Genomic DNA, 144179 nt, shown 5'->3' on the forward strand with positions numbered 1-144179 from the left:
TGATTGGAAAACTGTGGAAAACAGCAAATAGGCAAAAGATTATAATTATAATTAGTTAACGTGAAGACTTCCATCATTGTCATGATTTTTCCTTTAAAGATATGAATTTTGCGTCTCTTTCAATATTTTGACGAAATTCCTTCAACAAGTTGTTTAGAATAGTACCCTACACATGCTGATTCCTTTTGGTAACGATTATCTCATTCCTTGTTATGTTATGGAAATCGTCATTAATCAATGATTGCCAACTAGGACGTCAATGACTGTGCCACAAAATTATATAAATTTTGAAGCACAATTAATTTAGATCAAAAATTTCTTCAGGGGCTTCAAGAAGGCAACAACCGGCACATGCTGATTCCTTTTGGTGCTGAAATTCGTAAAATTGAATTTAATACAGAATATTTTATAGTGATGACCAATTTTCTTCGAAAATTATCAACGGCTTCACCTTAAAAAGGCCTGACACTATCAATTAAAAATAAAAACTAAGAGAAGTAAAGTTTTCCGTAGAAAAAAAAGTTGGTCAAAATGTCAAAAATTGTAATATTTTTGGACAAAACTGAATAAATTATAATACTCGTATTTGAAACATTGAAATCAATATTTTCTAATTAAGTTAAATTTTGGTGGAGCTGTTGATACCATCAAAAAAAGCAACGGAAATTAAACATTTTCGTGAATAATTTGAAAACCTCAATTTTTAAACTGCGGTATCTTTCGAAACGCAAGCCGTGCAATGTCGAGTCAGGATCAGGACTCACATTGAGCGCATATTATAACTTATCAGTTTAACCTCACCATCGTGTTCTTGAGTAAATTTTACAAAGATATTTTTTTTTGGTAAATGATTTCCCTTTAGTTCAAGAGATATGGAGTTTTGAAGGCTAGAGTTCAATAATTATAATAGTTAATATGTCTAATGTAGATTATTTTTGATTCAAACTCACTCCAGCCCACAGTGATCGATTCCCACCTGACGACCGCTTGTTTGACGCCTTCAGGTGATTGCTTTCCATCACCCAATCGATCGATCTATGCTGGCGAAGCTCCCCAGCCCAGTACAACGTTGATAAAGTGAGTGTCAGCTTGAAGTGCCTGTTCGGTATATTCACCAGCCCGTGTTCCGCTCGAGCCCAGAAGATAATTATCATAATTATAATTACCTTTCAGCCCAAACAAATAGGACGCTGCTGCGACTACATTGTACCCAGGACTCGGCTCTCGGCTCTGATAAATGATACTATTTATCACTCGCCCGTTTTTTTCGTTATTGTTGCTTTGAACGCTGACCAGTGCTGCCAGCAAAGCCGTCAAGTCTTGCACTACACTGTAGAGCGCTGGGAGTCGCGCATGTAAACAAGCCACGAACAAGCATTAATTATGCCTTAGACCTGTCTGCAATGGCTCCGTTGACTTCGTGCAGCATAGTTCGTAGAAGGCTTTCAGATCGACATCTATGAAAGCTCTATGGCATTATTAACGTCACGGCGCCGTGGCCACGGCGGTGTACGGTAATCAAATCAGCGATACTGGGAGGAGTAGTTGACCGGGGCTGGAAGTTGGACACAAAAATCACGATTGACAGCTAAATTCATCAAGTAAATGGCATAATATGGTAAACAGTGGGATGGAAGTCTGCTGATTAGTTATTCATGAGCGTATGTATGAGGCGCAGCATGAAAGCGTGACAAATGTGAGGTTAGAGATTAAAACGGTGGCCACGGACAATGGCGGTTATTTACGGGTTTTCGAGTGGGATAATGGCCGTGCCCGGTAGTCCAGGGGGGTTATCGCATGTGAGCCACCCAAATTGTGGTCATTAAAGTAATGAAACGGAATAATTAATTCGCGCGCGCATAAAATGGCGTGTTCGCGAGCTGTTGGGATTGGCGTGGGTGGCGAATTTTGTAGAATTAATTTTGTGTGATTAGAGGGCAGGGCAAATGGGCGTATATGTTTGCACAATGTTTGCTTCTGTTAGATCTATTAAGTTTTACGGTTTTGTGTAACTGTTAGAATATAGTTACACTTCTGAAAACATGGCAATACAGTTTTTTTGCATTGTTCAGTTAACTGATACTTTCATAGAGCAATTCCAGCTCAAACTAGGAAATTTTCTGTTACTTTTGTACCCGACCCTCTCCGATTTCAATGAAACGTTGTAGGCATGTTATCATAGGCCTATATTAGCCATTTTTGTGCATATGGAGTCAATTGTACTTGGAAATAGCATTTGAGAAGGGCGTAAGTCATTTAAATATTTTTGTTTTTCGCAATTTAAAAAATACTGTATCTCGAAGTCGTAGCATCGTATCAAAAAGTGGTCAAAGTCAAACTTGTAGGAAAATGGACGGGCTTTCTGAAAACAATACACTAATATAAAAATACACGCCACTTCTATGTGTTTGTTTGTTTTAAGGTTCAAAAGTCAAATTTTAAGGTGATGTCACGATTTTTTTCGTTCATTTTTTTTAAGAAAATACCCTAAGATGTTACAAAAAGACTGATGAAAAATCCAGTATGGTATGTCTCTCCTAAAAAAATACAAAAAAAAAAAATTACTTAAACTGTTTTTTTGAAAAGTGGTCTAAACGTCAAAATCTTTAAAAACCGGTAGTGGGAATTGATTCGCCAGACAATTTTACATAAAAGTCTCCATATTGACCATTGTCTTATGTCAAATCCTTGGGAAGAAACAGCGGTTTAAAAAATTAAAATGTCGAAAGAACGGGGTTTTTTTTTGTGGTTTTTGGTAATTTCTATATGGCAGACTTGATTTTTAAGACTCGTAAATATTTTTACCGGAAAGCTCATCCAATTTTCCATACGTTTGCCTTTGACAGCTTCCTTCAAATTTAACACTTAAACTTAAAAAAAAAAAAAAAAAAAACTCATAGAAGTGGTGTGTATTTTTATATCAGTGTATTGTTTTCAGAAAGCCCGTCCAATTTACTACAAGTTTGACTTTGACCACTTTTTGATGCGATGCAACGGCTTCGAGATACAGTAATTTTTAAATTGTGAAATACATAAATATTTAAATAACTTACGCCCTTCTAAAATGTTTTTTTTTCGAGTACAATTGGCTCCATATACACAAAAATTGCTTATATAGGCCTAAGATAACATGCCTACAAAGATTCATTGAAATCGGAGAGGGTCGGGTACAAAAGTACCAGAAAATTTCCTGATTTGAGCTGGAATTGCTCCATATTCATTTGAAAAGGAACAGATTTACAAAAAAACTTTTGCTTTGAAAAGAAAAATTAATCTAAACAATTCCACGTTTATCGCCCCGAGTCTCCACCTAAATTTTAATTAAGACAATCTCAATCCCAAATCAATTTGAATGATTGACTCATTACCGCAAAAGCGACCGTGCCGTCTCAAAATCCGAGTCACGACATCATTTTTGCTGCTCCATCAAGCCTCCTCCGTCCAATCCAAAATGAAGGCACGATCCGCCAGATTTACGTCAGGAGTCAGGACGGATTTGTTCCACCACCAGCAAAGGAACTTGACTTAAATCGTCGGATCATCTGTGATGGCTCGTTGGACATGATCCAAGTCACGCATTCGCCGTCGAGTTGAGAAACCGATTCCCACAGCAGGAGGTCGAAGCTCCGACGGCGGCGGCGCTATCAAATGTGGGTTCTAATCCGGCCGTTCCATCATCATTCTCGGGCCAATTAAACTACCCGTCCGTGTATAATTATGAGGCCGAATCTGTCGAATCGGGAAATTCAATTTGGAAGTTGGGAGTGGAGAAATTACCACAACATTAGGACGACCTGTGTTCAGCGGGTGGTAAGGTGTAGAGTTGGCGCGTAGGTTCTTCCTACGAGGAGAAGGTGTGGCCAGGGATGAAATTTGTTGTTTTGACAGGAGAATTTGACTGCCATCCGAGAGGAAAATTCTCTCAATTTTACTCAAAAACTCCATCTCTAAAAAGTTCTCTGGTTGTTAATTCTTCTAAATCCGCTCAAGAAAAGATTGCTGAATTCACTTATGTAAACATCATTTCATACAGTGTTGCCAAAATCGCCGTAAAGACAATGTCTTCAGTCTATAGAATGGTTCAATTTTTGTTTATTTGGTGTTGCTGTTAATCTCCCACTTTAACAAAATCTTTAACTAACAGCACTGACTTCTTCACCCATAGAACAAGTTGAAGTCACTCTCCGTGTGTGGTCCAGAGAATCCGTGCCCTAAATGCCGGGGCACACGCGTTTGATCCGGTCCGGTTACAGTCCCAAACTCTCCTATTTTAAGGGAGGCGGTGCGGCCAGGATCAGTCAATTTTTCACCTCGTACACACCACGTCATATCCCGCCGGGGTCCCAGCCCCGGCGAGAGAGACTAATTGTTTTCCGACCGATTCCGAACTTTCCGTTTCGAACGAGCTGTCAAAACATGCCCGAGATTTATGAGGGTTGGACTCTGGAGGGAGGGTGGTGGACGGAATTCGTTCGGGTTTGGTTTCCGTGGGTCGTACCTTTTTTCAAGGGACTCTTGTGTTTTGGGACCTTACCTGTTGATGCAGGTTTGGGCTGGTGGCGTTGCATGTTTTGACGTTTTCGGCAGCTTTTGATAAATATTGACCGGATTTGTTGGGTTTGGGTAGCTGTAGGTGGCAATTATTGGAAGTGAAAAGGGTAGAGATTTCCAATGTTATGTAATTTGGGTCAAGCTGAATCCCTTAAGGTGAAACGGGAACCTTCTATAATATATTTTTTATTGTTAATTTTATAATTAAAGTCCAGGAAACAGAATTATGCAACAGTCACATTTCAACTCATGTTTGCTGTTTGAACTCAAAAATTGTATCCAATCAGCAATATCTCAACTACCTTCCATGAACAAGAAACTCTTCCCCGCAACCTTTTCCAAACTCAAACGTGACGACTTTTTGCGCGCTTCCGAAGAGGTCGGTAAAATTAAATTGCTATATCAGTTGCAGTGTCGTTACGCTTTCATGTCCCTTCTGATTGGACACAGCACCAACAACAACAACAAGCCAATCCGCCAACGAGATCTCCCGAAAACCGGGTCCAGCCAAGTGACCCTTAAGCACAGCAGCCCAAAAGTCGTTATCCGAAGCCCAGGATCGAAAAGCAATTTCATACCTTTATATAGAGATATATAAGTTTCGTCGCTCGAGTTCCGCTGGACCCAAAAGTGCAATCTTAAATGAAATCTCACACACAAGGCCCTTGCTCGAAATATGACCCCCTGCGCCCTTACATTCCAGACGCTTGGGTTCCACTCTTCGATAACCGCTTATTTTAGTTGGAGGGGTCCCAAAAAAGGAGCTGCTCCGAACCGAAGACCGAGATGAGGGGCGACGAGGGGCGAAAAACAATTTTCTTTTCACCGCGCGCACAATTTTCTCATTTTCGAAGCCTTTAAATTACCCCCTTAAATTGGCAAGCGTTCGTGTGACGACGATGACTTTTCAACGAAATCATCATCTCGTCATCGCGAGATCCTGAGCGGTGGACCCTCGGCCAACTTAACGGGAAAGTGTCAAGATAACGACTTATTACATCAAAAAGTCGTTCGAAGGATCCGCGCGCAAAATTGAGACCTGCTTGAGAAAACAAGACCTCGAAACAAAAAAAAAAAAAATAAGGTAGTCACGTAAGGACTCTCTGGAGGGACCCCTTGTAATGCGGCTGCGATGTTTTTTCGGGGGCTTCGGTTGGATCGGAAAGTGCTGATAATTGTGATAATGTTGTCGACGCGAGAGTTCCACGCGAGTTGATTGGAGTTTGCACGTGAAAGTTGTAATCAAAATGGCCGCACCAAATTTGGGACGGACGGGAAGCGATCGATGGTTGTACTTTTGGTGCGCGGTGACTAATTGAAATAATTACTGGCGTAAAGACGAGGAGAAGGGCGATTTAAGTAAATAAAAAATAAATGAAATTATTGTAGAAAACGGAATCACACCGAAAATGATCAAATGTTACTTATTTTCTATGGTAAAGTAACGTTTTTTTTTAAATATAAAATCATTCAAAAAGAATTTGTTACAATTTTTTGTAATGGTCGCAGAGTGATTAGATTTCCATCATTCTCGTTGTAAATTGTGTTCACGCATTCATTAAAGTAAAATTACATCAAAAAGAGGTAATAATTAGAGTTAGTAAATTTCCATGATTCCGCCGAAAGCGTAAAATTTATTTAATTTTGAAACTTCCGTGAAATCTCCTGATATTTTATAATTATCTTTCATCAATGCTTAAAAATAGCTACTTTCGACAAATATTTCATCCACAATGTCTTTTATTTACATCATGTAATTTTTTTTCCGTGTCGAAAAAAATTCACTTGTTTTTTTTCTGTGTAGTATGTCTATAACTTATTTCAAGCGCAAACTCCATGTCGAACGCAACAACTCGAATCAGTGATACATTTGAGAAATTGTCCATCACTAAGTGAAGTTCCGCCACAATGTAATGAATGAAAAGGAACATGCCTTACATTACATGAATAAATATACAAATAATAATAATAAAAATAACAATTATTCATATTTAAACAAAAAATAACTCCGAATCATCATGTTATTACAAAACAAAATAGTGTAAATAGATGATTGGAACTATTTTTCAAGCAAACATTATTTCAATTTCAAAATGGCGAAGAGAATTGAAGTTATTTTATAAATTTACTGTTTTAATATCATTGTACATGATCAAACCTATTTTGAATGTCTATTGGGTAATTCTCCGCCAACTCACACAGCAGTTGCCCCGACCCCTCCTTCGATTTGCGTGAAACTTTGTCCTAAGGGGTAAATTTTGTCCCTGATCACGAATCCGAGGTCCTTTTTTGATATCTCGTGACGGAGGGACGGTACGAGCCCTTTCATTTTTGCGCATGCGAAAAAAGAGATGTTTTTCAATAATTTGCAGCCTGAAACGGTGATGAGACAGAAATTTGGTGTCAAAGGGACTTTTATGTAAAATTAGACGACCGATTTGATGGCGTACTCAGAATTCCGAAAAAAACGTATTTGTCATCGAAGAAAAACACTAAAAATGTTTTAAAAATTCTCTCCTTTTTCGTTACTTGACTGTAAATTTTTTTTGAACATGTCATTTTAAGAGAAATTTAATGTACTTTTCAAATCTATATTGACCCAGAATTTAATTTTTTCATTTAAAACAAAATTTTTCATTTTAAAATTTCGTGTTTTTCTAACTTTGCAGGGTTATTTTTTAGAGTTTACCAATGCTCTACAAAGTTGTAGAGCAGACAATTACAAAAAATTTGATATGTATACAATACATAAGGGGTTTGCTTATAAACATCACGAGTTATCGCGATTTTACGAAAAAAAAGTGTTGAAAAAGTTACTTTTATGCGTTTCTCTTTGTTTCGTCGTCCGTGTCTGTCGTTAGCAGGGTTGCCAGATAAATCTGGGAATGCCAGATTTTTCAAGTGTCTGCCAGAATGAATATTCACCATTCTCAGTGCCAGATATTGACAGATTTTGCCAGATTTTTCACTTTCTGCCTATTTTTTTTAAACGTGAATGAATATAGTTGAAAATAGAATGTGTATTTCTTAAATAAAATTCAAATTCAACATTTTTGAAATTTGTTAGATTTTCGTCTGCCAGATTTTTCAAGATTTTCATGAATACTTTGTCAGATTTTTCAAATGAAGACCTGGTAACCCTGGTCGTGAGTAACCACGAACGGCCATGATCAACGACGACTAACTTTTTCAAAACTTTTTTTTCGTAAAATCGCGAGTCACCCAAAACCTGTTTTACGCAAATGGACCGACGTTTTACTTCCCCATCCGATAGAAGGCAAGGAGAATAAGGCGGGAATCGAACCCGCGCCCCATAGAAACTTACCCAAGTAACATTTTTTTCCAGGAGTTCTACAAGAGCTCTTCATGATAGCTACAGCATAGCAGTTTGGACCGCGGTTGGATAAAATTCTCTTCAAAACTTCTTCAGGAGTTTGGAAGAGTACTTGAAGAGAGTTTTATCCTACCGCGGTCCAAACTGCTATGCTGTAGCTATCTTGAAGAGCTCTTGTAGAACTCCTGGAAAAAAATGTTACTTGGGTAGGGATCGGCAGCCGAAGCCGCTAACCACCGCGCCACGAGGCCCGATTTATGAGTATTTTATGTAAAATTTACCGAGGAATCCTTTAAAAATATTTTCAGACATAGGCTCTTCGACTCCAGTCACTGTCAAAATGGCATAAATTTTTTTTAAATGACTTCTTCAAATGTTAGACTAGATTTTAAAAATTCCAAACTATTTTTTCTTGCAAGTCCAAGACAGCTAAAATTGGTTGAAATGGCACGGAATTTGGATAAAAAATGTGTTTTTTTGTAAAAGTTGACGAAAATAGTCATTTTTTGGACCACCCTAACACGGCGTCACAGCTTCTTGAAAGGAGTTTCATCTGAAATCATATAATAAAAAGCTTAAAAGGAAGAGATCAAGCAATTTTTTCTCGAAAGTTTTGCGAAATAAGTTGTTTTAACACAAAAATTGAAAATACAGCCCAGACTCGATTGCCCGAAGACCCCAGACAAAAAAATTACTACGGTTAAAGGAATCTTCGTGAAATCGAAATAGCATGATATTTTTTTATTGTTGCCTTATTTATGCTGTAAAGTGATCTGGTAATTTTTAATCCAAGATGGCGGCTATAATGGTGATTATGAAATACTGACTTCTAGACTTTTTTGGGTTAGGTCCTATAAACTGCCCCTGATCTCATTAATGTTCCATGTGCGTTTTCGTCGCTTTTGAGTTATTGAGACAGTTTGGTTCAAAATAGTGTGTTCTTCCAGTTCTTTGTTTTTGAAATCAGGAGGGATTTTTTCGCGAAAACTTACACGTAGCCTTCTGTGTGGGACAAACTTCAAATGCGTTTTTCTCAGCTTGCTGGTTTTGCATACGGGACATTTTTGCGAATATGGGCAGTAAACAAATGTAAAAATTGAGTGCATCCCGCTTACCCACAATGTTTACATTTTTATAGGACTTTAGCAAAAAAAGAAAAAGTTAAGATTTGGTAATTTAGCCGGGTCGCAAAACTCGGATTTGATGTTAAAAGTGAGAAATACTAAAAGGAAAAAAAAACATTTTCTTTGATTCGATAATCGGAAGCTTCTAAGAAAATTTTGGATAATCGAAACATCAGATGATCGAAACATATGTCAATCGAGACTTTGAATAAAATCGAGTTTGGACCTTGTCTGGACAGTAGTCGAAATCGTCGGATTGTATGGAATTAGGACCAAATCCTTAACATGCAAAAAATATGATAATTTTCTATAGAATGTTAAAGATACATAAAACTAGCATTTGATTTTCATAATCGCCTCTGGTTTACATTTGTATTTAATGGCTTTCAGCTACCAAATTTGAAATTGACTTAAGTCAAGTCAATTTAAGTTAATTTGCCCTAAACCCGTAGCCCAGAAGCTCCGTTACCATTTCCGCTAATCAACTGTACCTCAAACAATCGCCCAATCAAGCTACCTTAATCGCGTGGTCGCCGATGAAAATCCGATCTTTTCCGCACGCACGCACAGGTAATTTTCCGCTTTGAGCAGGAATCGCCTAATGGCGGCCGCGGCGGTGACCACTCCTCACAAAAGGCCCGAGATGACCATCGCAAGACGATTGGACCGCAAGACGAGCGAATCCAAGCTCATCGACCTAGAAAAAAGTGGCACCGAAAAATAAAAGAGTGAAGTCAATTACCTCTGCCGTCCATGGGTTTCGTATTATGGCCGCCGACTTCGTCACAGCTAGCTGATGATGATGATGATGATCTCCGGTGGCCACTCCGCGGCTTTGGAGGTGCCCAATTTTCTACACACCAAAAGACGAAATTACAAAAGTAAATAGATAATGATTACGCCAGCCTGGTGGAACCGACGTTGGCAGGTCAAGTGGAAGTGGGCTTCCGTGGCCAAAGAGCTCCCATTATTAGAGCGGTCGGTAATCGTGATCCAGCGTAAAGGGCCCCTCGCTTTTCGGGGTGGATTTCGTAAGGTATTAACGAACGAAAATCTAGCTCAAGAGGAAGTAGTTTATTATTTTATTATTCGTGATGGATGAAAGGAAGCTTTCGGAGCCCGAGAGCCCATCAGAGAGATCGGACCGAACTGATTTCTAAAGGGTATCAACTCACACGAAAATGTAACAATGCAGGAAGATAGAGCTGATGGGCCACAAAATACCTAGAACTAGGTTTTCCCACGTTCGGAGCAGTTCAAAATCGGGTGCTTTTTTGGAGTTGGACAAGTTGAACCCACAGAAAAAATGGCAAAAGCCAGGTCAAACAAAAAATGCGACTGATGTCCCTTAAGTTTAAGTCATGTGGAGGGAAGTGTTGTCAGTTTTAGGATTTCCAGAAATGTTTCGTAAAATTATTTTACCTCGCTAGTTACTCTAAATTACTTATGCATGAGCAAAAATTAGCTTTGTAAATGTTAAGAACTAAAACACATTAACTTATCTAATATGTTTTAATTTTAGTATCCCTGGCATCCCTGACTCTGATCAGAGCTCAGTGACAATCCCGATCAGCATGATCAATGAACTTGCTCGCACTACACCCACCGGAGGACACAATGCGAATTGACCTGACCAACATCAGCAGGAAGGTTAGAAATCAGCACCACAGTCTATCTCCGGGGTCCCAAAACAAAACCCATTATCTAAGAATGAACCTACTTTTGATGCTCACCGCAAACCTCCAGCAGGCAGCAGGAGGGAAGGGAAATCGTCCAATCGACCTCATTGTTCAACGAATGTCCAAATATTTATATCGACGATCCTGGGACGAGATTCCTGGGCACGACAGGGTACCAACCGACCTCGTCGTCCTTGTTGTTCAGGCCATCAAAACATTGCGAAAGGAGGCACCGTTTGAAGCTCGACGTCTGTGGTCCAACCAACTCCGGAACATAAATTATCGCATTGGAACAGGTACGAGGAGGTTCTTCGATTGTTGTTGTCACCAGTTTAGCTTTTTTGTTCTTGCTTTTACTTAAGGTGCCGACTTTGAGGTTACGGACTCGGCTCGACCCGGGGAAGGGGGGAAAGAACCCGGACAGTCTTTTGATATTGCTTTGGCGAGGGTGTGGAAGATTAATAAAAATGTCATCTCGGTTTTTTGCACCTCACAGGCCGACGACGTGGGTGGTCAATCGAGACGTGATCCTCGGTGGCCACCTCGGCAGACACTGTAAGATGATGGCTTCTATAGAGATAACTTGAAGCTAAACAGGTTCCCAGCAAATTATTGCGTCAACAATGTTAATGCATGGCCGTGATGGGTGTCACTGTGAGGGTTTTGAAGAATTCATTAATTGTGGCCTTTATTCAAAAACAATCATGCAGTGAATAATACTTACCAAAATATGATTTGGTTTAACTACATAAATGAAAAAAATGATGGTAATAGAGATTTTCCATAGAAAATTGGATTAGGTGTTTTGTTATTTTAACGCAAAAATTTACGATTTTTTTTTATTGCCATTTAACAATATTTTAAGAAAGAAAGCACCCCTGATAACACATTTTTGGATTTAGAAAGATACAGCCTCTCAAAGTTTGTATTTTAAGAACCACCTAACTAGACCCTATTTACAAATGACGATATCTCGAAAACGATTGGATTAATTTTCAATGATTAAAATAGAACTATTGTGAAATTTTCTAGTCTGATTCATGCATAATATTTCAAATTTACCTAAGCCTTTATGAGGTTTGTTATGCAATGTTAGCTTGAGTTATTTTTTTAAAATGTTTTTTTTTTGTGTGCGGACAAATTTACAAACGTAAAATTTTCAACCTTGCAGTCTTATGCGGAAAGACCAGCTGGGGGAAAACCCCCAGCAACACAAAGCGCGCGTCAAGTGCGCGAACTGTGGTGGAAACCACACGGCGAATTTCCGTGGTTGTGCCGCGCGAAAAAAGTACCTCGAGGAGCAGGAAAAAAGAAGAAAGCGCCAGCGTCCCGCCAACCTCCGAAGACTTCGAGCTCGAACGCTGCAGCAGCTGGCGGCGGAGCGGTTCCATCGACCAAACCAGCGTTCCCTTCCGGTTGGGGAGGTTCGTACGCTAAAGTAGCCGCTTCTGGGGCCGGCACTTCCCCGGGACAAGCTGATGTTACCGGTGAAGTTCTCTTCACGCTTCCCGAGTTTTTCGCCCTTGCTGGAGAGATGCTCACGCGTTTTCGTGCCTGCCGGAACAAGGCAGAGCAATTCCAAGCTCTTAGTGAGCTGATGATGAAGTACATCTACAACGGATAAGCTGTCTTGTACAGTGAAGTTTTTCGACGTCAACAGACAAAACAAACTGCGATTTAGGTTTAAGCTTTTTATATTTCTATCCTTTTCCTTAGCAAATCTCGAAGGTTTTTTTTTTATTTTTCCTTCTCTTGCCAAATCCATTGTTAGAATATCCAATTACATCTAAATGAATTATAGTGTAAACCATAGTTGAAAGGAACTCCAAAACTCTATTAGGCTATAAGAAACACGAAATTGTAAATTGATTATTTACTAATAAACACTAATTGAATTGAACAAAATTTCAACCATCTTTTTATTGATCTAATTACATATCGTCATTTTTATATGGGGTCTACACAGATCAAGGGTTTTCTTTCACAAAATTTAAAGTTAAAGCGACTGTATCTCAGTATCCAGGTGTCCCATTAACAAAGTGCAAGGAAAAACATAAAAAATAATCTAACAGTTCTATAATTTTAAGAGATTATATTCGACAAATACGTATTAATTTCAGAAAAATTATCATATTTTGAAAATTTGAAAAGAGCCTAAACCAAAAAGAAAATTTCTGGGGGTTCTTTGGCCAAAATAATAAGATCCGTATTTTTTTGTTTGGGCTTTAGGGTGCCCTACATCGTGCTAGGGTGGTTCGAAAAATGGCAATTTTCGTTTTTTTTTCGCAAAAACCACTTTTTTTTCAAAAAATCATATCTCCGCGTCATTTCATCCGATTTTAGCTGCCGCAAAAGAAAGGTGATTAGTTTAGCTATATGAGAAAAATAGTAAGAAGTTTCAAAAATTTAGCTTAACATTTGCAAAAGAGCCTTTGTCTGAAAATATTTTTATCGGATTCCTCGAAAAATTTCACATATTATAACAAAAAATTGGCAATGTCGATGTCGAAATCAGCTAAAAAAATACTTTTTTCACTAAAACTGCAATAACTTAAAAATTTTAGCGACACATGTTTGGGTATCAAAATTTTCGTAATTAAAATTCGCAACTTTTGGTACCCTTACCCAAATGTATTCTATTTTTTATAATCATCTTATTCCAGGTCTTGACAGAGACTTTGATAGAACAAGTTTTTTAAAAAATCCAGTTTATTAATGTAAAAAAATTATTTCAAAATTTTTGATTTTCCGTTCGTTTTACTGAATTAGTGGGGCAAGACGAACAACCCGTTGGGGCAAGAGGAACAATGCATGAAACAACATGTTAATTTGCTAATAATTGAACTGTTATCACTTAGATACATCAGATTAGAATGTAGTTAAAACGTTTCTTTCATTTTTGGATTAAAAAATAATATTTTACTAAAAATTAGGGGATCATCCATAAACCACGTGGACACTTTGGGGGGGGGTGTTGGCGATTGTCCACGGTCCATACAAAAAATATTTTTTTTGTATGGGCAATTGTCCACGAAGGGGGGGGGGGGTGTTGAGATTTCCAAAAAAGTGTCCACGTGGTTTATGGATGGTCCCTAGATCGTTTTGACCAAAAAAAATTATTACTTAGATGATAAATAGTATATTTTCATGATATCACTATATTTTGTATTGAATTTTTTTTAACAATTGTTCATCAGTTTTTAAGTACTTATATGTATTTATTTCACAATAAAATATGTTGTTGCAGCAATTCGTATTTTTTCCATACTAAAAATCCATATGGTCCACTTGCCCCACCTGAACATGATTTTTAAAAGCTCTCAACAAAAATAACCAAAAGTTAAATCATACTTTATAATAGGTGCAAGTCATTGGTAGGGATACTACTGATCTAGGAAAAATAGCATTTTAATAAAATGAGCCTTAAAACGAAGGCTATGCCTTATTTTGTACTTTTCAAATATTATAAGAAAACAAAGGTTTCGAAAAAAAACTTCATTCAATCTTATGTCAAGTGACGTTTACGTCGTTTTGGCGGTTATGTGGTAGAAGAATCAGCTAATTGCATTGCTAGCAACAATTCCTCATACTGGAAATAATCAAAATTGTTAAAACTACTGCCGTACGAGCGATTGTTCCTCTTGCCCTAAATGGTCGTTTTGCCCCACCTTCCCCTAATTATTATAAGAAAGTTCAATAAAGGTATATTTAATTAAAAAAAGCCCACGAAAGTGAGTCGAGGTCAAAAGATCATGAACGATATTTTTATGACTTTATGTGCATGCAAATTTATTATTGAGATTGAAATTCCTTCTTTTTTAAATTATTGGGCGTTCATTTACAGATATAAAAAAATACAAAGCCAAATTTGAATAGTAAACTTTTTCTGACCAAATAAAGTCAAAAATATCAGTTCAGTAAGAATAAATTTACTGTAACCGAACCTTAAGATTCAAACTTCAAACCTAAGCATTTCCCAATGCTCCTAAAATTTCCAAATTTATGATTCTCGACGCCACTTGGTGTCATAAACGAGAACCTCCGAAACAAGAACCCTTTTATGCTATGGTCCCTCCTAATGTGCCATCAAATCAACCCAAAACAGTGTCATCAATCTCACTAATTTTACGCCACCGATCGGACGGTGTCCGATTACGGGTCCTAGAGACCCGAGATCCTTCGTTGGTGGTCCGCGGTCAGCTTGAAAGACTGCTGCTGCTGTTGCACCCTGAGCAGTTCGGGCTATGAGAGATACAAATGGTCTGATTAGGAGGTTCTTGTATTGTTCAACAGACTATGCTTTTCTCTATGGTGGACGCTATGTGGCCAAGATTTTTACGATATGGCGGCGGCTTTTTTCTCTCTCTTCAAAAATGGACTTGGCTGCAGCCATGGGAACCGGCATCCTTGACCAAAGTCATAGATCGTTAAGTGCAAGGTCCTCCCTTGGAAGGAGATGGAAAAAGGTAGGAATCGTCTATTGTATAACATGGATGTTTAGAACTTAATGGTTTTTCTTGTGTTGAAGTTTGAAGATTTCTAATCGCAGTGTTTATTGGATTGGAGAAAAAAAAAAAACACTTTTTCAAAGTTCGATATTAAATCACTGATTTGAATCCTTTGAGAACACATCGAAAGCCGCGTTAAGAACTGTTTTCAGACACGTTAAAAAACACGGAGAAAAATCAGTTCCCAAAATCGTGAACATGCGTTTATGAAATTTGGAACTACGAACAACTATTCAAATACCAAAGTACGTTTTTAAAAACGTAGCATGAAATTTGAAGATTTTATTCGTGGGTTCGAATTTCCTGAACGCTTGTTTCGCTTTTGGGAACAGATTGTTCTCCGAGAAAAGTGGAAATATCCAAGTCAGACCATCTAAGCTGTTTTACATTTTATGTAACATTTTTTTGAACAATCCATTGCAAACAAAAACCTGGTTATTTGTAATTTAAGACACAACTCTTTTTTGTTTTGACTTATCAAGTTAATAATTTCAACACAGGATTCAATCAAAATTTGTCGAAAACAAAATCGCAATGTAACGAACCTGAATTTCAACTATTTTTATTTAATTTTTTGTAAATAAGAACTTTAAGATTGAAATTGTATGTTGAAATCTGAAACTTATTCTTCTGATTTGTGTTCTCTATTCTCAATCGAAAACATTGGCGATTCTTCTCCTCAATTTTGACAAAAAATATTATTAGCAACTTGGATTCAAAAAAAAAGTTGGGTTTAGCCCTTTCGGACGCAAATGAAAGGTGTTTGATTGGGCTTTAAGAAAAAAATAGTTTGGAGTTACAAAAGCCCTATATTTGAAAAAGTCGTATGTTAACGAGATACATATACAGTCTAGACTCGATTTTCCGAGGCCTCGATTATCCGAAGTTCGACTCTTCGTAGGTATGTATGGAAATTTGAATAATCGGATCACGCATAAAGAAAAATTCTTTATTTTTCTTACTTTCTACTTCAAGTTTTTTTTTTCTTAAAATTATTTTTATTAGGTCCTATTCGGTACTGGGACCTGGTTAGGACCGAGTCGGCTTTTGTAGTTTCATTTTACTCTAAGCTAAGAGTAATTACAGAGGATCCTGTGTGTAAATGTTAGTGGGAGTAATTCAAGTTATTTAAACTTATTTTACACCCAAAGTTAAAGAACGAGGGGATAGTCCTCACGAAAACAAACGTGAGGAAAGTGCTATTATGCGAGAGTATAGTCCTCTCGCGTGTTCATTCGTTCATTGGAACAGTTCATCCTATTAGTGGCTTATATGAACAAATGACCGCCACTTAGTCACCGAACCATGGTGGCCCATACGGCAAAGGCACGGTTTAATATGCCGAAGGTCTTGGGTTGGAGTCTTGGTACCGGTACTTCTTTTTTTGATAGATGAACTTTTTTTTAAGATGAACCCATGAGTAAAGTACTCTCGGTAATTTCCGGATTTATCCTCTCAGTCCGCACAAAGTACCATTTTACTACCGAATCGTGCTGTTTATCCTCTCGTATGCTGATGTCCAGTTCTGGGTGTAATTATATTTGAGTGCACAGTAATACAAATCATGGTAATTTTACATCTGGGAAGGGGTACATCTTTTATGTTAGAAAAATGTGTAATTTACCACTTTTTTGTTGTAATGTCACTTTTTAAAGTCTAAATTGAGGCAAAATTGCAATATAAAAGGCGTCGAGGGCCGTGTTACGCTCCATACAAAAAAAAAATCAAAATTTGTATGTACATTTTGTTACGAAGAGAAGGAGGTACAAAAATCCAGTTGTTTGCCTTGCGTAATAAAAGAACGCTTCCTTCGGCGAATAGAGTCTGGATTGTGTATGAAAATATCTCTATCGGATTCCTAGGACAATTTTGCAAAACATAATTAAAACAGGTTTTTTTTCATAAAATTATTTTTACTAGGTCCTTTTCGGTACTGTGAATTGGTTAGGACCGAAATTGTAACAGGATTCCGAGATATGGTTTTTTGAAAATAAAAACTGGGGTTTACGATGCGCCACGCGCAAAACGGGAAAGTGATAAAAACGGGCAAAATCAACTTTTTTCAGTTGCGTCTTTCAATTACAAAAAATAGTACAAAAAAAGTATTGATCATCGCTTAAATGTTAAAGTTATCGCAGTTTTAGTGAAATAAGTTCATTTTTCAAGTCTTCGTCATTTCCCGAAAACCCCAGTTTATATTTCCAAAAAATCATATATCAGAATCCTATTAATGACAGATTCACTTTTTCAATTTTAATATAACTTTTGAAATTAATGATTTAAATTTCCATAAATAGTATGTTGAAATGAAAAAATAATCACTAACGTCATTATTCGAATTCCCGGACGCTTCGAAACCCGGACACTTCATCTTGTTTTATCAATTATTTGGATATAAGTTCGCATTATGAATGTCAAAACTGTGTTATTTGATGAATTCCAACATTAACTTTCATTTAAAGTTTGTTTGAACGCTGTAGTTAATGCCAAACAATTAAATACAATAAAATTATAAGTTTACCAAAAATGCGAAACATGTCACTCGAAATATTTCATATGTGTTCGAAGCACCGGGAAGGCAAAGCAGAAATTTATGGTTTCGATATTCTAAAATTCTAGCAAATTTTTATATAAACTATCGATTGTTTTAATGTTAACAGCTTATTTGAGACCTGAAGAATGCCATTCACTAACTTTTCAGTCCAAATTTGTGCGATTCATTAGTAAAATCGAGTGTCCGGAATTCGGAGCAAAAGTGTACGGATTTCAAATCAGTTTTGATCAGTGTCCGGGATTCGAAGCACAACAAGTCACTTTAATTTAAAATTTTGATGAAAAATTGTTAGAAAAGACATATTTTGCATGCATTTTCTTGAAACTGACTGTTTATACTACGTCCTGATGATATTTCTACATTTCCAACTTATTACATGATTTTTTGCCAGCTATAACAAAAATTATATGCTACTAAGTGTCCGGATTTCGAATCATGACGTTATATGTGTAATTTTTCTACAAACAACACAAACAAAATCATTTTTTGATTGAAACATTCTGAATCAAGATTTGAATAATTTCAAAAAAAAAAACATGGCCGCCAAATGGCCGATCGGGGATGATGCCTTTCAGATCCTTAAATTCGTTTTCTTTCCCTCAAACGCCTTCAAAATTGACAAAATAAGATCTAACGTCATAATTCGAAATCCAGACACTTAGTAGCATATGATTTTTGTTATAGCTGGCAAAAAATCATGTAATAAGTTGGAAATGAAGAAATATCATCAGGATGTAGTAATAACAGTCAGTTTTAAGAGAATACATACAAAATATGTCTTTTCTAACAATTTTTCATCAGAATTTGAAAATTAAAATGACTTGTTGTGCTTCGAATTCCAGACACTGATAAAAGCTGATTCGAAATCCGGACACTTTTGCTTCGAATTCCGGACACTCGTTTTTGCTAATGAATCGCACAAATTTGGACTGAAATGTTAGTGAATGGCCTTTTTTAAATCTCAAATAAGCTGTTAAAATCAAAACAATGGATATTTTGTATAAAAATTTGCAAGAATTTAAGGAAATCAAAACCATAAATTTCAGCTTTGCCTTCCCGGTGCTTCGGATGCCTATGAAATATTTCACGTGAAATGTTTCGCATTTTTGGTAATCTTATTATTTTATTTTATTTGATTGTTTTGAAACTTGAAATGAAAATTGATGTTAGAATTCATCAAATAACACAGTTTTGACATTCATAATGCGAACATATATCCAAATAATTGATAAAACAAGATGAGTTGTCCGGGTTTCGAAGCGTCCGGAAATTCGAATCATGACGTTACAAGCCATTGGATTCACAGTAAAAAAGTCATGGTAATATTACATCTGGGAAGGGGTATATCTTTTATGTCAGAAAATATGTGTAATTTTACCTCTGAAAATGTGTTATTTTTCTGAAGTAGTTCTGGAGTGTCCACTTTTCTGAAGTAATGTCTCTTTTCCAGTCTAATTTGAGGTAAAATTACATCATATAGGAGGTAATATTAAACATTCCAAAATTCCAAATTTACACATTTTTTTACTGAGGAGAGGAGTTTCCCGTCACGCAAAGAAATGGGTGGCAAAAACTCAAATCCAATTTGTACAGTTGAAGGAGTAACAGATTCATTTTACAATTTGTTATAATGCTTGTACAAATACTTTTGAATGTTTTTGTTATCCCCTCCCCCCTTCATAATCGGCCCGAAATCAGGGGGCAAAAATTTAGTAAAATTCTTATACGATTAAGTTTAATAATTCTGCTATTTTGATCTGTAAGACGTTCTTTTTTCAAATATTCATCTATCTAATGTTTTGAAATTTCAATGCGTTGTTTAAAACTCATTTATTTTGTATATGATTTGTTCTATAAAAATGAAACGAATTCCACTTAACATATTATATAAAAGAAACATTTTCCAACGTTCTTATTTTGCTCAAATTACAAACGAACAAAATAAAATTTGCAACTCATGCTGCTTCTTCCCCCTTAAAAATATCATCATTCTAACTGACACTGCTGTTCAACCCCTATGTTAACAGCTTTCCGCCCTGAGGCAGCTAATAAACACACACCCCTCGTCGTGTATCCTGCTGATGTGATATTATACAGTGTTGTGTTATTATTTCACCCCGATTCCACGGTAGTGGTGGTGGTGGTGAAAATGATGATGGCATCATATAATGGCGCGTTTATGACGTTGGCAGTTTTTCCTCCACTTTGCGCACATCACCACCACTACAGACCAATATCCCTTTACGGAAGGACTCTTTGCGAGGAGGGTTGATTTGGTTCATAAACTTAGGGCAAGGCAGCATGACAACCCCCCCCCCCTCTCTGCTTGTTTAGAGCAAAATGTTCGTGATGTTGTTTCTGTTGTTGTTGTTGGCTGAGAATTACTTTTGATTGAATTTTCACCCCATGCTGGATTAGTCGGAAGCGTACAAATAATGGGTACTAATACAAACACACCGCGTGCTGCTCTGCTGCTCTCTTGGGAGGAGGGAAATTTCGCCCTAGACAGGGAAAATTGAATTGAATTAAAATGGCTGCACTCTGGCAAACGCTATAATGGATCAGACGTTGTTGTTTTGTGGTGGTTTATGGCTGGTGAAGACGCTGTAGGGATGTCAAATATTTACAATCAATAATTTTTAAAGGAAAACTATCAAAATTCCATTTTTACAAATTTCTTTAGGTTGAACTTGACAACAGACAACACAGACAAAGACAAATGTTATAACGTTAGAATTTGAGCACCTCCAGAAATGAAAAATAAATTTCGAAATTCCCCACAGTGCAAATCAACTCATCCTTCCTGTTGTCTACTCGAGTCGAGTTTTCGGCGCTAACAACAAACAAACCGTTGATTTTGCGGAAAAGCGGCAACCAGGGACACCCGATTCTACGTCGGTCCCGCCGCGTGGTGAGGCGTCACAAATTGAATACATGTTCATTATTACGTAATTTTGGCCGTAACAGGCCCCGCTGCGCTGTGGGAAATGAGATATTGGTTCGCTGCAATTCGTACTTTCGGAGAAGGGGAGGGCTAACGGTTGTGATGGATGACGTTTCGGCAGGATACACAATTTGGTCTAGTTTGGAATGAAGTCTGGGGTGAAATTGTATCCAGGATTAGGCTACAAAGATTTTTTAAGGTTTGATTAATATTATAATTACATGAACATGCTTAATGGAAACCATACCTTAAATTTCCTCTGGAATAAAAATCGATCGAAATTAATAGTAAACTGTATCGTTTTAAAAACTCCAGAGTACCCTCATTAGCCGTATCACACCCAGCTCCTTCTTCAGGCAGTGTCCGTGTCGTATCTTGTCCTGGTGTCACTTCAGAACCGGTTCCCCCCGGCGTCCCCTTCAGAGCGCGAGAGATTCCGGAACCCGAGGTCCAAGAACAAAAATAAAACTCACAACAAAACGATTTATATCTCACCCACTTAAATTAATGACCACACGGCCACAAAGAGCCACTTTTGTCACCAGCTTTAGTGGCACTGGCCAGTGGAGGTCCGATCCGAGATGCATCCCGAGGACGATGGTCATTATTTATCGCCTATCTGGAACCGTTGACGCGTTCTGTGGCTTCCACGGATTCCGAGCGGGGACATTGCCGACGCGGCTTCTGCTGCAGCGCTCAGAACGATGATGGTCAGGGTTTGATTCGTGTCGTGGGCTCGGTGATCGAATTTCAAGATTTTTTTTCTTGTCTGTTTTTTTGGTATTAATTTGACTTGAAAAGTGCATTTTGATGTGGGAGTAGAATGTCACCTTGATTTTGGGATTTTTTTCTTTTTTTAATTTTTTTTAATTTTTTTGGATTTGGATTGTCTCAGAGCGTTAGTCATTTCGATTTTCCAAGCTGAAAAAATACATACGTTCAAAACAATCTTTTAAAATTAAATTACCTGTCAAACATTTTTAAATTAAAAAAAAATAAAAGGATATAAACTTTAAACTTTTTAGTTTGAGATTCATTTTAGGTATTTTAGACTTTTATAACTCAAAACTTCTGGATTTCTAGATTTTTAGATTTCTAGATCTTTAAATTTTTAGATTTTGAGATTTTGAGATTCCTAGATTTCTAGATTTCTAGAATTACAGATTTCTAGATTTCTAGATGTCTAGATTTCTTGATATATCTAGATTTCTTGATATATTTCTTGATATATTTCCAAATTTCAGATTTTAAGATTTTTAGATTTAGAGATTTTTAGATTTTTAGATTTTGAGATTCTTGGATTTTTGGATTTTTGGATTTTTGGATCTTTAGATTTTTAGATTTTTAGATTTTTAGAGTTATAGATTTTCAGACTTTTTGATTTTTAGATTATTAAAATTTTAGATTTTTAGATTTTGTGATTTTGAGATTTTTAGATTTTTAGATTTAGATTTTTAGATTTTTAGATTTTTAGATTTTTAGATTTTTAGATTTTTAGATTTTTAGATTTTTAGATTTTTAGATTTTTAGATTTTTAGATTTTTAGATTTTTAGATTTTTAGATTTTTAGATTTTAGATTTTTAGATTTTTAGATTTTTAGATTTTTAGATTTTTAGATTTTTAGATTTTTAGATTTTTAGATTTTTAGATTTTTAGATTTTTAGATTTTTAGATTTTTAGATTTTTAGATTTTTAGATTTTTAGATTTTTAGATTTTAGATTTTTAGATTTTAGATTTTTAGATTTTTAGATTTTTAGATTTGTAGATTTTTAGATTTTCAGATTTTTAGATTTTTAGATTTTTAGATTTTTAGATTTTTAGATTTTTAGATTTTTAGATTTTTAGATTTTTTTTTAGATTTTTAGATTTTTAGATTTTTAGATTTTTAGATTTTTAGATTTTTAGATTTTTAGATTTTTAGATTTTTAGATTTTTAGATTTTTAGATTTTTAGATTTTTAGATTTTTAGATTTTTAGATTTTTTTTTAGATTTTTAGATTTTTAGATTTTTAGATTTTTAGATTTTTAGATTTTTAGATTTTTAGATTTTTAGATTTTTAGATTTTTAGATTTTTAGATTTTTAGATTTTTAGATTTTTAGATTTTTAGATTTTTAGATTTTTAGATTTTTAGATTTTTAGATTTTTAGATTTTTAGATTTTTAGATTTTTAGATTTTTAGATTTTTAGATTTTTAGATTTTTAGATTTTTAGATTTTTAGATTTTTAGATTTTTAGATTTTTAGATTTTTAGATTTTTAGATTTTTAGATTTTTAGATTTTAGATTTTTAGATTTTTAGATTTTTAGATTTTTAGATTTTTAGATTTTTAGATTTTTAGATTTTTAGATTTTTAGATTTTTAGATTTTTAGATTTTTAGATTTTTAGATTTTTAGATTTTTAGATTTTTAGATTTTTAGATTTTCGATTCAAACGCCATCGCTTTAGTAACCTCGATCTTACGGGTATTTACTTATCGCAATTGCTGTATCCTTTAACACTCAAGGGCAATTAATTCTCATTCTAAACAAGTACTATCGCAAGTTCTACTCATTTGGCTCAAAATCGGTCTATTCCCAAGTAAACCAACCGCCATCCAACCCCAACTCCGCTCAATTTAGGCACCGCAAACAGTACTTCAAATTTAATTAGCATAAACCTGAAAAGTTCCGTTCCTCACACCCACCACCATCTCAACCGACAAGTTTTCCCACCGTCATCATTCTCAACTTTATTACCCCCTTGCGGACTAGATCTGCCAGTACTTTATCTCGTGACAGCGCCTGAAGTGGCGTAGATAATTCCCGACCAAATAATTCACACGCCCTCTCGGGGACCGGGAACTGAAAATCCCAAAAGTAGCGAAATTGTCATGAAAAGCCCATTAAAATTATCAACGGCAAGCCGCCCACCCTGTTGAACAGTGGGATATTGTTAGTCTTTATTTATGATTTTAAAAATATTTGAATAAATCATTTTTAAAAAGTTGAAAATTTTGCTAAAATCTGGGAATTTTTTGAAGTTTTGCCATTTTTAAAATTGGTAAAACGGAATTTTGTCCATTTTTATGACAGCTTGATCTAATGTGAGCATTTGAACTGACTGAGAAAAGGGGTTTCAACCTCACCCCCCACCCCCGCAGCACAAACCCTAGAGTTGTGTGCGAAAATCGTGAGGAAAACGCACTTGGTTTTGGCTCTTTCGTGGGATTTATTGCTTTGTTCATAATTTTGTACGGTTGCTTTCTCCCCCCCGAAAAACGGGAGCAACATTTTGTGATTAGATGCGGAAAAGCGGGCAATTAAATAAATCTGATGGGAAAAAAGAGTGTGTGTGTGTGCCAGCACACTTGAAACTTTTGATAACCGTTAAATCAAATTGTGGACGGTGTTGGGTAGGAACGATGAAGTGTTTGTACTTTTTTCGGGATTGAGGTGAAATATATCTAATAATTTATTCATTTGCAAATAGAATTTTGTTTCAATGTTTTCAAAATCAAAAGTAAAAGACAAATATGCATCAATAAAAAGCCCTGGATTCAACAACAAGACAAACACTCTACAATCAACATCCCTTCAGTAATCATAAGCACAGAAAAACTGCAATTTTCTCGCCTGGTCTGCAACATTGTGTCGCATTGTGCCAATCCCGGTGTCATCCTATTTTAAATTAAAATTACAAAATAATGCCTTCCAAGGTACCCGTGAGGTGTACTATAAAGGCTGCCGCAACCCAAGAAAAAAGTCAACTCAAAAGAAAAGGAAAATTAAATCCTCTGAACGTCTTGGTAGGTAGCAGCAGCTGGCACTGTGGACACTGTTGCTATTATTGTTGCCAACCATGAACATGCATAAAAGAGTTTAATAAGATCCCTTCGATCCCGGGTGGTGTGTGTCCTTCTTTATCGTCTGACGTTGTTCCAACTCCTATTGTCATGTGGCCTGAAGACGAGAGAGCGACTATGCCTTGCACAATTTAGCAAGCTGTAAGGAAAACTAATTAAATTTAAGGTGACTTTTCCGAACAAAAAAGCATAAGTTGGCCTCCGGGATTGGGCCCTCAGGGATGAGCACTTTTAAGTCGGATGTCGCTAACACGCTTCGTTTACAGCATATTTCGAGCACAAAATAGCAACAATTACAACCGGCTTAGGTGGCCGGAGGGCTTAGTCCTGGATTTTGCTTTTGAAACTTTTGACTTTTTGTAACGAGATTTGTTCTATCTTGTCTTTCTTAAATTGATTTTTTGTTACTATTAGAATAAAAAATAAATGAAAGGAACTAAATTTCACATTCACAATATGGATGCCTAGATAGGTAACTAAAAATGCATTCCCAACACAAGCTGTGTTGATTTGAAATTTCGAAAACATTGTTACAAGAAAGATTTGAAAATATCAGAAAGAGTTTTTTTTTCGACATTGGAAATCTTACCAAGAATTTCCGAGATATTCCATTTTAAAAGGGCGTAATCTTGAATGTTTGGCCCTTTTGAAATGTTAGTCTTGGTTTAAAAATTTTGAAAATATTTTTTTCGAAAAGATCGGAAAATTTCACGAATGTTTAATATTTTAACATTGAAAATCGGACCATTTGTTGCTGAGATATCGACATTAGAAAATGGTTTGTTGTTTGGGTGGGACTTAGAAAACATCAATTTTCCTGTTTTTAAACCTTTGCATGGCAATATCTCAGCAACTAAGGGTCGTATCAACAAAATTCAAAAATGCAAAATATAGAGAATTTTCTCAGCTTTTCAAAAATATGTTTTTCAAAAGTGGGCAAACATGTGCACAAATGTAAAAAAAAATGAAAAACTGCGACTATTTTTAAAAAAGTTACAAAAAAATGGATTTAACTTGAAAACGGTGCACTTTATCAAAATTTCACTAAAGTACTTTTTGATTGCAAATTTGATTTAACTCGAAAAATGAAGTTGAAAAATTTTTGCGACCAATTTTTCGATTTTTTGAAAAAAATCAGTATTGATTCAAAAATTCATATTTCGCTCAAAGATTTTTTGCACAACCTGGAAATTTCTGAAAAGTTGGCATTTGATGTCCTCTAAAACATATCAAAAAATAAAAAAATTTAAATAGTGTTTTTTTGCAAATCAAGTTTTAGTGACAAAAAGTTAAATAAAAAATCACCATTTTTTTTTACCGTGCATCATTTTTTTCAGTGTAGTCCATATCCATAGCTACAACTTTGCCGAAGACACCAATTCGATCAAAAAAAATTCTTCAAAAGATACAGATTTTTGAATTTTTATACATCATGTTTGTATGGCCAGCTGCCAAGTTTGTATGGAAATTTATATGGACAAACTAATGATGCAAAATGGCTTCTTTGGGCATACCGAAGGCACCACAAAAGTTTCAGTCGGATTAAAAAATACAAAAAAAAAAAGAATGACCGAAATCTGAGAGAATTGCTCATTTAGAAAAACTCATTTTGCCCAATTTGAATTTCAATCTAAGGAACTGGAGTGTATTTTCTCACCACATTGGAAAAAAAGTAAAATAACATACATGAGAACAGTTTTAAAAGATCCAACAATTATTAATTTATACCAGAAATAAGATGATGAGATTTTTAACATTCTTTGAAATAAAGTTAATCAAAAGAGTATTTTTTAAGGATGAATTCTAACATGGGGTCATAAATCGTTGGTAATTTCAGCATACAGCAATTAAAAGCACGCCAGAGAACATTATCTGTTCTCTTTTTAAAATCGTAATAAAAGTATCTAAAATAGAATATTAACTGTGATTTGACGAATCAACTGTGGCGTCCATAGAACGAGCTGTCAAGCAAGAAACTTTCTGTCAAGAAAGGTTGCAAAACAAAAAAAAATCAAAATTGCCCTACAAATCAATTTAAAATCGCCTGCATTGAGCTCTTACAACTAAGCTTCATTTTGTGTTAAATAAATTCGTAATCTAAACTCGACTTTAGGATTGTTCTCATCATCCCCCAAAACTTCACTCAAGACCAAATCGATCATAAAATCCGTTCCCAAGAAACAGACTTTCAATTACCATTTTTGTATGGCTTGCAATTAAAAGAGTTATACAAACTTCAAACAAAATGGTCGATTTTTTGGAAAATTTCTCAGCTGTTAATTCAGAATAGGTATAAGTGTGTCATGATCTTGAATATTACATAAAAGTTTCCTAAAGATATGTTGGTGGATTTTACAAAAAAATATTCAATGTATTGATAAAGAAACCAAAAACAAAAATTATCATTAAAAATTGTAACAACAATAATTCCCAACGGTCCTATTCGACTCAGACCACCCACGTCCAACGGGCATCGGAACGCTTCAAAGGCGTGTCACCAAAGGTATCAACCAAAATTTGTTCGATCCAATCATCATTCTTTTGGGAAACAAAGCCAAAAAAAAAAATGAGAAACTGTTTACAACAACCCGAGAAAAACATCCAAGTCACGAAACCAACCCATCATTAGCCCGTGATCATAAATTAGGAGACGATTTCTATTTGATCCTGACAGTTCTTCTTCTTTTCTTCCCCACTCCCAAATGTCCTGCCAAACGGACGAATTTGCAGCACCGAAAAAAAAGGGAGAAAAAAAACGTTTTGAGGCAATAAATTTTATAGAAAACAAAATCAAGCCACGTAATAATTTTGTTGTTCGTTCTCCTTCGTTATCCTGTCCTTTTGTCAGAATGCCGGGGGCTTCCTTCTGCTCGGCCTGTTCTCGGGTACGTGCGCCCAAAAGGACATGCCACAATAAGGCAACAGACTCTGCCCAGACCAGAAAAAAAGGTATTATAAATGGCAAATGTTTGATCTTTATGCGGTAAGGATCGTTTATTGAGCCCTGGCTGGAAAAGTCAAAATATTGTGGTCCCAAACTTGGCTTCCTTCTCTCTTTTTCCTTCTGTTTTGGTTCTGTTGGACCTAGGAGACACAAACGGAAAAGGATCCGTTGTGTTGTAGGATGGTGGCGGCAGCTTGAAGGAAAGTGCAGTATACAAAGCAAGGATTTCTCTCAAGGTACCAACAATAAATTAAGGTCACCTGGCACGGAAGATCCTTGTTGAGATCCTTTTGGATGGACCGTTCGGCATCTTGGCCGAATCGTTTTATTTTCGTCATGGGTGGCAATTTTACACTCCAGTGATAAATGGTTATCTATTGGGCTGAATGGTGAATTTTTGAACGAGGCTATTTTCATGTTCTTTGGCTTTTTTCCTGAATAAAGAATGTATCGCATCGAATATTTTTTTCAAACTTTTCTTTTTTATATGTAAACATAAATCTCGATTTTTTTTTGTTTAATAAAATAATAACATGTAAAGATCAAAATCGTTTAAAATATGTAAAGTAATAAACTGAGCGATAAGTAGTTATTAGGGTGCCCAGAATATGGGACTTTTTCTCAAAACCTCGCTCCACAAGCTGAATATTGTTCCTTGAGCTATTTTAGGACTCTGGGTCAAATATTAGCAAAATCGGTCAACATTTACCCATTGATACTCGGAGGTGAAGTTTGTATGGGAAAAATCGAAAAAATGTATGGAAAACCCAAGTTACTTACGGTTTGGTCTGCACGGTGCGCTTCTTTCATCAAAATATTATTCAAGTGACATTCTCGTTGAAAATTTAATGCTCTACAACTTTGTAGAACATAGCAAAGCTGTAAATCTTGACCCTGAAAAGTTATTAGCGATTTAAAAAAGTCATTTTTGTATGAAAAACATTTTTTTCACCAACTTTAGGCTCGGGTATCAATGGGTTAATCTCTACCAATTTCGCTCAAAATTTGCACAGATGCTTAAAATAACCCAAAAACCCGTTTTTCGCTTGTGGAGCAGGGGGTCATTTTTTCTGGGCACCCTAGTTGATATTCACGTAAATTAGACTCCTATAACCTTTATTAACAGTTTTTAAATAAATAAAATAAAGCCATTGCAAACCCCTAATAATCAGGGAAAAGTTTTTTTTTTAGAAAACTTTAAAATTCTGATAAAAAAAAACAAAATCAGCTGAAAATGATTTGAAATGCATTTTACAGCATTGATAAGTTTATTCGGAATGTTTCGGCTTGCTTATACCTATTTTGATTTTTTGGGAAAATTTTCTGTTTCGGAATGTTTTTTTTTGCAAGTTTTTAATTTTTTTAAAGATATTGATCCTTGCACTGTAACTTGGATTTGGCCCGCACTTTTCTCTCGCACTCTTGACAACAAAATTTCCAAAAACTAGGCAACCAGCAGTTATTTATTTACATTTTCAGTCGCAGTTTCCACCAAACTGGACATTCGCACTTTAAAATTGCGATTGACAGGTGAGCAACATCGGCTCGCTTTGATCATTTTGTTGAGAAAATTAAAATTTCCCAAGCCAGTTTGACAAGTCGCAATAGTGCGATCGATAGCAATAATTTAGTGCGAAGTCCAAGTTAGTGAGAATTGCGCAATAATGATTGCAAAACAATTGGTTTAGTGTAAAGCGCATTTATTTTTTTCATTCAAATTTTGAAAGTATGGCCTGTAATTTCATTTTTTTATATTTTACGCCAAGGTTTCTCACGGTTTCTGTTTAATAAAGATCCAATATCGTATCGTTGTAGACTTATTAAATGATTTAATCGCCACCATGCTTAGGCTAATGCATGACAAAAAATTTGCTTGAAATATTTTAGAAAAAGTAATTTTTTAAGGATATCAATCCTTTTGTAACAAATAATCAAGCAATTTATAAATAAATAAAATATTCAGATAATATCTTTTAATTACTATAAACAATTCTGGAGCAACACGGGAAAAGGTTGGGTAAGCATCTTGACAGTTTGAACTATTTTGCTAATTCTCATGCTTCAGGTAACTTTTTTCTCAAAATTCAAAGTGGGAAACAATAGCTGGTTTCTCCAGAAACCGTTTAACATAGTTGCAAAGCAAAGCAATCCACTTTAACGACCCCCGGGTCTTTTGTGGGCTCTCCCAAGTAACATTTTAGGCTTTATCAAACTGTCACAACCGCTATAAAATCTATCAGCCAAAACCAAAATTAAAACCCCTTAGTCGTAACAAACTCCCCAGAACCTTAATAAACCCCACTTAAAACCCAAAAGGACCTCCGCAAAAGGTTGTTACGGCCTATTTATAAAACCTACATAGGAGTTCAAGGCTTTACAACTGAATCCTAACAACATGCTCAAAGCCTTGATAAAACCTTTGTTAAAACCTAGTCAGGAGTTATGGAAAATAACATTTCATACGTCTTCAAACGTCTTATGCCAAATAGGTTTTATTTTGGCAAAAATAAGTCTTTGTCTTGCCAAATGAAATTATGGAGATGGTTGTTAAAAATGGCGATGATAAATAATAGATATTAGAGGTAATCCAAATAATTTGAAAGCTTATTTCTCGCAATTGATGGCTCAAATTCAGCTGCGGTTGAAATTTTATTGATAAATGTAGGGAAGATAGAGCCAAAAAATTCAACTCGCTTCATAAAAAATCAATATTTTGTAATCATAGTGTTAAATGTTAAAAAATATTTTATTGCAATTCTTTGAAAAAAAGTTTAAAATATTTTTAAACATCTATCGCTATATTAATAATACCAGAAATTCAGCATAAACGTGTGATTTCATCAAATTTAAATCAAATTTTTCAGTTTTCATTTTTTTCAATAAAGATGGCGGTCAATCATATTCAATCAGAGCACACGTTTAGCGCCATATTTATGCACTGCTATTTGGCCGCGATAAATGCTGTTTTGGAGCTTATGGTTTTAAGTGAGCTTTTTACATGCCTAATGGCACTTGATAGCTACAACACCCTAGGTTTTAACAAAGCATGCGATAAAACCGTTTGGCATGGCATTGCCATCTGGTTTTCAAGCCTCTATTAAAACTTTCATAAAACCTTATTGAAAGCCAGTCGGCTTTTATTTCCATCCGGTTTTATGTCCAAGGTATAAAACCCTGTTAGAACCTATTAATTAGATCTTGCTTGTTGGTTACGGTGAATGCCCAAATAAAACTATTAAGCAATCAAGATGCTACGATAAAACCTCAATAAAACTTGGTGGTGGCTAGTTGGTTTAAAAATGTTACTTGGGCTGTTGCAAGTTTCTGCTCATTTCTAGGCGTCCGAAGGTTATGTGTGGTGAGTCACCCAAAACCTCTTTTACGCAAATGGACCGACGTTTTACTTCCCTATCCGATAGAAGGCCAGGAGGATAAGGCGGGAATCGAACCCGCGCCCCATAGCAACTTAGGGATCGGCAGCCGAAGCTGCTAATCACTGCGCCACGAGGCCCTTCATAGTTGCCTATTGCCTCAAAAATTGCAAAATTGTTGTAGCTGACAAATGTTTATGCGCTCTTTTAAAATGTTGCTGCAGAATTTATTTATAAAATCTTTTTTTGAATGTAACAGGCTTCAAACAATCGTAGAGTGCACTTATTAGAAATGAATATAATAATATGGCATAGATCTTGTAAAGAATTAGTATGTTTTTAGAATTATGCCGAATAAATTATTAATGTTTCAATAATCTCAAACAGACAAAGAAAACTTCAGCTTTTATTTTAATTTTACATCGAAAGGTCACAACGCTGTTCAAGCAGTCTTGTTAACGTTTTTTTTTATCTGTTTCTCACTTTTTTATCGTTCTGGCAGAGAAAATTCTTGTATTTTGGTATTTTCTTTAAATTCGCCAATTACAAAGTATTGAAGATTTTGTTGTACTATTTTTCTCGCTGTCCGATGTCAAGCATTTCCAACTGATTTTAGATGGATTAAAAAGTTTTCTTTTATTGTTCCCTTCTCTTTCTTCGGATCACAATGGACCTCCCCCACCCTTTGTCCACGTGGAACAACCAGGAGCAGTTCGGGGGGAGTGTAACCTCCAACATGACCACGTGATTGCCACCGGGACCGTGTCGGGCCGGGTTCCGAAGCTCGTTTCTTGGTTAATTTTACACGATTTTTATTTTAAGCCAACAAATGAGCAGCTCCGTCTGATTTCAATGACCGACGTTCAGGGAGGGGTGGAGGCTTTTCCCGAGCTTTTCGCACGTTGGACGCGCGCGCGTCGGCAAACGGATGAAAGCGATTAGTAACGCTACTGTGATTGTGTTAATTAGAAGTGGGGGGGAAAAAAGAGTAAGCCCCAACAGTGAGCGCATGTTTGCATGCCCTCGTGGATTATGTTGAGTAGCAGCAGCATAAAAGGAGGGTGGGGTAGGGGGGGGGGGGGAGACATGGTTCCATGTACGTACGAAGCCGAAGGGCAATTTTGTTTGCAGAAATAATTGAATGATGAAAGGGTTTGTAATTCACACTTGTGGCGATGAAATTAATTTGCAATCGTTATCTCTTTGTACTTTTGCCATTTGATGATGGTAAGTGGTACAAACTGGGGAAAAAGTGGCTGTCTCGTTAGTTAGAGGAGAAAAAAGAATTTTGCACGCATTCAAATTAACATGGGAGTGTACTTTCTATGCGCTAATCATGACTCGTGTAAATCGTTTATGTAATTCCTCTGGCGGTTCGCAGACTGCCATAGAAAAAATTGCACGATGTTTCGTGAATGATGCTTATTATTAAAGCGATTTGTAGCGTGTGATGGAGTGGTAATTTGTCTAAAACCTAAAATTAAATTAAATGCACCATTTATTAGAATAAACGAAGAGACCAAACAAAATACATCACCTATTATGAATCATACTCGTGCACTCAATAAAATCATGTTGTTGTGGTGTTTACATCTGGGTAATTCTTTACCAACTCACACGAAATCGGGAAAAAATGCCCCGACCCCTTTTCGATTTGTGTGAAACTTTGTCCTGATCACGAATCCGAGGTCCGTTTTTTGATATCTTGTGACGGAGGGGCGGTACGACCCCTTCCATTTTTGAACATGCGAAAAAAAAGGGTGTTTTTCAATAATTTGCAGCCTGAAACGGCGATGACATAGAAATTTAGTGTCAAAGGGACTTTTATGTAAAATTAGACGCCCGATTTGATGGCGTGCTCAGAATTCCGAAAAAACTTATTTTTCATCGAAAAAAAACAATAAAAAAGTTTTAAAAATTCTCCCATTTTCCGTTACTTGACTGTAAAAAATTTTGGAACATGTCATTTTATGGGAAATTTAAGGTACTTTTCGAATCTACATTGAACCAGAAGGGTCATTTTTTTCATTTAGAAAAAAAAATTTCATTTTAAAATTTCGTGTTTTTTCTTACTTTGCAGGGTTACTTTTTAGAGTGTAACAATGTTCTACAAAGTTGTAGAGCAGACAATTACAAAAATTTTGATATATAGACATAAGGGGTTTGCTTATAAACATCACGATTTTACGAAAAAAAGTTAAAAAAACAAAAAAAAATTAAAATGAAAAATTTTGTTCTAAATAAAAAAATTACCCTTCTGGGTCAATGTAGATTCAAAAAGTACATTAAATTTCCCATAAAATGACATGTTCCAAAAATTTTTACAGTCAAGTTACGGAATACGGGAGAATTTTGAAAATTTTTTAGTGTTTTTTTCGATGAAAAATACGTTTTTTCGGAATTCTGAGTACGCCATCAAATTGGGCGTTTAATTTTACATAAAAGTCCCTTTGACACCAAATTTCTATCTCATCACCGTTTCAGGCTGCAAATTATTGAAAAACACCTCTTTTTTCGCATGTTCATATTGGTGAACTCATCCTTGAGTTTGATCGTTTGATTCTACATTTTTTAACTATTGAATTAACAATCTACAATATCGCAATAAGTTCATTTTAGCCTCGAATATGTATTAAGCTACAAATTTGATATCAGCAGATTAGTTTTGCCATTTATAACAAAAAAAAAAACAACCATACAAAGATCTCGTCCCAACCCGAAACTCAGCAGAATCTCCGGAACACCGTCAGACGCGGAAAAAAGAAGCACTTCCCGCCATCTGCCGCCGTTCTCACACAGATTTTTCTAATAATGTAATAATATTATTGGATTAGATTGAATTATGGCTGCCGGATGCCGCTGCTGGGAACCCTCTCTTTTTTGGTTTGGAAGATCTGCTGATGCTGCCGGGTCTTCTCCGGTTATCTAACCGCAGATTCTTTGGCCCGTCATCGCGCCGTCATACGTGCCAGGGAGGGACCCCTCGTACAAGCACACCCGAGGAGGAGTTTTGAACCATTTTTTTTTCGTTTTCTTCTCGACGAGGGGTGGTAACATGCTCTTTTTTTGGGTTTGCGTGTTTGCGCTGGATTAGTTTTCATGCTGGCGTATATCTTTGGGTTGTTGAACAAAGTGATGGTTGCGAACAAACGATATATCAATATTTGATCTGTAATTGATTGCGCACAGCAGCAGAGCATCATCATCGAGTTTTTGAGGTTAGACGAGTTTCTTGTACTCTCGGTTTCGTCACCGCTGTCGATAATGAGGTTGCGGATATTGTGGACGATTCCGTCGGTTGTTCCCGGGGGAGGAATGATTTATCTTGTCCCCGGGACAGGGAAGAACCGCCATCATGACCAAATGGTGTGTGTGGTTTTCGGAATTCAATAAGTAGACTGGATTATACTGGATGTTCAATTTTTATGTTGCTCATGGAGCGGTGATTACGGGATCATAATGGTTGTTAAATTACTGTTACGAGAACATATTTCATTCGAAATTGCTGGCTGTCATGTTTCAATCTGAACCATTTCTACATTCTGAAAATTTAGAAAAAAAAATGCTGACCCTTTTGTTCTGAATACTGCTTTCCAGCAAATTAAGTTTCCAAATCTCTCCACTCTTATTTTTTCAGATATTTATTTTTCTTGAATTTTTCAACTTTGTCATTTTCAAGACTCCAATATTTAAATACTTTGAATCTTTAAATACTTTTTTCAGCTGCCAACCTTTTATGAAGAACTGTATGCCACTGAATCCGCTTTGTAAATGAGGCCCCGATACTCTTCATTGGTCATGGGAAAAAATACTTTTTATACTTGAAATAAAGATAAGATTTATTGTTGAATTTTGCTCCAGCATGTTTTTCAGCAGTGCGTAGCCGAATGGTTACGCTGTCCACTTTGTAAGCGGATGATTCTGGGTTCGATTCCCATCTCCTCCAACCTTCCATCGGATGAGGAAGTAAAATGTCGGTCCCGGCCTTGGTTGTTAGGCCGTTAAGTCATTCCAGGTGTAGGAGTTGTCTCCATGCCATAAGTACAAACAACACACCAAACCAAGCCTACTCCGGTGGAATCGCTGGCGGCGGTTGGACTCGCAATCCGAAGGTCGTCAGTTCAAACACTGGGATGGAAGGTTCCTTGGAGTAGAAAGAGGTTTGGGTGCTCTCCCCATTCAAGCCTTCGGACTCCTAGGTTCGAGCAGAAACTTGCAATAGAGACCACAAAAGACCCGGGGGTCGTTAATGTGGATGGTTTGATTTTTTGATGTTTTTCACGAATAATAAGATCATAATAAAAAGAGATAAGATAATTTTCACATATTTTAAAACATTAAAATGTGAAAATTTGGTGAATATTTATCGATTTTCAATAATTTCCCTTTAAATTATTTTTCTTACTCGTACAAAACACGCAGCCGTTAGTTAGCACACCTCTTGAAAACCCCAAATCCAGCATTGCAGCTAAATAATGCTCACTTGGCCCTGCTAATGATATGATCTCTCACGTTTTCCAGCGGCGCGCTACATGTTTATTCATTTTCTCGCATGACGACCAGAATCAGCATCCCTTTGCCAGCCCTTCCTAAACTCGGCTTAAATCGACTTTATTTGTGGGACTCCTAAATCACACCAATCTCCAACCGAACCGAAAAAACACAAACTTATTTTTTCAACTCCGGGTGTGATGATCATCGTGCCCTTTTGCGCAATAATGCGCTGGAAATCCCTGCCTGAATTAAAAAAAAAGGCTAAGGTAAAGAACTCTTCATGCTTCATGAAATGATTCAACAAGTTCACAATCGACTACTCTACCCTCGTTCAAAAGGGTGCAAAATGCTCACCAACTTTAGACTTTATTATGTTATTATTATAACAGCTCGATCTGACTATCTCGATGCTTTGGAGAGTTTTCCTCTCCCTACTTTAAAATGCTGATTTTGTCCAGACTCCTGGAGAGGAAACACGCGGGGAAGGACCTCGAAACAAAGGAACATGAACAGCAGAAGGGAACAGAAAAAAAAACTACACAGAATTTGAACAATTTAACGAATCGCCATGTTTCGCGTGAGCCGGGAAAGAATGGAAAAGTTGAGGAAACAATTCCCCTGCTCGTGCTTGAAAAGCGCATCATGCTTTACAATTGTGAAACATAAATTCGAACAAATAAATGTCTCCTCCAGCAGCAGGAACGGGTTTGCTGGCCGGTAAGACAACGTGACTCGAAAAACGGGGACATTTTAATTTCTTTGGTTGGTTTGGTGACCCGCAAAAGGGACACCTTCTCATTGTTCTGTCGCGATGACGACGGGTTTTGAGGGAAATACAATGGACGCGATTAACGTGTTTTTTTTTTGTTTTTCGCTGGGTGGTGAATGTGTTCTTGGTCGCTGAAATGAATGTAAATTTTGCTTTTTTACTTTTGCTTTGAAATTTTTGTTTTTGCTATAGCAGCTCTACTTAACATTTCGAAATAGATTTTTTTCAAATAAAATAATTGGATTTTATGGATGATCTCTTTATTTCAGTATATCATTACATTAATTTCTCTGATAGTTCTCTGATGGTTATAGTTGGAAAGTTTCGAGTAAAATAATAAAATGTCTTTTTAAAGAAAATCGTCAAAAAAGAGAGCGATGCCAAAGAAAAAGGGATGGCCCAATCGACATCAAACTTGGGATTTATGCTAACTATCGGTATACGAATATCCCTCCATGTTTGGTCCAAATCGGTGAAGTTCAAGTCCAAAAGTGTACCCAGTTGACCTGGAATGACCCTTATACAAAATGGGCTAGTAAATGTATGAAATTCTGTATCTTGAGAACGGATTTTCTGATCGATTTTGTGTCTTGGGCAAATATGTTGGTTAGGATTAGAAAACGATAGGCACACGTAAAAAGATTGCCGAACGTTTTTAATCTGTTTTAGGACATTGAAATATACATTTTCAACTAATGACAAAATAAATTTGAAGACATTTGGTTGTATCATTGCCGAGATACAGCTGTATGAAGTCAGCATTTTCAAAAACAGGTGCCATGATATCTCAACACTGCCTTGACCAAATCGGCTCAAAATTTTGGTGAAGACTCGTTAAACCGGTCCTGTGAGCATGACGAAGGCCGATTTTCGAAAAGTTTATTTAAAAAAAGATAAAAATATTTTTAATGTTTTTCATATAAAACGTTACTTAATCCACCCTTAGGTGGTTGGCGCCTTCCTCACATTTAAAGGGTGCTATTCAAAATGCAAAAAGTGCGTAGATAACACTTAAGTGCTTATAACTTTTGATAGAGTTGTCAGGTCTTCAATGTTTTGGACGCGTTAGAAAGGTCTTTTGAATACCCATCCTACGATAGATCGCATGAGAGATCCGGACAGCATTTTCATCAAAATATCTGAGATCCGGCCTCCAAAAAGTGCATAAATAACTCTGAAGTGCTTATAACTTTCGATAGGGTTGTCAGATCTTCAATGTTTTGGACGCATTGGAAAGCTCTTTTGAATACCTATCCAACGGTAGGTCGCATAAGAGATCCGGACAACGTTTTCATCAACATATCTGAGATCCGGCCTCGAAAAAGTGCGTAAATAACACTTAAGTGCTTATAACTTTTGATAGGGTTGTCAGATCTTCAATGTCTTGGACGCATTGGAAAGGTCTTTTAAATACCTTTCTGAAAATGTATAACATGACGGGTTTTCTTACAAAAACCACCCTTTTTACAATCTTCCGGACTTTTGCTAAAATCGTTTTTTTAGCATAACTTTTGAAGTACTTAACTAAACTGCATAATTTTTAATAGCGACTTATGGGACCTCAAGACGGATCGAATGATGCCAAAACGGACAAAATCGGTTCAGCCAATGTCGAGATAATCGAGTGACAATTTTTTGATCAACATCCCACCACACAGACATTTGCTCAGAATTTGATTCTGAGTCGATAGGTATACATGAAGGTGGGTCTAGGAGGTCTAATTGAGAAGTTCATTTTTCGAGTGATTTTATAGCCTTTCCTCAGTAACGTGAGGAAGGCAAAAATCGGATGTTTTGGATTCAGTATTTTTGAAAAATGCAAAATTTCAAAATCGAGCTTCGTCATGCGCACGGGATATGTCTTGCGAATCTTCACCCCAAATTTCGGCCAATTTGATCTATCCCATCTCGAGATATCGTGGCACCTGTAAATCAACTTGGTTTTCAGAGAAAAACGCTTGCAAAGTTTGACAGTTCGCTTTGAGTATGGCAAAATGTTCAGCTTAAATCGTCTGTAACTTACTTTAATCATTTAATATCTTCATGAATCTTGCAGGAGTGATTGGAAATAATCTTTTAAGTTGATTTAATAAATTTTCTGTATTATGAAATTTTTTGATTTTCTAGTTGTATGTAACCCCTCAATACAATAAACATTATTTGATTTTTTTTTTTTTTTTATAATTAAAATCTACACAAAAGATATATTTTTTTCAAAGATTGGCTTTTTTCAGTGTGATTAACTTAATAACATTTGATATCTGTGTTATTCTCTAGAAATTCGGATTTGTTTTCAAGGTTTTTAATCTTGTATTTTTAAATGAAATTTTATCCATGTCTCAAATATCCTGTCTCAAATGAAGCCATCATGCATCATAAGTTTTTCTAGATAAGTCTTCAATAATTTTGCGGGCTGGTCATACAAAATGGTTGTAGGTCATGATTAACGCATTTTAGAAAAAAGGTCCTAAACGAAAAAAATCTGATGTAATATTTTTATTCATCGCTTTACGATTTATTTGAGAAAATAAGGCCGTTGCAATATTTTTCAAAGTTTATGTCGCAAATTTTTTTTTGTCAATACTTAGAATTTTTGGAAACTAATGATGGCAAAACAACTGGACAGGTGTATAATGCATTTTAAAGCAATTTTTTCATTTAAACGTTGAAACCATGGCTCGTAATTTAAATTTTCATACTTTTTTACTTTGGTCGAATCGAGGGACATAAACTTCAAAAAATATTTGCAACGGCCTAATTATATATTTTGTGCTAGAATTCAGGATGGTGCAAATTCTGGTAATGAACAAATGATTTTAGATTTTTTTTTGTTTTTGAATATTATCTTAAATGCTGCTGTCCAACAAAATTTCAAAAATGATTCAATGATGCAAATTTATTGTGGCATGGAAATGATATTAAATTGCATCAATTTCCAGTAAAAGGCAATTTAAAAGAGATTATTAGAAAAAAAGTTCAAAAGTGGTTGCTGGTTCTGTGAAAAGGGAGTTTTTCTGAGTGTTACTAATTAGCCCTAATTTTTCAATTCCCAATATCTCGGAAACAATTAAAACCATTGTGAAATTTTGTGCTCTTTTCATTAAAACTAATTTTAAAATTTGAAAATCTGCATTTTGTCTGGACAGCTGCCACCATTGCTTTAAGATTTGATTGGACAAACTGAGTCCATTTAGCATTATTGTTTTGAGATTTCAACCAAATAAAAAATGCTCGTTCAGAGTGTATTTTTAATGTTACATTATAAAAATATTCTTTTCAACGTTTTGTACCATCATGGCGTCCGCTGGCAGTCAAAATAATATGGACCCTTCCCGTCAAAACACGTATATCAACCCTCAAAAAGGTGTGCCCTGTTCAAAACAAAAAAGGTTCCATATAGATTTGTACCTTTTTCTTTTTCGTTTGCTCCTTTCCTAGACTTTACTAATAACAGCCTGTCTAGCCACGCCGCGGCGAAGGTCTGCTTGAAATTAAGTTTCTATGATAAATGATTGGCTGTCCGTGTTTTGAAAGTGAAACATGAAATTAAATTATGGATCTAATAATAAAGTGAGCCGGCCTGCTTGTTCAGGACCCAACCCCACAGCAACGTTCCCGACTGTGTACACAAATTGGTTTATTTCTCTATTTTCCGCGAAGCCTGCCAGTCAGGTTAAAAACTAAATATAATTACATTTCACTTTTTCCTCAGCTCAGCTTTGTTTGGCATTTTCGTGTGCGCCGTCAGGAAATTTCCTTCATCCGATTCGTGGAAAACATGGCTGAGCTGCCATCACAAAAGTGTGAGCGTGAAAGCCCAATCACGAACATATTTTAAAACTAAACAGCTCACTTTTCCAAACTATTATAAAATACATTTTATCGATTGAAACATCTTCGGAACAACCCGTGAGGTGCCGGGTGAGGGCCTGCACCTGTCTGCAGGTTGTTACCCTCGGTCGTGATTCAATTCCCGCTGCAAAGTTGTGTCTACAATTCACACCTCCAGGAATTGAAATGTTTCGCGGAAAATTTTACCCCATAGGGCAGAGGTTCGGAAGAGGAGCGCCACGCCAAAGTCAAACGGGTTTCGGTATTTTGCTGTTTTTATTCTATTTTCGAAAGGCTTGTGCCCAAGTCGTGATTCAATTTCGGAAAACTAGTTTCGTTAGATTCGGTGGCAGTTTGACAGGTGTAGATTTTTTTGACCTGGAACTTGTTCCAAGGAACTCGAGTAAAATGGGTCAATTCACGGTTTGCTAGGAACTTATGTGAAACAGGGTTATTAAATAAAAATAAAAACATTTTTTTGAAGTTCCACGAATATTTGCACATTCACGTGCTAAAAGTCTACCATCACTTCTGAAACGAACGCAACCCTCCGGCTATCGACGCCATGTGTGTGAAATATCTATCCTCCAAGGAAACTACTAATTTTGTAACGAGCAAAAATAAAAAAAAAGTGCATGCAGAACTAAAACCACAACAAAGTGGTCTTCCCCCGTTCAAGCCAAGAACTTTCCCCGAGGCCAAAATTCATAAATAACGTCGATGCAAAGCATAAAACTGGCTGCAAAGGGTCCAATTTTGCGCTGGAACTGGAACCAATAAAGTAAGTTCTTGCCAGCGCCAGGGACGTGTGTCCCGGACGGACATGCGGAATTTTCCCGCCCTTTTTTTCTGCAAGGCTCGAGGCGGGTGTGGCCACTGCAATGATGGTAGGTTTATTGTTTCAACAGCTTGGACTAACTGGCTGGCAAAAATGGCAATCTTGGGCAACTATATGAACTCCGGAGAAGATCTAGGTGGCTATAGGGTAGAGCATTGTCTTGGCGGTTGTGTGAAAACATGTGTTGAAGATTGCTTTTTTGTCACTTTGGTGTTGTAATAAGTGGGAAGATTTGTAATTTATTGAGTGAACATGGCAGAGTGCCCGGAAGGGAGAACAACATATTAAATGTAATAAGAACGATCTCTTTCGGTTGTTTCTGTCTGAAGTAAAGGTTTATTTAAATTGATATTGTATGGACTGTCCGTATTTACCCACTTCTAGATTGGTTTCTCTTATTTTTAAACTTCAAAAAACAAACATAATTCAAAAAATTAAAGTTCATTAAAAGTGGTTAAAAATGACCTCTGGAACAAGGAAAAACTAACAATATCGTAAACTGGGGTCAATCGGGACACATTGGGCGAATTGGGACAGCAGTTTTAACGATGTTGGAGCACAATATTTTGATTTTTCTAGTTGGTTTCGGGTAGAACAGACTCAGGCCAACAAAATGTGTACATCCGTTTTCAAATTTAAAAGCTTTAAGTGCTCTAAAAACTCTGTCCCTATTCAGACTGTAGTTCCGATTCACCCCAGATTACGGTACAATAAAAAATGGCTCTTCCTATAATGTTTTCTGGTTTGAATTCAAATTAGTTGATCAAAATTGATAGTAAAAACGTTCCTTTTCTGTGTGGTCTGCCTTCAGCAGCTGTCCGCCTCGTATTGTATCGAAATTTGTGACGGTCGAAAATGTTGGTAAACATCCCCTGACGCGCTAAAGTCAATTTCCATCTAAATTACCCTCTAAACTGGTCCAAAACATCTGCCCTTTCTGGCCACGAACCACAATGGAGAGCATCTCCGGCTGATGTAATGAAGGACGACACGACTTTTCTTTTCTAAACTTTTTCAAAAGACGACGCAAAACACCTTTCCGTGTTGATGGCTAAGCTCTCCGAACCGTTTATCAAAGGATGTAGCAGCAACAACAGAACAGAAACAAACAGCTTCTTCGGTAACCACAAGCTGGCCCCTTGGAGAGTCTGGGTTCGAATCCGGAGGCAAACACAACAAATCGTTGACACGAGAGAGAGGCCCTTCATGTCTACCGTTGAACACGTGTCCTGTCGTGCCACCGAATCTTGCGAGCCAAGTCGATCCTTCGTGGAAGAGCCCCCGAGGATTAACTTTTTGCCCAGTTTTATGAACTAATTGAGCTGGGTATTGTTCGTTTGTTCAAAAGTTACGTAAATATTTGTCTGAGGTTTTCAGTTCGAAGCAGGGGAACAAAAAGTGCATCCTGAGCAGCAGCAGCAGCAGCAGCCGGCTGTCAAAGGCCACAATCTGTCCGAATTTCGTGCCCGCATTCGCATTAAGTAACGTCATTATCTTCAATTTGCGTTTGTATTCATGCCGACCAGAGCTTCGGAAAGGGGAAAGATATTGATATCTCCCCTGTGGGTTGGTTGGCGTGGCTCTGGGCTGCGGAGGAAAAATGGCCAATAATAACAACATTATCCGGCATGTTGCACATAATATTTTAATATAAAGCAAAGTGTGTGGTTCTGGACGGGGCAGTAATAAAGAAGCATCATGCAGATAGGTTGTCTGGACCTTTGGGATATGGCAGTTTGCTCTAGGGAGTCTACCATAAATGGACATTGAGAATTAACTGTTTGGAGCAGATCTGTGGAGTCCACTATTTTTTTGACTGTAACGCAGATTTGATAAAACATCAGCTGCTACTCAGGCTCTCGAACAATGTCGAACAATTTTAAACAATTTTGAACAGTTTAAACAATTTGAAACAATTTGAAACAATTTTAAACAATTTTAAACAATTTTAAACAATTTTAAACAATTTTTAACAATTTTAAACAATTTTGAACAATTTTGAACAACTTTGAACAATTTTAAACAATTTTAAACAATTTTAAACAATTTTGAACAATTTTAAACAATTTTAATCAATTTTAAACAATTTTAAACAATTTTAAACAATTTTAAACAATTTTAAACAATTTTAAACAATTTTAAACAATTTTAAACAATTTTAAACAATTTTAAACAATTTTAAACAATTTTAAACAATTTTAAACAATTTTAAACAATTTTAAACAATTTTAAACAATTTTAAACAATTTTAAACAATTTTAAACAATTTTAAACAATTTTAAACAATTTTAAACAATTTTAAACAATTTTAAACAATTTTAAACAATTTTAAACAATTTTAAACAATTTTAAACAATTTTAAACAATTTTAAACAATTTTAAACAATTTTAAACAATTTTAAACAATTTTAAACAATTTTAAACAATTTTAAACAATTTTAGACAATTTTTAACAATTTTAAACAATTTTAAACAATTTTAAACAATTTTAAACAATTTTAAACAATTTTAAACAATTTTAAACAATTTAAAACAATTTAAAACAATTTTAAACAATTTTAAACAATTTTAAACAATTTTAAACAATTTTAAACAATTTTAAACAATTTTAAACAATTTTAAACAATTTTAAACAATTTTAAACAATTTTAAACAATTTTAAACAATTTTAAACAATTTTAAACAATTTTAAACAATTTTAAACAATTTTAAACAATTTTAAACAATTTTAAACAATTTTAAACAATTTTAAACAATTTTAAACAATTTTAAACAATTTTAAACAATTTTAAACAATTTTAAACAATTTTAAACAATTTTAAACAATTTTAAACAATTTTAAACAATTTTAAACAATTTTAAACAATTTTAAACAATTTTAAACAATTTTAGACAATTTTTAACAATTTTAAACAATTTTAAACAATTTTAAACAATTTTAAACAATTTTAAACAATTTTAAACAATTTTAAACAATTTAAAACAATTTAAAACAATTTTAAACAATTTTAAACAATTTTAAACAATTTTAAACAATTTTAAACAATTTTAAACAATTTTAAACAATTTTAAACAATTTTAAACAATTTTAAACAATTTTAAACAATTTTAAACAATTTTAAACAATTTTAAACAATTTTAAACAATTTTAAACAATTTTAAACAATTTTAAACAATTTTAAACAATTTTAAACAATTTTAAGCAATTTTAGACAATTTTAAACAATTTTAAACAATTTTAAACAATTTTAAACAATTTTAAACAATTTTAAACAATTTTAAACAATTTTAAACAATTTTAAACAATTTTAAACAATTTTAAACAATTTTAAACAATTTTAAACAATTTTAAACAATTTTAAACAATTTTAAACAATTTTAAACAATTTTAAACAATTTTAAACAATTTTAAACAATTTTAAACAATTTTAAACAATTTTAAACAATTTTAAACAATTTTAGACAATTTTAAACAATTTTAAACAATTTTAAACAATTTTAAACAATTTTAAACAATTTTAAACAATTTTAAACAATTTTAAACAATTTTAAACAATTTTAAACAATTTTAAACAATTTTAAACAATTTTAAACAATTTTAAACAATTTTAAACAATTTTAAACAATTTGAAACAATTTTAAACAATTTTAAACAATTTTAAACAATTTAAACAATTTTAAACAATTTTAAACAATTTTAAACAATTTTAAACAATTTTAAACAATTTTAAACAATTTTAAACAATTTTAAACAATTTTAAACAATTTTAAACAATTTTAAACAATTTTAAACAATTTTAAACAATTTTAAACAATTTTAAGCAATTTTAAACAATTTTAAACAATTTTAAACAATTTTAAACAATTTTAAACAATTTTAAACAATTTTAAACAATTTTAAACAATTTTAAACAATTTTAAACAATTTTAAACAATTTTAAACAATTTTAAACAATTTTAAACAATTTTAAACAATTTTAAACAATTTTAAACAATTTTAAACAATTTTAAACAATTTTAAACAATTTTAAACAATTTTAAACAATTTTAAACAATTTTAAACAATTTTAAACAATTTTAAACAATTTTAAACAATTTTAAACAATTTTAAACAATTTTAAACAATTTTAAACAATTTTAAACAATTTTAAACAATTTTAAACAATTTTAAACAATTTTAAACAATTTTAAAGAATTTTAAACAATTTTAAACTATTTAAAACAATTTAAAAAAAATTTAAACAATTTTAAACAATTTTAAACAATTTTAAACAATTTTAAACAATTTTAAACAATTTTAAACAATTTTAAACAATTTTAAACAATTTTAAACAATTTTAAACAATTTTAAACAATTTTAAACAATTTTAAACAATTTTAAACAATTTTAAACAATTTTAAACAATTTTAAACAATTTTAAACAATTTTAAACAATTTTAAACAATTTTAAACAATTTTAAACAATTTTAAACAATTTTAAACAATTTTAAACAATTTTAAACAATTTTAAACAATTTTAAACAATTTTAAACAATTTTAAACAATTTTAAACAATTTTAAACAATTTTAAACAATTTTAAACAATTTTAAACAATTTTAAACAATTTTAAACAATTTTAAACAATTTTAAACAATTTTAAACAATTTTAGACAATTTTTAACAATTTTAAACAATTTTAAACAATTTTAAACAATTTTAAACAATTTTAAACAATTTTAAACAATTTTAAACAATTTAAAACAATTTAAAACAATTTTAAACAATTTTAAACAATTTTAAACAATTTTAAACAATTTTAAACAATTTTAAACAATTTTAAACAATTTTAAACAATTTTAAACAATTTTAAACAATTTTAAACAATTTTAAACAATTTTAAACAATTTTAAACAATTTTAAACAATTTTAAACAATTTTAAACAATTTTAAGCAATTTTAGACAATTTTAAACAATTTTAAACAATTTTAAACAATTTTAAACAATTTTAAACAATTTTAAACAATTTTAAACAATTTTAAACAATTTTAAACAATTTTAAACAATTTTAAACAATTTTAAACAATTTTAAACAATTTTAAACAATTTTAAACAATTTTAAACAATTTTAAACAATTTTAAACAATTTTAAACAATTTTAAACAATTTTAAACAATTTTAAACAATTTTAAACAATTTTAAACAATTTTAAACAATTTTAGACAATTTTAAACAATTTTAAACAATTTTAAACAATTTTAAACAATTTTAAACAATTTTAGACAATTTTAAACAATTTTAAACAATTTTAAACAATTTTAAACAATTTTAAACAATTTTAAACAATTTTAAACAATTTTAAACAATTTTAAACAATTTTAAGCAATTTTAAACAATTTTAAACAATTTTAAACAATTTTAAACAATTTTAAACAATTTTAAACAATTTTAAACAATTTTAAACAATTTTAAACAATTTTAAACAATTTTAAACAATTTTAAACAATTTTAAACAATTTTAAACAATTTTAAACAATTTTAAACAATTTTAAACAATTTTAAACAATTTTAAACAATTTTAAACAATTTTAAACAATTTTAAACAATTTTAAACAATTTTAAACAATTTTAAACAATTTTAAACAATTTTAAACAATTTTAAACAATTTTAAACAATTTTAAACAATTTTAAACAATTTTAAACAATTTTAAACAATTTTAAAGAATTTTAAACAATTTTAAACTATTTAAAACAATTTAAAAAAAATTTAAACAATTTTAAACAATTTTAAACAATTTTAAACAATTTTAAACAATTTTAAACAATTTTAAACAATTTTAAACAATTTTAAACTATTTAAAACAATTTAAAAAAAATTTAAACAATATTAAACAATTTTAAACAATTTTAAATAATTTTAAACAATTTTAAATAATTTTAAACAATTTTAAACAATTTTAAACAATTTTAAACAATTTTAAGCAATTTTGAATAATTATATACAATTTTAAACAATTTTAAACAATTTTAAACAATTTTAAACAATTTTAAACAATTTTAAACAATTTTAAACAATTTTAAACAATTTTAAACAATTTTAAACAATTTTAAACAATTTTAAACAATTTTAAACAATTTAAAACAATTTAAAACAATTTTAAACAATTTTAAACAATTTTAAACAATATTAAACAATTTTAAACAATTTTAAACAATTTTAAACAATTTTAAACAATTTTAAACAATTTTAAACAATTTTAAACAATTTTAAACAATTTTAAACAATTTTAAACAATATTAAACAATTTTAAACAATTTTAAACAATTTTAAACAATTTTAAACAATTTTAAACAATTTTAAACAATTTTAAACAATTTTAAACAATTTTAAACAATTTTAGACAATTTTAAACAATTTTAAACAATTTTAAACAATTTTAAACAATTTTAAACAATTTTAAACAATTTTAAACAATTTTAAACAATTTTAAACAATTTTAAACAATTTTAAACAATTTTAAACAATTTTAAACAATTTTAAACAATTTGAAACAATTTTAAACAATTTTAAACAATTTTAAACAATTTAAACAATTTTAAACAATTTTAAACAATTTTAAACAATTTTAAACAATTTTAAACAATTTTAAACAATTTTAAACAATTTTAAACAATTTTAAACAATTTTAAACAATTTTAAACAATTTTAAACAATTTTAAGCAATTTTAAACAATTTTAAACAATTTTAAACAATTTTAAACAATTTTAAACAATTTTAAACAATTTTAAACAATTTTAAACAATTTTAAACAATTTTAAACAATTTTAAACAATTTTAAACAATTTTAAACAATTTTAAACAATTTTAAACAATTTTAAACAATTTTAAACAATTTTAAACAATTTTAAACAATTTTAAACAATTTTAAACAATTTTAAACAATTTTAAACAATTTTAAACAATTTTAAACAATTTTAAACAATTTTAAACAATTTTAAACAATTTTAAACAATTTTGAACAATTTTAAACAATTTTAAACAATTTTAAACAATTTTAAACAATTTTAAACAATTTTAAACAATTTTAAACAATTTTAAACAATTTTAAACAATTTTAAACAATTTTAAACAATTTTAAACAATTTTAAACAATTTTAAACAATTTTAAACAATTTTAAACAATTTTAAACAATTTTAAACAATTTTAAACAATATTAAACAATTTTAAACAATTGTAAACAATTTTAAACAATTTTTAACAATTTTGAACAATTTTAAACAATTTTAAACAATTTTAAACATCTTTTAACAATTTTAAACAATTTAAACAATTTTAAACAATTTTAAACAATTTTAAACAATTTTAAACAATTTTAAACAATTTTAAACAATTTTAAACAATTTTAAACAATTTTAAACAATTTTAAACAATTTTAAACAATTTCAAACAATTTTAAACAATTTTAAACAATTTTAAACAATTTTAAACAATTTTAAACAATTTTAAACAATTTTAAACAATTTTGAACAATTTTAAACAATTTTAATCAATTTTAAACAATTTTAATCAATTTTAAACAATTTTAAACAATTTTAAACAATTTTAAACAATTTTAAACAATTTTAAACAATTTTGACCAATTTTTAATACAAATTAAAAAAATTCTAAACAATTTTGATTAATTTTAAACAATTGTAAACAATTTTAACAATTTTAAACAATTTTAAACAATTTTAAACAATTTTAAACAATTTTAAACAATTTTAAACAATTTTAAACAATTTTAAACAATTTTAAACAATTTTAAACAATTTTAAAAAAATTTTAAACAATTTTAAACAATTTTAAACAATTGTAAACAATATAAAACCATTTTAAACATTTTTAAACAATTTTAAACAATTTTAAGCAATTTTAAACAATTTTAAACAATTTTAAACAATTTTAAACAATTTTAAAAAATTTTTAAACAATTTTAAACAATTTTAAACAATTGTAAACAATATTAAACAATTTTAAACATTTTTAAACAATTTTAAACAATTTTAAACAATTTTAAACAATTTTAAACAATTGTAAAAAATTTTAAACAATTTTAAACAATTTTGAACAATTTTAAACAATTTTAAACAATTTTAAACAATTTTTAACAATTTAAAACAATTTTAAACAATTTTAAACAATATTAAACAATTTTAAATAATTTTAAACAATTTTAAACAATTTTAAACAATTTTAAACAATTTTGAACAATTTTAAACAATTTTAAACAATTTCAAACAATTTTAAACAATTTTAAACAATTTTAAACAATTTTAAACAATTTTAAACAATTTTAAACAATTTTAAACAATTTTAATCAATTTTAAACAATTTTAAACAATTTTAAAAAAATTTAAAAAAATTTGAACAATTTTAATCAATTTCAAACAATTTCAAACAATTTTGAAGAATTTTAAACAATTTTAAACAATTTTAAATAATTTTAAACAATTTTAAACAATTTTAAACAATTTTAAACAATTTTAATTAATTTCAACAATTTTTAAACAATTTTAAACAATTTTAAACAATTTTAAACAATTTTAAACAATTTTAAACAATTTTAAACAATTTTAAACAATTTAAAACAATTTAAAACAATTTTAAACAATTTTAAACAATTTTAAACAATTTTAAACAATTTTAAACAATTTTAAACAATTTTAAACAATTTTAAACAATTTTAAACAATTTTAAACAATTTTAAACAATTTTAAACAATTTTAAACAATTTTAAACAATTTTAAACAATTTTAAACAATTTTAAACAATTTTAAACAATTTTAAACAATTTTAAACAATTTTAAACAATTTTAAACAATTTTAAACAATTTTAAACAATTTTGAACAATTTTAAACAATTTTAAACAATTTTAAACAATTTTAAACAATTTTAAACAATTTTAAACAATTTTAAACAATTTTAAACAATTTTAAACAATTTTAAACAATTTTGAACAATTTTAATTAATTTTAATCAATTTGAAACAATTTTAAACAATTTTAAACAATTTTAAACAATTTTAATCAATTTCAAACAATTTCAAACAATTTTGAACAATTTTAAACAATTTTAAACAATATTAAACAATTTCAAACAATTTTGAACAATTTTAAACAATTTTAAACAATTTTTAACAATTTTAATCAATTTTAAACAATTTTAAACAATTTTAAACAATTTTAAACAATTTTAATCAATTTCAAACAATTTAAACCAATTTTGAACAATTTTAAACAATTTCAAACAATTTAAACCAATTTTAAACAATTTTAAACAATTTTAAACAATTTTAAACAATTTTAAACCATTTTAAACAATTTTAAACAATTTTAAACAATTTTAAACAATTTTAAACAATTTTAAACAATTTTAAACAATTTTAAACAATTTTAAACAATTTTAAACAATTTTAAACAATTTTAATTAATTTCAACAATTTTTAAACAATTTTAAACAATTTTAAACAATTTTAAACAATTTTAAACAATTTTAAACAATTTTAAACAATTTTAAACAATTTTAAACAATTTTAAACAATTTTAAACAATTGTAAACAATTTTAAACAATTTTAAACAATTTTAAACAATTTTAAACAATTTTAAACAATTTTAAACAATTTTAAACAATTTTAACCAATTTTAAACAATTTTAAACACTTTTAAACAATTTTAAACAATTTTAAAAAAATTTAAAAAAATTTAAACAATTTTAAACAATTTTAAACAATTTTAAACAATTTTAAACAATTTTAAACAATTTTAAACAATTTTAAACAATTTTGAACAATTTTAAACAATTTTCAACAATTTTAAACAATTTTAAACAATTTTAAACAATTTTAAACAATTTTAAACAATTTTAAACAATTTTAAACAATTTTAAACAATATTATACAATTTTAAACAATTTTAAACAATTTTAAACAATTTGAAACAATTTTAAACAATTTTAAACAATTTTTAACAATTTTAAACAATTTTAAACAATTTTAAACAATTTTAAACAATTTTAAACAATTTTAAACAATTTTAAACAATTTAAACAATTTTAAACAATTTTAAACAATTTTAAACAATTTTAAACAATTTTAAACAATTTTAAACAATTTTAAACAATTTTAAACAATTTTAAACAATTTTAAACAATTTTAAACAATTTTAAACAATTTTAAACAATTTTAAACAATTTTAAACAATTTTAAACAATTTTAAACAATTTTAAACAATTTTAAACAATTTTAAACAATTTTGATCAATTTTAAACAATTTAAGTAATTTTAAACAATTTTAAATAATTTTAAACAATTTTACAAAAAATTAAAATTGTTAGCAATTTTAAACATGTTTAAACAAATTTCAAATTTTCGATGTCTACTATCGCTAAAGTTTTTTCGCTAAAATTTTTGTTTTCGTCAAATTTTACATTTTTTGAAAACTTTTATTGCAAAACAATTGAACTAGTGTAAAATACATTTTAAAACACTTTTTCCATGCAAATGTTGAAACTATGGCATGTTATTTTAATATTTATATTTTTTTTTATTTTTTTGCCCCCCCTCGACTCCGGCCAGAGCCGATGGACAAAAACTTTTAAAAATATTTGCATCGGCCTTAGTTTAACAGAATTCAAAAGAATTTAAAAGAATAAAAATATTAAAAAAACAAATAAATTTTGAAGCTTTTTGCAAAAATAAATTTTACTGATTGAAAATTATTTGAAAAATTTGAAGCATAAAAAAATAAAAAAAAAATAAAAAAAAATAAAAAAAAGAATTTAAAAGAATTTAAAAGTATTCACAAAAATTTAGAAGAATTTAAAGGAATTAAAAAGAATCTTAAAGAATTTAAAAGAATTTAAAAGAATTTAAAAGAATTTTAAAGAATTTCAAAGAATTTAAAAGATTTTAAAAGAATTTAAAAGAATTTAAACGAATTTAAACAATTTAAAATAATTCAAAAGAATTCAAAAGAACTTAAAAGAATGTAAAAGAATTTAAAAGAATTTAAAAGAATTTAAAAGAATTTAAAAGAATTTAAAAGAATTTAAAAGAATTTAGGAGAGTTCACAAGAATTTAAAAGAATTTAAAAGAATTTAAAAGAATTTAAAAGAATTTAAAAGAATTTAATAGAATTTAAAAGAATTTAAAAGAATTAAAAAGAATTTAAAAGAATTTAAAAAAAATTAATGGAATTTAAAAGAATTTAAGAAAATTTAAAAGATTTTAAAAGAATTTAAAAGAATTTTAAAAAAATAATGGAATTTAAAAGAATTTAAGAGAATTTAAAAGAATTTAATTGAATTTTAAATAATTTAAAATAATTTAAAAGAATTTAAAAAAAATTAAAAGAATTTTAATGAGGGCCTCGTGGCGCGGTGGTTAGCGGCTTCGGCTGCCGATCCCTAAGTTGCTATGGGGCGCGGGTTCGATTACCGCCTTATCCTCCTGGCCTTCTATCGGATGGGGAAGTAAAACGTCGGTCCATTTGCGTAAAAGAGGTTTTGGGTGACTCACCACACATAACTTTCGGACGCCTAGCAATGAGCAGAAACTTGCATCAGAGCCCACAAAAGACCCGGGGGTCGTTAAAGTGGATTGCTTTGCTTTTTTAAAGAATTTAAAAGAATTTAAAAATTTAAAAGAATTTAAAATAATTTAAAAAAAAATTAAAAAAATTTAAAAAAAATTAAAGAAATTTAAAAAAAATTTCAAAGAATTAAAAAGAATTTAAAAGAATTAAAAAGAATTTAAAAGAATTTAAAAGAATTAAAAAGAATTTAAAAGAATTTAAAAAAAATTAATGGAATTTAAAAGAATTTAAGAGAATTTAAAAGATTTTAAAAGAATTTAAAAGAATTTTAAAAAAATAATGGAATTTAAAAGAATTTAAGAGAATTTAAAAGAATTTAATTGAATTTAAAATAATTTAAAATAATTTAAAAGAATTTAAAATTAAAACAATTTTAAACAATTTTAAACAATTTTAAACAATTTTAAACAATTTTAAACAATTGTAAAAAATTTTAAACAATTTTTAACAATTTTGAACAATTTTAAACAATTTTAAACAATTTTAAACAATTTTTAACAATTTAAAACAATTTTAAACAATTTTAAACAATATTAAACAATTTTAAATAATTTTAAACAATTTTAAACAATTTTAAACAATTTTAAACAATTTTGAACAATTTTAAACAATTTAAACAATTTTAAACAATTTTAATCAATTTTAAACAATTTTAAACAATTTTAAACAATTTTAAACAATTTTAAACAATTTTAATCAATTTTAAACAATTTTAAACAATTTTAAAAAAATTTAAAAAAATTTGAACAATTTTAATCAATTTCAAACAATTTCAAACAATTTTGAAGAATTTTAAACAATTTTAAACAATTTTAAACAATTTTAAACAATTTTAAACAATTTTAAACAATTTTAAACAATTTTAAACAATTTTAATTAATTTCAACAATTTTTAAACAATTTTAAACAATTTTAAACAATTTTAAACAATTTTAAACAATTTTAAACAATTTTAAACAATTTTAAACAATTTTTAAACAATTTTAAACAATTTTAAACAATTTTAAACAATTTTAAACAATTTTAAACAATTTTAAACAATTTTAAACAATTTTAAACAATTTTAAACAATTTTAAACAATTTTAAACAATTTTAAACAATTTTAAACAATTTTAAACAATTTTAAACAATTTTAAACAATTTTAAACAATTTTAAACAATTTTAAACAATTTTAAACAATTTTAAACAATTTTAAACAATTTTGAACAATTTTAAACAATTTTAAACAATTTTAAACAATTTTAAACAATTTTAAACAATTTTAAACAATTTTAAACAATTTTAAACAATTTTGAACAATTTTAATTAATTTTAATCAATTTGAAACAATTTTAAACAATTTTAAACAATTTTAAACAATTTTAATCAATTTCAAACAATTTCAAACAATTTTGAACAATTTTAAACAATTTTAAACAATTTTAAACAATATTAAACAATTTCAAACAATTTTGAACAATTTTAAACAATTTTAAACAATTTTAAACAATTTTAATCAATTTTAAACAATTTTAAAGAATTTTAAACAATTTTAAACAATTTTTATCAATTTCAAACAATTTAAACCAATTTTGAACAATTTTAAACAATTTCAAACAATTTAAACCAATTTTAAACAATTTTAAACAATTTTAAACAATTTTAAACAATTTTAAACAATTTTAAACAATTTTAAACAATTTTAAACAATTTTAAACAATTTTAAACAATTTTAAACAATTTTAAACAATTTTAAACAATTTTAATTAATTTCAACAATTTTTAAACAATTTTAAACAATTTTAAACAATTTTAAACAATTTTAAACAATTTTAAACAATTTTAAACAATTTTAAACAATTTTAAACAATTTTAAACAATTGTAAAAAATTTTAAACAATTTTAAACAATTTTAAACAATTTTAAACAATTTTAAACAATTTTAAACAATTTTAACCAATTTTAAACAATTTTAAACACTTTTAAACAATTTTAAACAATTTTAAAAAAATTTAAAAAAATTTAAACAATTTTAAACAATTTTAAACAATTTTAAACAATTTTAAACAATTTTAAACAATTTTAAACAATTTTAAACAATTTTGAACAATCTTAAACAATTTTCAACAATTTTAAACAATTTTAAACAATTTTAAACAATTTTAAACAATTTTAAACAATTTTAAACAATTTTAAACAATTTTAAACAATATTATACAATTTTAAACAATTTTAAACAATTTTAAACAATTTGAAACAATTTTAAACAATTTTAAACAATTTTTAACAATTTTAAACAATTTTAAACAATTTTAAACAATTTTAAACAATTTTAAACAATTTTAAACAATTTTAAACAATTTAAACAATTTTAAACAATTTTGAACAATTTTAAACAATTTTAAACAATTTTAAACAATTTTAAACAATTTTAAACAATTTTAAACAATTTTAAACAATTTTAAACAATTTTAAACAATTTTAAACAATTTTAAACAATTTTAAACAATTTTAAACAATTTTAAACAATTTTGATCAATTTTAAACAATTTAAGTAATTTTAAACAATTTTAAATAATTTTAAACAATTTTACAAAAAATTAAAATTGTTAGCAATTTTAAACATGTTTAAACAAATTTCAAATTTTCGATGTCTACTATCGCTAAAGTTTTTTTTCGCTAAAATTTTTGTTTTCGTCAAATTTTACATTTTTTGAAAACTTTTATTGCAAAACAATTGAACTAGTGTAAAATACATTTTAAAACACTTTTTCCATGCAAATGTTGAAACTATGGCATGTTATTTTAATATTTATATTTTTTTTTATTTTTTTGCACCCCCCCCCCCCTCGACTCCGGCCAGAGCCGATGGACAAAAACTTTTAAAAATATTTGCATCGGCCTTAGTTTAACAGAATTCAAAAGAATTTAAAAGAATAAAAAAATATTAAAAAAAAACAAATAAATTTTGAAGCTTTTTGCAAAAATAAATTTTACTGATTGAAAATTATTTGAAAAATTTGAAGCATAAAAAAAATAAAAAAAAAATAAAAAAAAAATAAAAAAAAGAATTTAAAAGAATTGCAAAGTATTCACAAAAATTTAGAAGAATTTAAAGGAATTAAAAAGAATCTTAAAGAATTTAAAAGAATTTAAAAGAATTTAAAAGAATTTTAAAGAATTTCAAAGAATTTAAAAGAATTTAAATGAATTTAAAAGAATTTAAAAGAATGAAAATGAATTTAAATGAATTTTAAAGAATTTAAAAGAATTTAAAAGAATTTAAAAGAATTAAAAAAAAATAGAATTTAGAAGAATTTAAAAGAATTTAAAAGAATTCAAAAGAATTTTAAAGAATTTAAAATAATTAAAAAGAATTGAAACGAATTTAAAACAATTCAACATAATGAAAGCTCCAACATTTGGTTTTGTGCTTTAAACTCAATCCAACATTTCAAAAGAAACATAAAGTATACAATTTCACTGAGTTATTCATCCATATCAAATACCACCCGTGACTCATTCATAACGCTGACGCTATGTTGGTGAACACTTGTGAAACGAAACCCGCGCGACACAAACATCACTTCAATCCCACAATTTCAGCTGATTCCAAGGTCAAACCACATCCAAACGTTGATCGCGGCGCCAAGTTCACTTTCATGCACACATACACACAAACTTCGCTCTATCGCGCGCTCGCGCCCGCGGATGAATGAAGCAATTATCCAACACATGTTCGCAACCATGACTCCGGGTACCGAAGACACTCTTGAACATGTATAATTATCGCGTCGGTCAGTCTGCGTTGGCGTCGCGACGTCTTCACCACTCTGGAAGCTTATTTTGCGCAGTCGTTCAGTTCCAGTTCTCTCATCGTTTTCAGTTGAGTGAGGTGTGATATCTGCGGTTGTTGACCTACATTTGTCCGAAATGTTGCGAAGTTTAGTTGCGTACAAGCCCGGTTGTTCTGTGGCGTTCGCTGGACCGGCTGCCGTTCGTTGGCGTAGCGTCCAGGCGCAGCCGGCATCCGATGTCGATCCGGAGTGGGCCAACGCCCTGCCGTACGAGAAGATCCCACAGCCTGGAGTGCTGAAGATGCTCAGGGGATTCGCACCCGGAGGTGAGATGGTCTTCATTTTTTCGGGGTAATAAACAGGTCTTGGGGCAAAATCTCACCACTACTACCGAAGTAGCTTGAGCCGCTGTGCGACTGCGTGTGACCTTGATCGTATACGACGTGCCGGTGAAGATCAGCTGTGTGGATGAGGAATGAATGAATGAAGTAAACGTACGAAAGTTCATCGTTGATTGATGATCTTGCAGGTCGCTACTACGATGTCAACATTATGGAGCTTCATCGGCGTTTTCGCGCGGACTACGGAAACTTGGTGATCTTTCCGGGGGCTTTCGGACGGAAGGATACGGTGGTAAGTTACAGTCCGGATGACTACCAGAAGCTGTTCCGGAGCGAGGGGCCGTGGCCGAATCGAAGGGGGCTGGACACCTTTATGCACTACAGGAACGAGGTTCGGCCGGATGTGTTCAAGGGGATGGGAGGGCTGGTGAACGAGCAGGGGGAAAACTGGCATCACTTCCGGACGATCGTGAACCCGGTGATGTTGCAGCCGAAGACGGTTCGGCTGTACGTGGACAAGCTGGATGAGGTTTCCAGGGATTTCATGGGAATGTAAGAAGGTTGGTTGGTGATAGTACAGCATATCTCATGAAATGTCTTTTAGAATTCGTAACTTGCGTGATGACAAGAACGAACTGCCAGGTGATTTCAACCAGTGGTTGAACCGTTGGGCTCTTGAGATGATCGGAGTGCTGGCTTTGGACACGAGGTTTGGGGTTTTGGAGAAGGATATATCCCAAGATTCCAGCGATATGATCAAGTACGTACGAGAGGTGTTCGAGCTGACCTATCAGCTGGACGTGTTGCCATCAGTCTGGAAGTACTACAAGACTCCAGCGTTTAAGCGACTGATGAACGTTCTGGATGAACTAACCAGGTAGGAGTAAAGATGCAGCTATAAAACAACACGATCATCTCCACTTTTCACAGAATCATCATGTCCAAGGTGGACGAAGCCATAGTCCGGATGGAGAAGAATCCCTCAGCGTCCAGCGACAACCAGAGTGTTTTGGAGAAACTCCTCAAAGTTGATCGCCACGTTGCGGTCGTAATGGCACTGGATATGCTGCTAGCCGGAGTGGATACCACCGCTTCCGGAACCATCGGAATCCTGTACTGCTTGGCCAAAAATCCGGACAAGCAGGCCAAACTTCGGGAAGAACTTCGCACAGTCTTGCCGAACAAAGACTCCCCGTTGACGCCGGATAACATGCGGAACCTTCCGTATCTTCGAGCTTGCATCAAGGAATCTCTGCGAATGTATCCGCCAACGGCCGGGAACATCCGTGCAGCTGGAAAGGATCTGGTTCTTCAGGGATATCAGATTCCCAAGGGGGTAAGCCAAGTTTGTCCTCCAAACTAGTTCAAGATATCAAGGAATGCTTTAACACACAGACTGACGTAGCCATGGCCTCCGTCATCATGTACACCGAAGATCAGCACTTCGCCCGCGGGTCGGAATTCCTGCCAGAGCGCTGGCTCAAGGAAACTTCCGGTTGTCCCAGCGGAAAGGACGCGCATCCGTTTCTGTTCCTGCCGTTCGGTTTCGGGCCACGGACCTGCATCGGGCGGCGGCTGGCCATGATGGAGATGGAGATGGTCGTGGCGCGGGTTACACGCCAATTCGAGTACCGCTGGAACTATGACGAGCTGAAGATTCTGACGGCACTGGTGAACATTCCGTCGAACGAGCTGCGGTTCGAGATGGTGGAGGTCGATAGTTAGGGTTGGAAATAAACGTTATCTTGTTGCAAGTCATCGCCTAATCGAGTTGTTGAAGATTTCCCTATACTCACACTCATGCTCTCAGAAATGAACCTTCTGATTCATGAACAACTACAACGTAGTAACGTGTTGAATTACTGCAATTTTCAATCGTCTCAGAGCAGATGCACTCAGTGATTGTCGAGAACTGGAAGCAATGCTACGTATAATTAGAGGTCGAACATCAAGCTACTCTGTAGCGCTTCGAAATCTTTCAACGAAGCTGACTCCGGGTGATGCAGTGGATCCAGCTTGGGCTTCGGCTATGCCGTACAACAAGATCCCGGGGCCAAGTGTCACGATGATGCTGAGCGGGATTCTGTTCCAAGGTCAAACCAAGGATCTCTCAATCATGGACATGCATCGGATCATGCGGGATAGCTACGGTGATTTGGTACGTGTTCCGGGAGTGCTCGGACGCAAGGACACGCTGATGAGCTTCAGTCCGGATGATTACGAGAAGCTGTTCCGGACCGAGGGACAGTGGCCGAATCGGAGGGGGGATGGACACTTTTGTGTACTATCGGAACAAGGTTCGGCCGGATGTGTTCAAGGGAATGGGAGGGCTGGTAAACGAGCAGGGGGGAAAGCTGGCAACGCTTCCGGACGATCGTGAATCCGGTAATGATGCAGCCGAAGACGATCCGGCTGTACGTGGACAAGCTGGACGAAGTTGCGCGGGAGTTTATGGAAGTTATCCATAACCTTCGCGACGAGAAGAACGAGATGCCGGGTGACTTTCATCACTGGTTGAACCGTTGGGCACTGGAGACGATTGGAGTGTTGGCATTGGATACCCGGTTCGGGTGTCTTGAGAAAGAGTTGTCAAACGATTCTCGTGATATCATCAAGGTCTGAAAGACATTACTTGAAATTTCCCTTTTGAAACTGATTATTTTTGCAGTATATTCGGGAAGTATTCCAGCTAACCTGGAAGCTGGATGTTCTACCTTCAATATGGAAGTTCTACAAAACGTCAACATTCAATAAGTTAATGGCTTTACTTGATGAACTGACGAGGTCAGTCGAGCGTTCATCAATACCTATCATGAACCTAACCCTCCTCTAATCTCTCAGAATCGTTATGTCCAAGGTAGATGAAGCGATCATTCGAATGGAGAACAATCCCACGCAGTCAAGTAACAGTCAGAGCGTACTCGAGAAGCTGTTGAAGGTTGATCGTCACGTAGCGGTTGTGATGGCTTTCGACATGCTCATGGCTGGGGTTGATACGGTACTTGTGATCTGGAGTACGTTGAACCTCATATTTGACAGTTGAAATTACAGACCACTTCCGCTACCACCAGCATTCTGTACTGCCTGGCGAAGAACCCGGACAAACAGGCCAAGCTTCGCGACGAGCTTCGAACCATCCTGCCGAAGCAGGACTCTCCGTTGACTCCGCAGAACATGCGTAATCTACCGTACCTTCGAGCTTGCATAAAAGAGGGACTTCGACTGTACTCTCCAATCGCTGGTAATATCCGTGCCGCTGGAAAGGATCTTGTTCTTCAGGGCTACCAAGTGCCCAAGGGTGTAAGTTTGAGTCCGTCTAGACTATAGGTTATACCTTCAAGATCTTTTTTCAAAATAGACCGACGTCGCCCTAGCGTCGATCATCATGTACCACGAGGACAAGCACTTTCCACGCGGGGGCGAGTTCCTGCCGGAACGCTGGCTCAAAGACGAGCCGGAATCGACGGGCTGTCCCAGCGCGAAGCAAACGCATCCGTTTCTGTTTCTACCTTTCGGGTTTGGCCCGCGGGCCTGCATCGGTCTTCGGATGGCCAACCTGGAGATGGAGCTGCTGGTGGCGAGGATTACGCGACGGTTTGAGTACCGGTGGAACTACGAAGAGTTGAAGCTGGTCAGCTCGCTGGTTAATATTCCGGAGAATGAGTTGAGATTTGAAATGGTCGAGGTGGATGAATAAATTCTGATGAACTCTTACTGAATATTACACTGTGAGAGTGAACAGCTATAGAGTTATCTACGTGCGCATGTATTGCGTGTACGTACACGAAAAAGATTGAGGTTAAATTTTGTACCCGCCAGCAAAACAAATGAGGTGCTAGTGTGCGTGAGCTTGGGCTTAGATAACTCCATTCTTAGTTGAGAACATCCCACATTCATTCGCGGGAAACTACAACTACTAACGCAGAGCGGGGATCATTATCTCATTCACTGCACTGTTTGAGCATCGCGACGCTCGAGTGTTTAGTTGGTGCCAACTCTCACATCTGGTCTCACTTTCTAGCTGCTAGTATACTTTAGTAGGTCGCTAGTATTTGAGGTGTGATTAGACGTTGTATAAAGTGGTTGCACTTGTTAGTTGCTGGAAATGCTACGCAGTATTATTTTTAAACCAAAGTCTTCATCATTTTTTGCGGCAAAGATTCGCTTTCAAAGTGTCCAGGCGCGACCTCAGCAAGTGGCCTCCGATGGCGTTGATCCCGAATGGCCCCACGCGCTGCCGTACGAGAAGATTCCTCGGCTGGGTTGGCTAACTATGCTCAGAGGATTCGCTCCCGGAGGTAAATGACCTTGAGCGTTTCGAGAAGAAGACTGCGCTGACGGGATTACTGGTTACAGGTCGATATCACAACCTGCCCATTCTGGACGCGCATCGGCGCTTCCGGGAGGACTTTGGTGATCTGTTGGTGATTCCGGGTATTTTGGGTCGGAAAGATACGGTGGTTAGCTACAGTCCGGATGACTACGAGAAGCTGTTCCGTACCGAGGGACATTGGCCTAATCGGAGGGGACTGGATACCTTCGTGCACTATCGGAAGCATGTTCGACCGGATGTGTTCAAGGGACTTGGAGGGTTGGTGAACGAGCAGGGGGAAAGCTGGCAACAGTTTCGGACGATCGTGAATCCGGTGATGCTGCAGCCGAAGACGATTCGTCTGTACGTGGACAAGTTGGATGAGGTTGCGCGGGAGTTCATGGGAGTGTAAGGATTTGTAAGTGGTATGATTAATCGTAATGAGCGATAATTCATTTTAGAATTCGAGACATTCGTGATGAGAAGAATGAACTGCCGGCTGATTTTAATCAGTGGTTGAACCGATGGGCACTTGAAACGATGGGAGTGTTGGCTCTGGACACCAGACTTGGAGTGCTTGATAAGGAGATGTCAACGGAAATCAGTAACATCGTGAAGTACAACCGAGAAGTTCTGGAGCTAATGTATCAGCTGGATATTCTACCGTCGATTTGGAAGTTTTACAAAACAAAATCATTCAAGCGGCTCATGACCCTGTTAGATGAAGTTACGCGAATTGTAATGGCCAAGGTGAACGAAGCCGTCGTTCGGCTGGAGAAAAATCCGAACACAAACAACGACAACCAGAGCGTTCTGGAGAAGCTTCTGAAGATCGATCGCAACGTGGCGATCGTAATGGCGCTGGATATGCTGCTAGCTGGAGTCGATACGACCTCTGCCGGATCCAGCGGCATTCTGTACTGCTTGGCCAAAAATCCAGAGAAGCAGGCGAGGTTGCGGGAAGAGCTGAGGACTATTCTTCCGCATAAGAACTCACCGCTGACGCCGGAAAACATGCGCAATCTTCCGTATCTTCGAGCTTGCATTAAGGAAGGTCTACGGCTGTACACTCCAACGGCCGGGAATATCCGAGCAGCTGGCAAGGACATCGTACTGCAAGGTTACCGGATTCCCAAGGGGGTGAGTGCACGTTAATACTGAAAATCTTTTAGAATTCACATATTTCTTCCAGACGGACGTCGCCATGACCTCGATCATCCTGTACCAAGACGACCAGTACTTCCCACGTGGCAAGGAGTTCCTCCCGGAACGGTGGCTCAAGGAACCCTCTTCGGGTTGTCCCAGCGGCAAGGACACCCATCGTTTCCTGTTTCTGCCGTTCGGATTTGGCCCGCGGGCCTGCATCGGACTTCGGATGGCCAACCTGGAGCTGGAGATGATCGTGGCGCGGGTCGTCCGTCAATACGAGGTTCGCTGGAACTACGACGATTTCCGTTTGGTCAGCAACCTGATCAACGCTCCGGCGAACGAACTTCGCTACCAGATGGTCGAAGTGGACCACTAGTAAAACATTTGTTCAAACGCCACCTCATTATCTTATCAAAGTCGTGTGATACCATCCCTGATAAGATTACCATCGCGGGGAACCTGCTAACGATGGTTCGGCACGCGATTGCCTGGCCAAATTTGGAGCAAACACAACATTTGCATGATTGTGGGGGAATTATTGACTCAGTCCACCCGAAAACAAACCTTTTCGGATGATTTACAACCGGACCAGATTTATGGCTTTGGTGAATGATAGAAGACTACAGTCAATTTATTAAATTACATCACGGCACACATTTTAATGGTAATCGCGGCGGGCTACCAAACAAAACCGTTGAGCAAAACGGTTTGATTGATTTTTTAAAAGGTTGGGTTATTTTTTGTTCGGGGGATGGCTTTGACTCTGCCGCGCTCGGAAGGGTCGTTAAATCGCAATGGGTCTAACACGCGATTTTTTCGGTCACCAGCGGCTGCTCGTTTGGGTTGAAGTTTTATGGGTTTACCCCTCATTCCGACTGCTCTAATTTGATTTATGGCAAACGAAAGGATGGATTGATTTAAATATCACAATTGGTTGTTGAATTAGTGAACTAGATCTATTTGTTCGACTTGATTTCATCAAGTTCTTGAAGTTACTACAAAGATAATCATAATCATAAATGTTGATTAATTTAGTATTTCAACTAATTTTAAAAATTGATTTAATGAATCTTATTCCTAGGAGACACAATTATTGAGAATACTTATTTGAAAAATTTGGATCAACCAGCACATTATTTTATGGCCTGTAGATTGATCATTCTGAATGATGATTCTGAAATTCATTAGAAAATTTGTAAATTATGATGAGGACAAAAGAATAAAAAATCATTTACACTGGCGATTGTCCACGCTCCACACAAAATAGTCCACGAATGGGGGTTTAGATTTCCAAGAAAGTGGCCACGTGGTTTATAGATCTCCAGAAAAAATATTCACCAGATATTGCTTGTTTGGTAAAGGTTTAGTGGGTCCACCTTCGGACCCGTTTGTAACAATTTTATAGTAAATTACTACTTTAAACCAATGGCTTAAACGATTAATTCATCAATCAAACTTGCCTCACCACTGACAAACTCCGAAATGACTGCCAAGGTCTTCTAACGGCTTATCGTTCATTTCGTCGGATCGCGTATACAAATCGCTAAGTCTGAGGCAACACCAGCAACGACTGTCGAAATCTTTATCTTACACATGCGCACACAGTCGCATTGAGCTGGTCAGTTGCGCGTTGAACTGTTCATTCGCGTTGAACGACTTCAGTTCCATTCTTCACTGGGTAAAGAAGACGTGCTGTGAGATTTACTTCCGAAATGTTGCGAAAACTTGAATTTAGTTGCTTAAAAGTGTACTCAAGCCCACTAACGGTAAGGCTTCGAAGAGTTCAGACAGCGGCTGCGGAACCTAGCGCAGATCCGGAATGGGCCAATGCGCTGCCGTATGAGCGGATCCCGCGCCCAAGTGTGCTGAAAATGCTGCGGGGCTTTGCGCCTGGAGGTCGCTACCATGACGTCACGATGCTGGACATTCATCGGCGTATGCGCGAAGACTACGGCGATCTGTTGGTGATGCCGGGGGTGTTTGGACGGAACGATTTCGTGCTAACGTACAACACGGATGATTTTGTGAAGCTGTTCAGGAATGAGGGACCGTGGCCGCATCGGAGGGGGATTGATACGTTTGACTATTATCGAAAGAATGTGCGGCCGGAAGTGTTCAGGGGTTGGGGAGGGTTGCTCTCGGAGCAGGGCGAGAACTGGCAGCAGTTCCGTACGATTGTTAATCCGGTGATGATGCAGCCCAAGACGATTCGGCTGTACGTGGACAAGCTGGATGAGATCGCAAGGGAGTTCATGGGAGTGTACGAGGGGTAGATTTATGTTGTTTTGTATAGTGCTTGTAATGGTACCTCTTGCAGAATTGGTGAACTGCGCGATGAGAAGAATGAACTTCCAGGTGACTTCAATCAGTGGTTGAACCGATGGGCACTGGAATCGATTGGAGTGCTGGCTTTGGATACGAGACTGGGAGCATTGCAGAAGGATCTCTCAGCTGATACAAGCAGCATGGTGACGGTAGGTATAATGGTCGACATGTGAGAACATTAGCTAATTACTCTATGATAACAGTACATCCGGGAGATGTTCGAACTGACCTACCAACTGGACATTCTACCTTCAATCTGGAAGTACTACAAAACACCAGCGTTTAAGCGTCTGATGACAATCTTCGACGAACTGACCAGGATCATCATGTCCCACGTTGACGCGGCTGTAGTCCGACTGGAGAAGAATCCAACTCTGTCTAGTGAGCAGCAAAGCGTCCTTGAGAAACTGCTGAAAGTTGATCGTAACGTCGCACTCGTAATGGTATTCGATATGTTGCTGGCTGGCGTCGATACAACCTCCTCAGGATCAACTGGCGTTTTGTACTGCTTGGCGAAAAACCCAGAGAAACAAGCAAGGTTGCGAGAAGAGCTGAGGTCCATTCTTCCGAAGAAAGACTCCCTTTGACGCCGGATAACATGAAGAATCTACCGTATTTGAAAGCTTGCATCAAGGAAGGTCTTCGGCTGTATCCTCCGGCTGTTGGTAATCTGCGGGCAGCTGGGAAAGATCTCGTTCTTCAGGGTTATCGGGTTCCTAAGGGGTGCGTTCACGACTTATATCTTCCTTAAAATCTATACTAAGAAGTTTACTTTTCCAGACCGACGTCGGTATGGCATCGGTAGTCCTCTACCAAGAAGATCAGCACTTTGCCCGCGGCAAGGGTTCCTCCCGGAGCGGTGGCTCAAGGACACCGAAGGTTGTCCCAGCGGCAAAACTGCGAATCCGTTCCTCTTCCTCCCATTTGGATTTGGACCTCGGATGTGCATCGGACGCCGGATGGCCATGATGGAGATGGAGATGATTGTGGCGAGTTACGCGCCAATTTGAGTACCGCTGGAACTATGGCGAGCTGCACATCTTGAGCGCGTTGGTCAACATTCCGAAGAACGAGCTGCGCTTCCAGATGACCGAAGTTGATAGTTAGACACGACCAACAGCTGTTTATCACCTCATAAGACCTGAGGTGGCGCACCCCAGCGCAAATGATGTTATAAAATGTAGCTAATAATGAGGTGCATTTAAGTTCCATAATTATTTAATTACAGCCAAAGCAACGTCGAGCAGCACGTGAAGAGTACTGCAACTGCAGCACTCTCTGTTCAGCAGGGAGCTACCGGAGGCCGTGTAATTACCTTTGCCATCGTGGTCGTCGTGCCCTACGGGGAGTTGCTCACTGCTGGGAGGATCTCTATCAGGCGTGAGGGATCTCCGGTTTCTGCAATAAACACGTTGCGCGCTGACTAGCATAACAATTTATTTAATTAAATTACGCTGAGAAATTCTCTACCTAAGGTTTGTCGTCTTATTTTTGAAAATAAAAGGTAATAAATTAGAAGTTATTTGATCGAATTGTTATTTTTGTAATTGTAATTTGTTGTTTTATTGGTTACGATAGCCTGTTAGTATAAACTGTGCTCCAGGTCAAGAATTTAAACATAACGAAAAATTAGTGCGGTGCCTGTGGGGACGCGCAGTCCTGCTTTAACGTGTTATTTTCCGTCTCTTTTGTGTCGCTGTGATTAGTGCGCTGACCACGGGGACGCGCTGTCTTGTTTTAGCATGCTCATTTTCATTTCTTTTGTGTCGCTGTTTGTGTAATTGGGTGCGTGGTTATTATATATAGGTGAAGGGATTTTATTAAATGATCATTATATTGCATTATTATATTTAATTGATTATATAACCACACTATATTTTACACTTAACACATTATACAAAACACATATGAAACTGTAAACAGGAGCGTTTGGTACGATATGTCCACGCATCCTTCCTCCCTGTAGATTCTGTGAAATGTGCTCCGTTCACAGAATCTGTCTCTGCGGTTAATGCAACGCAGTAGGCTTGGCCGCTTTAATTTATGCAACACATCTTCGGGGTTACTCAAGTGTACTGCAATAATTAATATTGACAAGAAAGAACTTGGGGCGTAATCTAACCCCAAGTTCTTCCAGGATGCTTTCTTCGGACTGGCTGCGCTTGTGTTCGATTAGATTAGATTAGATTAGATTAGATAACGAAAAATTACTGTTGGATCGAAAATAAAACGTAACAAACATCAAATACTGGACTGAAGCTAAAACTGTGTAAAAACTAATAGTTTTAAAGATTTTGTTTTATTTATAACATAAATTTTGGAATTCAAAAGACAATTTCTTAACTATCCACTTCCACCATCTCAAACTTCATCTCGTTCTCCGGAATCAGCACCAGCGTGCTCAGAATCCTCAGCTCGTCATAGTTCCACCGGTACTCAAATTGCCGCGTAATTCGTGCTACCAGCATCTCCATCTCCAGCATGGCCATTCGACGACCCACGCAAGTCCGCGGACCAAACCCGAACGGCAGGAACAGGAACGGATGTACGTCCTTACCGCTGGGACATCCTGAAGTTTCCTTGAGCCATCGTTCCGGCAGGAACTCGTTACCCCGCTCGAAGTACTCTTCTCCGCTGTGCAGGATCATCGAAGCCATGGCAACGTCCGTCTGTTAAGGTTGCATTGAGTTACTTGAAGATCTTGATCGTACTTGAACTGCTTACCCCCTTGGGAATTTGGTAACCCTGTAGGACGATGTCCTTCCCAGCTTGGCGCACATTTCCAGCTACCGGAGGGTACATCCGAAGACCTTCCTTGATGCACGCTCGAAGATACGGTAGGTTCTTCATGTTTTCCGGCGTCAACGGGAGTCCTTATTCGGGAGGATCGCTCGTAGTTCTTCCCGCAACTTTGCCTGCTTCTCCGGGTTCTTTGCTAAGCAGTACAGAATACCGGATGTTGCGGAGGAGGTCTGAAAGAAGATGTATTTAGTATGAACTCTGTAGATATTGAACGATCCCACCGTATCAACTCCAGCCAGCAGCATATCGAACGCCATCACAACCGCTACATCGCGATTGACCTTTAGCAGTTTCTCCAGCACACTTTGGCTGTCACTGTCTTGGCTCGGATTCTTGTCCAGCCGGATCACAGCTTCGTCTACCTTGGCCATAATTATTCTCGTGAGTTCATCCAATACAGTCATGAGGCGTTTGAACGTTGGTGTCTTGTAGTATCGCCAGATCGATGGTAAGATGTCCAAGTGGTAGGACAGCTCGAAGAACTCTCGGATATTCTGAAATTTGTGATTTTAGCAAGAAATCCTAGCAATTCATGTAAACCCGATACCGTCATGATGCTCTTGGTATCCGCAGAAATATCCTTTCCTAGCACTCCCAACCGGGTGTCCAAAGCTAAGGCTCCAACCGTCTCCAAAGCCCATCGATTCAACCACTGACTGAAGTCAGCTGGCGTCTCATTCTTCTCATCGCGTATTTCTCCAATTCTGTTGAAAACCTGGTGTTAACAAGTTAGCTCAAAGATCTAAACTATACCTTCATACATTCCCATGAACTCTCTCGCGATCTCGTCCAGCTTATCAACGTACAGCTGAATCGTCTTTGGCTGCATCATTACCGGATTAACGATCGTTCGAAAGCTTTGCCAGTTCTCCCTTGCTCGTTCACCAGCCCTCCCATTCCCTTGAACACCTCCGGTCGCACGTTCTTCCGGTAGTGCACGAAGGTGTCCAGCGCGATCCGGTTGGGCCACTGTCCCTCGGTGCGGAACAGCTTCTTGAAGTCGTCCGGCTGGAATGTCATCACCATATCCTTACGGCCAAACTGTCCCGGCATGACCATGATGTCACCGTAATCCCGTCGAAAGCTGCGATGCAGATCCGGGAAGGTGAGGTTGTTGTAACGACCTGTTGGTGGCTTGATTAGAACTTGTAATTTATGGTTTTGTCGGTCACCTTAAAGTCAGGTAGACTAAAATCAACCAGACGACTATCTTTATGATCTTCACCAGATATACTAACCAAACATCTGCTTTGTTTTCTTCCTAGTGAACTGCGCAGCTCACGCATCAAATCAATTTAGTCAATTCTGTTCAAGGTCACGCGTAGCGCTTGACTATTAGTTCCACCATCCTCACTTGTACAACATGCCCCACTTACCTCCAGGTGCGAAACCGACCATCATCTGCAGGAAGCTCGGTCGTGGAATCTTGCTGTACGGTAGGGCATTCGTGTACTCGACTTCACCGTGACCTTCCGAGGTCGACGACACCGGTTGAGCCTGAACGGACCGAAAACGAGCCAACACCTGGCTCGTAGCTGCCGTTGAACGACATGCCTGCAACTTGACGACACTTTGGAGCATTTCTGGTTGTGTTCAGCTTCAACTCTAAACTCAATTTGACAAAATTTCTTCTCTCATCGAGAAAGGTGACCTGTTATCACACCAGGGCTGTTATCACGCTGGATTGTGTATCTATTTGGACTTATTTGGAAATAGCTCGCGCGCACCTCACGACCACTGCTGAATGAAGTTAGCGCGTAGTTTTGAGATGTTTTGGTGGGTGCGCCGCGACGCGTGAGTTCGCGGTTTGGTGGTTGTGATCGCGGGAGGTGTTTAGATGATTTTCAATATTTTTGGCTGTTGGTTTTTGGGGGTATTCATGCGTGCATGCGTACGTGTTTGTTAGATATCATGCTAGATTTGTTTGTTGCTGTTTAATATTGGTGTATTTATGAAGATTTTTGTCGGATGTATTTTGAAGATGGTAGTTGTGGCGTGCGTTGAAGGTTTATTGAATGAAATGTTTTGCTTAGGTATTGGTTGAGTTTATCAGGTGTTTTCTATATTTGGCTATCAGAGCTTTGAGAGTGATTCAGCCGTTTCACAGTGCTGGTTGAAAGTGTTTATGAGTTGAATTGTAAATTTTAAAGAAAATTTGTTTCTGGTCCTTACAAAAACCCCTTTTGTACGGAGCATGAACAATCGCCAAACTCTCCCCTATACAAATTTCCATATAAATTGAAAAGCAGTCCACACAAAAATAGTATCTAATCTTTATAAAATCTATATCTTGAGAAGGGAATTTCAGATCAATTTGAACAAGTAAGGACAATTTAAAAAAAATAGAACAATATTCATTTACAGCACAAAAATGTAATTGCAGACAAGCCTTATTTATGACCTTTTTGAAATATTTTTTTTGAGAATTAATAAATCAACTTGACCCAGCAAGGGCAAAAACAATTTGGTAGTGTTGCCAATTTTTTGAAAAAAAATGAAGGTCTTTGAAAAACAACAATTTAATAAAAACATTTTTACATCCAAAATCAGATTTGAAATGAAAAAGTACTTTACAGAAGTTTTGATATTAATTTCAAGATATACTTCGTTGAGTTTGATTTTTGTAATAATGGTGCACTTTTCTTTTTTTTCAATAGTACCATGGTTACGCAAGCCTGAACATATTTTTTTTCCGAAAATTCGGAAAATTTCCTATAAATTTGTCTAATAAGTTAAAAAAAGGCCACAAATCGAAAAATAAATGGGAAATATGAGTATTTTTGGTTATCACTCTAAATGTACTCAACATTTTTTTGCATTCAATGCCGATATTTTAGCAACTATTGATCCAATTTTGAATGTAAAAAATAAAATATTTGTGAAGTGTTCGGACTTTTCTGATAAAAATATAGTCTTAATTTTAAATTGAAGACTAACTTTAGAAAATGACTCCTGATGTAAAATAAAGAATTTCATTTAAAATTTTGTTTTCAACGTTTCCCAAAAAATGTTTTTTTTTTGAATATTGTCAGTACTGCTACATTCTGTTTGACTTTGTTGAAAATTCCGTTCTCAAGATACAGATTTCTGAATATTTAGGTACAGGTTTTGTATGGACAGCTGTCAAATTTGTATGGATGTTTGGATGTTGTTTGGATGAACCAATGCATTGGTGCGCTGTTCTTTTCTTCTGAAAAATAGTTTTTCTTATGTAAAAAAATCTCAGGAATCGATTGGTGCATAGCAAACTCACGCGAAATGACGGGAAAGGGCCTATTTTGCCCCAAATTGTCCCAATAATTAGAATTTTCTTGACACTCTACAAGTTAATCATATTAACATTTATAGGATATCTTTAAACTTATTTTAAAGTAAAATTAGAAAAAAAAAATCGAATGGTACCTCTTGCAGAATTGGTGAACTGCGCGATGAGAAGAATGAACTTCCAGGTGACTTCAATCAGTGGTTGAACCGATGGGCACTGGAATCGATTGGAGTGCTGGCTTTGGATACGAGACTGGGAGCATTGCAGAAGGATCTCTCAGCTGATACAAGCAGCATGGTGACGGTAGGTATAATGGTCGACATGTGAGAACATTAGCTAATTACTCTATGATAACAGTACATCCGGGAGATGTTCGAACTGACCTACCAACTGGACATTCTACCTTCAATCTGGAAGTACTACAAAACACCAGCGTTTAAGCGTCTGATGACAATCTTCGACGAACTGACCAGGATCATCATGTCCCACGTTGACGCGGCTGTAGTCCGACTGGAGAAGAATCCAACTCTGTCTAGTGAGCAGCAAAGCGTCCTTGAGAAACTGCTGAAAGTTGATCGTAACGTCGCACTCGTAATGGTATTCGATATGTTGCTGGCTGGCGTCGATACAACCTCCTCAGGATCAACTGGCGTTTTGTACTGCTTGGCGAAAAACCCAGAGAAACAAGCAAGGTTGCGAGAAGAGCTGAGGTCCATTCTTCCGAAGAAAGACTCCCTTTGACGCCGGATAACATGAAGAATCTACCGTATTTGAAAGCTTGCATCAAGGAAGGTCTTCGGCTGTATCCTCCGGCTGTTGGTAATCTGCGGGCAGCTGGGAAAGATCTCGTTCTTCAGGGTTATCGGGTTCCTAAGGGGTGCGTTCACGACTTATATCTTCCTTAAAATCTATACTAAGAAGTTTACTTTTCCAGACCGACGTCGGTATGGCATCGGTAGTCCTCTACCAAGAAGATCAGCACTTTGCCCGCGGCAAGGGTTCCTCCCGGAGCGGTGGCTCAAGGACACCGAAGGTTGTCCCAGCGGCAAAACTGCGAATCCGTTCCTCTTCCTCCCATTTGGATTTGGACCTCGGATGTGCATCGGACGCCGGATGGCCATGATGGAGATGGAGATGATTGTGGCGAGAGTTACGCGCCAATTTGAGTACCGCTGGAACTATGGCGAGCTGCACATCTTGAGCGCGTTGGTCAACATTCCGAAGAACGAGCTGCGCTTCCAGATGACCGAAGTTGATAGTTAGACACGACCAACAGCTGTTTATCACCTCATAAGACCTGAGGTGGCGCACCCCAGCGCAAATGATGTTATAAAATGTAGCTAATAATGAGGTGCATTTAAGTTCCATAATTATTTAATTACAGCCAAAGCAACGTCGAGCAGCACGTGAAGAGTACTGCAACTGCAGCACTCTCTGTTCAGCAGGGAGCTACCGGAGGCCGTGTAATTACCTTTGCCATCGTGGTCGTCGTGCCCTACGGGGAGTTGCTCACTGCTGGGAGGATCTCTATCAGGCGTGAGGGATCTCCGGTTTCTGCAATAAACACGTTGCGCGCTGACTAGCATAACAATTTATTTAATTAAATTACGCTGAGAAATTCTCTACCTAAGGTTTGTCGTCTTATTTTTGAAAATAAAAAGGTAATAAATTAGAAGTTATTTGATCGAATTGTTATTTTTGTAATTGTAATTTGTTGTTTTATTGGTTACGATAGCCTGTTAGTATAAACTGTGCTCCAGGTCAAGAATTTAAACATAACGAAAAATTAGTGCGGTGCCTGTGGGGACGCGCAGTCCTGCTTTAACGTGTTATTTTCCGTCTCTTTTGTGTCGCTGTGATTAGTGCGCTGACCACGGGGACGCGCTGTCTTGTTTTAGCATGCTCATTTTCATTTCTTTTGTGTCGCTGTTTGTGTAATTGGGTGCGTGGTTATTATATATAGGTGAAGGGATTTTATTAAATGATCATTATATTGCATTATTATATTTAATTGATTATATAACCACACTATATTTTACACTTAACACATTATACAAAACACATATGAAACTGTAAACAGGAGCGTTTGGTACGATATGTCCACGCATCCTTCCTCCCTGTAGATTCTGTGAAATGTGCTCCGTTCACAGAATCTGTCTCTGCGGTTAATGCAACGCAGTAGGCTTGGCCGCTTTAATTTATGCAACACATCTTCGGGGTTACTCAAGTGTACTGCAATAATTAATATTGACAAGAAAGAACTTGGGGCGTAATCTAACCCCAAGTTCTTCCAGGATGCTTTCTTCGGACTGGCTGCGCTTGTGTTCGATTAGATTAGATTAGATTAGATTAGATAACGAAAAATTACTGTTGGATCGAAAATAAAACGTAACAAACATCAAATACTGGACTGAAGCTAAAACTGTGTAAAAACTAATAGTTTTAAAGATTTTGTTTTATTTATAACATAAATTTTGGAATTCAAAAGACAATTTCTTAACTATCCACTTCCACCATCTCAAACTTCATCTCGTTCTCCGGAATCAGCACCAGCGTGCTCAGAATCCTCAGCTCGTCATAGTTCCACCGGTACTCAAATTGCCGCGTAATTCGTGCTACCAGCATCTCCATCTCCAGCATGGCCATTCGACGACCCACGCAAGTCCGCGGACCAAACCCGAACGGCAGGAACAGGAACGGATGTACGTCCTTACCGCTGGGACATCCTGAAGTTTCCTTGAGCCATCGTTCCGGCAGGAACTCGTTACCCGCTCGAAGTACTCTTCTCCGCTGTGCAGGATCATCGAAGCCATGGCAACGTCCGTCTGTTAAGGTTGCATTGAGTTACTTGAAGATCTTGATCGTACTTGAACTGCTTACCCCCTTGGGAATTTGGTAACCCTGTAGGACGATGTCCTTCCCAGCTTGGCGCACATTTCCAGCTACCGGAGGGTACATCCGAAGACCTTCCTTGATGCACGCTCGAAGATACGGTAGGTTCTTCATGTTTTCCGGCGTCAACGGGGAGTCCTTATTCGGGAGGATCGCTCGTAGTTCTTCCCGCAACTTTGCCTGCTTCTCCGGGTTCTTTGCTAAGCAGTACAGAATACCGGATGTTGCGGAGGAGGTCTGAAAGAAGATGTATTTAGTATGAACTCTGTAGATATTGAACGATCCCACCGTATCAACTCCAGCCAGCAGCATATCGAACGCCATCACAACCGCTACATCGCGATTGACCTTTAGCAGTTTCTCCAGCACACTTTGGCTGTCACTGTCTTGGCTCGGATTCTTGTCCAGCCGGATCACAGCTTCGTCTACCTTGGCCATAATTATTCTCGTGAGTTCATCCAATACAGTCATGAGGCGTTTGAACGTTGGTGTCTTGTAGTATCGCCAGATCGATGGTAAGATGTCCAAGTGGTAGGACAGCTCGAAGAACTCTCGGATATTCTGAAATTTGTGATTTTAGCAAGAAATCCTAGCAATTCATGTAAACCCGATACCGTCATGATGCTCTTGGTATCCGCAGAAATATCCTTTCCTAGCACTCCCAACCGGGTGTCCAAAGCTAAGACTCCAACCGTCTCCAAAGCCCATCGATTCAACCACTGACTGAAGTCAGCTGGCGTCTCATTCTTCTCATCGCGTATTTCTCCAATTCTGTTGAAAACCTGGTGTTAACAAGTTAGCTCAAAGATCTAAACTATACCTTCATACATTCCCATGAACTCTCTCGCGATCTCGTCCAGCTTATCAACGTACAGCTGAATCGTCTTTGGCTGCATCATTACCGGATTAACGATCGTTCGAAAGCTTTGCCAGTTCTCCCTTGCTCGTTCACCAGCCCTCCCATTCCCTTGAACACCTCCGGTCGCACGTTCTTCCGGTAGTGCACGAAGGTGTCCAGCGCGATCCGGTTGGGCCACTGTCCCTCGGTGCGGAACAGCTTCTTGAAGTCGTCCGGCTGGAATGTCATCACCATATCCTTACGGCCAAACTGTCCCGGCATGACCATGATGTCACCGTAATCCCGTCGAAAGCTGCGATGCAGATCCGGGAAGGTGAGGTTGTTGTAACGACCTGTTGGTGGCTTGATTAGAACTTGTAATTTATGGTTTTGTCGGTCACCTTAAAGTCAGGTAGACTAAAATCAACCAGACGACTATCTTTATGATCTTCACCAGATATACTAACCAAACATCTGCTTTGTTTTCTTCCTAGTGAACTGCGCAGCTCACGCATCAAATCAATTTAGTCAATTCTGTTCAAGGTCACGCGTAGCGCTTGACTATTAGTTCCACCATCCTCACTTGTACAACATGCCCCACTTACCTCCAGGTGCGAAACCGACCATCATCTGCAGGAAGCTCGGTCGTGGAATCTTGCTGTACGGTAGGGCATTCGTGTACTCGACTTCACCGTGACCTTCCGAGGTCGACGACACCGGTTGAGCCTGAACGGACCGAAAACGAGCCAACACCTGGCTCGTAGCTGCCGTTGAACGACATGCCTGCAACTTGACGACACTTTGGAGCATTTCTGGTTGTGTTCAGCTTCAACTCTAAACTCAATTTGACAAAATTTCTTCTCTCATCGAGAAAGGTGACCTGTTATCACACCAGGGCTGTTATCACGCTGGATTGTGTATCTATTTGGACTTATTTGGAAATAGCTCGCGCGCACCTCACGACCACTGCTGAATGAAGTTAGCGCGTAGTTTTGAGATGTTTTGGTGGGTGCGCCGCGACGCGTGAGTTCGCGGTTTGGTGGTTGTGATCGCGGGAGGTGTTTAGATGATTTTCAATATTTTTGGCTGTTGGTTTTTGGGGGTATTCATGCGTGCATGCGTACGTGTTTGTTAGATATCATGCTAGATTTGTTTGTTGCTGTTTAATATTGGTGTATTTATGAAGATTTTTTGTCGGATGTATTTTGAAGATGGTAGTTGTGGCGTGCGTTGAAGGTTTATTGAATGAAATGTTTTGCTTAGGTATTGGTTGAGTTTATCAGGTGTTTTCTATATTTGGCTATCAGAGCTTTGAGAGTGATTCAGCCGTTTCACAGTGCTGGTTGAAAGTGTTTATGAGTTGAATTGTAAATTTTAAAGAAAATTTGTTTCTGGTCCTTACAAAAAAACCCCTTTTTGTACGGAGCATGAACAATCGCCAAACTCTCCCCTATACAAATTTCCATATAAATTGAAAAGCAGTCCACACAAAAATAGTATCTAATCTTTATAAAATCTATATCTTGAGAAGGGAATTTCAGATCAATTTGAACAAGTAAGGACAATTTAAAAAAAAAATAGAACAATATTCATTTACAGCACAAAAATGTAATTGCAGACAAGCCTTATTTATGACCTTTTGAAATATTTTTTTTGAGAATTAATAAATCAACTTGACCCAGCAAGGGCAAAAACAATTTGGTAGTGTTGCCAATTTTTTGAAAAAAAATGAAGGTCTTTGAAAAACAACAATTTAATAAAAACATTTTTACATCCAAAATCAGATTTGAAATGAAAAAGTACTTTACAGAAGTTTTGATATTAATTTCAAGATATACTTCGTTGAGTTTGATTTTTGTAATAATGGTGCACTTTTCTTTTTTTTCAATAGTACCATGGTTACGCAAGCCTGAACATATTTTTTTTCCGAAAATTCGGAAAATTTCCTATAAATTTGTCTAATAAGTTAAAAAAAGGCCACAAATCGAAAAATAAATGGGAAATATGAGTATTTTTGGTTATCACTCTAAATGTACTCAACATTTTTTTGCATTCAATGCCGATATTTTAGCAACTATTGATCCAATTTTGAATGTAAAAAATAAAATATTTGTGAAGTGTTCGGACTTTTCTGATAAAAATATAGTCTTAATTTTAAATTGAAGACTAACTTTAGAAAATGACTCCTGATGTAAAATAAAGAATTTCATTTAAAATTTTGTTTTCAACGTTTCCCAAAAAATGTTTTTTTTGAATATTGTCAGTACTGCTACATTCTGTTTGACTTTGTTGAAAATTCCGTTTTCAAGATACAGATTTCTGAATATTTAGGTACAGGTTTTGTATGGACAGCTGTCAAATTTGTATGGATGTTTGGATGTTGTTTGGATGAACCAATGCATTGGTGCGCTGTTCTTTTCTTCTGAAAAATAGTTTTTCTTATGTAAAAAAATCTCAGGAATCGATTGGTGCATAGCAAACTCACGCGAAATGACGGGAAAGGGCCTATTTTGCCCCAAATTGTCCCAATAATTAGAATTTTCTTGACACTCTACAAGTTAATCATATTAACATTTATAGGATATCTTTAAACTTATTTTAAAGTAAAATTAGAAAAAAAAAATCGAATGGTACCTCTTGCAGAATTGGTGAACTGCGCGATGAGAAGAATGAACTTCCAGGTGACTTCAATCAGTGGTTGAACCGATGGGCACTGGAATCGATTGGAGTGCTGGCTTTGGATACGAGACTGGGAGCATTGCAGAAGGATCTCTCAGCTGATACAAGCAGCATGGTGACGGTAGGTATAATGGTCGACATGTGAGAACATTAGCTAATTACTCTATGATAACAGTACATCCGGGAGATGTTCGAACTGACCTACCAACTGGACATTCTACCTTCAATCTGGAAGTACTACAAAACACCAGCGTTTAAGCGTCTGATGACAATCTTCGACGAACTGACCAGGATCATCATGTCCCACGTTGACGCGGCTGTAGTCCGACTGGAGAAGAATCCAACTCTGTCTAGTGAGCAGCAAAGCGTCCTTGAGAAACTGCTGAAAGTTGATCGTAACGTCGCACTCGTAATGGTATTCGATATGTTGCTGGCTGGCGTCGATACAACCTCCTCAGGATCAACTGGCGTTTTGTACTGCTTGGCGAAAAACCCAGAGAAACAAGCAAGGTTGCGAGAAGAGCTGAGGTCCATTCTTCCGAAGAAAGACTCCCCTTTGACGCCGGATAACATGAAGAATCTACCGTATTTGAAAGCTTGCATCAAGGAAGGTCTTCGGCTGTATCCTCCGGCTGTTGGTAATCTGCGGGCAGCTGGGAAAGATCTCGTTCTTCAGGGTTATCGGGTTCCTAAGGGGGTGCGTTCACGACTTATATCTTCCTTAAAATCTATACTAAGAAGTTTACTTTTCCAGACCGACGTCGGTATGGCATCGGTAGTCCTCTACCAAGAAGATCAGCACTTTGCCCGCGGCAAGGGTTCCTCCCGGAGCGGTGGCTCAAGGACACCGAAGGTTGTCCCAGCGGCAAAACTGCGAATCCGTTCCTCTTCCTCCCATTTGGATTTGGACCTCGGATGTGCATCGGACGCCGGATGGCCATGATGGAGATGGAGATGATTGTGGCGAGAGTTACGCGCCAATTTGAGTACCGCTGGAACTATGGCGAGCTGCACATCTTGAGCGCGTTGGTCAACATTCCGAAGAACGAGCTGCGCTTCCAGATGACCGAAGTTGATAGTTAGACACGACCAACGGCTGTTTATCACCTCATAAGACCTGAGGTGGCGCACCCCAGCGCAAATGATGTTATAAAATGTAGCTAATAATGAGGTGCATTTAAGTTCCATAATTATTTAATTACAGCCAAAGCAACGTCGAGCAGCACGTGAAGAGTACTGCAACTGCAGCACTCTCTGTTCAGCAGGGAGCTACCGGAGGCCGTGTAATTACCTTTGCCATCGTGGTCGTCGTGCCCTACGGGGAGTTGCTCACTGCTGGGAGGATCTCTATCAGGCGTGAGGGATCTCCGGTTTCTGCAATAAACACGTTGCGCGCTGACTAGCATAACAATTTATTTAATTAAATTACGCTGAGAAATTCTCTACCTAAGGTTTGTCGTCTTATTTTTGAAAATAAAAAGGTAATAAATTAGAAGTTATTTGATCGAATTGTTATTTTTGTAATTGTAATTTGTTGTTTTATTGGTTACGATAGCCTGTTAGTATAAACTGTGCTCCAGGTCAAGAATTTAAACATAACGAAAAATTAGTGCGGTGCCTGTGGGGACGCGCAGTCCTGCTTTAACGTGTTATTTTCCGTCTCTTTTGTGTCGCTGTGATTAGTGCGCTGACCACGGGGACGCGCTGTCTTGTTTTAGCATGCTCATTTCCATTTCTTTTGTGTCGCTGTTTGTGTGCTTGGGTGCGTGGTTATTATATATAGGTGAAGGGATTTTATTAAATGATCATTATATTGCATTATTATATTTAATTGATTATATAACCACACTATATTTTACACTTAACACATTATACAAAACACATATGAAACTGTAAACAGGAGCGTTTGGTACGATATGTCCACGCATCCTTCCTCCCTGTAGATTCTGTGAAATGTGCTCCGTTCACAGAATCTGTCTCTGCGGTTAATGCAACGCAGTAGGCTTGGCCGCTTTAATTTATGCAACACATCTTCGGGGTTACTCAAGTGTACTGCAATAATTAATATTGACAAGAAAGAACTTGGGGCGTAATCTAACCCCAAGTTCTTCCAGGATGCTTTCTTCGGACTGGCTGCGCTTGTGTTCGATTAGATTAGATTAGATTAGATAACGAAAAATTACTGTTGGATCGAAAATAAAACGTAACAAACATCAAATACTGGACTGAAGCTAAAACTGTGTAAAAACTAATAGTTTTAAAGATTTTGTTTTATTTATAACATAAATTTTGGAATTCAAAAGACAATTTCTTAACTATCCACTTCCACCATCTCAAACTTCATCTCGTTCTCCGGAATCAGCACCAGCGTGCTCAGAATCCTCAGCTCGTCATAGTTCCACCGGTACTCAAATTGCCGCGTAACTCGTGCTACCAGCATTTCCATCTCCAGCATGGCCATTCGACGACCCACGCAAGTCCGCGGACCAAACCCGAACGGCAGGAACAGGAACGGATGTACGTCCTTACCGCTGGGACATCCTGAAGTTTCCTTGAGCCATCGTTCCGGTAGGAACTCGTTACCCCGCTCGAAGTACTCTTCTCCGCTGTGCAGGATCATCGAAGCCATGGCGACGTCCGTCTGTTAATGTTTCATTGAGTTACTTAAAGATCTTGATCGTACTTGAACTGCTTACCCCCTTGGGAATTTGATAACCCTGTAGGACAATGTCTTTCCCAGCTTGGCGCACATTTCCAGCTACCGGAGGGTACATCCGAAGACCTTCCTTGATGCACGCTCGAAGATACGGTAGGTTCTTCATGTTTTCCGGCGTCAACGGGGAGTCCTTATTCGGGAGGATCGCTCGTAGTTCTTCCCGCAACTTTGCCTGCTTCTCCGGGTGCTTTGCCAAGCAGTACAGAATACCGGATGTTGCGGAGGAGGTCTGAAAGAAGATCAATTCAGTATACGACAGTTTGCATCCAAACTGATCCCACCGTATCAACTCCAGCCAGCAGCATATCGAACGCCATCACAACCGCTACATCGCGATTCACCTTCAGCAGCTTCTCCAGCACACTTTGGCTGTCACTGTTTTGGCTCGGATTCTTGTCCAGCCGGATCACAGCTTCGTCTACCTTGGCCATAATTATTCTCGTGAGTTCATCCAATACAGTCATGAGGCGTTTGAACGTTGGTGTCTTGTAGTATCGCCAGATCGATGGTAAGATGTCCAAGTGGTAGGACAGCTCGAAGAACTCTCGGATATTCTGAAATTTGTGATTTTAGCAAGAAATCCTAGCAATTCATGTAAACCCGATACCGTCATGATGCTCTTGGTATCCGCGGAAATATCCTTTCCTAGCACTCCCAACCGGGTGTCCAAAGCTAAGACTCCAACCGTCTCCAAAGCCCATCGATTCAACCACTGACTGAAGTCAGCTGGCGTCTCATTCTTCTCATCGCGTATTTCTCCAATTCTGTTGAAAACCTGGTGTTAACAAGTTAGCTCAAAGATCTAAACTATACCTTCATACATTCCCATGAACTCTCTCGCGATCTCGTCCAGCTTATCAACGTACAGCTGAATCGTCTTCGGCTGCATCATCACCGGATTAACGATCGTTCGAAAGCTTTGCCAGTTCTCCCCTTGCTCGTTCACCAGCCCTCCCATTCCCTTGAACACCTCCGGTCGCACGTTCTTCCGGTAGTGCACGAAGGTGTCCAGCGTGATCCCGTTGGGCCACTGTCCCTCGGTGCGGAACAGCTTCTTGAAGTCGTCCGGCTGGAATGTCATCACCATATCCTTACGGCCAAACTGTCCCGGCATGACCATGATGTCACCGTAATCCCGTCGAAAGCTGCGATGCAGATCCGGGAAGGTGAGGTTGTTGTAACGACCTGTTGGTGGCTTGATTAGATCTTGTAATTTCCGGTTTTGTCAGACAGGTAAACCAAAATCAACTAGACGACTTAGTAGTGTCCAACTATCTTTATGATCTTCACCACATCTACATGACCAAACATCTGCTTTGTTTTCTTCCTAGTGAACTGCGCATCAAGTCAATTCTATTCAAGGTCACGCGTAGCGCTTGACTATTAGTTCCACCACCCTCACTTGTGACTTGTACAACCCTTACTTACCTCCAGGTGCGAAACCGACCATCATCTGCAGGAAGCTCGGTCGTGGAATCTTGCTGTACGGCAGGGCATTAGCGTACTCGACTTCACCGTGACCTTCCGAGGTCGACGACACCGGTTGAGCCTGAACGGACCGAAAACGTGCCAACACCTGACTCGTAGCTGCCGTTGAACGACATGCCTGCAACTTGACGACACTTTGGAGCATTTCTGGTTGTGTTCAGCTTCAACTCTAAACTCAATTTGACAAAATTTCTTCTCTAATCGAAAAAAGGTGACCTGTTATCACACCAGGGCTGTTATCACGCTGGATTGTGTATCTATTTGGACTTATTTGGAAATAGCTCGCGCGCACCTCACGACCACTGCTGAATGAAGTTAGCGCGTAGTTTTGAGATGTTTTGGTGGGTGCGCCGCGACGCGTGAGTTCGCGGTTTGGTGGTTGTGATCGCGGGAGGTGTTTAGATGATTTTCAATATTTTTGGCTGTTGGTTTTTGGGGGTATTCATGCGTGCATGCGTACGTGTTTGTTAGATATCATGCTAGATTTGTTTGTTGCTGTTTAATATTGGTGTATTTATGAAGATTTTTTGACGGATGTATTTTGAAGATGGTAGTTGTGGCGTGCGTTGAAGGTTTATTGAATGAAATGTTTTGCTTAGGTATTGGTTGAGTTTATCAGGTGTTTTCTATATTTGGCTATCAGAGCTTTGAGAGTGATTCAGCCGTTTCACAGTGCTGGTTGAAAGTGTTTATGAGTTGAATTGTAAATTTTAAAGAAAATTAGTTTCTGGTGCTTACAAAAAAACCCTTTTGTACGGAGCATGAACAATCGTCAAACTCTCCCCTATAAAAATTTCCATATAAATTGAAAAGCAGTCCACACAAAAATGGTATCTAATCTTTATAAAATCTATATCTTGAGAAGGGAATTTCAGATCAATTTGAACAAGTAAGGACAATTTAAAAAATAGAACAATATTCATTTACAGCACAAAAATGTAATTGCAGACAAGCCTTATTTATGACCATTTTGAAATATTTTTAGAGAAATAACAATACAACTTGACCCAACAAGGGCAAAAACAATTTGGTAGTGTTGCCAATTTTTTGAAAAAAAAGACAAAACAAAATTGAGGATCTTCGAAAAACAACGATTTAATAAAAACATTTTTAGATCCAAAATCAGATTTGAAATGAAAAAGTACTTTACAGAAATTTTGATATTAATTTCAAGATATACTTCGTTGAGTTTGATTTTTGTAAAAATGGTGCTCTTTTCTTTTTCAATAGTAACCATGGTAACGCAAGCCTGAAAATATTTTTTTTCGGAAAATTCGGAAAATTTCTTATAAATTTGCTTAATAAGTTAAAAAAGAAAAAAAGGCCACAAAACGAAAAATAAATAGGAAATATGAGTTTTTTTGTTATCACTCTAAATGTACTCAACATTTTTTTTGCATTCAATGCCGATATTTTAGCAACTTTTGATCCAATTTTGAATGTAAAAATTAAATATTTGTGAAGTGTTCTGATCTTTTTGATAAAAATATAGTCTCAATTTTAAATTGAAGACTAACTTTAGAAAATTTAAAATTTTGCATCTAATAATAATCTAAAATTTTGTTTTCGATTTTTTTTTCAACGTTTCCCAAAAAATGTTTTTTTTTTTAAATTGTGAGTACTGCTAAATTCTGTTAGCCTTTGCTGAAAATTCCGTTCTTAAGATACAGACTTCTGAATATTTAGGTACAGGTTTTGTATGGACAGCTGTCAAATTTGTATAGATGTTTGGATGAACCAATGCATTGGTGCCCTGTTTTTTCTTCTGAAAATAGTTTTTCTTATGCAAAAAATCTCAGGAATCGATTGGCGCATAAAAAACTCACCGGAAATGACGGGAAAGGGCCTGTTTTGCCCCATTTGTCCCAATAATTAGAATTTTCTGGATTTTCACTCTACAAGTTAATCATATTAACATTTAAAGGATATCTTTAAACTTATTTTAAAGTAAAATTAGCAATGGCGATATTTTGGAATCGTTTGGAGTGACCCATTTCGCCCTACGGGCCATTTTTACGATTTTAGCTAATTTTACTCCTTTTAATAGCATTTATTGTTGGAATTTCGTAAACTTATTTCTACTATGCATGCAAAATCGGAACAAGAATCAAATAATGCTAGTATAGGATCATTTGCAATAACCCGTTTTACCCCATGGGTCTTCTTTCCTTTTTTCCTGATTTAATTTATTCACCCCATGCCCCCTATTTTAATTTTTTTTTGTCAGAGAAAAAACTTTTTACGATACTTCACATCTAAATATATAATAAAAGCTAAATAGTTTTAATCGATCCCAAACATGCTTTATGTAATTTTAATTGCAGAAAACTGCATTTCAAATTGTTTTCATTCGAGTAGACTTCTATTTTCAGAAGAATTTTGAAGTTTTTCGTAAACAATATTATGTTTGCCCCCTGATTTTGAAGGTGGGGAAATATTTGCAACGGCCGAAATACAAAAAACTTAATTCATCAACTGTCAAAAAAAAAAAAATGGAATGTAATGAAAAAAATAAATTAATTGGTCTAAGTGGATCAACTCAACCGATGGTGAACCAATGACACAAAATGGTTTTTTTGGTCATAGAGATGGCCACTACAAAGTTTAAGATACAAAAAATTGCGAAGTAAACTTCGAAAAATATTTACAATGTTTACGTTAGCTATTTTATGCGATGTGGAAATTTTTATTGTACACAGCCACTGCTTCAAAAGTTTTACGAAAATTGATAAAACATTCTCAAAAAAACAACATTTTCAGAATTTTAATACTTGATTTCATTACAGTTAACAGTAAAAGAATAAAGCGGAATACATTCGATGACCCTTTTCAAAACAATTATAGTGAAAGAGTTACAAATTTTCTAACTTATTTTAATTTATCATTGTATTTAAGAAGTTAAGTTTTTTTTTCAAAAGGTTTGAAAAAGATGTCTAATCGTTAAACAAAATCTTAAAATCTTTTTTTGAGTCTACATAAGTTGGTATTTTGCGAGCAGGAAAACGGAACCTATTATAGACGGTTGAACAAGGTTTGCATTTTATTCAAAGTGTTTCTTATGGACTAACACTACCATTTCTACTTAAAATATCTGGCACTCCTATACATTTATCAATAATTTTGATTGTTTTTTTTTCCAATTGTTTTTTTTTCATTAAAAAAATATTTCACTGAGTATTTTCTAAGCGAACTGCACAGTTTTGCCACGGAAATTATCTATTTCATACAGTTTCATGCAAAGAAAATACATCATCTGATGTAAGTCACTCCATAGATCATCGCTTTAATTTTCAAGTTCTAAACAAAAGTCTATGGACTAAGCAACTAATTGCAATCTATTTTTATAATTTTTATGTTTTTGAAAAATGTTTGTCCTTGTTTTGTGATTTATCTTGCCATTGTTTTTTTGAAATTGCATTTTAGAAATTCTAATTTAACGTCAAAAACCGTTCTTACCGTTTATTTCAATTGTTATATTTATATGAAAGGAAAGAGTCTTAACCAATCTTTGTTATTGGCTGAAACGACACGAAATGTGTTACGAGTTTACTTCTTAAATTTAAGTGAATTTGAAGTAAATATAAACCAAAACGCAAAATCGTGTATTTCTCGAAACAGCAGTCAGAACATAATAGCCAATTTATCAATAACAATTTGGCCATAATGGAATACACATAATCAGTTCGAATTGGTACAATTTTTGTTATATTTGAGCTCGACGACCCAAAATTTGGTAATCAGAAATGAAATTTTGGCGCCAACTTCCTCTGACAGTGTCTGAACTGTATTTCATCCATATTGATATTTCAAAATGATCATACTAGTTAGGTACTGCTCGATGTTGCGATGACTTCAGATTGTAACGTTTCCTCCTTCATCACTACACTCAAACCCCGATGGTTTGAAACCAACTGTTGTCAAAAGAACGGGGTCACTTTTTAGTTTGACACACACACTATTATACGGTTATTTTGATAGTGTGCGTGAGCGCCGTGCAAAAAGTGACAGTTTGTCACTTTTTAGTTTGACTTTGACCAACCAACGGGGTACAAACTAAAAAAGTGTCAAATGGAAAAGTGACCAACCATCGGGGGTTGAGTGTATTGCATCTATTCTATCTATCTGGGTTCAGTTTCTGCCCAATTCTTATCCCGTTGGCAAAACTTCTCCTCAGTATTTCCCGAAGAAAGATCCAACGCAACGATTCGCTAAATTATTTAGACATTACAGAAATGAAAAATAAAGTTGTTAGATCAAGTTTCAACCGCTGTCTCTCTCCCACCCAAGTGTGTGTCTTTCTTCGCTTACCTTCCACCTCCAAAGTCCAGTCTCTTTCGCCAAGACCTATTCTTGCGCCTACGGCTATGAGCCGACGCCGCATGGACGTTGCGAAAAAAAGCGCCGTGGGCACGACGGGAACACGACTTTGGCATACCAAGATTTTTGCGAAAAAGGAGCGAAGCTTGTAATCATCGAACTACGGAGGAGGAGAATCCTCCCTTACAGAAGAGCAGGGCGGAGAGGGTTTCCGCTTCAATCACTTCTTTATTTGGGGTAGAGAAGCAACTCCAGATGAAAGGGGTTAGCAACTAAGGTAGAGAGAGAGAGAAAATCGCAATAACTTAATTACAAGTTACGTGCCAGCGCTGGCGATCGGCAGAATCTCAAAGAGGAGTTGGGAGTTGCAAATCAACCTCCGGCTCTGATTGGAGAGTAGAGAGGACATGCAAAGAAGATCGGATTCAAGTCCGAGGTTTTCGGTGAAATGTGAGAGGAAAGTCGTTTCCAGAAAAAAAGTTGTTGGCAGCTTCAATCATATCGGGGAAAGATAAAGATATCGATGCCTCTGTGCTCTGATGTACTAACTGACTTTTGGGCCAAAATGAGTTAATGATGCCATCTTTTAGCTAATTAAATTCCCTACAAAACGCTTCTAAGAGATCTGAAAAATTCGTTTCCTACGCGAAGATATCGCCCTGCAACCATTTGTACTAACTGACATTTTCGAACGCATCATGGATGTGCTCTCTTATTTTTCATCATGGCTTGACCTTTTGAAAATACGCAAATCCATAAAAATACGATTACACTATAATATTATGGTAAATTGCCAGGTGTCCTTACTAGTTCGAGCAATATTATGGAGCACTATTTTGAAGGCAATTAGCACAAGTGTGCACATTTGGATACGTGAAGAAGTTGTAAGTTAGACGAAGTGTGTCAAATAATTATTTAGTGGCAGAGTTTTTTTAATTGGATGACCCTAAGTGTAACATTGGTAGGTAGATGTTATTGTTACGTAGTTTTTTTAATGGACGACCCCTGCAGTTGTGCTAAGTGTGCACAACTATTTGCGGGGTTTTGAATTGGATATTTGAGTTAGGCTAAGTGTGATATTGGTGAGTGGATGTTGTTGTTACGTAGTTTTTTGGATTTGACGACCCCTGCAGTTGTTCTAAGTGTGCACAACGGCTTAAAATGTTTTAAATTGGATATTTGGGTTAGGCTAAGTGTGAGATTAATTAGTGGATGTTATTGTTACGTAGTTTTCTTTAATGGATGACCCTTGCAGTTGTGCTAAGTGTGCACAACTACTTGGGGGGTTTTTGAATTGGATATTTGAGTTAGGCTAAGTGTGTTATTGGTGAATGGATGATGTTGTTACGTTTTTTTATTGGACGACCCCTGCAGTTTTGCTAAGTGTGCACAAAGACTTGAAAAATGTTTTAATTGCGGTGTATTACGGTGTAACGAATGTCACGCTGTAAAGAATGCTACGATGCAACGAATGTTGCGGTATAACAATTTTACGGTGTAACCATACTGCGGTGTAACGAATGTTACGGTGTAACGAATGTTACGGTGTAACGAATGTTACGGAGTAACGAATGTTACGGTGTAACGAATGATGCGGTGTAATTATACTACGGTGTAACGAATGTTACGATGTAACGAATGATGCAGTGTAATCATACTACGGTGTAACGAATGTTACGGTGTAACGAATGTTACGGTGTAACGAATGTTACGGTGTAACGAATGTTACGGTGTATCAAAGGTTGCGGTGTAACGAATGTTACGGTTTAACGAATGTTACGGTGTAACGGATGTTACGGTGTAACGAATGATGCGGGGTAACAAATGTTATGGTGTAACGAATGTTACGGTGTAACGAATGTTACGGTGTAACGAATGTTGCGGTGTAACGAATGTTACGGTGTAACGAATGTTACGGTGTAACGAATGTTACGGTGTAACGAATGTTACGGTGTATCAAAGGTTGCGGTGTAACGAATGTTACGGTTTAACGAATGTTACGGTGTAACGGATGTTACGGTGTAACGAATGATGCGGGGTAACAAATGTTATGGTGTAACGAATGTTACGGTGTAACGAATGTTACGGTGTAACAAATGTTACGGTGTAACGAATGTTACGGTGTAACGAATGTTGCGGTGTAACGAATGTTACGGTGTATCGAATGTTACGGTGTAACGAATGTTACGGTGTAACGAATATTACGGTGTAACGAATGTTACGGTGTAACGAATGTTACGGTGTAACGAATGTTACGGTGTAACGAATGTTACGGTGTAACGAATGTTACGGTGTAACAAATGTTACGGTGTAACAAATGTTACGGTGTAACAAATGTTACGGTGTAACAAATGTTACGGTGTAACAAATGTTACGGTGTAACAAATGTTACGGTTTAACGGATGTTACGGTGTAACGAATGTTACGGTGTAACGAATGTTATGGTGTAACGAATGTTACGGTGTAAAGAATGTTACGGTGTAAAGAATGTTACGGTGTAACGAATGTTGCGGTGTAACGAATGTTGCAGTGTAACGAATTTTACGGTGAAACGTATGTTGCGGTCTAACGAATGTCACGGTGTAACGAATGTCACGGTGTAACGAATGGTTAATGGTTCACTGAACCAGGATTGAACCACAAAGGGAGGTTTAAGCCGAACCAATAGGTGAACCTCGCCTAACCGGTTCATTTGGGAACTCTTGTTGTGCACACTTAGCACAATTGCAGGGGTCGTCCAATTCAAAAAACTACGTAACAACAACATCCACTAACCAATGGCACACTTAACCTAACTCAAATATCCAACTCAAACACCCTTAAAGAAGTTGTGCAAACTTAGAACAACTGCAGGGGTCGTCCAATCCAAAAAACTACGTAACAAAATCAGCCACTAACCAATCTCACACTTAGCCTTACCCAAATATTCAATTTAAACACCCTCCAAGTAGCTGTGCACACTTAGCACAATTGCAGGGGTCGTCCAATAAAAAAACTACGTAACAATAACATCCACTAACCAATCTCAAACTTAGCCTTACCCAAATATCCAACTCAAACACCCTTCAAGAAGTTGTGCAAACTTAGCACAACTGCAGGGGTCGTCCAAACCAAAAAAACACGTAACAACATCATTCACGTAGTTGTGCACACTTGGCACAACTGTAGGGGTCGTCCATGTTCAAAGACTAAGTATTGATTTTTTTGGAGCACTTTTGTTCTATTCGATACAAACTAAGAATTCATTGCAATAGACACACTTGTTCTAACTGCAATCTACCATAACAGTTCTATGGTTTGTGTCCTGGATATCTTGCATTTCTAAAAAGGTCGTATGACATGAGGGAAATAAAATAAACTAGCTCAAAGTTATTACAAAATCATTTTCTTCTGTTTGTAAGCGTAGAACTATTCGGTTTTCGTCATAGTTGGTCTTATTGAAGCTATTTCATGGATTATCATACTTATATTTATGAATCCTCACAATTCACTAAGTTTTTTTAAATAAAATTCATGGTTTAACGGTAGTTGCTCTCAAAAACTGCAATTTTCACAATAAATTTAATGATAAACAAGTCTATTAAAAAATTTTGTTGAGAAAATGTTTCTTAACTAGCAACAATTCAAAGTTACTACGCAAAAACATTGAAACAAGCAATAACTACTATTTTAACAATAAAATGACTCTGCGCACTTTTGTACCAAGTGCCACGTTGGAAGTATACACGACTCTGCCATCGAAGAAGCATTTTAGCTCAACTGCAAAAATTGCCCTGTGCACGTTTGTGCTAACTCATACAAATCACTGTTCAAGACACACTTGTGCTAATTGCAAGCATGATTTTTTTCGTAATATCTCTGCCAAATTTTTTTTTGAATTTCAAAAGTTTTCATATTTTACCATGTCTTTAAGTTATATCAGGAGCATACTTTAAAATTATTAGGACAATTGTTTGTCGAACAGTTTCCCAGAAACAGTAATTCAAAGTTAAAAAGTCGATTTTCTCGTAACCACCAAAATGTCAGTTAGTATAAGAGAGCACACAAGCATCGAATATGTTATTATGATTTATTCATCACGTTGGGACCGAACACTCGACTGATGAGTTGAGTTTCGGTCGGAATGTTTCGTGTTGTGTGAGGCTGTTAAGGGGTGCTTCGCTATCTGGCAGAGGAATCAAACGAGTTAATTTGCTGCCAAAATGAGATGAGATGAGACTGGGGCTGATGAATGGAAAGCACAGTTTTTTAAACGTGTGAAATAATGGGAAATTTTGAAATTCGTTTACTACTACAAAATTGACCAAAAGTCAAAATTAGAAAGCTAAAATACAATACAATTACATTACAACACACTTTCATAACATCCGTTGACTTCACTGAACCTTCTTGTGGTTCGTAATCGATTACATTTCGCTCACGGCATGATTTTAATTGGTACAATTCCGCCCGAGCGCTTCTACATTATGTCTAATTATGAAAAAGAGAAAAAAAAACCCACCTCAATCATTAACGGCTCACAATCAGGCCTGTGACTAGCCACAAATCGCGGCTTGCGAATCACGGCAAAGATCACAAGAATCAAGCTCTTTCTCGGAGATGCCGACACTGTGTCGAGAGGAATTTAATAGACACCACCTCATCTTTCTTCTTTTTCTTCATCTTTTCTCTGTCGATCTCTGGTTTTGTCTGCCCGTGGTTGAACACACACACACGTTCGAGCTCGAGATAAAGAAAGTTAATTGAAAAATCAATCAAAATGGCACCCGTCAAGATGGCGTCCAGCCGCTGCCTCCGGGGATTGAACTCACGCGCACAGGGGATTGGTAATTAAAAAGTGGCTTCGTTTTCCTGGTGGGTGATTTTTTTGTTGTTTCGATTTATGGTCAGCGGATTTCGTTCCGGTGGGACTCGGGCCGAAGGGGTTGGCTAATGAGACATGACTCTTGAAGCGGTAAACATTCAATGAAATCACTTTACAGTCAGCTCACACGCGGGCTACGTATAAGTATCATGGAGTTATTTAACTGCTGTAGAAAGATAGGATGTTCCACAGGATAGCAATAGTATCAAAATCAAACCATCCACATTAACGACCCCCGGATCTTTTGTGGTCTCTATAGCAAGTTTCTGCTCGAACCTAGGAGTCCGAAGGCTTGAATGGGGAGAGAAACTAAACCTCTTTTTACTCCAAGGAACCTTCCACCCCAGTGTTTGAACTGACGACCTTTGGATTGCGAGTCCAACCGCCGCCAGCGATTCCACCGGAGTAGGCTTGGTTTGGTGTGTTGTTTGTACTTATGGCATGGAGACTACACCTGGAATGACTTAACGGCCTAACAACCAAGGCCGGGACCGACATTTTACTTCCTCATCCGATGGAAGGTTGCAGCAGATGGGAATCGAACCCAGAATCATCCGCTTACAAAGCGGACAGCGTAACCATTCGGCCACGCACTGCCAATCATACCATCATCTCGGGCAAATTTAGTCATATGGCTCGAATTTGACGCTTAAGTCAAGGGATTGTTAACATTTTTGATATGTTTGGTTGAGTCATCTTTTCAGCACTTGTATCGAAAAGGAATACTTTTCGAAAGTGTTTTGGACTTTGACACTTGTCTTGGCGACAATTATTAACCAGCAATAGTATAGTAAATTGATACATAGTTCAATTTTTATGGTCAAAACTTCACTATTCTTGGATAAATTCTATTTTTTGGTCGATTTTTGAACAAATCCGTTTCTCAGTGATTTGATTTTTTCATACAAAAATGTATGAAAATTTCAGTGCGCACCTTTTCCCCGTAAATTTTGTTTGTAGAACAGATGGTGAAAAATAAGAAGAAGAATTTCAAAAATTCTCTCATGGTGTGAAATGTAATTGGTTCAGTTAAACATCAGTTATGTTTCGAAGATTTCGTGAACCTGATGTTTTGTAAAATTTATTTTGTAAACTTCAAATATAAGATCAAAATAAGCAAAAGGTGACTTTTTCTCATAACTTACACAAACTTCAATTTTTTAACATTATGTTTGCAAATTCATAAAATTGACCCTAAAACAAGTCGTAAACCCAAATATCAGCTATTAGGGTAAAAAAAAATTTAAAATGGTGCATAGAAATAAAATTGTTAATTTTTCTTATTAGAAATTTTCCGTACAAAAACTAATCCCCAAAATTATTTATTTAGTTTTAGAGAGTATTTGATATGTTTAATAATACAAAAATGGCGTTTTTTGCGCTAGGCTGGTGTGAAATCTGGAACTGGAGATATGATTTTTGCAATGATTGTGATCGAAAATTTTGCCAAACAAAATTTACAAAATCATTTTAAGATGCATAATCGAATTTGCAATAGAAAATGATGTTTAATTTTTGTAAGTGTACCGTTTTCAAATTACAGGACTATTTTTCTAAAAATGTTCAGTTTTTTGCTTTTTCAAATTACCTCATGAAGGATAAGCAACCCTGGAAAATATATTTTTGCAATTCCGTCGTGAAACTACTTACTTTTCCTGTCATTCTTGAACGACAAAATAGTCTACTTTTCTGTACCAAAAATAACAGAATCGAATAGCAACACTTTTCAAAATAAATGCTAAAAAGTTGAACTTTTCAGCACTTGTTTCGAAAAGTAACACTTTTCAACTTTTTTTTGATTTAAAGAATTTATTGACAAAATACATGAAAATTTGACATAAAATTTCACTCAGTGTGTGTTTTTTGGAATTACAAAAAATGTTGTATGGAACTCGTTGCAAAATTTGATTTTTTCAGCACTCTTCGTATTTATCCAACTCGGTGAACCTCGTTGGATAAATGTACGTCTCGTGCTGAAAAAATCCTCTTTTTGCAACTTGTTGCATAAACTACTATTTCGAATTTTTTCAGTGTCATTTAATCATCCCTTATTTTCAATTTGCGATGAATATTGGTTCGAAACCTTTGTGAAATTTTCTGTTCTTTTCTTCAGAAATATAAAACAAAACTGTTTCAAGAATACATTTTCAAAAGGGCCTTAAGATACCTTTTTTCGACCATTTCCGTTGCTAATATTTTTCAAAGATTATGCCGCTTCAAAATGGTTCCGAAAAATCAGGGGCAAAACAAATATTTTTACTAAAAACTTCAGAATTTTAATTTAATGAGGTCTAGTCAACTGAAAACTAATATTTAGCATGCTTGGGCTTGCTTAAAAATATTTTAAATTTTTATGAAATTTCGATCGTAGCAAAAAAAAATGGTCAAAGCTTAGATATTTTTAATTTTGAATGTATTTTTTTTGATTGCAAAACAACTGAACATTTTGGATGCATTTTGAAACACATTTTTCAATCAAAGATGAATAGTTAAAACTTTGCTTGAAATTCATAAGAAAAATAATATTTTATAAAGAGCAATTCCAGCCCAAAACAGGATTTTTTTTGGTACTTTTTTCTCGACCCTCTCCGATTTCAATGAAACTTTGTAGACATGTTATCCTACGCTTATATAAGCAATTTTTGTGTATATGGAGCCAGTTTCACTGGATAATTACGTTTGAGAAGGGTGTAAATGTTTTAAATATTATTATATTTCGTAATTTAAATATTGCTGTATCTCGAAGCCGTTGCATCGTATCAAAAAGTGATCAAAGACGAATTTGTAGGAAATTTGACGGGCTTTCCGAAAAAATACACTGGAAGAAAAAACACTCCATATTTATGAGATTTTTGATTTTTAAGTTTAAAAGTCAAATTTGAAGGTGAGCCTACGATTTTTATTCGATAATTTTTTTTGTGAAAATATTCTAAGATGTTACAAAAAGACTCACGAAAAATGCAGAATGGAGCAACTCACCTTTAAAAAAATACCTTTTTGTCAAAAAGGCACTAAACATCAAAATTTTCAAAAACCGAACACGAGAGTCGATTTTCCAGACAATTTTACATAAAAGTCTCCATATTGACCATTGTCCAAAGTTCAATCATTGTGAAGTTACAGCGGTTTTAAAAATAAAAAAATTAGGTTTTTTGATGGTTTTTGGCAATTTCTATATGACAGACTTGATTTTTCAGTCTCGAAAATATTTTTACCGGAAAGCTCGTACAATTTCCCATAAGTTTGGCTCTGACCACATTTCAAAGGATGTATGGGCCAATAATTTGTTGTGTAAATAATATCAATTTTGAAGCTTTGAACAATCTTCAGATGCGGTATGAAATCGGTTACGAAAATGCAGTCGATTCGGCGATCCTCAGCTTGACATTTAGAAAATTTTGTAATAATAAGGTTTTTTTTAAAGTTTTTTTTATCAATTTTATTAATAATATATATCAATAATTATTATTTTTAACAATAGTTAGTTTTTTGCCCCGTGACTTTTGGGGAAATCTTAAAAGGGGAGATGAAAATTTTAAATAAAACTGGGATTGGCCTAATTGAAATCAAATTGTGAGCTGAGGCATTGAATTGTGAGCTGCAAATGATTGAAAAACATGTGCAGTCCAGACTCGATAATCCTGAGGTTTTGAAAAAATTTCACTTCAGATATTCGAATGAAAAAATTGTTAATCGCTGTTCTATATTTGATTATCGATGTTAAGTATGACTCCTAAACTACGCTAAAGAATTTAGCATTTAAAAATTAAAAATGGCGGCCAAAATGGCAGTGAAGATATATTCCAAGAAAATACTTTTTGTAATTCAATAGGCAATCAACTATTCAAAGTTGACTAATTTGGGATCGAAGAAATCGAATTTTATGTCAGCAGTAGAAAATAAAACGTACGAAAATAAACCTTTATTTTGTACATGATTCGATCATATGAAGTCCCATACAAACCATTGAATTATCGAGTCTGGACTGTATTATGCCGAATTTATTATAAAAAAATGAGGTTCTAGCCACTTCTTTCGCCCTGAGATATTGAAAAATAAACATTAAGTTAATGATCAAAAACTACTTGATAAAAGAAGAGGTTCTGGTAAACTATTCCAGATTTCATGAAATCTTTGAAATTTTTTTAAAATAAATAAACACTTTTACAAAGATTGAAATTAAAATAATACCACAAAAATTATGCCACACTACAACCCTAACGGATGCCCAAATATTTCCTGCCAGCGTAATGTTTCCTGCACCTCAATATTCATAAAACCGCAATTAAAATCAAATCAACCCCAATATCAAATTACGCCCTCCTATCATCAAAATAATTGAGCCGCCAAAAACTGCCATTATTTCCTTTTGCCGGGCGGTAATTTCAGCTACGCACGAAAATGGCCAAAGTGCGTCGTCGTCGTCGAAACGTTTCGAAAAATTCAAATTTAGCCATTTGGCCTCGATTCCTTAGGTCTTCTTGGCCGTCTTGTGCCCGGGCCCGAGCGAAGGAAACCGAGGTGCCAATTATTCTTACATCATCATCCTTACGACTACGGTGGTGGCCATTATTATTTTCCGACCATTTTTCCCTCATCGCCTCTGCTCTGCGCGGACATTTAATTGAACAATAAAAATTATGAAAATAAATGCGAAAGAGTAATAGCGCAAGAATATGGCTTCATGATGATGCTTCGATGTTGGAAAGTGCCCGCGCGGATAAAATTACCCCGGCCTGGCCCAGGTCGTAAACGGGTCCCCGGGGGTACGTCGGAGCGAAGAAACCGTCCGAGATTGCCGGCCCGGGTCAGGCGACGAACCCTCGGCTGGTGGAATTTGTTCCATTAGATTCGCGCGCGGGCACAGCGGGGTTGAGACACAAAAAGGGAGGTGTTATGACCGTTGATTGCTAGGTTCGAACACCGGTCCGGATACCAAAGTGAGGCCATTCTGCTCCGATTGGGAGTGGATAAGAAGTGCGAATTAGTGTTATTAATGGTGCGGCACGGCCACCAACGTCGTCATTTTATTTTTCGAAAAAGGAAGCCCACCACAACTCTCGAACGAAACGGAATTAATTTGTAATTTAGGTAAATCAAGCAAAATAGCTCTCAAATGTCCCCCCCTGAAATTCATGACTTAATGATGTGGTCCGTGATCCATCTTGGTCGTCGCGCGAAAGGTCATCGAATCGGGCCGCGCCACACAAAGAGACCATCACCGTGAATCGGCCATTTTTTTGTGGTGATGATGACGACACTTAATAGGCGAAAAAGCAATCAACCGCTGATGAATAGGTTCATTTCACGCCGTGGTATCCTGCCCTATTGTCACACACAGAGAGCCATTCCAGTTCGCCCCGGGGCTGGTGAATGGAGCTATTCAATGAAGATCGAGATGAGTTGCGGGTTTTCAGGGGTAATTTTATTTAATCGAAAGACTTTTCTACAATAAAACTTACTAAAAGTATTTTTATAATTCAAAAAATAGTGATTTTAAAACAACAAAATAAACAAATAGAAAACAAATTAAAAAAATCACAGAACAAACACATGAGCAGGGCTGTGGAGTCGGAGTCGGAGTCGGAGCCGGAGTCGGTGGAGTCGGGTCTTTTTGGGGACCTGGAGTCGGAGTCGGAGTCGGAGTCGTCAAAACTCGAACAGCTGGAGTCGGAGTCGGAGCCGGAGTCGGCTAATTTTTATGAGCTGGAGTCAGAGTCGGAGCCGAAGATTTCTGATAACCCGGAGTCGGAGTCGGAGCCGGATTTATCTTAAATTCAAGAAAAAATATGTTTTTTTTATTGTTCAGTATTTCCTATATAATAGCTCAATTTACAAAACAACTTATATTTTTAATTGATTTATCAGATGCCATTATGTATTTGAAGCTTTTTATTGTGATTGAAAAGCTCTAATTGGGTTATTACACTATAATCACTAAATGATAACCTCCCAAGAATGTAGTATCATAATTCAAAAAATAATAAAAAAAATCTTGGTTATGTAGTCAGACTACATTTATGTGCCCTTTCAATTCAAATTTGACCAAATTTCATCCAGATATTTCTGACACAAAGTCATCTTTTACCCCGACAGCGAATGTCTTAGAGGTTTTAAGTTAAAACATTTTTTAGGAAAAAAATACAAGGTACATAAAAAGATTATAAATAATAATCACTCTTTTTGCAGATCGAAAAAGCGTGATAATCATTGCAAATCAATGTACCTTAAAAAAAATGAAATATTTGTGACCTAGAAAATATTTTACTTGTGGATATTTGTTTTTTATTATATTTTAAGTTTTTTCATATATTTTTATGGAGGCGAAAGATCATCCATATAGCTTCGTTTTAGGTGAAGATTCACGAAGTATCGTGCACCTCCTTTTTTAACTATACAAAATTTTAAAATTAAAATAAATTAAAAATTTCAAGGTTAAAATATTTTCCATGTCACAGATATTTGAAAAGGCATCTTAAGCGTCCTTTTCACGAAGAAATTGTTTAGATACATTGATTTGCAATAATAATCTCCTTCAGCCATAGCGTGATGTCTATGTACGTCTTAAAAAAAAAAAACAAAAAAAATGTTTCGTTTAAAATTGTCATTTAAAAAACAAGGTACCAGTCACTGTGCTTCTTACAAATGTCAGCCTGAAAGTGAGCAAATTGAATTTTTATGTTCAATAGATCATCAAGGCCAGGTTTCTTTTAGTTATTCATTCAAAAATAACAATTTAATATTTAAATTTATTAGCTTTGAAAAAAATATTTTGAAATTTGAGGTTAAGCAAATAAATCCAAATTTACTTACAAAACTTTTCTTCTCAAAATGCCTCTAAGACTGAAGATAGTTTTTCGATTTCTGTTTCCACAACGTATAAAACTTATAACCTAGAAACTTTTTTCCGTTTATTTGCTTTATTTTACTTTTAATTAACTTATTTTTCTTTAGAAAAACAGGACGCTTAGAGAGTATTTAAATAATCCTATTTATCAATGTATTAAAAATAATTAACTAATAATAGATAACTAACTTTTGAAACATTTAAAAACATGTGGAGTCGGAGTCGAAGTCGGAGCCAACCATTTGTTGAAAGCTGGAGTCGGAGTCGGGGTCGGAGTCGGCTAGAGTTGATAGGCCGGAGTCGGAGTCGGAGTCGGAGCCAACCATTTGTTCAAAGCCGGAGCCGGAGTCGGAGTCGGAGTCAGCTAATCTGAGAAAGCCGGAGTCGGAGTCGGAGTCGTTTGAAATATGACCCGACTCCACAGCCCTGCACATCAGCTTCGTCAGAATTTTTAGCGAAATTTGTTAATGCTTAGGTTTAGAGCTCGCTGTTGAGCGTTGAAGTTTGAATGGAAAAATCGCGGAAATGTATTACAAAAATCATCGTTTTAAGGCTCTGAAAGGCGATATTCTCGATCCCTTTATATGCATTCTTTTATAAGGAATTTTTGTGTTAAAAGGGAATTTTGTTTCTTATTGTCGTTGTCGAAGTGAATTTCGTTGAAAATTCAATAAATCGTTCGGAACTGCCAAGGAAAAGTAAGTGGAAAGGCTTAACCAAGCTAAAGGAGGCTGTTACCAGAGCGGAACTAATCGTGTATGCCATCGCCGATAAATGAATCACAAATCCTGTGGTAGAGTCTATTCAATCATTTTGGATGTGCAATTTGAACCAGCGAATCATCCGGAAATATTTGTTGGGAGTGGAGATATTCGGTGCTAAAGGAACACTTCCACTTCATCCGACCGACCTGTGTCCTGTCAAGATCCTGGGGTCAGACTATCGGAACCACCACCACCTGGCTGTGTTTTTGAAGATTTGCTGTTTCTTGGTGAGAGATTTCCATCATTATTTGATATTTGATTATATTCTCCTATATTATAATATTATAAATTAAATAAACCCTCCTATCCCGTTCCACTTTCCCACGTTTCCATTCCCCAATCCCGATTTCCCCAACCCCAATTTTCCCATTTCCACTTCTCCCTAAAAATATAATAATTTGCCAATTTACACTAACACACCACACGTAACTGATTCGGAGCGTTTGGTACGGTATGTCCACGCATCCTTCCTCCCCTGATGATTCAGTGAAATGTGATCCGTTCACAGAATCTGTCTCTGCGGTTAATGCAACGCAGTAGGCCTGGCCGCTTTAATTTTTGCTATACATTTTCGGGGTAACTCGGATGTACTTCAATTATTGATATTGACTAGAAAGGACTTGGGGCGTAATCTAACTGCAAGTTCTTTTAGGATGCTTTCATCGGACTGGCTGCGCTTGTGTTCGATTAGATTAGATAAGATTAGAACAAACATATGAGTTTCGTCATTTTCCGAAACTGAAAGTAGGTACTGTTAATTGGTCGAATTAATGTAGGATTCATTAGGTTTGGAAAAATAAAATAAAATAAAGTGAATTTTAAATTTTAACCTGTTCTCAATACTCGATGTTTTTGAATATTTTTAAAGCTTTTGTTTGTTAATGGTCCAGAATAATATTTAGGAAATTAAAATTACTTAAATATGTACAAATAGTAGTTTATGCGTTTTGAAAAGTTCAACTTTCAAGTACCCATTTCAGAGCTGAAAAGTAGATTTTTTTCAGAACTGGGTTTAAGGGGTTACATACATGTAAATCGGAAAAATGTCAGAAGTTGATAGGTGCACACAATTTAATTTTTTAAATCTGTTTTCAGGGCAATAAAATACACATTTTCATCCATTAACAAAATAAATATGAAGACATTTGGTTGTATCATTACCGAGATATAGCTATTTGAAGTCATTAGTTTCAAAAAACGGGTGCCACGAAATCTCAACACTGCTTTGACCAAATCGGCTCAAAATTTTGGTGAAGACTTGTTAAACCAGTTCTGTGAGCATGATGAAGGCCGATTTTCAAAAAAATTATTTGAAAAAAAGATTTAAATATTTTTTTGATTTTCATATAAAAAATCGTCAGTTTTTGATTATTGTATTTTTTTTTTAAAGCAAATTAAAAAAAATGGGCATCGTCATGCACACGGGATATATCTTGCGAGTCTTCGCCCAAAATTTCAGACAAATTGGTCTATCCCATCTCGAGATATCGTGGCACCCGTAAATCAACTCCATGTTTAGAGAAAAACGTTTACAAAGTTTGACAGTTTGCTTTACGCATGGCAAAATTTCAAACTTGGATCGTCTCTTACTCACTTTAATCATGAAATATCTTCATGAAACTTTCAGGAGTGATTGAACATCATCTTTTAGTGGATTTAATAAAGTTTCTGTAATATGACATTTTGTGATTTTCTACATGTATGTAACCCCTTAAAAGGTATTTATTTTCCATTCTGTTATTTTTGGTACAGAAAAGTAGAGCTGCACTATGGGCCTAGCAGGTGGCCAAAATAGATAATGTTACATTTATGAATATTTTTTAAACAGTCAATTTTAAGTGAATACATGCTAACCATTTTTCATCAGAATTTTTAATTTAATATAACTTGCTGTGCTTCGAATGCGGGGCACTGATAAAAGCTGATTCGTAATCCGGATACTTTTGCTTCAAATTCCGGACACTCGTGTTTGCTTTTGAATCGTACTAATTTGGACTAAAATTTTAGTGAATGGCATTTTTTGGGTCTCAAATAAGCTGTTAACATCAAAACAATCGATATTTTGTATAAAAAATTGCTAGAATTCAAGAAAATCAGAATCATAAGTTTCCACTTTGCCTTCTCGGAGAACCTCGTTGGATAAATGTACGACTTGTGCTAGAAAAAATCTTCTTTTTGCGACTTGTTGCATAAACCACTATTTCAGTATCCATTTCAGTGCTGGGATCAACATCGAAGATTTTTGCTCTTTCAAGAAGATTTTTCAAATTTTACAAACATTCAAACCATGAACGCTAAATAATTATTTAGGCTTTCAGTGAATCCCTTTGCAATTTCTCCGTGACTTATCCCAACTTCCCGCATCCTTAATGTGATTTATGATGGCCCTTTGATAGGCGCGTCCAACACCCCCAAGTGCTAGACAGAGCGTCGAAGTCGTGACGTCGTCCCTCATCAACCGCTCAGCTCACTCCGTGTGCCATCACTTAAACAAACCGATTAATGTTGATGAGCAGATTACGTGCCTGCAGAGTTTGAAATTCACTCCGGTAATAGCCGGCCCAACTCACGTATCTCACGATCTTGGCCAATTGGCGCAGCCCTTCTTCCTCTGCGCGAGGGCGACCAAATAATGATCTGCGAATTGGCACATTCGGGGCTTCCATGCGCTTTTCTTAAGGAGTTGTCGGAGGGGTTTGGGTTGGGGGGGATCGTCCATAAATTGCGCGTGCATAAACAAAATAATAACGACACGATAAAACACCATCCGAAAGCAAAGTGGGGGAAAATTATTTGCGCCACCCTCTTTTTTTGGTCCTCGATTTTCCTCCTCCTGTGAAGAAAGCCTCGAAAAAGGCATTCCGAAAGGCAAGTAAATTTAATGGGATGGCGCACCGTTTATTAAGGGGCACCCCTTTCGCCATTGGCTTTTGATAAGCACACTTTTTTTTTCGCGTAACTTCTGAAAATATCACGAGAAACAGCAGTGTACAGTAATTGCGCTTCGTTAGTTAATAAGTGACTAAAGTAAGCAAACAAGGGGGAGGGGACCCGCGCTCATTTGATCGCACTTTTTCATTAACTATTCGCACGACCGCCAAAGAAGCGTCGCGACTAGGCAGGCAGTCGTTCACAATAATTGTGTGGCCTTAACGGTGGCAACAAAAAATTGCGTTGCGTTGATAATTGGAAATTATGGGGCAAATTGGGAAGCAACACGGTGAAGAATACTTTTTTTTGTTTTCAGCATAAAAACACAACTGTGAAAGGAGGTGTGTATATCATGATGAAGGTCCAATTAGTACAAGTTTGATGATGATGGTGATTCGTGAATATCCTTTAGGCATGGGGGTAGGAATCTAATTAGTTGTTATTTTATGATTTGATTTTGAAACTTATTATTATGTTAAACAAAATGGCTCAGCTAAATGAACAAACTATTACAGTCTGAAAGATAAAGGCATCTTATGAAACTGAAGAAATCAAAATCAATCGATTTCATAGCATAGATAGACAAAACCAGCCCGTAATTGAACTTCTCCAGAAACCGATAGTGATCTGCTGCTCTACCAGGCCCGATCTTATCCACCGTCCAGTGACAACATAATTCCCCTTCCATGTAGCTGTAACAAGATCGAACATGCCGTCGATGTAACTTCTTCAGACGCTCTCTCTTTTTCCCCTTTAACAAGAACAACGACATCACACAACGCAATGGATTAAGCCAACGGCCGACAGTCAACTGCAACTCAACGACCATGTCCCTGCGACAGACGAACCAAAAGGCTGAAAAACTTGTCGCCCCGTTCCTCCGAAGGCCGGCTTGTGAGCATAATTGAGATGGCAAAAACCTGTTGACATAATTTGACTCGGTCTCATAAAGTCACCCGAAGAGCCGTCGTCGTCGAAAGAACGCTGCGGCTATGGCGAGGTTCTTCTCCGTCCGTTGTTGTTCGGAGGTACAGGACAAACATGACTTCAGAAAAAGTGCAGTCTCCGCGCGCCGTGGACAGCTCGACAAGATCCAGCGATTGAACGCAACTTGGCGCAGAAAACTGCGATTCTGCAGGGTGACAAAAAGTTGTCCCTGGTGCACACCTTAACGTTGAAGAGAGAAAAAAAAACTGCCGACAATTACTGGATAGTTGACAGAGGGAGTTTTTTGCGAGAAATTCGCATAATTTCTGTCTCAAATGAGGTTTTAGCAGCGATATAGTACCGTAACTGGGCGGAAAATGGAGATTCCCAATAGGTGGCAGCACTTGAGTACTATTTTCAACCACCTAACGCCTGAAGGTATACACAATATTGATACATTTTTCATCAATTCGTTCACCATAACAACCCAATTACGGTTGGAAAAGTTCCGCGAAACGGTGTTCCATTTCTTTCTTAGAAGGCCCCTCTGGAGACCCCCCCCCCCTTTATTGAACTTATTCAACGCTCCTGTCGGGAAACATGAGAGACATAGTTCAGAAAAGTTCATAAATATGTTGAGAGAATTATTATTTATTGCACCTAATGCTGCAGTACAACGGCGTTGGTGCGTTCGCCCAAGTCGACATGCAAGTAAAGTTGTTTGGTTCAACCCATTTTCCGCGCGGCACTTCGAACCCCTCGTAGTGGTGACGTTGTACTCTTTTGTCACATTTACGTTTAGTATTTTTTTTGTACAAATCAACTCACTGAAATCATTCATAAAAAATGTGACTGTTATAGAAAAAAAAACAGTCAAAAAAAAAAAATCACATGCGGCAAGACAACTTGAAAACAACGACGATTTCTGGGAACTCCATGAGCAGCGGCAGACGGGGGTGTAGGGTCAAATCGCATTAAATAAGTTTTTCTTATAAATTATATAATTTTCTGCAATTTAATATCATTTGCAGCGGTGCACGCTCTGCAGTGGGGTGTGTAGAATCATGTGGTGACGGAGACGCGATTATCGCGTGTCGTTCCCGGTGCAGTTTTGCTAGTAGGTTTGACTAGTTTTATGCTGGAATTTATTTTCTGGAGTTTATGAGGTCTTTTTGAGTGAGAAGTCTTACTAAAAGTGTTATACAAACAGGCCTTCGTTTCCAATAAATTACAAATTAGTAAACATCCTATTTTATTACAAATGTTGACAAAAACAGTGCTTAGGATCCATTGAAGCGAAAGAGGTTAAGATGTTAATGTTTTGTGTTTATTTTTTGAGTTTCAGTCAATCAAAATTGTAGCAAATAAATCTACAAATATACAGAGCTCAAAAATGTCAATAAGGTGTCTTAATTTACAGTTGATTGAGTGATTGAGAATTTTTTTTTTTTCAAATTTGTAAGAACAGATTGACTTATAAAAAAATATGGACATTAAAATCATAATGTCTATCAGCTAGGTTCTCACGATTTTTTTTTAGGCTTATAATTTTGTTAGTTTTGATTTGGATGGAAATTTTATATTCTAGGGTGACTATCAAAGTCATGGTTTTCCATATTAAAGTCAGATTTAAGGTGCTCAAATTCTATTTTTACGTCAAATATACCATCACGAAGATTGCTGATATCGTTTCATGAAAATAATAACTGTTAACTAAGTTAATAAGTTATTTAACAAAATACATATAAATTTAAGTTAAAAATAGTTAAAATGTCAAATTTTTGCCTCGAAATTGTTAAAAATAGTTTTGTTTATAGAGCAATTCCATGCCAAATAGGGTATCGGTTGTACCCGACCCTCTCCGATTCCAATGAAACTTTGTAGACATGTTATCCTACGCTTATATAAGCCATTTTTGTGTATATGGAGCCAGTTCCACTCGATAATGACATTTGAGAAGGGCGTAAGTGTTTTAAATATTTTTGTAATTTGGAATTTAAAAATTTCTGTATCTCGCAGCCGTTGCATCGTATCAAAAAGTGGTCCGAGACAAACTTGTAGGAAATTTGATGGGCTTTCCGAAAAAAATACACTGAAAGAAAAAAACACTCTACTTTTACGAGATTTTTAGATTTTTAAGTTTAAAAGTCAAATTTGAGGAGGAGCCCACGATTTTTTTTCGTTCAAAATTTTTGTGAAGATAGCCTAAGATGTTACAAAAAGACTCAACAAAAATGCAGGAGGGAGCAACTCACTTAAAAAATACAAAAATCATTTACTGAAACTGTTTTTTTGAAAAGTGCTCTAAACGTCAAAATTTTTAAAAACCGAACACGAGAGTCGATTCTCCAGACAATTTTACATAAAAGTCTCCATATTGACTACTGTCCTTAGTCCAATTCTTGTGAAGTTACAGCGGTTTTAAAAATAAAAATGTTGAAAAAATGGGTTTTTTGATGGTTTTTTTTGCAATTTCTATATGACTGACTTGATTTTTCAGTCTTGAAAATATTTTTACCAGAAAGCTCGTCCAATTTTCCATAAGCTTGTCTTATAATATTATCGATTCATATTGAATTATTTAACTGAATTCGAAGCATGGACCAAAAGTTTTCTCATTTTATATGAAATTTGTTCTACTAATAATGTGTATAAACAAGAAGATTTTTTTTAATTAAGTTTTAAAAACAAATAAAATTTATTATTTAAAATCTTATTTTACTTTTTCACATTGGAAAAAAGAATTCCATTGTTCGATAATACTTTCATTGAGAAAATCATGAAAATTTGAGGATACAGTCTAGACTAGATTATCCGAAGGCCTCGGAAAAATTTCACTTCGGATAATCGAAAAACGAAAAAAAAAAAAAGTTTTCGAGTCTGGACTGTATTTAAATTATGATAATCTTCAATATTTTCTTCATTATAGTTAAGTAACTTTTTCAATTTTCCGATATCTTATACAAATTTCTTCTTGAAGTACTTTGAACACTTTTCTAACACGGTCAAAATGATTCCATACCATTCCGCACGTATGTATTTAATTTGTGCTCTTTATTTTGCGAAAAATTCTAAACCTATCAAAATCACCCAATTTACGGTACCGAAGATATGAATTGCTGATTTAAAATGAGATTTTTAGGAAAATTCAAAAATACTGTGAAACAAAATATGAAAAATCATTATTAGATGCCAGATCAAATCAGCAATCGAAAATAAGTTTACACCACCCGAGCAGACGGTAGGGAAAATTCTCGTATGTTTGGCAGGTTAAGCTCTCGCTCCTAACTCCATCCAATTTGCTGATTTTCACTATTTAAACAACTAATTTTGCAAAACTTTTGATAGAAACTTGCTTGCTCACTTCTTATTGAGCTATTTATCACTCGATTTCAGTTGAAATCGCTTATTATTTAGCTTTAATTGAATGTCAAAGTTCTGACCTGCCAACATTAGAGGCACGCTGGAATTAGATGCTGTTCCCCTAATAATTTGGGAATATTTTTTTTTATATTTGAAAATTCTAGGCCATTAACATTTTATGTTATTTGTAACAAAATTTGTTATTCGTCGATATGATTTTTGTGTTATTGAATTGTTATTGTAATAACAGACTAATAACACTTTTAGTTAATCTTCGAACAAAACTTAGTTATTATTTTTTGTTATTTTAACAAATAATCCGATCATCCCAATAACAGTTGGCGGTATTCTTCCATAACAAAAAATGTTATTCCCATGTTGTTTTGGCTTTCAACCAATATCAGACCAGTAACAAATTTTATTATGATAACATAAACTATTTTTAAAATCTTATTCCAAAATGGATTTTTCAAGAAGATTCCGTAACACTTTCTGTTATTTTAACAGTATTTGTTATTGAAATGGCATGAATTTAGTTATTACCGTCTGTTCGGGAATTTTCTAGCTATAAGCTTATTAGATTTTTTTTTATTTTTTTTTTGTTAGATGATCCCCCTAAAAATATATCTTTCAATAGCTATTTCAGTTCTCGGATCGGATCAATTTCAATGAAAAAATAAAATCACATATGGTATCTTCTGATCTTTTCTATTAAACATTACTTGGAATTTAAAAAAGAGAATCCTTTTGGAAGGGTGATAAACTTTACCTATTTTTCTGAAAAGTCTCAATCAAAATCAAACAAAAATCTGAAGATAGCGTGGAGACGACTCATTCCAAATGTAGGGAATGACTTAACGGCTTTAAAACAACCAAGGGCCCAAGGTTTTACTTCCCCATCCGATGAGAATCGAACCAATGATTTTCCGCTTACGTAGCAGACAACTTAACCACTCGGCCAAGCCTGCTCCAACGTGACATAGGAAATGCAAAAACAATTTCATCAAAATAAAAAAAAATACGACTCAAATTTCTTTGAATATTGATTTCATGAAACTATGCTCTGAGAGGTACTTTCATGGTCACGAATCCATGATCCATTTTCAATATCTCAGTACGACCCCTTTTATGTGTATGGTATCTTTTAAGATATGTTTTTTAATAATAATTTCTAGCTCAAAATCGTGATGAAATAGTACTTTAGTGTCGATAGCTGACAAAATGACACACTTATTCTTTTTTTTTGCATAAAACATCGGCTCTTGGCGATCGATAATGGAATAATTCTAGTAACAATGTATTTTGATCATGAAACATGACAAAATATTTGGATGTGATAAGTGAAGCACAGCATGTTTCATAATCCAACATTACGCTTTCAACGTTCTAATCACAGCCAATTCAGCATGCCTTCATGAAAATTAACCCGAAAGCAGCCTGAACCTGAACGAAATCTCCCTTCCAAAAAGCGAGAAACCCCTAAATCAGGAACTCCGGTCTAACGTTAAACCATCGAAGAGCAACCACCAAACTCCCCGCCGAAAAAAAGGCCCATCCTGCTGCCACGGCGATCATTAGAAAGAGGTAAACCATAATGAGATAATTTAAAGTTTTAAAATTAAGTTCCCGAGCGCTTTTTTTGGCTGCCCCATACTGCGACTTGCTTCGTGAGCCCCCAAGCTGGGCGCGCGAGAGAGATCTCCTCGACCGCTTTTATCGCGCAAAACCAATCTTTCCTCACGAGAACGGAGAACATAACTTCGGTCCATCCCAAGGAGGGGTTCAGGGAGATCGGGGGACGACGACGATCCCAACCCATTTTCAAATGTTGTTTTTTCGTTGTTTTTCGTTCGCGAGTTCTGCCGGACCCCGACTGCCGGAGTGCCCCGTGTGGAGAGTCATAAGCATTCATAATGAGTTAGTTACACTTAACATGTTTTTCAAGAAATTCAAGATGAACGTCCCTCCTCGCGTACGGGCAGACTATGCTGGTGATGCTGATGATGATGATGAAGCAGCTCGGCGAAGAACCTGCTGTGCTGTTGGCTTAATGTATTAGAACCCCTCCTCGTGTTTCTGGAGGGTAGATCTGGCCACGTCCATCTTTGGGAGGTAGTCGACGGAGGATGGAAGGGGGTCCGGATCCAATCAAGGCCCCGCAGCTCAGCATCGACGCAGACCCGGGCTGAAAATATGAGATGGTGGTTCCAGAATACCCCGAAAAAATCCGAGGGAAGTAACAAATTGAAGAATATTATGAATTATCATACTCGTATAAGTTAGAAGACGCTGGAACGATTCTCCATGCTGTCTGTGCTTTTGCCCAATCATTCCGCGATCAGGTCGGGTCCAAAATCGTGTCTGGCCAGCAAAAAGAAAGAGTGGTTTCTCATTTAAAATTTAAAATTAGACGTTAGTCGAAATATATCAATTGGACAGGCTCAGGCACGGTCATAAAAATTATGTTATTATACAATCGCGAAACTGAGTCGAAAGCTGTTTTCGGAGGACGATCTTCCAGGAATCGCTGCCGTTTGGAAGGGATTTTCAAGGGAAGCAGGTTTTTTTTTCTGTAACCATCAGACAACTTGAGTTTTTTTGGGCCAAGGAAATGTGCTAATGAGAGTCGTCACCAAGATTTCGTCTGAGGTGGCTTTTCAGAAGCTGGCCAAGATATGATCTGATGGCGAAAATCAACACATCACGAGGTCTGGCGATTCTGTGGGAAAGTTGGCTTGAAATGTGATGCCCGTTTGGACATTTGAGACAATTAGCTACCGGTAGGGGACGGACGAATGAGTCGCCATAACTGAAGGTAGTTTTTAGGTCTTATACTGCTTCACAGTTTCAATTAGAAAAATCAGTTTTAAATATGGTTGATAAGTTTATTTTTTATTTTTTATTCAAAAATGATCCAAAATCTGTCACAGTTTCAATAAAGTCTAAATAATATTTCCATTAAAATTCTCCCTGAAATCTCATAATTCAATCTACATATTTAAAAATTCAAATCTCCAAACTTTCAAATTTTCAAATCTTTTAATTTTCAAATGTGTAAAACAATTTTCAAATCTTTAAAACAATCTTCAAATCTTCAAATCTTCATATTTTCAAATTTTCAAATTTTCAAATCTTCAAATCTTCAAATCTTCAAATCTTCAAATCTTCAAATCTTCAAATCTTCAAATCTTCAAATCTTCAAATCTTCAAATCTTCAAATCTTCAAATCTTTAAATCTTCAAATCTTCAAATCTTCAAATCTTCAAATCTTCATGTCTTTTTCAGAATGTCTAAATCATAAGGAAAAGGTCTATGTCGTCACAAAAAAAGTATTTTTAAAGTTTTTGTGTCTTTAGATCCGCTAATATTTAGCTGCACCTTTACTAATTATTTTTAACCATGTGACCTCAAAAAGACATATTAACGGTACCCGAAAAATGTCCCTTCGGCGAAATGTCACATCATTAATTTCCCATAAATCAACCGCCCCAACAGTGTAACAGTGCAAACGCAATCAACCTAAAGTGACCAGCTCCATCATTTAGCAGCAGTGAGCATCAGCCGTAGCCGGGGCCTTGTAATGTTCTTGTCCACTTATTGAAACCAGTTAAGAGTCCGGGGCCTCGTAGTTAGCAATAGCTCGCAGGCAGGCGTCGAACAATTTTCACAATTGGCTGTGTGTTGCAGCCAAAAGGGACTTCTGAGGGTTGTGGCTGTAAACAAGATGCAAGAAAAAAGTACTTTATTACGATCACTTCCAACAGCGTGAGCCATCGTTCAAGCTGGAGCTTGATGGTTTCAGCAACTCTGCCATTCTGCACCAGGCGCTGACTGACGGATGGACGGACGACGGGACGAAGCTGGCAAAATAATTATAAAACATATTAATTTAAATGATGCATAATTTCTCAATTATTGAAAGATGGCTACCGGTGTGAGGGGCTCATGTGTGTGGTGCTGAACAGAAGCTACTACTGTATTGTGACTAGGACTAGTGTGCATGGGTAGGAGGACTTAGCAAAGCACACACTCACGTGAGGCGTCAACCAAGCATTTGTATGCAAATGGAGCTGTTTTGCATAATTACACCTTCTAAGTTTTTTTTTTCTATCGTCACACTTTGCGCTAAGGGAAATAGGTTTCGAGAAGCTTTGTTTTGTTTTGAATTTATTTGAACATAACAGATATTATTTTGAAAACGACAAAATAACAATAAAAACGCTAAAGTCTTTGTTCTATTAAAATCTATTTCTCTTGGTTTTACTCCAAGTGCCTCATTTTGGTAATTTTGATCATTTTGATCATCTTGGTCATTTTGGTCATTTTGGTCATTTTGGTCATTTTGGTCATTTTGGTCATTTTGGTAATTTTGGTAATTTTGGTAATTTTGGTAATTTTGGTAATTTTGGTAATTTTGGTAATTTTGGTAATTTTGGTCATTTTGGTCATTTTGGTCATTTTGGTCATTTTGGTCATTTTGGTCATTTTGGTCATTTTGGTCATTTTGGTCATTTTGGTCATTTTGGTCATTTTGGTCATTTTGGTCATTTTGGTCATTTTGGTCATTTTGGTCATTTTGGTCATTTTGGTCATTTTGGTCATTTTGGTCATTTTGATCATTTTGGTCATTTTGGTCATTTTGGTCATTTTGGTCATTTTGGTCATTTTGGTCATTTTGGTCATTTTGGTCATTTTGGTCATTTTGGTCATTTTGGTCATTTTGGTAATTTTGGTAATTTTGGTCATTTTGGTCATTTTGGTCATTTTGGTCATTTTGGTCATTTTGGTCATTTTGGTCATTTTGGTCATTTTGGTCATTTTGGTCATTTTGGTCATTTGGTCATTTTGGTCATTTTGGTCATTTTGGTCATTTTGGTCATTTTGGTCATTTTGGTCATTTTGGTCATTTTGGTCATTTTGGTCATTTTGGTCATTTTGGTCATTTTGGTCATTTTGGTCATTTTGGTCATTTTGGTCATTTTGGTCATTTTGGTCATTTTGGTCATTTTGGTCATTTTGGTCATTTTGGTCATTTTGGTCATTTTGGTCATTTTGGTCATTTTGGTCATTTGGTCATTTTGGTCATTTTGGTCATTTTGGTCATTTTGGTAATTTTGGTAATTTTGGTAATTTTGGTCATTTTGGTCATTTTGGTCATTTTGGTCATTTTAGTCATTTGGTAATTTTGGTCATTTTGGTCATTTTGGTCATTTGGTCATTTTGGTCATTTGGTCATTTGGTCATTTTGGTCATTTTGGTCATTTTGGTCATTTTGGTCATTTTGGTCATTTTGGTCATTTTGGTCATTTTGGTCATTTTGGTCATTTTGGTCATTTTGGTCATTTTGGTCATTTTGGTCACTTTGGTCACTTTGGTCATTTTGGTCATTTTGGTCATTTTGGTCATTTTGGTCATTTTGGTCATTTTGGTCATTTTGGTCATTTTGGTCATTTTGGTCATTTGGTCATTTTGGTCATTTTGGTCATTTTGGTCATTTTGGTCATTTTGGTCATTTTGGTCATTTTGGTCATTTTGGTCATTTTGGTCATTTTGGTCATTTTGGTCATTTTGGTCATTTTGGTCATTTTGGTCATTTTGGTCATTTTGGTCATTTGGTCATTTTGGTCATTTTGGTCATTTTGGTCATTTTGGTCATTTTGGTCATTTTGGTCATTTTGGTCATTTTGGTCATTTTGGTCATTTTGGTCATTTTGGTCATTTTGGTCATTTTGGTCATTTTGGTCATTTTGGTCATTTTGGTCATTTTGGTCATTTTGGTCATTTTAGTTTATAGTTTTTAGTTTTTAGTTTTTAGTTTTTAGTTTTTAGTTTTTAGTTTTTAGTTTTTAGTTTTTAGTTTTTAGTTTTTAGTTTTTAGTTTTTAGTTTTTAGTTTTTAGTTTTTAGTTTTTAGTTTTTAGTTTTTAGTTTTTAGTTTTTAGTTTTTAGTTTTTAGTTTTTAGTTTTTAGTTTTTAGTTTTTAGTTTTTAGTTTTTAGTTTTTAGTTTTTAGTTTTTAGTTTTTAGTTTTTAGTTTTTAGTTTTTAGTTTTTAGTTTTTAGTTTTTAGTTTTTAGTTTTTAGTTTTAGTTTTTAGTTTTTAGTTTTTAGTTTTTAGTTTTTAGTTTTTAGTTTTTAGTTTTTAGTTTTTAGTTTTTAGTTTTTAGTTTTTAGTTTTTAGTTTTTAGTTTTTAGTTTTTAGTTTTTAGTTTTTAGTTTTTAGTTTTTAGTTTTTAGTTTTTAGTTTTTAGTTTTTAGTTTTTAGTTTTTAGTTTTTAGTTTTTAGTTTTTAGTTTTTAGTTTTTAGTTTTTAGTTTTTAGTTTTTAGTTTTTAGTTTTTAGTTTTTAGTTTTTAGTTTTTAGTTTTTAGTTTTTAGTTTTTAGTTTTTAGTTTTTAGTTTTTAGTTTTTAGTTTTTAGTTTTTAGTTTTTAGTTTTTAGTTTTTAGTTTTTAGTTTTTAGTTTTTAGTTTTTAGTTTTTAGTTTTTAGTTTTTAGTTTTTAGTTTTTAGTTTTTAGTTTTTAGTTTTTAGTTTTTAGTTTTTAGTTTTTAGTTTTCAATTTAAATAGTTAAAATCTTGCAAAAGACTTCCTCAAAACTTCGGACAAAGACGTCATAAATTTACCATTCCCAAGAATCGCATCAAAACACAAAAGCTGTAGCCAAAAAATCAACTCCAAAAAAAAGCTCTCGATTTCTGAACCACGGTTGATTGGTTATTTAGTTGTTTTTATGCCTTTTGGCCCTCGCCGTGTCGTGGTATCCTCTTCACATTATCAAAACCGCGAGACATGTTCATTTCCAACGACGACTTTGAACAAACGGCAGCACTTTTAATGGGGTTCTGGTGAAGCTCTTTTTCGATGGTGATTTTCGAGTTTTGAATTGCTCGGTCGCCATCTTTTTCGGTGCCCCCGAGAGAATGGCTGGAAATAAAATTTATTGCCAACAAATAAAAACCCCACGAGGATTGGGAAATTTTTGACAGTTTCGAAGAATTCGTATGGGGTTTGATGTTCAATTTAACTGGTGGTTGTTAAGGGTTAAGGAGGAACGAAGGGCTGTTTTAGAATTTCGAGATTTGAGTTGGGTGGGGTTGCCAGGAATCGGTTTACTTGTCAATTTTTACACAAATTACAACTTCAAACCGCTGACAACTTCTTTTAATTTTTTGCAATGTTTCTATAACTAACTAACTATTGAGATTATTTTACTAACATTTTGTTACTAAAACATATATTGCTGGCAACACTGCTCCTCGATTGGTTACCCAAAACCAATCAGTCTGGCCAATCTCGAACCCCCAGAAACCGAAATGATCCTCAAAATTCCTTCTCGGTTCTTCGATTACCGAAAAAGCTTCCAAATTTACGAACCATTCCACGCACAACGAGTCGCCAGCGATTTAAGAGGAAATAAAATCGTCCCCGGCGAATATTTGCAGCATTTTGGGGGTCATAATTTTCCCTCGCGAGATTTCTGATTGGAACGTCGCTGAAATTGGACACTTTGAGGGCCGGATTTGATTCCGCGGCGTCGGTGCACAATTCAGTGGCAATTTGGAACGGCTTCTGCTTGCCTCCCGCCCCCCTTTAACGAACCTCCCCCTTCATTTTCCCCATTTTGCGGACACATTTCGACGGTTGGAGAACCGTTTCAAATTTCCATAATCCATGAAATATTAATGCGTATTTTCGGCCTTTCTCTCAATTTTACGCGTTTGGGAACAACATTTCAGCTTTTGAACTCTAAAGACGACCATCTCTTTCGCAGGGGAGCCCAACTCGACCGTCTAAATTGAAATGAAAACGGGAACTAATGTGTTATTTTTGATAATCAGCAAAACGGCAAGCTGGCTGGCTGCTGCTAGAGTTCCTCAAACCTCCATTTATCTCGATTTTAATCGCGGTGATGATGATGGTGACGACGAAGACGGGATGGTATGATGAGTTGAATTTGATGATTTTTTTTTGTTCCACAACAATTCGTCGTTAAAAGTGGTCGCGAGCGATACTTAAAATGCAAAGTTTAATTAATATTTTGGGAGGCGGGTTCTCACAACATTATTTATGAAACGTGGGATTTTTATGGCCGTTTTCTAATGTTATGGAAATTAAGGCAATGGCAAGAAGCTACCGATTTCGAGGCAAAGGAATGACATGGCATTATAAGCAAAGAAACGTCTTGGTTGCCCGAACATCGTTTGTTGAATGGGATTGAATGAAATTTGTGTTGATTGATTTAAAATATAAAAAATGCAAATAAATTCCATTCGCGTGTTGAGAAAATCTCATAAGATTTGTTCCCAGTTCTGTTCAATTTGATCAATGAAATATTTTTCAAGGTTTCTGTCGCCTTTCCCCTCTTCAAAATTGGTAAGGCAAGCAAAGTTTTTGTCAAGCCCCCACCCGTTTTTCAAAATCCGTCCAAAAAAATCAGGAGGCAGAAAAATATGTCTTTCACAAATCTTCTTAATTTCATTGAAAATTTTAGTGCAATCGCAGAAATCAATTTAAAATGCATTCCCCTGCGTTTAGAAAAAAATTACCATGTTTGGGTTTATTCTTAAATCTTTTAAATTTCAGTGAATTTTCAATAAAGAGTACCACAAAAAGTTTTTTTTTGTTTTTTTTTAATTTCTTTGGATCCTAGATTTTTTTAAAGCTAATCTTTCCAAAAAAACTGAACTTGTGTAGCATATATTGTTCATGCAAATGTTAAAACTATGACGTGTAGATTAATTTGTTTTAGTTTTTATTTTATTTGCACCCCTACTCCCTCTGTCGAAGTCGAAGGACAAATACTTTGAAAAATATTTGCATTTGGCCTAATCATTGAATTGGCCTCGTTTGGTAACATCTAGATTTTTCTTCGTATTTTTTTTTAATTTTGTTAAACCGTTTAATTGTATTTAGAAACGTTTATGATATGTTCACTAAAAAATAATTCAAAATTTTTATGTATGGTATACAATATGAAACAAGAAAAAATATCTTTTAGTTGCGCTTGATATTGAAATTTTGAAATTATTTCAAAATTCTACAAAACTTTCAATCTTGTACATTTTAAATTGAAAAAATAGATTCTATGACATTGTCAATAATTGTGTCACTTAAAACAACTCATTTTCATCGATTCCAATGTTTTTGTAAATTAATTGTTCAAAAACTAATGGTTTAATTTTGAAAGTCTCATAGAGAAAATTGTAAAAACTTTATAAACTGTTCATAAACATTCATAAAGTTTGAAAGAAAATAATAATATTCAAATTTCCGGAAACGATAACCTAAAAAATATGTAATTTTTTATAACAAGGCTAACATTTCAAAAGGGCGTAATATTGAATGTTTGGCCCTTTTGAAATGTTAGTTCAGATTTGAAAATTTTGAAACTAATGTTTTCAAAAAGATCGGAAAATTTCACGAATGTTTCAATTTTTAACATTGAAAATCGGACCATTAGTTGCTGAGATATCGACGTTAGAAAAGGGTGGATTGTTTGGGTGAGACTTAGAAAACACCAATTGTCCTGTTTTTAAACCTTTGCATGGCAATATCTGTGCCCTTTATCAAAATTTTACTAGAGTACTTTTTGATTGAAAATTCGATTTTACAAAATTTTTGCGACCAGTAATTTGTTTTTTTAATCAGTATTAATTCAAAAATTCATCAATCGGTCGAAGACTTTTTTTCCCATTCTGAAAATTTCTGAAAAGTTGGCATTTTATGTCTCCTAAAACATGCCAGAAAATGAAAAATAAATAAAAATAGTGTTCTTTTGCAAATCAAGTGACAAAAGTGAAATTTAAAATCACCATTTTTTTTACCTTGCATCATTTTTTTCAGTGTAGTCCATATCCATACCTACAACTTAGCCGAAGACACCAAATCGATCAAAAAATTCCTTCAAAAGATACAGATTTTACTTTTCATATATCATTTTTATAGGGACTGCTGCCAAATTTGTATGGACAAACTAATGATGCAAAATGGCTTCTTTGCGCATACCGAAGGCACCAAAAAAGTTTCAGCTTGATAAAAAATTACAAAAATTAAAATTAATAAAAAAAAGACCGATATCGTAGAAAACTGCTCAAAAGCAAACAAAAATCGATTAGATTGCACCATAATTCAGCTATTCAAAGGCCATTTAAAAATCAAAAATCTCTGGAACTAGTACTTGCACTGTCAGGCACTTTTGCTTAAAAGATAGCTTTTTTAAGTCCCATAAAACATACAAAAAATCGAAAATTTAAAAAATCCGTATTTTGAGAATTAAACTTTTAGTGAAAAAAAATTAATTGGGAAATTATCTAAATATGAATTTATTATTTGTTTAAGGTTGTACCTTTTTAATCAATAGTCCTATTTACAATCTTCATTTTTGCCAAAGACACCAAATCAAGGACAGTGAGGACAGCCCCCAAATATATAGGAAGACTTTAATGGTGAAACAAATAATGCTCAATGGTTTATTGAAACATGAGCAACTCTCTACGAAATCAGCCGATTTCGACCATTTTTATTTTCTTGTATTTTTTTCTTTGACTTAAACTTTGTGGGGGCCTTCCCTATGACCAAATAAGCTATTTTGCGTCATTGGTTCACCCATACAAGTCTCCATACAATTTTGGCTGCTGTCCATACAAAAATGGTATGTAAATATTCAAACAGCTGTAACTTTTGAGTGAATTTTCTGATCAATTTGGTATCTTCGGCAAATTTGTAGGTATTATTGAGGACTTTGGAGAAAAAAATAGGTACACGGTAGAGGTGGGCAAAATCGCTCTTTTTTAGGAGTCGCTCATTTTCGTTCGCTCAATAAAAAGAGCCGCTCTTTTGAACGGCTCTTTCGCTCTTTTTCAAAATTTGGATGAAAAGGTTGGACATTGGACTTTTATAAATTATTTGATTAAAAAAAAATAAACTGAAAACGAGAAGATGCCCTTGAAAACCTTAGGATCTTCATGTCAAGATTTCTACTCGAACCTAAACATTCGAGTAATAGAATGGCATCCAAACTTAAATCTAGCATGCCGGAAAAATTGCTTGTAATTTTAAAATTGTATTAATTTCTACATGAATTGAAATAATGCTAATATTTTATTTGTAGAAAATATTCTGTGAACTTTTTCTACATTCTGATTGAATCGATAAAATATTCAGTATTCAGTACATTTTTGGTAAGATTTTAACAAATCATTAACTTTTGAGATTAATTTTTATAAGCATTGATATTTTTGAAATTGCATTTCCAATTCTCAAAAACAAATTTAATACTATTTTTTTTTTTGAAAATTCAATAAATTATATTTATATCAAAAATCATGCCATCTTGAAACGGTTCTTTCAAAAGACCGGAGATAAAAAAAGAACCGCGGTTCTTTTTTTGTGAGCCACGGTTCGTTCGCTCTTTTCAGTGAACCAGAACCGGCTCGCTCTTTTTTTGCGCACACAAGGAAAAAAAAATGCAGATTTTTTTATCAACTTTTTTTTCACTAAAACTCAATTTCTCAAAATATGATTTTCGAGATTTTTTGATATGTTTTTGGGGACAAAATTTGCAACTTTTGAGCCATAGAGAAACATGGTCAAAAAATCTGCCGCCGAGTTATGAATTTTTGAAAAAAGAGTGATTTTTGGAAAAAAAATCGAAGTTTCATGCAAAAACAAGTTTGACATTATTTTTTAATGCAAAATTGAATACGTTTTGATTTTCGTGTTTCTTTTTCTTAAAGCGGCTCTATCTCACCAACCCGAGGTCCTGCTCTTCAATGTCTTTTAGACAATTTTATAGCAAATTTTCTGAACTTAAAAAAAAATATTTTTAGAAATGGTCACTTATGGTCACTATTTTTAAAAATTAAAAAACTGCAAATATTTCGCTAAAATCAAACTTTTGGTGGCTATATCTTGAAAACGGAGCCATTTATCAAAAAATCTGTAAAGTACTTTTCAATTGCAAATCCAATTTTGCATAAAAAAATAATGTCAAACTTGTGTTTGCATGAAACTTCGATTTTTTCCAAAAATCACTATTTTTTCAAAAATTCATAACTCGGAAGCAGATTTTTTGACCATGTTTCTCTATGGCTCAAAAGTTGCAAATTTTGTCCCCTAAAACATATAAAAAGTCTCGAAAATCAAAAAATACGTATTTTGAGAATTTGAGTTTTAGTGAAAAAAAAGTTGATAAAAAAATCTGCTGCTTTTTTTTCCCGTGTACCTATTTTTTTCTCCAAAGTCCTCAACAATACCTACAACATTGCCGAAGACACCAGAAATCAGAAAATTCACTCAAAAGTTGAAGCTGTTTGAATATTTACATACCATTTTTGTATGGACAGCAGCCAAAATTGTATGGAGACTTGTATGGATGAACCAATGACACAAAATAGCATATTTGGTCATAGGGAAGGCCCCCACAAAGTTTGAGTCAAATAAAAAAAAAACAAATAAAATCCATTTCCGGTTTTGGTAGAGAATCGCTCACAAAAGGAATTGAGAGACATAGAGGTATTCGAAAAACAAATTAATAAGGAATCAAAATACGATAATAAGTGTTAACAAGAGGAATATATCACTCAAGGGGTGACATACGGTCGGGGGGTGAGATTGAGTCATACAAATTTCCGCATTTTCAGTCCCAAGACCCAATGTCACCGCTGATGACGGAATGTAATGTTTGTTAAAATTTTAATTAAATAAAAAATATTTTTAATTTGTGATGGGAAATTTTACCTTAATCTTCAAATTAAAATTATGGGTATGAGTGAGGAATGCAATAAGGACCACACAAGACCTGGGGGATGGTTTGATTTTTTGATTTTGATTTTGTCTGAACTTAAAATCACAACAATATTAAAATATATAAATGTTTAATACAACTTTATTTTAAATAGTAGTAAATTAAAAGAAAGTTTAAAATTTTCGCTCAACTCGTTAGCATTTCTATTAATTAATTCCAACTCATCCACTCGCAGGAAATCGACTCCATCTTAACTACGCGATCCAATGGAATTGACATGATACTGATCAGTTTCCAATCTGAGAACAGCCGCCTCAATTCATTCCCATCCAATTAAGGAGCAACGGCGTCCAGCAGCGTTTCTGTTCCAACTCTGTTTTCTGTTACGATGATGTTCAATCTAGCCAATTTCGTCCAACAACTCAGTGTGTGTGATTAAATTGTTTCTCGAAATTGGATACTATTTTCCCCCCCAAAGTCACCATGTTTTTAAGCCAGGGGAGGTTCGTTAACCCATCTCAATTCCAGCTGTGCGTGAGTTTCCAAAAATGCTAGAACTCTTCTCCCAACTCCCTCCAGCTAATGAGCTCGTAAAGGTCTTGTTTTGTGTGGCTCTGACTGTTTGAAACTTGGAAACCTTTTTTTTAATGACTCGCGAGAGAAATCCAACATGGCTGCGCTCAAAAAGCCATTAGTTGTAAATTTCCGGCCCCGAAAAGTGATCCCATGCTGGGCCGGACCCCCTCTCTAATATTTATGTTCGTCGACTAGTCGACATAGCTAGGCCTTAAGTGATACTAAATTTTAATCGTACCCCGGACGCCTCGAACGCTCAAGATTGGTAGCTTCATTTGAGTTCGCCGGGGCCTCGAAAATTGCCTAACCTCTTAAAATAAAGAGTTTACGAGACGTCCGCGGCCACAGTCGTAAACTTGAACGTCGTCGTGTCTCCAATCCCCGCTACGCGCAAGATTTGGGCTTAATTCTGGGACCAATCAAAGCCGCGGGAACGAACCGCGGCCAGCCGGAGGCTGTTAAGATGTTAATGTACTTTCATAAATTATCAAATTTATTTCTCGTTCTTTCTCGTTTAAGATAACGTGGCTGTGGTGCGGTGAGATGTGGACGGATTTTGGGGGTGAAAAGGGACAGAAAATCACTTGAAGAATGAGAAGGAAAAACGCTAAAGGTTGTAAAATTGAATTAAAAATTCAAATTTTTAATCCGGCTCCTCCCAGTTTGTTCCGGGGGATTGTGGAGAAGATGAAGATTCTTGACCAGTTGAATGAGTTCGGGATATTGGGTTCTCTTTTCGGCGATTTCACTGAGGTTTAAGTGGTCGAAATATGGTTATGTTGCGGTTGAGATAAACGAATTTCGGAAATTGAATCAAGAGCTGTTTTGAACAGAATTTGGAATCTTAAAATAAATTCATTATTAATTGACAAAATAATTTTTTATGGAGCACTTACATCTCATGAATTTCACTCCTTAGTTGAAGCCTTTTCAAATTCTTTTATCGGGTTCAATATATTTTCCAATCAACTACCTGCTGTTCCAACGTTCTTACATCCTCCAGAATCCAAAAATAAAAGAAACTCCAACATTCCCAGCTGGAACCACCCCACGCCGGGAAACCAATCATCGCCGGGTTCGATGTTCATAAAACAAATCTAAAAGGGGAGCACCCCACCCTTCTTTTCCTGCCCCCACCTTTAAATAAACGGAAACACGATGAAAAACAATAATCGTGTCCGAATCAAATTGGTCCAGGCGATGTTGGTTCTGGAAGAGGGAAAAGAACCCCAACCGAGATTGGGTCTTATTTCATTACCCCTTTTCTGTTGGGTTTAGGATTTCTGGGTGGAAGGTGTTTCACCCCATGGTTGGGTCCGAAAGTAAAAACTAAAAACTTCAAATTGAAAGTCATGCCAGGTGGATGGAAATGAATCGGACAGGGGATTCAGAATAGAAGAACACTTTTGTAATTTCTATGTTTATGAAAATTAAATATTTAGTTAGAAAACAATGTGAACACGAAAATAACACACTTTTATTTGTTTTTTCTTGTTTCATTTATCCAAATTTCTAAATTAAATAATGTTCAATATCTCACGTTTAGTAGAAGAATTTCTTTTGATCACATTTTGCGATGGTTAGTATTTTATTTTAAACCAACGTAAATTCTAAACCAAAATATGAAAAGTTCTGAAATATAAAACTTAAAAATCAATGAAACTTATCTTATGATTTGTTTCTTATTACATATCTACATTGTCGTGTTATCTTGTCGCACGTGCATTTTGGGCCAAATTGTGCAGCTCGTTGCCTCACTTTTTACCTTCACAGAATCTCAAAATTCGCTTTCAAACTTTAGATATTCAATATGAACCGAAAATTTTTTGTCACTATCAATATGAAAGCATTTTAAGATAGCACTTGACAAAACCTGGAAATTAATGTAAGTGCGACAACTGACCAAAGGGATTTCAGGACAGTTCGCGTTCAACACATGCATATGCTCGAGTACCGTAAATATTTTGTAATTATAACTCGGGACTCTGGAAACAAAATTCAACCAAACTTCGGGACAATACAAAAAAGGTCAACAAAAAAACGTGTTTGTTATTGTTTATATTGCTTGCGTTGAGCAAATATCGGACAATGTGGAGAGCACTTTTTTACTTTTTTTATTTGGCAAAAATAGTTTTGTTTGAATTTTTTCAAACGAAACTATTTTTGCTAAATAAAAATACACCCGTTTTATATTCGATTTTTTCACACAAAAAATTGAATTGCACATAAAGACACATTTTTGAAAAAATCTGTTTGTTGGATATCTTGGATAGGGGAACTATTCCCTTTCTCCGCCTATTTCTATTATCGGCCTATCAGCACTTTGATCATGAATTACAGCTTAAATAAAGTGTTTTTGACTGTTCCAAACTAATGAATAGCTCAAATAAAAGTGAGCAAGCATCTCATCATTGTTGATACACCTGAAAATGTTATTTAATAGCGGAAAACGGCAAAGGTGATGAGAATTGGTCGAACAGCTTAGTGTGATTAAAATGGGTACATTTCCCCTATCTAGAGTTTTTTTTAAATAACATATGAAAAACAATAGCTTTTAGGTAAGTATTGTAAATTGAGTCTTTCGAGCTATGCCACAAGTTGGTAATTTTTTTTTACAATTTTTTAAAAGTCCATTTTTTGTCTTATTTATTTAAGAAGGTTATAGGTTTAATTTTTTACTTTGGACATAACTTTTATTTTTATCAAAAAGTACTTTACATTAAATTTAATATCGTACTTAGTTTTCTTGTTTTTGCAAAAAAAAAAACTCTTTTTATTTTTATATTCATTTTCATAAAATACAAACTTTTTAGAAATTTCAGAACGGGCAAAAAATCTTTGATTTTTTCAAAAAAAATCGAAATATTGATCGCAAAAATTTTTCAACTTCATTTTTCGATGTAAAATCGAATTTGCAATCAAAAAGGACTTTAGTGAAATTTTGATTGAGTTTACCGTTTTCATGTTATAGCTATTTTTAGGTAACTTTTTTGAAAATAATAGAAGTTTTTCTTTTTTTGAAATTAGTGCCCATGTTGGCCCACTATTGAAAAAAATATTTTTGAAAAGCTGAGAAAATTCTCCACATTTTGCTTTTTTGAACTTTATTGATAAAACCCTTAGTTGCTGAGATATTGCCATGTAAAGGTTTAAAAACAGGAAATTGGATGTTTTTTTAAGTCTCACCAAAACAACCCATCTTTTTCTAAACATTCGTGAAATTTTCCGATCTTTTCGAAAACAAAATTTTCAAAAAATTTAAACCAAGACTAACATTTCAAAAGGGTGTTATATTGAATGTTTGACCCTTTTGAAATGTTAGTCTCGATTTGAAAATTTTATGAATATTGTTAAAGAATAGAACGGAAAATGCCATGAATGTTTCATATTTTAACATTGTAAATTGGATCATTAGTTGCTGAGATATCGACGTAAGAAAATGGTGGGTTGTTTGGGTGAGACTTAGAAAACATCAATTTTCCTGTTTTAAAACCTTTGCATGGCAATATCTCAGCAACTAAGGGTCGTATCAACAAAGTTCAAAATATAGAGCTGAGCTTTCCGAAAAAAAAAATACTTTTAAAAGCACTCGATTGAGTTTTAGGGGTTAAAATTCGAAAAACTGGTCAAAAATGGTCAAAATCATAACTTTTTTCAAAAAACTTTTTTGTTAAATTCTGATACCTCGTGAAGAATACATGCAACCCCCTTATGTCTATATATGATTTTTTTTGTCTGTTCTACATTTTTGTAAAACATTGTTACACTCTAAAATGTAACCCTGTAAAGTTAGAAAAAAACACGTAATTTTAAAATGAAAAATTGTGTTCTAAATGAAAAAATGACCCTTGTGGGTTATTTAAGATTCCAAAATAACATTAAATTTCCCATAAAATGACATGTCTCACGATTTTTGACAATTGAATAACGGGAAATGGCAGCGATTTTAAAACTATTTTTGAACTTTTTTTTGATGAAAAATACGTTGTTTTGAAATTTTGAGTACGCCATCAAATTGGGCGTCTAATTTTACACAAAAAAACCTTTGACACCAAATTTCTAACTCTTAACGGTTGCGAGCTACAAATCACTAAAAACGTGTCTTAGTAAAAAAACAGAAAAATGAAAGGGGTCGTACCGCCCCACCGTCACGAAATATCGAAAAATCGACCTCGGATTCGTGATCAAAAACCAAAATAACCCTTTAGAGCAAAGTTTCACGCAAATCGAAGACGGGTCGGGGCAACTGCTGTGTGAGTTGGTGGAGAATTACCCATGGACAAACTATTGATGCAAAATGGCTTCATTGGTCATACCGAAGGCACCCAAAAAGTTTCAGCCTGATTAAAAAATACAAAAAATGGAATGACTGAAAATGAAAAAATCCTGTTTTAATAACTTCGATCAGTATGCTCACCAAACGTCAAATAATTGAAGAACAGATATTTAGAAAATATATGTTTTAAAATTTGAAACAATTTTCGATGGTTTATTTCAAGCAAATTAAAAATAATCAATGTTGATGAATTGATTGTTTTATATGAATGTGAAATTTGAATAAATTCAAAAGAAATAATATTGAGTATTTTGTTTCCCCGAGCAGACGGAAATAACTTGGGAATAACATTCTTTGTTATTTGAAAATACTAGGCCAATAACATTTTATGTTATTTATAACATGATTTGTTATTCGCCGTTATGATTTTTTTTGTTATTGGATTGTTATTGTAATAACAGACTAATAACATTTTACGTTGTTTTTCGAACAAATCTTTGTTATTATTTTTTGTTATTTTAACAACTAATCCGATCATCCCAATAACGTTTGGAGTTATTCTTCCATAACAAAAAATGTTATTCTCAAGTTGTTTTTGCTGTCAATCAATATCAGACCAATAACATTTTTGGTTATGATAACATAAACTGTTATTGAACTCTTATGCAAAAATGGATTTTTCAAGATTATTCCATAACACTTTCTGTTATTTTAACAGTATTTGTTATTGAAATGGCATGAATTTAGTTATTACCGTCTGTTCGGGTCAGGCTGGTGTATTTTTGAGAAAAGTCACAAATTTTTTATACAGGATTTTATAAATAAAAATCGTGTTTAAAAAATGAGACCATTTTTCTGTAATCAAAAGAATTTATAAAAAGCATTGTTCTTGTAGATGAATCTTTAGAGTGTTTGTTCATGTTCATATCTTCAAGCCCAGATCAAATCCATGAGATTAAAATATGTGGGGAAAAAGTTTTGAAAAACACTCAAATCTTATCTAGATAAAATCCTGAATAATTGGAAACTGTTTTCATTTAAAAATATTGAGTATCCATAAACAGTCCACCTTTACCTCAGCAAGTTCAAGACATTTCTCGCTCACTACGCTCACCAAGGGTGAAAAATTACGCGAACACCCCGTTTTTTCCTCCAACCATTTTCGCTCACACCACCTCACGGCGAGCCAGAGCATGAATTTTCTGCTCGGCCTTTTTTGATATTGTTTTATTGATCGTGCCCAGCATGAAAAATGCACTCACGAGGGTCCCTTGGAGCTGGCCACTTGGCAGGGGGTCGCCCGTAAAATGCCGAGGCCAAGGAGAACAAATTTAATAATAAATGAGAATATCATTATTATTAAAATTTATAAATATGTAAATTTGAAAACTTGCTTATTCAATTTTCAACTCTTTCGCTTTTTTCGCTGAACAAGTCTTTAAAGGTGGATCAGAACAAGTTCGAGAAATAAACGGGGCTGGTCAGCAATTTGGACCGGTCATCGGAATGGAGCTGTAACAAATGATGAGTCCTCGCCACCAGCCAGAACCTGGTCCAGCCGCAGCAGCAGCAGCAGCAGGGCGGCTCCTCTTCACAAGATGGTTTCCCTTTAAGACCCTGGGTTCGCTCGCGAAGAAGACCGCGCAGAATGAGATATAAGAAATTTTTTATCTTAATATTTTCTTAAACTTTTGTGCGCTTCGGAATCCGGTTTTGCAGCCGGGGTTCGACCTCCTCAGGGAGGTCGGGGGAAAAGACACGGAACGGGGAAAAAAACGAAAAACATAAAATTTCAACCATTTCTTCTGACTTCGGACTGCTTAGTGCTGCACAACCTATAATTTTTGTATCATTAATCACACTCCTGGGTCCTCGCGAGAGGGAAATCATTTGCCCGCTTGCCTGCGCGAGTTTTGTGCCGGAGCTGAAAGCTTCGTCTTCTCGCGAGGGGGAACAAAATTAAGAAATGATGTAGTTGTTTTTATAAATTATCCATCAGCCATTAACAACGTAATTGCGCGCAACACACCAATCTCGAACTCGACTTTGCTCATTTGTTTGGATTGTTTTTTATTTATTCAATTTAAAACTAACAGTTGAATTGCGTGGTCAGCGATGGAATTCGCTTTTTTTCATTTTAAAAAAAAAAGTTGACCAAAAAATTGGGTTTTCATGCCATATTCAAGGGGTTCAATGCATTCTATGAATACATTTTATTTTGAAAGATTGTGTAGCAAAATAAATTTATCGTAAGGCTTCGTTCAAAAATTACGACAAAGAATACGGGGAGGGGATGGGGTCTGAGCTTTGTGAGAGCCCTGGTTATTGTTTAAGAAAAGGTTGTGATAGGGTGGAGGGGGTTCTGAAATCCCGAAAATTTCTTGACGTAATTTTTGAACAAATCCTAACGACCAATACTGTCTCGTGTAGAAATTTATATTTTACTAAAACATGCTTTCCTTATTTTTGAGTGTTGAAGAACAATTTCAAGCATTCTTGAAATAAATAAAAAAAATCATGTAACAATCATGAACTGATTGTAAATGTCTTTTTTTACTCATTTTGCTGAAGTCCAGTTGCAAACTAAAAAAAAAGAAAAATAAGAAATTCTGAGGTCGAAATTTTTTTAAGGCTAGTGTAGTCTTCTTAAATACAACTTATTTATTTCACTTGGATTCCTGAAAAAAAAAATATTAAAAAAAATAATTCTGAACTAAGGTTTTAAATGTTATTTCCATTCAAAAATGCGTTTTTAAATAGAATTGATGATTATTTTAATTTTTATGGATTTTTTGGAGTTTTATTTTGATTTTCAAATAAATTACAAACTTAAAAGAAAATTTGATGTTTTTGCCTATGAAAAACTAAACGAGATATAATTATTTTTAGGTTTATTTATTAAAATTGCTTATAACCTTGCAGATATAGCTTACAAAACATTTTGTGTTATTTTTAATTTTATTTTATTATAGTTAGGCCGTTGCAAATATTTTATGTATTTTATGTATGGGGGCTTGGCTTTGATCTGAGCCGAGGGGGGGGGGAAATTGAAATTACAAGCCTAGGTTTAACATTTGGATGAAAAAAGAGTTTTAAAATGCATTTTACAGGCGTACAGTTGCTTTCCAATCATTAGTTTTGAAAATATCGAGGTATTGACGGATTTTTTTTTCAGAAAAAATTTTTTTGGTGGGACTGTACATTGGTATTTCATGAAAATTTAAAATGTTTTCAAAGGAGTTCAAACATGCTAGATATGATTACAAACGCGGGAAAATACATTTGAACTGGTTTTCAGTTGATCAAGCTTTAATTTTCATTAAAATTTTGAAGTTTTTCGCAAAAATATTTTTTTTGCCCCCTGATTATTCAGGCCAACTTTGAAGGGAAGGAGGGGAGGGGGTGACATAAACTTTGAAAAATATTTGCAACGGCCTTATTTGTTGCCATTTCTAATTGAAAAATAGAAAAAATTTATTAAAAACACGTAAAAATATTAAAATTTATACATTTTAACTATTGAGCAATTGTATAAAAATTCGCCAATAGTTTATTTTTGTATTATCAAATTAACCTTAAACTTTAAAGTGACCTTCCTTAAGACTGAAGAAGCCGTTTTCCGTCATTGATTCGTAAATATTACTTTCCATATAAATTTAACATCAGTTCATACAAAAATTATATTTTATTACTCTATGTATCTTAGGATCGGATTTTCGTGTTTTCGGCAAAGTTGAAGGTAAGTTCAATTTAGGAAAAATTGGAAAACTCTAGAAAAATTACCAAAAGAACTCAAATAATAGATTTGTGAAAAAAAAAGTTTTTCTGCAAATTTTACCCGACAAAGACAGTATTGCTAATTGTTCGATTTTTTTAACTTCTAATATACTTTAAACTGAAGTCAAAAAGAAGTATATTATTCGAGTTAAATCCACCTTAAATGTTATTTTCCTAAAAATTCTGAATAATTGCAAACTGTATTCATTTATAATATTGAGTATCCATAAACGGTCCACCTTTACCTCAGCAAGTTTTAGATATTTTTGTCTCACAGATTTTTCATAAAATGCACCTTAGTCGAGTTGAATCCACCTTAAATGTTATTTTTGCTAGTTTTTATTCCATTTTTTTCGTTATGGTGATTCAGTCTAAACTTGATTTTTTTAGGGTTTTGCGAATGAAACTTTGGATATTGGTCCCCTTCGACTTTTTTCACAATTTTTTTTCCAAATAATAATCCAAATTTCCAAATAACTTTATGTGTTCAAATGAGAAATATAAAAAGTTTCCTCTTCAAAGATTAAGGCAAATCAAAAAATTAACACAAAATAATCAAAAAAAGGTTGATTTCTGGAAGAGCTGCTCATAGTAAGAATGCACGGAGAAAAAAGAGTTCCCAAAATCGTGAACAAGCGTTCATGAAAATGGGAACCTCGAACAAAGTGTTCAAATTCCATGGTACGATTTTGAAAAACATACCATGAAATTTGAACACTTTGTTCGTGGTTCCCATTTTCATGAACGCTTGTTCACGATTTTGGGAACTCTTTTTTCTCCGTGTGGGCGTATTACCAAAATGAATTATTCAACATTGAAAGGTTAACTTAAGCTTCTATTACACTTTAGCAAATGTTATTTTTGGACTAACTTAACTCTGCTATTCATAAACATTTTTTCAAAAAGATTTTTTTCACATTTAAACAGAATAAAAACAATTTCGATGGTTATTTTTGATTGTTTTCCTTCAATGGATTTACTCGATTCTTTAAGCTTAAAAAATCGCGATTATCATTTGAATAGCAATCATTTAAACTTATTTATTTTCCGTTTAGAAATATGTTTTATCAAGTCTTTGAAATTTCATTATTCTGTCGTCCCGGAACTTGAGAACAATTTCAGACTTAGATCCGAAAAAAACGTTAATAAGGAACAGCTTTTCCCCCTCCTGCTAAAGTTTACACACAAGATCATCTGTAATAACTCTTAGCTTTAAGAAAAATGTTATTACAAAAGCCGACTCTTTCCTAACCAGGTCCTTGAAACGAAAAGGGCCTAATGAAACAAAATATGATAAAAAGGAAAAAGCTGTTCCTTTGATTTTGCTTTTGAATATTCACTATTCTAATTTCAGAAAATTTAGAATTGGAGAAAAAATAATAAATTGCCTACATTATTAATACATTTAAAATAAAAAATATGTTAAGAAAAGAAAACAAATAGCCTGATTAAAAAAAACATAACATGATAAACATACAAAAAATACAGCACCTACAAATACTTTCAAATGATAAAGAAACGACATCGATATGCTCACTTAGTCCACTATTTCACAGTACAAAATTGTGTAAATTTGGAAGGTTGAATATATCCTCTCTTTTCCTCTTACTATCCCACATCTATTAGCTATTTCGAAGGTTATTTTTGCAATTGTTTTCCTTTTCTGTCCAATTCGTTTTCCTTAGTAAGAGTAAACTCTCTCTCCATTAAGAACAAAGCAGCTGTTGAAAGGTAGTCCATATCTCAGCTCAGGATAACAATTCCACCAATGTATTTGTTAAAGCAACCAAATAAATGAAAAAAATGAATATAACCTTTTTATGATATAATTTTACCTCAATTCAGACTAAAAAAGTGTCAAAAGTGGCAAAATTACACATTTATTCTGGCATAAAAGATGTACACCTTCCCAGATGCAATATTACCAAGACATTTTTTTAACTGTGTTGATCATTCGCCGTAGCTTATTCATACACACTCTTCATTCATCATCGAACAATTCCATTGTTCGAGAACTTTAAGGAAGACTAAACTAATATCGCCGTTACCATTGAAATTGGGAAAGTTCATTGCAATTGTTTTGTAGACACAGCTGTTTTTTTAACTCAGACATTTTCATTGATAAAAACTAACTTCAAACGTATCCCGATGAATAATTTAACCATTATTGTCTACTTTGCACGTGCTTTACAATGTGCGGTATAAATTTGGCCTCCCAAAATTGGCAAAACACAGTATAGGTTCAGTTCTTCGCAATAACTGGAACCAAAATGAAGCTGTTCCCGGTGCTGCTGGTGATCTGTTTGATCGTTTTGACGGTTGAATCCCAAAACAACGGACGTGGCCGCGGAAATGGAAACGGAAATGGCAAAGGCAACGGCCAGGGTCGTCGCAAGTACAAACATCGCCCGCCGAGCTCGGATGTCGGTGAGTACTTCTTAAATGATGGTGTCGTACCAGGATAATATTGAGTGGGTCTACAGGTGCACGCCTGAGGAAGTGGAAAAAGGGTGTCAACAAGGAGTTCCCGCATGAAATGGGTGCCGATGAGTACAACGAGTTCGACATTATGGTACCGCCGGCACACGCGGCCAACTATGAGTTGCCGGAATCTGGGCGCACGCGCTGGACCAACGGAATTATTCCGTACTTGATCATTGGAACATATTGTGAGTATTGCAAGAAATCCATGTTTAGGTTTGTTGGTCATCCAGATTGTCTTCAGCGCCAGCAGAGATCGACATGATCAAAAAGGTGATGCAGACCTTTGCGGACAACACGTGCGTGCGGTTTGTTCCGTGGAACAACGAGGCACTGTATCTGAAGATCAACAACTCCGTCACCGGGTGCTGGTCCCACGTGGGTATGTACAGCTTTAACGACTACAACCTGGCCAACCTGCAGAACCCGAACTGCATGAACCCGTCGACGATCACCCACGAGTTGATGCATGCCGTTGGATTCCACCACGAGTTTACCCGGCCCGACCGGGACGATTGGATTTCGATTGACACGACGGCGCTGGCGTTGAAGCGTCAAACGCCGGAGTGGATTCAGACGAACTTTGGAAAGATGAGCACCGATCAGGCGGATACGTTCGGAATTGATTATTATTACGGAAGTTGCATGCACTACTCGAAGTACGCCGGAGCTTGGAACTATTCGAGACCGGTAGTGATGAATACGGTGAGAAGTGATTGTTTATGGTTGAAAATGTGTTAAAAATTCATTTCAATTTGTTGTTCTGCAGAAACCCTGGGAGCGTAACGACTTTGGATGCTTGAACGGATTAACTGCCATCGATATCAAGGCTATCAACCGTGCCTATGAATGTCCAGGAAGTGTTTGAGGAGCAAACTTCACGAATGGGATAAATTTAAAATAATAAATATTTGAATGATACTGAAACATGTCTTTGAAATAATTTTCTGACTTAAAATTGAGAATATCTTGGATAAGATTTCATAAGAATCTAAGAACCATTTGTAAAAAAAGCCGTATTTCGATCGGTATTCGATGTATTAACAAATAAAAAAGCAATTTTAAAATGATAAAAACACACTTAGATTTTTTTACAGAGTTCGGTGTAGTTTACCGAATTTTCAGCTGCTGAACAGTTCGGTAAACTGAAAATTATCGAATTCGGTAAAAACTTACCGAAATTCAGTCATGCAGTTCATTATTTTTCATCTTACAATCAAAATTCGGTAAAATTTCGTTCATTTTGACAGATAGATTACCGATCTAAACTTAACCGATTTTTCAACTACCGAATTCGGTAAAAAATCTAAGTGTGTATTGAGTTTGGGACGCCACTTTGTGCAACCACAATCGTAAAAGCCCTGTGAGGTTGTTTACGATTTCGCAAATCTACTTTTCTTTATAATGTTATCATTTGGTTTACAAATTTAGATTTATTTTTATCGAATTTGGGAGTTGAAAAATCGGTAATGTTGAAATCGGTAATTCATCCCCTCAAAATGAACGAAATTTTACCGAATTTAGGTTGTACGATGAACAATGATGAACTGCATTACCGAATTTTGATAATTTTTTACCGAATTCGGTAATTTTCAGTTTATCAAACTGATCAGCAAATTCGGTATTTTGGTAAAATTTAAGTGTGTAAAATGCAAAATATGGAAAAAACATTTCTCTTCAGACATTTGAAAAAAATAAGCTTGATTTAAAATTTTAAAAATGTTTTATTGTAAATATCCGGAAATTTCGCAAAAGCTTGATGTTCGGATGAACCAGATAAAAAAAACTAATTTTTGTAGCAGCTTTACAGACAGCTCAAAAACTGTAAATATATTTAGATTTTAGTTTTAGCTCACAGTTTTTAACCTTCTGTACTCACTTTAATAGTCTTCCTCTTTCCTTACAACTCACGACTCTTTCCACTCCTCATTTCTCCTTCTCCTTTCCGTTCCTTTCCTACATATTTGTGAATTTCTATTAATATTCGTTTCTTTTCCATTTTAGGTAAACTTACAACTTTCGCCACGGTACAGAGTAGCACCCGATGACGGTAAGCAACGACGGTGCGGTCCTGATTCTTTCTTCGCAGCTGGGTAAGTATTTTGCGTGATTAATTGCACTAAATTTACACTAATTTCATCTCCTCCTTTACTTACAGGTGTGATTGAAGTGAATCTTTCAATAAATCCAATATTCACTTAATCTACACAAATTTCCTCCTACAAATCCGAAATTAAACTTCGCGCGACTTTCACTCTGTTTACGTTTGAAAATGGTGAACGCACAAACCGTGGGTGCCACACACACTTTTCCCTCGTCCTCTTTGCGCCCGCGTTGACAGTTGAGGTGGAGTCGGGCGGTTACACCGCCAGCACTGCACCGTTCGGCAGTGTGGCCATCTCAGCGGTCGTAACACCCCAGCCCGTAACATCCGTCGGGCCATCCGGTGCGTCGGATTTACCAAAAACTTCCAAACCGCTAAGTCAACTGCTCCTCGTTCATCTTCTTGCTCCTGCGACACCTTGGTGTCATCCAGGTTCGTCGCTTTCCCGACGTTTCCAGCCGTCGTTTTCTGCGCGCCGTTCAGCACCTGCAGGTTCTCCTCGGAGATCGCGCAGACTTGATTCGCCCGGCCATGCGTTGCGTCCACGTGCGCATCCACATCGCCAGCATCGACGCTCGTTGGCCGATGCACCATCTTTTTCGCTAGAATCCTTGGAATCCACAGCGGGGTGCTGTTGCTTTGGGGCAGCTTGTTTCCTTTGCTGCTGCTGTAGCGACCACCGTTCATCAGAACATGGTCCTTTGCTTCGTCCATCAAATCGTGTGCCATTTCCGCTTTCGTGTAGTCTCGGTCGACATCTTGAAGCACCGCATATGGTTCACTTCCGTGTTCTAATCCGCCGGCCATCGTCTCGGAGATCCAGGGTTCGCTCGTGCCACCAGCGATCAACTCCGCGTAAGTTCCCGCCGGCCGGTTCCTTCGGCCGATCATATCTTCCAGCCGACTGTCCTTAGCCGCAGCACGGCTGCTGTACAGCGCCGACAGTTCCTCAGCTTGCAATTTGTAGTGGCTCATCCACAGTTCCAGATGTTCCGTAGACAGAAACCAATTGTTGCCACCAGTTGAGCTCACCGTAGAAATCCACACTTGCATCCGCGTGAATCGTGGCCACGCGCGTCTTACCTCAGCCTTCTGCTGCAGGCCGTTTTTACCTTCTGCGTCTCGGAGTCTCGGTCGAAAAGCTGTCACGCCTACAACCAACGGGACGGTCGCCGCATTGTTCGCGTTCGCCGAAATTCCTCCATACCGCTGACCCGGACCCGTTCCAAATATGATCGCATAGACGTATCCCTCGGGCGCGCTGACACTGACCGCGCTTACGACCGGAAGAGCTTCCGGAATGTGAAGCTTCCCGCGAACATTGCTTTGGCAGCGATACTCCAGCCGATCCTTCACGCCGTCACCGATCTCCCATCTTGCGACGATCTTGAAGTGCTCGTCGTCGAACAGCTTTCCGATTTCTCTGCAGAACCGCAACTGGTGATCGTAGCACTTTTGTTGTTGCGTGTTGGCCCTACTCGAACTCGAGCTGCCCTTCTTTCGACAGTAGAGTGTTGCTTCTTCTAACTGTCTTCTTCTTCTTCTTGTCCCGGCTTTTGTGTCCGGATTGATTCTTGACGGAAGGTTCGTTGCTTCCGTCTTCTTCTTTGCCCAGTGCCGTTCCTCCCCGTCCGGGAGTACGTCTTCGTTCGCGAGCGGATTCACCAGAGTGAGATCCTTCGCCTCCATATGCTCGCACAGTATGTTCCCTGCGTTCTCGAGCGATGTGAGCTTCGCAAGCCCGTCCGCTTTTGGATGTTGTAGCTCGTGCGCTCTCTCTCGGTGGCTTACTGGCAGCAGTTCCGGGCATTCCAACGTTGGCTGGAGCTTCTCGAAGACTGGCTCAGACCAATGATTCGGACAGTGTCCAGTATCCTGCGCCGCACCTTCAATCTCGTGGCGAAGCCCCACAAGGTTTCGTGCGTCCGTCACTCCATGGGCTTTCGAGGATCCTTCTCGCGTTCCAAGAGACTCTGGCCACTGTTCTGGGTCGTTCGGGTAACAAGGAGACTGTCTTGTGAGCCTCCCGCCCGCGGCCAGTTGTGCCTTCTCAAGTCCGGAACACTGCTGCCCCAGCCCGTTTGGACCTTGGCTGACAAATTCTTGCGTTTTCAGCTTCGCCCCGTTCTCGTCGGCGTCTTTAGTGCGCCTTTCCAGACTTCCACCGCTCTCTGTCTCCGGCAAGTCGTCTTCGCGTTCGTTCTTCTTGCCGGTTTTTGCCGTCTCCTCCATCGCTGAATCAATGATATGACTGGATGGCAGGGGCTTCTCGCAGTTGAACTTGATCTGCTCCAGCTGCTTGTCGATCAGTGACGACCTTCTCTGGAACGATCTTTCTAGCTCTGCCATTCGCCTCTCGTGATCCGCCTTCTTCTTTAGGCCGACCTCCAAGGCAACTTCTTGCCGCCGCATTGCCTTCTGGAATGCTTCGGCCATCCTTTCTTCTCTCTTCCGCAGCTCGCGATCGATCTGCGCCTGCCGTGCTGCCAGCTCCATCTCGATCTCGAACTGCTTCTCCCGAATCCAAAGCTCAGCATCGAATTCTTCCGCGTGTTGTTCCAGCGCTGCTCGTGTGACCTCCGACATGTTCGCTTCGGCCACGACAGCTGGCTGTCCGCTTGCTTCTTGCGCTACACTCGCTGGATCGGATCCGTCGTTGGCTCGGGCGTTTTCCACGTTCCGCTGCAAACAACCTTCCGGACAGTACCACTTTGTGCCCGCCGCCGTAATGTACACGCAGCAGGAGTGGTACATCTTGTTGCAATTACCGCAGGTGGTCCTCTCCTCCGCGTCGGTGAGAATGCGCCCGCATGCGCCGCAGACTATCGTTGAATCGCTCATTGTGGTGAGGTTTCCGAACCCGTATTAAATTTTTGAGTTTGTTCGGATGAACCAGATAAAAAAAACTAATTTTTGTAGCAGCTTTACATACAGCTCAAAAACTGTAAATATATTTAGATTTTAGTTTTAGCTCACAGTTTTTAACCTTCTGTACTCACTTTAATAGTCTTCCTCTTTCCTTACAACTCACGACTCTTTCCACTCCTCATTTCTCCTTCTCCTTTCCGTTCCTTTCCTACATATTTGTGAATTTCTATTAATATTCGTTTCTTTTCCATTTTAGGTAAACTTACAACTTTCGCCACGGTACAGAGTAGCACCCGATGACGGTAAGCAACGACGGTGCGGTCCTGATTCTTTCTTCGCAGCTGGGTAAGTATTTTGCGTGATTAATTGCACTAAATTTACACTAATTTCATCTCCTCCTTTACTTACAGGTGTGATTGAAGTGAATCTTTCAATAAATCCAAATTAAACTTCGCGCGACTTTCACTCTGTTTACGTTTGAAAATGGTGAACGCACAAACCGTGGGTGCCACACACACACTTTTCCCTCGTCCTCTTTGCGCCCGCGTTGACAGTTGAGGTGGAGTCGGGCGGTTACACCGCCAGCACTGCACCGTTCGGCAGTGTGGCCATCTCAGCGGTCGTAACACTTGAATTAGAAACATTCAAAATTACACGGCAAATTTTGGATTGCCATTTCGGTAAAATAACTAACTGAATGCGATTCAGTAATCGTCACTTTTGCTGAAATTCGGTAATGAACAAAAACATTGCCGAAAAATCAGTATCTGCATATCTGTCAAACTGAAATGTCACTTTTGACTTATTGATGGGATGCTGCCGAGAGAAAATCGTCTTCCAAACATGTTATGTTTTTTTAAATTTTGTATTGTGATCATTAGAAACCAAGGTAAGAAAAATGTTATTAACAAATGCCTCGACGCTAACCACCTGTTTTTTAAGGTTTGGACGATTGATGAAATAAATGTATAAATAACAGTACTGGAAACATTTTCAATGACAAGCAAGATCAAATTTTGATAACTTGAATCTTCAGCAAATGATCTGTCAAACTGCCACAAGAAAATAACTGAATTTTCAGCAAAAAAATTGACGTTTCTTTTGCTGAAATTTCAGTTGTTTTGACAACCATTTTACTGAAATTTCAGTAAATCATCTGTAAAAGTGACAAATATCAGTTAACTGAGAATTCAGTAAAATCGAAATTACTGAATCGTTTAATGAAATTTCAGTAGATGAAAATTCAGTAAAACTTTACTGAATTTCAGCAAAAACAATTTGGTGTGCGTTCCCGAGATAGGTCCAATATTGGTACTAGATCCAATATGGGGACATTTGCCCTATCGTCAGTCAAAAATGACAAGTTGACCAGGTGACACTGAGAGAAATTCATTTTCATCGATTCGAACTCGATTTCGATTTCGATTTCAGAAACTAATTGACCGATATGTATAGTTTTAGAATGATAATTATGAGATATTTTTTAAGAGGTGTTTTTTTAAGAATTAATTTCAAAACTCAAAATCCTTAAAAACCGAAAATTTAAACTTGATAGTAGCTTATTTGAAAACAGTACTTTTGATTGCAAATTCAATTTAGCTCAAAAAATTATTTCTATTGACTTTTTGTCCAGTTTTTCAATATTTTCCAAAATACACCGTTTTTTTTAAATCATATCTCCTGAACCAGATTTAGCACCATCACACACTATGGTTCAAATGATGTCTTGTTTAGTCCCCTAAAACATTTTAAATTAATCCAAAATAATAAAAATACGTATTTTGGGGATTTATCTTCTAATGGTAAAAAGTTGAATATTTAAAAAATCAGATTTTTTTATAGAAAATTCCTGATCATAACCTAAAACTTTGCCAAAAAATTAAAATTTAAAAATCGCAAAAAAATCGTAGCAAACTACTTCTGTGCAATGTTATCAACTAGTTCGTGCATTATACTTGGAGGGGTCAAAAATACCCAAAAACCTCGGGATTCAATCACCACCTGGTTCTCTGCCGTTCTGAAAAGGGCCATTAGAAGCAACACGGAACTGGGGGGTTGAGTTGAGCTGTATCGCCATTTTTTCAAGTCTTTTTCGTGATTTCGCTCCCGGCTACTTAGTATTGGATTGATATTAATTTTTGAGTTTCAGTTCAAAATTATAAATAAGTCAATAGTAAGGAGATTTTTAAAAGTTGATTTAAAAACTTTTTTCTCGAGTTGTTTTTGTATGAAATTGAATAACAATAAAGAATACTAACTTTATTAAAGTTAATAAGTTAACTTGCAGGTCACTTAATTATGCTTTACATAAAATTTTGATAAATGAAAATGGCACATAATTAACAAGCGACTCGGTAATTCATGCATTATGCATATCAAATTATATTTACTGATATGCCTCTAACAATCTCTAAAACTGATCAAATACACTGATAACCCCCGCTCGCCTCATACATATTTTAAAAATTCATACCCATAAACTCACAAATTGAATTTGTTCAACTGTGATTTGCCCTAATCCAGTCGGCACATAAATTAAATATTAATGAACTCAGAAAAACATAGTGACCACCACGCCATATTAAATTCCAGCTTATCATGACCAGCCGAGAGTGGCAAATAATGGAAACGCTCGTAAAGCTAACTGTACCAATCGAGCACCAATTGGGAAAAAAAGCTCTCCCAGTGATGACTGCTTCGTTCCAGTATCAGAGTTCAATTATCATCCACATAAATCCCCCTCAATCTACGGCCCGCAGCATATTACCAATTTATGCAAATATCCACCATATTTGGCAGGGGGAAAAAGGGGGGAGGTGAAACCCATCAACGGCACAACAGGTAGCCACAACTCGTTTATTGTTTTCCATATATTGTGATGTTGGAGCACCATCCCCCCACCCCTCGACGAACTTCCTTTCAAAACTTTAATTTCGCGCCATGGTTCCTCGAAAATAAAAGAAGAAAAAAAAAACAGTCATGGCTGCCCAACGACCACCCAAAGGCACAGTCAGCCACTCTCAGAATTAAGACCATTAAGACCGAAATTTATATTAATATCTCTTTTCCATTCCGGCTAATTAAAGATTGAGTTGGAAAGGGGGGGGGGGGGGGATTCCTTAAGGGGGAACGGGGGCTCCAAACCAATGAACAAAATAATCAAGCTCGAAAAGATTTTTTCGTCGTCGTTTTTTTCGCTTCTTCCAATGACGGCGAGGACCAATCGAGAGGCATTTAAGGCGAAACCGCAGCCAGAAAAGCTCCTCTCCACAGATTGGTTATTTTAAATTGCTTTTCTGAGAAGGAAGGAGGGAGCGACGGGGTTGGGGGCGACTTCAAAGATGATGGTGACTCTCTGGAATAAGCCGTAAAATCCGCGGAGATCGTGGTGGCGACGGGATTTTTTTCTTTCTTTGAGGAGCGAAGCGCGGTTGCAATCAGCGGCTTCATTTCCTCATCGAAAACGAATAAAATTTTGGGAAGAGATGGGGGGAAGAAATTATTTTTGGCGATTTCCAGGTTGAACCATTTTTGAGGAAATCAGCGAAACGGGACGAAATCGCTTTTCGGTTGATTTGCGGTAAAGTTTTAAAAGCAATAAATGGAAGCATTAAATTTAAAGTTGAAGAGCAGTGAAACAAAATCTGTTAAATTAAAATAAAAAAACAACATGTTTTGGATTATCAAATATTGAGCTTTCCAAGCAATGCCAAGTACTATATACATAAATCTTACCTTTTTCCGTTAAAAATTAGCTTAGCTTGGTTGACCGTACTCTAGCCGAGCATAAAGCTCGCAATAGCTAGGTTGGCGCCGATAAGGAAAATAATGCGTCAGGGATGTGCCGAATGACACATCACCACTCATTTGTCCTTTTGGTCGACTCCTCACGATCAACTAGGGAAGTGGGGAGGGATTTGATGATTGGATACCCTATAGAGATGCCTAAGAACTTAGACGACCTCTAAGATATCGGGATTTGGAAGGGGAAAGGGATTGATGGGATACTTCACCGATGAATGAAGTAGTGCGTAGATCATTCAACAAATACAAATATGAAAGAATAAATAAATAAAAATGATAAATAATGGAAAGATCTCACCAAGTACCAAATGTCCAGATCATTCTTCATTTCTATCGCATCGTAAAACTGTTTTTGCTGAACTTCCGGAAACATGCCAAAAACAGCAGGATCGTTAGCGCCTTGGGCTGGAGATTCTTGAATTAAACGGGACGCGTGACCTCAGGATCAATACCCCGATAAGCAAACTCCCGGCGTCCAAGATTGTCGTTTTCACTTGCCAGCAACTTTGCCTTCGTACACTTCCATTGCAATCGTTATAACTGGCCACTTCCGGAAGTTATTCTTCGAAATTCATTGAATTTTCGGTTAATTCAAAGTAAAATATTGAAATTAAAAATGACAACGTCCGAAAATCGCGTCCGACCGTGCGCATGGCTTACTTCGTTCTTTCTTACCTTTTTCCGTTAAAAATTCTACTTAAAAATATTGTACACAAATTAAAAATTACGAATCAAATTCGAAGGGCTTTGATGTTATTCTGCCCACCATTGAAAAAACGGCTAATATCCACTTTTGGCAAAAACGAGATATTAGCACCAGGTGGTAGAGGATGTTCCAACGCATCTTCTGGAACTTGAATTTTACTGAAAAAGTGTTTAGACTTGGCTGCCGATGCGAAAAACCAAACGGCTAATAAGCCACTCTTATGGGAAATTGCCTTGACGGAGATTTTGTGACAAACACTAAAACGCGTTTTTCTCGGATTACTTGATTTGGCATAATAGCCGAATTTTCAATTATGGGCAGTATTGTGAATTATTCTAAGAGCCTTGAGAATTGCCGTTCAGTATTTTTTTTAACTTGAAGGTTTTCTTAGTTAACTATGATTACTAAATTGTTATGAAATTTGATTACTTTAAAAATCTGAATGAATCGAGATTTTCTTCGTGAAACTAGTGAAAAACTTTCAAAGTCACCCGAAAAATTCCAACTATTTCTGAAAACATTGCTTAGTTTAAAAACTAACTTAATCCACCTATGTGGTTGATGCCTTCCTCACTCTTCCCCAACAATGGGTAATAAGGTGGGTGTCCAAATTTCATTATTTTTTTTTATCTGGAATAACAAAGTACATAAATATCACTTAAGCGGTTTTAACTCGAAGCAGAGTTGCCAGATCGTCAATGTTTTGGACTCGTTGAGAAGGTCTTTCAATAACCTAACCAACAATGGGTCGTATGATGGATCCGGACATAGTTTACATGCATATAAATGAGATCCGGCTTCAGAAAAGTACATGAATGTCTTTTAAGTGGTCATAAATCGAGGCAGGGTTGCCAGATCTTCAATGTTTTGGACTCGTTGGAAAGGTCTTTTGATTACCTATCAAACGATATATAACATGAGGATATTTGGTGCGATTTCCTGCCATTTATTCAACTTCCGAAAATATGCGAAAACACATTTTTATACATAACTTTTGAATTACTTATCGAAACTTCAAACAATTAAATAGCACCGTATGGGACCCTAAACCAAGTCAAATGCGACTGGTTTGGTCAACATCGGTTCAGCCAGTGCTGAGAAAACTGAGTGACATTATTGGTCACATACACACACAGACATTTGTTCAGTTTTCGATTCTGAATTGATATACATCTAGGTGGGGTTTGAGCTTTAAATAAAAAGTTCATTTTAAGAGCAGGATTATTGCCTTGCCTCAGTGAGGAAGGTCAAATATAAATCATGAATCTGGACTCGTGCTGAATTTTTGTTTTCTTTTGGCCTTTGCCTAAACTACAATTTTTACACAAATTTGTTCAATTTTATCATCGTTTTCCATAACATTTCAACTTAAACAATTTGACTAGAGCTATTAAACTTGTATTCAAATACTGAAAAAGCAACTGTTATTATTTTTATTTCTAGAAAGAATTAAGGAACTGCTAAATGATTTCAATGTTCTACAATTGATTACTATATTACCTGAAATAGTAGTGTATAACATTAGTTGAGGAAAAAATGAAAAGAAAAATCAGCACGAACAGCAAGAACGATAGAAATTACACAGAATAAAGTACTTTTCAGCGTCCAAACATTGTTTCTTATGAAAAATTTCCTCTGTAACATCCTGCAGTTCCTAAAAATGTATTAACTTTTTGAAAAATATAAAGGTATGAGTACCGTAAAACAGGGTGACTTTGATAGGTTTGCATTTTTTCCGCAAAATAAAGAGTACAATTAAAATACGTACGGAATGGTTTAGAATCATACTGACCGTGGTAGAGAAGTGTTCAAAGTACATCAAAACGAACTTTCCATAAAATTTTGAAAAGTTTATAAAGTTAGTTTACCATAGTTAAGAAAATGTTGATGAAAGTCATTATTTTAAGCTTCTCAAAGTGTCATAATTTTCTCAATGAACATGATTTTGAATCGGAAAGCGGAATGGATTTTCGGATTCTTTGGAAAATTTTCCACTAGGAGAAGATTAAATAAGTTAAATAACAAATAATATGTGTTTTTGAAAAATAATTTAAAAAAATCTCCAGATTTATAGGCATTTTCAGTAGAACAAATTTTATACAAAGTGTGAAAACATGTGATTCGTGCTTCGAATTCAGTATAAAATGCAATATAAATCGATAATTTTATAAACAAAACTAGTTTTAACAAATTTCAGACAAAATTCCGACTTTTTAACAATTTTACCTAAAATTTATGTGTATTTTGTTAAAAAGCTTATAAACTTAGTTAACTAATCATAAACATTGATTTTTTTTCTTAAAAACTATATCAGCTACTTTAGGAGCGGCCGTGGCTGACTGGTTACGGTGTTCGCTTTGTAAGCGAATGATTCTGGGTTCGATTCCCATCTGCTCCCAACGAGAAAGTTAAGAACACATGAATTTGAAATGATGAATATGAACGAAAAATCAAAGTCGCTCGAGGCGGGGTTCGATCCCCCGTCCTTTGGATTGGTAAGCAAAAATGCTAACCACTAGGCCATGAGGACTTGGTGAGCGTGGACTGGAATTAGGAATACTGTTACAGAGAGCGAGTTGAGGCGCTTTAACCACGGCAAATAGTGTCCAGGGCATTCGTGGAAATACAATGTCCCATCCCAGAGGGTCCCGGAGTACCAAACCTTCTTAGCATGGTGCTCCCAACGAATACAACCAAATCTCGGAGCGTATGGTGGTGTGTCCCCACGCTTCTTCCTTCCCTGTCGATTCAGAATTGTGTTGTTGTTCGAACACTCTGTGCTCAAACTCAACCCAATTACGAGTCATCTCTGCGATACGGCTTTACGCAGTAGGCCTGGCCGCTTTAACGTTTGTGATGTTTCAATGCATTCTAATGCAATGGCGCACTACAAATGTTAATAAATGACAAGAAGGGTGCTAGGCGTCATCTAACCTAAGGCACTCTCCAGGATCCCTTCGAAAGATTGGCTGCGCTAGGGTCTAATTAGATTAGATTAGATTAGATTAAAAACTATATCAGCTACTTTAGTGATGGCACATTTAACGTACAAATAAAGTTTGAACATCTTAAATATGATTTCAGCAAGAAAAACTATGACTATCAAAGTCACCCCGGAATTTAAACTAAGAATTTTTAACGTAACTCTTTTTCTAAACACTATTGAAACAACTTTTTTTTCCAAAATAGTGCATGGACTTTGTGTGGCCTACCCCAGTACATGTTTTAAAAATAATAATCTTGAGAAAAACCTTACCTGTTGGAAAATATTCCAAAAACAAATTGAAATCCTATCAACGTCACCCCGGTTTACGGTACATTTATTTACAAAAAAAAATCTTTTGTCATTTTGACGAACGAATTTTAAAAAAGAACGGGAAGTTTTTTTGGATTGAAAAGTTTTTACACGAAAAAAGAAATATATTATTAATAATTCCAATATTTTTATTTTCTCACTTTTAACATCCAATTTGAAATTTTCCAAATAACCTGTTGTATAACCAAAACCTGCGATGGAATAAGCATCATCCAAAGAAAATCTTTGGATGTTCATTAAGAGAAATACTCTACTCTCTCGCGCACGAAAGATCGGTAAAAAGAATCTTAAAAAATCAACATCTTGATTATTCGGCGGAACATATTTTTTGCAATTCCGTCGTGAAACTACTTACTTTTCCTGTCATTCTTGAACGACGAAACAGCCTTCTTTTCTGTACCAAAAATAACACAATCAAATAGCAACACTTTTCAGCACTTGTTTCGAAAAGTAACACTTTTCAACATTGTTTTGATTTAAACGATTTATTGACAAAATACATGAAAATTTGAAATAAAATTTCACTCAGTGTGTGGTTTTTGGAATTGCAAAAAATGTTGTATGGAACTCGTTGCAAAACTTGATTTTGTCAGCACTCTTCGTATTTATCCAACTCGGTGAACCTCGTTGGATAAATGTCCGACTCGTGCTGAAAAAAATCTCTCAGGGCATTCGTGGAAATACAATGTCCCATCCCAGAGGGTCCCGGAGTACCAAACCTTCTTAGCATGGTGCTCCCAACGAATACAACCAAAATCTCGGAGCGTCTGGTGGTGTGTCCCCACGCTTCTTCCTCCCCTGTCGATTCAGAATTGTGTTGTTGTTCGAACACTCAGTGCTCAAACTTAACCCAATTACGAGTCATCTCTGCAATACGGCTTTACGCAGTAGGCCTGGCCGCTTTAACGCTTGTGATGTTTCAATGCATTCCGATGCAATGGCGCACTACAAATGTTAATAAATGACAAGAAGAGTGCTAGGCGTCATCTAACCTAAGGCACTCTCCAGGATCCCTTCGAAAGATTGGCTGCGCTAGGGTCTGATTAGATTATATTAGATTAGACTCGTGCTGAAAAAAATCTCTTTTTGCAACTTGTTGCATAAACTACTATTTCACTACTACACTTGCAAGTGTAACGTCACACGTCGAAAAATGAACTGTCACATTAAGTAGATGGGCAATGTGTGTAAACAAAGTGAAATAAATATATTTGAGTGGTGTCCACAAAAAATCATCAGCAGATTAATTTTCTTGGAAATTTCTGGAGCGATTTTCTTTTGCGTGATTTGCCTCCTCTCTCTTTCGCGGGTGAAAAAAGTTCGCAAGTGAAATTGATTTTTTCACGATTATTCCATCACTGAACCAAACACACTTTCTCAATATTTCATCTTCGTCAATTTGGTTGACATCTTGGATTTAGAATTTTTAAATTACTTAAGAGCATTTTTGGAGTCATTTTTGAACTCAACGACCAAAAATAAGACAACGATTATACGATATTTTTTCCAAGGACTTTGAATAATTAAGTCTGGACAGTATGAGTATTTGTTATTATTGTTAAAAATTAAAATAGCAAAATTAAGAGCAAATGTGTTTAATTTAAAAAAACAAACTATTAATCATCATCTAAAATCTTAGTTATAAAAATTTTAACGTGGAAATAAATAAAAACAAATTACGGTGACGTCAGCAAATCTTATGAAATAAACTCATATCTGGAGTTTTTTTTTTGAAAAGGTCCAATAAACCAAATTTCCAGTTTTTGCTTTTTGGGTGTTTTTAGAACCGAAAAACACTCAAAAAGCAAATACTGAAAATTTGGTTTATTGGTACTTTAAAAAAAAAAAAAAACTCCAGATATGTTCAATCATAATATTCTCAAACCCTAAACTGTCACGACATTAACAACCACCACTGAAAAACACCAAAAACAAGGCAGAACAACCGCGCGACGACAACATGCTCAAAATTGCACAAAACATATTACATTATGCTCTCACTCACAGGTCCCATGTCCACCGCCAGAAAACCGGAAAAATGTCCTCAAAAGTCAAAAGCGATTGTCCCCCGTGCCGCATGAAAGAGTTCATTTGCTGGCCGAAATATGTTCTAAATTTCTTCCCTCCTGCGCGCGAGACCAACATAAAAGCAGAGAGACAGACAGCCATTTCCAACCGGCCGGCAGCATGGCCTCAGAAGTTTTGCCGTCGGCGCGACCAACGAGCGAAGAGCGCGAACAAAAGCTCACCAGCCGGAGCCGAGCGCGGCGGTGGAATGGTGGAAAGAGCATAAAAATAAAAACTCATCCACCACGAGCAGAAAGAGAGCATAAAAGCGGGCGGAGTCTCTCTTCTTCTCTGTGATGTTTCATCAGTCGGACTGAATGGTGGCCGGGTCGGATGCCTCTTCAAACGCGGTGGGTTCTTTTCGGCGGGGTGCCGTCGGTAAAAGTCGTTTATCGATAGTTTAAAAACACTTTGAAATAATAGTAAAAAATAACACCTAATAATCCACATATTAATG

General features: G+C 35.5%; 5 protein-coding genes and 2 pseudogenes across 5 annotated transcripts; 5 read left to right on the plus strand and 2 right to left on the minus strand.

Annotated features, from left to right (window-relative positions):
• The first annotated feature begins 56173 nt into the window (after nt 1-56173).
• LOC6043095 (probable cytochrome P450 12a5, mitochondrial) lies at nt 56174-58279 on the plus strand. The gene is made up of 5 exons (XM_001855553.2): nt 56174-56510; nt 56714-57077; nt 57130-57402; nt 57456-57861; nt 57921-58279. The coding sequence occupies exons 1-5, from the start codon at nt 56321-56323 to the stop codon at nt 58248-58250; spliced, it is 1563 nt and encodes a 520-aa protein (XP_001855599.1). The 5' UTR covers nt 56174-56320; the 3' UTR covers nt 58251-58279.
• Nucleotides 58280-58367: 88 nt separating this feature from the next.
• LOC6043094 lies at nt 58368-60249 on the plus strand (annotated as a pseudogene).
• A 289-nt stretch (nt 60250-60538) lies between these two features.
• On the plus strand, nt 60539-62384 carry LOC6043093 (probable cytochrome P450 12a4, mitochondrial). The gene is made up of 4 exons (XM_001855544.2): nt 60539-60823; nt 60882-61245; nt 61299-61977; nt 62030-62384. The coding sequence occupies exons 1-4, from the start codon at nt 60631-60633 to the stop codon at nt 62360-62362; spliced, it is 1569 nt and encodes a 522-aa protein (XP_001855590.2). The 5' UTR covers nt 60539-60630; the 3' UTR covers nt 62363-62384.
• A 69-nt stretch (nt 62385-62453) lies between these two features.
• LOC6043092 (probable cytochrome P450 12a5, mitochondrial) lies at nt 62454-65740 on the plus strand. Its single transcript, XM_038258492.1, is given in 7 exon segments — nt 62454-64246; nt 64304-64460; nt 64515-64890; nt 64893-65038; nt 65092-65152; nt 65155-65299; nt 65301-65740. Coding segments are annotated over 7 exon segments (1551 nt in total). The 5' UTR covers nt 62454-63698; the 3' UTR covers nt 65419-65740.
• Nucleotides 65741-66650: 910 nt separating this feature from the next.
• Nucleotides 66651-81309, minus strand: LOC6043091. The gene is given in 23 exon segments (XM_038251045.1): nt 66651-66980; nt 67036-67178; nt 67181-67283; nt 67335-67607; nt 67661-67817; nt 67875-67983; nt 67986-68237; nt 68490-68708; nt 70849-71010; nt 72880-73203; nt 73246-73507; nt 73559-73831; nt 73885-74041; nt 74099-74160; nt 74223-74461; nt 74714-74920; nt 77076-77237; nt 79104-79428; nt 79484-79732; nt 79785-80057; nt 80111-80267; nt 80325-80688; nt 80932-81309. Coding segments are annotated over 23 exon segments (5007 nt in total). The 5' UTR covers nt 81137-81309.
• LOC119768092 lies at nt 72813-74988 on the minus strand (annotated as a pseudogene).
• Nucleotides 81310-128619: 47310 nt separating the features above from the next.
• LOC6043087 (low choriolytic enzyme) lies at nt 128620-129784 on the plus strand. Its single transcript, XM_038251046.1, has 4 exons — nt 128620-128803; nt 128860-129045; nt 129108-129562; nt 129627-129784. The coding sequence occupies exons 1-4, from the start codon at nt 128647-128649 to the stop codon at nt 129723-129725; spliced, it is 897 nt and encodes a 298-aa protein (XP_038106974.1). The 5' UTR covers nt 128620-128646; the 3' UTR covers nt 129726-129784.
• Nucleotides 129785-144179: the final 14395 nt, after the last annotated feature.

This window comes from Culex quinquefasciatus, chromosome 2 (assembly GCF_015732765.1).
Source record: "Culex quinquefasciatus strain JHB chromosome 2, VPISU_Cqui_1.0_pri_paternal, whole genome shotgun sequence".
In the NCBI taxonomy this organism is placed as follows: Eukaryota; Metazoa; Arthropoda; class Insecta; order Diptera; family Culicidae; genus Culex; species Culex quinquefasciatus.

Coding starts and splice junctions, on each gene's coding strand:
- LOC6043095 (XM_001855553.2), top strand. CDS start 56,321: ATGTTGCGAAGTTTAGTTGCGTACAAGCCCGGTTGTTCTGTGGCGTTC. Junction 57,403..57,455: donor GTTCTGGATGAACTAACCAG/GTAGGAGTAAAG, acceptor CACTTTTCACAG/AATCATCATGTCCAAGGTGG. Junction 57,862..57,920: donor GATATCAGATTCCCAAGGGG/GTAAGCCAAGTT, acceptor TTTAACACACAG/ACTGACGTAGCCATGGCCTC.
- LOC6043093 (XM_001855544.2), top strand. CDS start 60,631: ATGCTACGCAGTATTATTTTTAAACCAAAGTCTTCATCATTTTTTGCG. Junction 60,824..60,881: donor CAGAGGATTCGCTCCCGGAG/GTAAATGACCTT, acceptor TACTGGTTACAG/GTCGATATCACAACCTGCCC. Junction 61,978..62,029: donor GTTACCGGATTCCCAAGGGG/GTGAGTGCACGT, acceptor TATTTCTTCCAG/ACGGACGTCGCCATGACCTC.
- LOC6043087 (XM_038251046.1), top strand. CDS start 128,647: ATGAAGCTGTTCCCGGTGCTGCTGGTGATCTGTTTGATCGTTTTGACG. Junction 128,804..128,859: donor CCCGCCGAGCTCGGATGTCG/GTGAGTACTTCT, acceptor GTGGGTCTACAG/GTGCACGCCTGAGGAAGTGG. Junction 129,046..129,107: donor CTTGATCATTGGAACATATT/GTGAGTATTGCA, acceptor CTTCAGCGCCAG/CAGAGATCGACATGATCAAA.